The following is a 144,179-nucleotide window of genomic DNA, read 5'->3' as shown; positions in this document are numbered from 1 at the left end:
TGGTGAGCTTCCCATGTGGTCTCATCATTATACCTTTACCCAGCTTTTTTGCACCTGTCCACAAGAAACCTCATCTCTCTTTGTGGTAGCCCTTAGCATCTTGTTACTGAGTAGTTTTGAAGACATTTTTTGGTCCCAACTCTCACAATTATTTATGACAGAGAATACAGGAGTGAAACTCTGGATCTGACAAAGCTGTGAGCAAAACTCCAGATGTCCTCAGCAGTACTAAGGTTGAACTGCTGGCAGTCCTGTAGGCATGTGCACAACAGCCACGTTAAGACAACTTGGCATTGTCACACAAACACTGAGCTGCTGCTTTCAGCTCTTCTATAATGCAGATGTTTTGCCTCAATCTGGCAAATAATTTATCCAAATTTCAAGTAACAGTGGGAATATTTGTAGTTTTTAACTCACAAACGGACGAATTCCCCCTATGTTTACTTCCTGCATGATAGAGAAGCAGCACTAGATGCCCACAGGAAATAAGGATATAGTAACATATTTTCTAGCCCTTTTCTTAGGGAATAAAATTGCTCATTCCTGCCTAGTACAAAGACCCAGACCCAAAGAAAAGCCGTACTGAAATAATGAAAAAGATAAATGCGTGCCTGGATTTGGCCCACAGATCAAACTCTCCCAGACCTCACTGAGATCCCAGATTATTACCCTGCTTCCAGAAAAGACCCTGCATTTCTTGGCTTTCAGTCTCCCTGCAGCTGCAGCACAGCATCACCATCGCAGCGGTGAAGGCAACACCCGGTGGCTGGCTGTGCTGGCAGGGCTGGGCTTCCCACAGAGCCGTTCCTGTGAACACCACTCCGAGAGCTCTTGGACAAATGAGCTGAGCATCCGTGGAAGCCAGAGCCACATGGGGCCTCCTTCTTCTGCAGCATCGCTGAGAAGATTCAAAAGTATGGGTTTTCATTTTGGCTTTGTGGAGAGGGTCAGATTCTAAAAATTGTTATGAAATTCTGGTTTTGCTTCTTCTGGGCAAGTTATTTTGTTGACAGAAAATTGCAGCCAGCTCTAGGTAGCTGTTTGCTCTGTAAGAGGCCCTCAAGCAAAGAGAAGCACAGAAGACCCAGAGCACAACAGAAGACTGAAGTGGTCAAAAGAAGGGCAGGGTACAAAGAAAGCTGCAAATGGCACGCAGCTGGGAAGGACAAATACCTTCAAATCCTTGGCCAGGAGCTGGACTGTAAGGTACCCGAGGCACCTGCAGAAAGAGGACTGATACCCCTCAGAATCTAAGGAGCCTTGCACCCTGTTGGACCAACAGCCAGAGGACAGCCAAGGTATCTCAAAGGGCACCACAAACCCAGGTTTGGGTTGTTGACTCAAGCTCTGAGAGCTAACAGCGAGCCCTGGACTGCCGTCTCAAGAAAACATCCTTCTCTTGCCATCTGCAAAATGTTGTGGCCACACCAAAGAATATGGCTGGCACGGTAATATATGTGTTGATACAGCAGACTTCTTCACTACATCGTTCTTGCTATTTTGTAGCTTGCTAATAGCATGACTATAAACTTCCATATATTATAATAGCAAAATTCGATGATCCTAACAATTATTCATGAAGAAACTTATGAGGCTACCCATAATCAGCACAGGAATAAATACAAAATTATTTGTAGCCTTAATGTCAGATCCACACAGAAAGCAGATTCACTGCTTCTGGCATATTTTCCCAAATTTGACCTATAACCTAAACAAAGGCAATGTTGAAAAATTACAGATAAGAAACACAGACTGCCCTGATACAATTCTGTTGATCTTTCAGCAACATAGTCAAGATAGGAATGTTGTCTATGAGGTATTCATGTTTGTAGAAATTAAATAGTTGTTCTCTTAAATAAATATGATGCCATTTAATGTAATTTATCCAGAGAGCAGAAATATAATAGTACTCCAAATCAAAACACAGGACCTAAAAATAAAATTTAAAAACACATTTGAGTAAGACATACTGTACTTTAGTTAGAATAACAGCTAAATGTCAGCTTACATTTCTGTATAGGAACATCTTTGACCTGGAAAAGACCACAAAAAATATTTTGTCTTTAATACAGAGGAGCTACATTAACTCTATTTAGTGAAAGAAAAAAAAAGGACTTTTAATTAACAGCTGTAAATTGCTTATTAACCTCAAAATAAATTAATTTCTTTATCTGTCCCTAGTCCACATCACTGAGATGGCAATAGTAATTAAAAAATAGATAAACTGTTAAAAAAGCCCACAATATAATGCACTTATGCAACCTGAATTCTTAAGTGAGCAACAATAGAGATATTAAAAACCAGCACACAGCTAAGATTCTGCTTTAAAGATGAGACCTCATATGCCAACTTTCAACAGAGAGTGATTTCTTAAAGTCAAGTCATAAACCCTAAAACTGGGATTTCATGGAGACACTATAATTTATAATACTTCTGCAGTTTTCAATTATTCAGATGCTCATGGCCCAACAAATTGAATAATGAATGGAGTAATGAATTGAACCCTGACAAGATGATAACAGAAAATATTATTAGTCAATACACAGCGGAACCCACTTACAGAAAGATCCCTCAAAGAAATAACTTGTTTGAAGGACACATTTTCTCTTGAAATCCAAAAGACTTGCAGGAAAATGTGTGCAGGAGTTGCCATTAACAAATAACCGCTAAAGGCATAAACCTGCAGAACAGTATATTTCTAGTGACCGAACTGTGAATCATAATCATAAATAGGCCAGTTATATTTTCTGTGGATGTAGGTTATGCATTTCATTATTGCTTTTTTTTTCCTCCCTCTAATGCCACAGAGAGAGAAAAAGAATGGCCATATAAATTCTTAAACACTTTAGCTGCAGGCTTAGCCTTGGAGGTGTGATGATATTCCACAGATGCTAAAGCACACAAGTCTTAACAGTATTTAATACATTTGCATCAACACTGCAAGCCAGAAACATAAATAATAAAAATGATAAATACACTATTCAAAAATGGCAATAGGTAATGCACATTTATCTCCCAGCTAGTATTTAAAGGAGCAGTGCAGGCAGCCAGCAAATGCTGTGTTTAAAAAAACCAAAAGACACATTAAAAAAAAAACCCACACCAAAAAAACTAAAAGCACAATAAAACAAAACACTATTCTGCATCAACAAAGAGATAGGTAACTTATCCTACACATTGAAATTTTATGAGACATTGACCACTGCTTCAAACTAAGGCAAACAATACCGCCTTCCCAAGAACTGACCCCAAACTTTCTGCCAAAAATCAAAATAAGTCTTTTATGGAAGTTTGGAAAATACTGGACTAAGTATAAGAGAAAAAAAATTCTGACTCCTGTTAGAACAGATCCAAATGCAAAGCCAGTTATTTGTGGCATGTTTCACTTGAATCCAGGGTAGGTCTTCAGTGCTTGGTCAACACTTTTACTGGGTTCACCCCAAAGACCCAAATAGCTGTAAACACTAGAAAAACTGGAAATAACAGCTCAAGACTGCTTGTGACTGCACTTTTGCACTACCTGTTTTGATTTAGCAAAGAAAACTAGATGGTATCAGAAGCCCAGCCCATGAGTTTAGTTTCCCCACAAGCCAAGGCAAAAAAAAAAAAAAAAAAAAAAATCAAGAAGTTGGTACATTTTAGTAAATACTCAAATTCTTGGGCGTTCTTGGGCACAGCAGACTTCTCACCCCTTCCTTGTGCTGAGTAATTCTACCTCATGGGACTATTGGGAAAGAAGTGTGCTTATTTCTGTGAAACAGTGAAAGAAACTGCCCATTTGCAGCATTCTGAAGAAAAACCCCAGTAACCCTGGAACCAGTGGCCAGGTGGCACAGCCCACCCTTCAGTAGCACCTCCGGGTGTTCCGTTCCTATATGGTCACCTCTAATGTGCAATGACAGCTCATTAAAAAGCTACATCAATTGGGAAAATAGATCTGCACTTTGGAAGTGTCCAATATGGGCACAGCTCCCACCACATGCAGTTCCCAGCTCACCACCCTTTCAGAAGCTCCCCTGCACTCACATTTGTATGAAATCTCCCTGGACCACCTCCATAAACATCCACAAGCTCGGTTACAGTGTACAGTGAGCCTAGACCACACATGCGCACCCATCCATTCTTATAAACTTAAAAGGATTTAGTCAGCTCTCGGTACCTAAAAGACCTGTTCTTATGCCATGGAGATAATTCAGATCTCTGCTGTGATACTGTAAATCCACAATTAACTATATGGATGGAAGAAATAAAAATATAAAAATATTTAAACTGTGTGTGTATGATTTTTCTTCATTGATTTCCTCTCAGAGGGAAAAGCAGGCATATCTGGAAGTTTGGACTAGCACTAGCATAGAAAAGGCAAGTCTGTCTTCACAATGAATTGGCTTTGAAAATGAGATGCTCTAATAGAATCACTGTAATTACACTTAAAAATCACTTACGTTTTTATTTCAGCATTTTCAGTACCCTGCTGGTAGTAAGTGACCTCCAATCATACCTTAAACATTAAATTGCATCCTTTGCCTTTCCATTTTTCTTCAGAAATTGTTTTTTTTAACAGGTCTGTTGCTGTTCTCTTTCCATGAGCATTTTTTTGTAGTATTTAACTCATCAGTTGTGGCAGCTTGCATTGCTTATCAAATCCAATATCCCATTATTGAAATCATGATCTAGCAGTAAAAACACATTGATTTGTGTTTACTGTTAATATTTTATGGCTTAAAGCACATTTTCCTAGCCAGAATAATGATTTGCTGCTCAATTCTGTCATCTTATCTCATACTGAGTAGCTCCAGTGAAGCCAATGGGACGGTTTACTTAGTATGGCAACACTCAGTGTAGCATGGGGATATGATTCTTAACTAAAGAGAGAAACTTTTGAAGAATTTTAAATAAATTATTGCTATCATCCTTAAGCTCAACTGCTATTGAGGGCAGTGGGAACTGCCCCAGAGAAAGCCTAGTAACTAGTTTTATACGGGCTGAAACTGTGCTCACCTTCCTTCATTTTTTCTTCACAAAATAGCTGTGAACTGGAGTGCTAAAGGGAAATACATGCAGGGTTCTTGCAAAGGATATGGGAAAGCTCTTTGCTAAAGGCTGACCTGAAATAGTCTATGTCTCACTTGAAAACTAGCCTTCTGAACACAAGGTCAGCTGTTCTCAAATGGATGCTTCACCAAAGAGATATCATTTTCAGCGTGGTGCCACCAGTATAATTTTGGTGTGGTGGAGCCCTGCCCCTGTGGGGTGGGGACTTTAAGGGAAGATTTAAAGTCTTTTTATGGAACATAGCACATGGAAAATGTCAGCCAGCTACTGTTAGAGAAAAATCACCTAAAATACATATTTCTGAAGCATTGATAAACTGATAAAACTTTTTCCCAGTGATATTTCCTTCAGCTGGGGCCTGTGTTTGATATTCTTCAGAATTTTTTTCACTAGACTGCTTTTGTCCCATAGGTCTCTTAACAGGAAAAGTACCACTGTATCTTCATCACTACTTTGTATTTCTCATCCTTTGTCTGGTATCTTTCTGAGAAATGTATTTCCTTCATGAAAAAAATCAGTCATATGCGGATGGTGAAGAGCCCTGGGCAAGGCTGTTGTCTTTAATTGTTTGATCTGTATAGCCTGTACTGTCTGAGTCCCCATTAAACAGTTTGGGTTACAAATGAGTCAAAGTTTTAATAAAAATTGTCATTTGTTTCTATGCCTTAGCATATTGCCACACTAGCAATAATAGGCAAGGCACTAAAACAGGGGTAATATTTAAATTCTGTTATGATTAGTGCTCCAATATTCCCCAAACATGTTGGGCTCTCCAGATGAAAGACATCATGTAATTATAAAACTGCTACTTTATGATAATTTCAGTTAGCTCTGTATAATAAATCTTCATCACAAACTTATCTCAGCTCCTCTTTAAGGCTAGCGCAGCTTGCTGCTGGTGTTTCAGTGTACGCCTCCTGCAGCAGCATCAGAGCAGTTCGGTGGTTCTCACCTCCCTACACACCACAGAGCAACATGTATGCAAGCAGTTCATGCTAATGCTAATATAGGAATTATCTGCATAAATCCACTGCTCAATATGGGGATAACTTTTAATTCACATACCGGGCTTCTAAAGCTCAAAATAGAGGCTTTCCTGAAATTTTTACCCTATCCAGCAGCTCCATCTTCTCCAAGACCTAGAAAATTAGATGAACCCCACTTTAAATCAGACTGGGTCAGAGCCTCTGCCAAATCCCAGCCATACAAATTACATGCTGTCCACTTCAAACCGTTGCCCAAGTGCCTATCCCAGCTATTTCAGGCAGACACAGCGCCTCTCTTCACACTCATCCCCAGGATGCTGCGCCATGAGGCCAGGCATGGCCAGACAGCCCTCGTGTCCCCTCGTAGTGCTGGAGAAATGCCTCCTTTGCTCGTTTGACAGGGAAGTGCTGCAAAGCCTGTAGGGATCCCCATGAAATGAAAAAGCCTGTTAAAGTGTCAGATGTTATTTAACATCTCCTTCAACATGTTGATTTTTATATTTCCGTGAGGAGAGGTAAAAGCACAGCAGTGCTGAGAGATGAGGGGTTGTGCTGCAAGCACCAAAGAAGGATGCGCATCCTTGCTCAGAGCCAGACACTGAAACACCTGTGGGGGACTCCAGAGACGTGCTGGGGAGACTCTCTAAGGAGCTTGGGAGCTCACATTCTTTGGTGGAGTTCACCCTTGCTTTGGACACTGTTTATTCATCTCTATAAAAAAAATATTTTTTACTCCAAGAACTCCTAAAGATAATCCAAAGGGTACAGGCCATGTTATTATTCAGTAAAACACACACATTGATACTTGCACTTATACAAAAGAAACAACAAAACCAGTAATGGCAACAAACTTTTGGTGCAAAACAAATTGAAACAAGGAATGACAGTTTAAGATGGAAGTATTTCAAAGAAAAGATTCACTCTTTATTCTACAGATCCACTCTCAGTCGAAGTTTGTTCCTTATCCTATGCCTCTCTCTTCCAATAACCATCCCCATTTACTGAATGACAGTTCCAGTAGCCTTCAAAACCATGGCAGCTTTATGGCAAGCCAAACTCACTTAAGAAAAAGCATTGAGATTTTAGGGGGCTTTTCAGGTTTGTTTTTGTTTTCTGAGGATAGATACAAAAAGACATTTTCTGTAAATACTGAGGGTACCTCTAAGTAGATATTTTTAACTGTGTATGGTCCTAATATGATTCAGCACACCAATGAGAGTCCACTTCTTGACCAGAGCAGATTTTGCTGTCCATGCCTTCCAATGGCGAGGAGACACACTACTGATCCAAAAGCAGTATCCTCTCCAGGAAGTCCCTAAGCTTCATTCAAACTTAAATGTCAAGTAAACCTGATGCTGTTATTTTGCACAACCATTCATATTACTTCATGAGCATCTAACGACTTGATGCACATAATTTATCACAAAGTTAAAATATTTCTGTAGGAACTTCTTTTTTTATATCATTGACACATCACTGGTAAAACCAGTTGCTTACACAGCAGAGTTAAAAAAATGAAGACTCCACAAGCAAAAATACAAGCATCATTTAAAACTTCAAGAACAGTTATAAATATTGCGTTATTGCCTTTCTAATTGCTACAGAAAAATGAAATGCTAAATCATATTTTATTAAACCATAGCTTCTATGAGAGCTTCTCTTCCATGAGATTGCTCATGTTTCATTTTACTAACTCTGAAAACACTGCTGGAGTTAAATATAAAATAGGGAACAGTTTGGGTTTTTTTAAAATCATGCTTCACAGTTAGATTTACTAATCCAGTTAAAACTGCATCACTTCTAAGCCTGATGTATAAAACAGTTCTATCTAACATGCTAAGAAAAACCAGGTCAATGAATGCTTTCGACCTACAGAATATACTGATTTGATCTATTAAACAGAAAGCTCCACTCGGTGAGAGTCTGGTTTTGAACAGATTCCTTTATTTTTGGATACAAAAATCTATAATGTCACTCAGAAAAGTCTTTAAGAATGTGTACATACAAATTCAAATGTGTATATATGGTCCTGCTGGACACAATGGGATTCAATGTATTTAAACACCTGTACCTATGGAGTGTTTTGCTGGGTGAGGAACATACAAAATATTGACATCTGGATTAAAGCATAAGCATCCGTAATATGCATATCTAAATCAAAACTGTAGCACAGTTCTAACTGCACTAAGCACTTAGATAACCCCATGTACTTGGAAAATCCCATATGGTGAACACATACCTGGCATATAGCAGTAGATCATCCAGGATTAGGTGTTCTATGTATTTACAGATCTGATACTGAAGTGAAGTCTTATTTGGAAGGTCAAAACTCAGACAAGTATAGTAGTTCCAACATTAAGAAAGGCAGCTTTATAAAATAATGACATGTGGTACATAATATAGAATTTCTCATTTGTGGAATGGCTTATGTTGGGCTTTCTGCGGGGGGGGCAGGAGGTGGGGGATGACAGATGTTACCCACACCGTGGTTTGTGGGATCCATCTGAGATGGTTAAACACTATACAGTAGAAAGAGACCCTGCCATGATGAATGTATTGCTTAAATGGGCAAGAAAAAGATGGTAAGAGTGGATATAGACACAGGCAGAGAAGCAGACTTGCCCAAGATCTCAGAGCAGACCAGTGCTATGGTTGTGGTTGGAACCCAGCCAACTGGGAGAAGAACATGGAAATCTGATCGACCACAAACAATATTAGTTTTGGGAACAGGGATCAAAGCGAAGGGCAAGTGCCTCCAGCTTCACTGAACACTGTCCCCAGAGTCTGGCTGATGATGTGAAGGCGTGTCCCAGCTCTCCCAATCAACTTCCTCAAGTAATACAGCTGAACCCTACCTAACCACAGTATCCTAAACTATATTTCTTAGGGGGAAAAAAGAAAAAAGGCAAGGAAGTCCTTTAGGATGTCACGAAGGAATGCAACTGTACAAACAACTGAGCAACTGTGTAGACTGGTCCCACACAGTTCAGAGATGAATTCATAAACCTCATGGCAGCCTTCCCACTGGAGCATGAATAGCCATGCTTGTTTTACAGATGGGTACACATCTGTATGGGTGCTTTCTGGAGGCCAGATCCTGAGGATACTAACATGGCTTAGCACTTTTAAGGATGCAGAACCACAGCTACAACAATTTATTGGTGTTACAGCAGAGCTTGGACTGGTCCATAGGAATTCCCACCACCTGCTCTAGTTACTATTCCCCTAAAGAAAACTTGCACAGCAATAAGAAAACTGCTTCCTACTGAACACTGCACACAAATTAAGCCATCTGCAAATAAGTACCCGGACCTTATCCTAAAGGAATACACTTCCTTTTTTCCCCTCCCCGCTCTCTCTCCCAAGCAGAATATCGAGACAAGAGAAATATCCTTTCTGGAGTCTTAAAAGTCACTCTCCTATAGTTGAAAGCACTGTATCTAGCACAGCAAGCACATGCATTGTGCTCTTCACCTGTCATTTCACCCGCCTGTGCCAAACAAGGCTTCCTCTTGTCATAGAGACAAAGTCCTATGTTAAAGGACTCCAGCTTGAATAGAGAAAATCATGGTGATTTTTGTAGGACTTTAAACATTTAACGTCCTCCCTTATTGCTCTCCCAGGAGGTCAGACTTTAAGAGAAGTCAATGCAGCACAACATACAATGTACTTGCACATCTGAGATATGTTTAACATGCACACACACAAGTCCCTGGAATTTTTTAATAGCAAAATAAACAAGAAAGGTGGGGGAAACCAGAGAAAAACTCTCTCTCTGATCATTAGTGTAAACCCAGTTCTTGGTACATTATGGAAAATTAGTAGCTTTTAAGAAAGGGCTTTTAATTGCTTAATCTAAGTAATGTGGACAATGGCATACGTGTTTTATTTTAGGGTCTATCTAGCCCACTCAGAAAATGTAATGGACCTAATTTTCATTTAGTATAGGTCTGTGCAGTTCCTAAAACATCTAAATGGCTATTAATTTAATCAGGTAATTTAACTATAGCTCTAGAAAAGGCCACCAGCTAGTTGTCACGCAATGATTATGAGGATGACATTTCTATCCCATGATGCCAGAGGCAGACTTTGATACATCATTTTCTTTTTGAAGGTTAAACTCAGATAACCTGCCTTTGGCATTTAATTAGCTACATATTAAACACTCTTTTAATAATAAAATGATTAAAAATTTTATTGCTTCTCAAATGAGGCCCTTTTAGATAGATTTAATGACTTGGTTAGAGCACTGTAGTTTGTGAACCAAACCTTAGTTAGACCAGTATATAGTATAATGATATGCTTTACAGCTTGCAAAATCTGTATTTTATTCAAATGACTGCCATAATCATTTTGGGTAAAACTTATAATGCATTCTTCTGTATTTTTAAGTCTAACTGTTAAATGTCATTGAAAAGTAACCGAGAACCAACTGATTTCAGGATTTAAAGAAATGATCAAATTCAGGTATAGTTACATTAAGCTGCAGTAGGATTAATGTACTGTATTTTATACAGAAATTGTTTATCCTTTTAAAAAATCATTTTTCACAGTTCAGTATCTGTAAAAAAACCCCCTCATATTCACCTAGCAATGATAAAAAAGCGTGAAGTGGCTGACAGTCTCCACTCTTTACTTGGTATAAAAATGTTAGCAATTTAATGAAAACTGACACAAAAAAGATAATATTTTTCCCATTCCTGCATGGTAATAACAGTGTCATGACTGCAAAATAGCTGTAAAGATAATAATTCCATGGGCTGTGCCCACAGAGCGAATAGTACTATAAGGCAAAGCAAGTACATGGCATTTAAGAGTATATATATTTTATGTCTGTGTGCATATAGATTTCTCTCTATACTTAAACCAAACAAGTACCTTATCTACAGATTAAGGTAATTATTAAAAGCTCAACTTTTTGCAGCCAGGAGTTTGGCCCACCAAAATCCCATCACCTTCACAGCCAGAACTAGGTCATCTCCTCACAGGCAGTTAGTTACTGGCAGAGACACATAATGTAGGAATCAACCTACCATCCAGTCCCCTTAAAAGTGGTCCCTTAGGGAAGAAGTACATTGTCAGGACAGCTGGATAAAGAGTGAAGTTCATCTCCAAGTCTGTCAACCTAGCACTATTCGTGAGCATAAAAATGAAGGAGAAAAAACAAGAGCAAAGCCAATGAAGAACTGAAGAGTAATATCTTTTAAACTGTACTGCTTTGTTCCCAAGTCTTTGAAGGATTCCTCATCAACTTAGACCCTGCTAGAAAGAAGTCTTTCCTCAACATCTACTCAAACCAGTCATGACAAAGTAAAAGCCAGAGACTTCTTAAATACTCCCTTTACAGGCAGGTAGGACAGATTATTTCCTTTGCCAAGATCTATTTGATGAAGGAAAAGGAGGAGGCCATCAGGACTGTGGTTATGCCCTTTTAATTTTCAAACTGCCTTAGTCCCTGTCCAGACGTAAATTAAGACAATCTAGAAGTTACTCTGCTTACAGTCTCAGCTGAGCACGCCACAGGGAGTAGAGGTCCACTTCCCTCTGCTCTTCCCATGTCTCCTGTGCCAGGGCAGGCACGTAGCAGTAAAGTGTGCACCGGTGTCCTTCTCACCACTGACATCCACACAATTTTACATCTCATGTTTGATATAAGAAACCACATATCTAAAGAGTCAGGGCAGATGGTCGTGTCAGGGCCATGAGTGTGCCAACAGGCTCTAATTGCCCTGACCAGCCTCTCGTGCATAGTGCACCCGCCTTTGTGCCTTGGTGGTACATTGGTCTGGCTTGTCCTTGGACTTACTTTCTAATCACAGCTTTGTCTGGACTGTTGGTTGATTGTGGTTGTTGTTGGACTGTGGGGCTGAGAAATCCCTTCCTGGATTTCCCTTGTTGTTACCCTTTCCTCCTGTTTCATCTGCCCTCGGGAAGCAGCCTGCTCCTGTGGCTCCCTGACAGGTTGCTGGTGAACACAAAATATTGGGGTTTTTTGTTTGGTTGTTTTTTTATTGGGTACATCTGTACAACATAACATGTGGAAATAACCAAGCTAGACTGAAACAAAACAAATTAAGTAATGAAGCCAGCACAGTTGTATTGGAATGATGCTTTTCAGGGCCTAACACATCCCTGTGAGAAGCCTAGGCAGTCTGGCTCCTGCTAACTGTTAACAGTTACTGTAGATGGCTTCACACAGATTATGCTGGTATATGGACATTCCTAACATGCTCTGTTTCAGTTTTTTTAGGCCACACCTCATTTCAGTTAATTAAGACTTCTTCATGGCTCATTGTATGATATCACTAAAAGGGTAAGAGGTGCTTTGCACCTCATTTGATGCTTGCAGCACAAACCCCATGAAATAAAACTTTAGAGTGCTGCCCTGATAGCCCAAAGGTGGTACCATATAGCATATTTACATTTTGTAGCCTAGACAAAAGCCTTGCCAGACAGGACCACCACAGAGATGTTTCTAGAAGAAATAGCAGTAGATACGTCAAGAGGAAAAGATGAGGTTATCTGTTCTTGGGCAGTTCTTACAAAGGCAAGTGGTAAAATACTACCATTTCAGTATGCCTTTATTTTACCGAAACACTGTTAAGCCACAGGGAAACAGAACCACATACCAAGAACTGAAGGTTTTGGAGGCTATTTCTTCTCATACTTAGAGGAGAGGTTGCTTGAAGACAGTTTATCACAGGGGTGATGACACATTGCTGCTTTGCACTGCCCTTTTGTGAGGGGTGGGAGAAAAATAATTTCAAGTTTGTCTTTAAGCATGTACAGATTTCAACATGAACTCAAAAAGAAAGACGGTAGGAAAGAAGATAGGTTAAGGATTTTCCTATGTACTAGATCTACAAGCATGTCAGAACAACAAAAAAAAATTAGTCTTTCTATATTTCTTTTTCAGCAGCATCCATTTTAAGTATGCCTTCCAACACCTGTTACCCTTTCCATGGTGGCTTTTGTTTTCTGTTTTGTTTTTTCTTTCTTGGAAGTTGAATCATGGTTTCCCTTTCAAACCATCTAATTCTGCAGGCTATTGCAGAGGAATAAAACAAGCAGCAAATCTGTCTTAAAATGCAAATGCCCTCTTCCAGTCATGCGTGTGCCTGCTCTGGGAGCATGCCCACCCTCTGCAAAAATTCCTAGGCATACCAGCCTTCATATTCTCATTTTTCTTTGTGAATAATGACTATCCCTTTTCTTATGTTACACTTCTGTGCCCAGCTATTCAGCTTCTGCTTTTTCACAAGGGAAAAAGCTATGATCTTAATATCACAGGATGATATTGCAGTATATTATTTTACTACGCGTCCATGCTGCAGGTGAGGTACTGAATGAAGAAGGTTCAAGAAACACCCTCTCTCTTTTTACTCCTGTTTTGAAAGTATGCAGATTTTTTACTCCTTGAACACTATGAAAGGGCTTCCTAGTGTGGTGGATTATGTGGCCAAGGACTAAATCTATACTCAAATACAAATTGTTATCCCTTTTGTGCCTCTTACAATGCCCATCAGCACTAGCTGATGTGAATACAGGTCAAAAACAGTCCTCCAGCAATGCCACCGAGCAAATACTTGGGTAAAAGCCTGATTTCAGGAAAGACAATAGGAAAACTCTGCCTGCAGTGATGCTCATGCTCCACCCAATTTATTCAAATATATCAGTTATAGTTAACTCCAGCTGGATGCTAAAGGTATGGTATTAAGGGTGCTGTATTAATGGCTAAGCCAAGGCAGTTGCTTGTTGCAATGAAATAAAGCTTTTCCCTTTCTCCCAGGCATGTGATCCTACACTCCCCAATACCTTATAGAGTCAGCTCGTCACACCAGTAAACAACTAACTCGGCAAGGAGAAAGCTTTCTGGTTGCACAGTGAGCTGTGCTGGCTCACTAAGGGATCTGACAAGCCCCAGAGCTGGCTTAAGGGAGCGAAACTGTGACTGGGACCAGGATGGTCCCTTTCAACAACAGCAAGCCTTTTGATGTCATCAACTTATCCCCTAAACAGGAATCGAAACATAAAAAAACCCACCTCTCCAGCACCACTCCAGTAGAAAGATGAAACACAATTTGCTGAGAAAAGGCAGTGATCCAACTTTGTACAAATTAAAGGGTAATCACATAACAAGACTTCCACTTTTCCAGCATTATCACATGCTACAGAAGATATCAGATAACACAAGCAATGCGATTTGGACCTACACCTTATAATTTAGCCCCAAGCTACCTGCAGAGGAGTAGCAAGTATGAAGTGGAGCTGGAAACAAAGTACACTGCACTCAGAAGCCATAGGAATTGCAGATATTCAAAAACACATTTCTAATTAATATTTTTAAAAAAATCCACCAAACCAAAAAAACAAAGCTCTGTATGTAATATTATAAACTCATCCACTGACTGAGAACTGGTAAACTATTTGTAAGAGAAAGGACACTAATAGCACTGTGCTAGCAACGATCAAAGATACAACACTTTAAAATAAAGGAAAAAAAAAGGAAGATGAGATGGTCCCATAGAAAAGTTTGATGCAAAATTTCTTGGGGTAAATGGAATCTTCCCTTTGACTTCAATGGGCTTTCTGCAAGGAGTGACTGAATTTAAGAGGTATTTTTTCACTAATATAACTGGAAACAGAAAATAGAGTGACTAGACTAGAACTGTAGGGACAGAACTTCGAACTTTCAACCAGGATTTGGTATATGGTATTCTTTTCTTAGCCTGTTCAAAATATTCCAGGAACATACTAAAAAATCTAAGCAGTTCAATAATTTAGCTAGTGATTGAGTGGTAACTGGTGAAAGAAAATGCAATAGTACTGGGAATTACCTATGAACCTACTGTGCATCTAATTATTGAGAGAGATTCCAAGTTTACCTCCAGAAAACATATAAATTAAAACAAAAAATCTTTGAAATCCAGAGATTGGTATCCCATCATTTGCAGAAGAGCATCTGGTTTCCTACCTCATTTTCTATGGATAGTAAGATCCCCTTCCCACTCTTACAACACTTATCATACTTGCTTATGCTTTTTCTCTAGGAAGTAAAAAATTCCTAAAGGGGTGAAAGCCACTATCATCTTGATATACCTACTTATAAAAGGGAAGCCTAGTAAAACTACACATACAGTTTTATTCTCCCTTTAGATCTTAAAAAAATTCATAGAACTGTAAAGGAAAAGGAGACAATGAAGAAGCCTCTCATATCAGGAAGATACACATGGTTTGACTAAAAAATTTCTGAGATACTTTTTAAAAAATTTAAAGTCACACTATTAGTTCAGCATTATCTTTTGTGATTTGAAATCTTTGAAGAGAAATTAAGAAAAGACAATAGAGAAACAGGCAAGCATTTTTATGCTTCAGTATTCTTTAGCTCTGAAGTTAATAACAAGGTTTAGTGGCTTTCAATTTCTGGCATTTTCTAGGTACGTTTTGGCAAGCTGTTACACAATTTGTTTTGCTTTCCTTTTAGATTATGGTTTTATGGCCAGAGCTAGAAAGAAGTTTACTGCTAGTTCCAAGCTCAGAAGAGAAATACTGGTGTGGAATTCCACATACTTACAGCATGTAATACTTCTGACAGAATTAAAACAAAACCAAGAAGCCATTTGTTATTCAGCTTTTTACTTTCATGAATGTGGAATGAACATCACAAAAAAAAGAAAAACAAAAACCAGCAAACAACCACCCAAAACTTCTTGTTTCCCCAAAGCCACCTGAATAAAAGAACATCCTTTTTATATGAACTTCAGGCCCTGGTGGCCATAGGAGCTTCTGTGAGTTAAAGGATTACCATGGGAAAAGGAATCAGGGTCTGATATCTTGGAACTACTCTATTTAACCCTTAAATTACTTTTTTGTCTTCAAATTGGGTGGAGAGTTCCTACTGAAAACTACTTCAGTTCCTACTGAAAAGCAGTTGCATACTTCCGTAATGATCCATATTTAACTTCATGTCACTTTTCCTACTATTCTGTGTATGAATTCAGAATTATGTGTACAATTTGTTCCTGAACCCAAAGTAGTAACCATGATCTGAGACAATGGAGTAATATATTCTCTTTCAGCATATACCTTGGCCTGTGCCAGAAAGCACATGATCCTTTTGTTTTATTCCTGGCTTAGCATTCAGAAAAGTAAGTGTTCACTTGCAAGGAAGTGTTTCAAATCATTAGGCATACTTTGATAATACTATTGCCTCATATAGAGTGATCAAAGATCAAGTTGACTGCCTTTGTGGCAATCATGTTTTAGAAGTGGCAAGGAAGTGACTAGTTTTCTGCTGATAACCCCATCCACCAGTCTTAATACCTCTTTATCTCCAGTATAGTAACTCTGAAAAGAAAACCTTTCCATACAGGTTACACATTCTCAATAGTAACCTATTGAGCTCAGCTGCTGTGTTCATCCACATATACAAGATGTAACACCACATTTTCATCACTGAAAATGCTTTGCCTGTAGCAGCCTCTGTTGCAGAAGGAAAAGTTTGATATGCCTAGTGAAAGGGAGGGCTTGCTCCACTGAGGAATAAATTACAGGTGTAGAAGTCCAAAAGAGAAATTGGTGCAATTTTTTTTTTTTTTTTTTTAAGTACAAACTTCCCACAGACATGTACAACTTTTCCTGTGTAGGATTTTGGCAAGGATCCTTAGTTTTACTAGATTAAGTAAAATCTGGCTTTGCCTAATGACTGCTACCTGCAAAGCACAGGAACTTTCCTTTCTTTATGAGAAGGACATGAAACAAACCCCAAACCCAAAGCTGTTGTTTCTCTGCACACTTGCTGCTTTGCTGAATCCCCTCAAGGACAGAATCTTGGGGGTTTCATGTAATTTGTATGAAAATGTAATGCTTTCTGACTCTTTCATTTATGTTATGCAAAGTCAGTATTCTCCTCTCCAGAATTTAAAGCATACCCAGTGAAACTTGACAGGTAAGGGAGGGTAGGTGGAGGAAGGTCTTAGAGGTCTGAGAAAGCGAATATAATTTACAATGCCTAAAACCATAAAATCTCATTAAATATGTAAAGCCAGCAGAGCTACCAGGAGAGGAAACTAGGTAGGGCTGGCCCCAAGCACGGAGGACGTGCTCCACAGAGACTCCCTGGTGACCTTCAGTGGGGAGAGGACTGTGCGTAGGTGAGCTTCCCTGCACCATGGCAGAAGTCTTGTGGGACGTTCTCCAGCAAGGTGAGCTGCTGAGACACTGCTCTGTTTCCCCTCCCTCTTCGTCAGTAGTGGACAAATATACACGCAGATGCCACACTTCATCCATCATGCCACTCCTTTGCTTGGGAGTGACTGCTAGGATGAATGAGAAACCATTACCCTGTTGCATAAGATTTAAAGAAGATTCCTGTGAAGTATCCATGATTTTTTGCAGTTTCTGCTATGAATCTGATCATCTAGTGTTTTGAGCGTATAGGTAGGATGTAGGAAGTGTAGCTGGCCTCTGAGCTATGATCCACCATAGCCCAGGAAAGCTCATAATTGGGCTGATTTTATCCTCATCTCTCATTCTGGTTTGAAATTCTTTCCTGAGTCCTCCCAAACCAATTCTAACAAAAGCATTATTAAAATGGTAAATCAAGGAAGTGCTTTATTTCAATAAACATTTTTCAGACAAATGCCATTTTTGATCTTTCCCAAGAATATCACAGTCAGTCTGCAGATGGGGCCCATTTCTGTGATTTCAGTAGGAACAGAGTGTGCTTAAAGACCCCAGGCACCCTCACAGACACATACAGAAGCAGATCCTAGATCACAGATTAAATCATACATGCACAGAACTGATTCCAAAGATTTCAAAATGCCCAGTATTCTCTAAAAGGAGCACTAAATGCATATGATTTACTATGCTACTAATTGAAATCCATCCTTGTGTTTTTAGTTCTTTACTATTTCTTCCCCCCCCCCCCCCCCCTTTCTGTTTTGGTGACAAAAAATAATGTTCCATCTTAAGCATGGCACTCAGCCTCTCAGCTTTGTCATTAATATGAAAAAAAAATGCTCAAAAGAACTGTACCTGGTTCTGTGCAGCTCTCTTAAAATACAAGATGCAGTGAAAGAGCTGTCACAAGTCTTACTGCAAGTATAAAAAAATAAACTCTGGGGTTTTTCCTTTGCATGCTTCACATCTAATCAATTTTCAATGTGACAGTATTCCTAGAAAACCTTCTTTCTCACCATATAAAGGCCTGGTATTCAAGCATTTTTGAGTGATAATTCAATAGGATTAAATTACACTCATGTGACAGCTCAACCTCACTAATGAGGTACATTTCAGTAAACTGTTGACAGAACTGTCTGGAAGGCTTCTTTAATTTACCAACATGTAACAACATGGGAAAAGCATTAGTCAACTAGATGAAGATGAATAAGCATTGGGGTCTGGGGGCATTTTACATTAACACATGACAACCTAAAAGTGTTTTTGTCACTTGCTCTATTTAGCCCAAGGCAGTCACTGAATAACTGGTACCTGTTAGTGTGATTGACTTACCAAAGCAACAGAAGGGATTATATTTACGAATGTCTGTACGGAAAACACACCAGAGAAATGTCTGTCTTTTTTCTTAAAAGATAACAGTTGTTTTGTGGAAAGATGTCTTACAGCTACAGCCAGGCTGAAAGAGTTTTTAAATCTCTTCAAACAGCCTGCCAGAGTGCTACATCGATTACCGCAGTTCTTCAAAACGTTTAATTCCATGCAGCTGTTGACTAGCAATACAACCTTGTACTAAACAGAAAATTTGTAAGAGGAAGAGAGAAGGGTGCAGAGAGACTCCATAGCTTCCAGTAACACAAAACAACTCTTTATGTATATCAGTTTCTACATCTATACTGCCATTAGCATGCTTAAATAGAAGCTGATGGATATTTAAGGAACTGACGGTTTCATTAAACAGCGAAACTGAAATGCATATGAAAGTGAAGACAAAGCAATGCCAGTAACTTTAAATGTGCAGCTTCCTGTAGGTGTAAATCAGTGCAAGCAATTTTAAAGGTGTGATGAAAAGTCTCTTGCCTGATGCACTCTAACTGATATATATGCTGCATTTTTAAAACTAGAGAAATTAAATACTTGAAAATAGCTTAAGACTTAAGCAAAACAGGTTGCACCACTACTTATGGGAAGTGGTCCACTGAAGGAAAAGTCTTTCTATTTAATCAGGTTGCATATTTAATGAGGGGGGGAAAGGGGTTTTATTATATTCTTCCTCAGTATCACCTGGTGCAATGCTCACAGTTCTGTGTGAATTTACTTCCCTAAGAGGGACTGTCTGCTTCAGAGGAATTAAAACAATCCCTGATGGAGGGGAGGAAAAAGAACTGAACCAGAACATAAGTTTTCCAATGTAGTGGAAACAAGATAAATATCCTAAAATGAGACAGTGGTTGAGGACTGAGGGGAAGTAGAAGATTTTGTAGGCCTACCAAAGGAGAATTGAAAGGTTAAATTCACTTGGATGGGAATCAGACCCCAAAACCACATAGCTGTCTGGTTACACTGAATTCAAACAATGTGAAAAGAAGAGAAACGAGAGGTGTAAATTAATCTTGCCACAAGTAGAGCTGATGAGGTCAAGTGATAGATAACTACCGGGTCTTTTAAAAGATCCATCTTTTCCCTTTTGGATTTGTGCTAGTCTGCTGCTACCTCTGAGCTACCATCACCTTAATTTTTTCCATCTGTACTGGCTGTAATACCTGAACTCACCACTTCTTTCATCTGTTCCCAATTCAAACAAGACTTAATCTCACTGGTGTAACCCTATTGTCTGTGATCACAAAATTAAAAATCCTCATTTTAATACCAGTTAACAGCCCTCACCAGTCTCTTCAGCATTTCAGACTGGTAAATATGACTGGTGAAAAGAAAAAGGGCTACACGGACAATATAACTGCCACAGTCTTGTGCTCAGTGTTCCCCTCTCACCTCCCTGTCACTTATGCACCGACACCCCTGGATCTGTACAACAGCAGATCCACGAAAGGGCACAGACACAATATTAAGGACAACTGGAGTGTAGAGTAACCTACATTCTGGTTCCTTCACACCTATTACAAACAACTTCCTATAAGAATAAAAATACTGAAGGACTGGTGCTAGCAGGTGCTTTCTTCAAACCCTTCTGTCCTCCTCCATCAGCTCTCCCTTCTCACCTCCCCCTGCGACTCTATACATCTGTAGTGTTGGTGCTTTGTATGGGCTGTGCTTTCCTTTCCAGCAAGTAATGGGAAGCCAAGAACTTTGACTGAATTCGTAAAACTGTTTTGAAAATGTATAGAGAAATGTCTCAAATGACAAATATCCAGAAGGAAGAACGAGGGAGGGGAAAGGTGATTGTCATATATAGAAGAGCTCATTTGAAATTGTTTCTGAAGACCCTTGCACATTGTAATCCCAGTGATGGCTGATTGAAAGCACTGATGCCACAAAAATGGAGTAGAAAAATAGATGCATGCTGTGCCGATAATGTATCTTTTTTAACAGTTAGAGTCTCTGGGGCTAAAAAGGGCTGGTGCGTGACTTTGTCTCTCCCTTTTTTTCCTCAACTCAGATGCAAGTGTATTTATTATGCAGCAGGCTGAAACCTCTTTGTCACAAAAGTTAACTTTTTTCCATTGAGTTTTACTATTTACTGGAAAGGGGAATTACTTATACAGCTTTCATTACTGCAACGCCAAAGGAGCTCACAGTCCTGATGCATTCATCACCAGAGAACTACTGGAGGGAGGGATAACACTCTTAACTACATTTTGTATACAGCAGGACTTGATCTCAGAAGCTGATGCATTCAAACTCAGTGACTTGCCCAACAGTACGTGAACTTCTCTGCCATAACAAGGACCTGAACTTGGGTCACCCAGGCTTGTCTATACAGAAAAATCAGCAACTGACAGAGCTTTCTTTTCAGACAAACATGCTTTTGAAAGCACATAATTCCCTTCTTAATTGGTTCTTGTGTCTACCAAATGCCTACAGCTGCCAGATGACACCTTGAATAATCCTCAGGATGATATGATCAGGCATATTAATAAGTCTATTGATGGCTTTAAGTTTTTTTCCTGTTCAGCTATTTTATTATTCATAGTTTCTAACTACGGTGTAATCAGTTAGTGAGACTGAAAAGGCTAGCATGCATCAGCTAGCCAGGAAAGGGCTAAGAGCCCTAGCATCCAAATACCAATAGAAGTAATTTGTCTAGTCTGTTGAAAACACAGGGATTCGGTTAAGTTTTGTTAAAGCACTAAAATTTCCTAACCAGTCACAAGCTTCTCAGTATGTCTGATCTATTCTACTTTGAATGAAGAAGTATTTGCAAATTCAAGAAAAATATCAAGGGCAGGATTGTATCCTTAGGAATAATTCCAGCTGGTTTCCAGGGGAAACAGGCAGGAATCTTGTAAAGTTGTTCCTGACCATGAATACTTGACCACATACAGAAACCAGAACTACATTTGCAAGGAGAGGTGCTCTTTCAGAGATGAGAGTTCAAAGGTTTCCTCCCTTTTCCCTTCTACCAAAAATACCTGGAACAAGTAGGATTTAAGAAACCAGTCTGATCCTCTGTCTAATGAAAAGCAGCTTTCTTCATGTTCATCCCATGCATTGCCAGAAAGATGTAAAAAGGAGGGAAAGTTAAGACACTGGCTACATGCTCATTTACTTCTGGATGACACAAAGTAACTTCAGAGCATCCATGAACCTGAACCACTTCTCTTCCTTAATCCATGCAGTATGAACTATACCGTGTTTTTCCCACATATCATAACTTTCTCAGGCACAACAAATGATTCTAGGGAAGTGAGTGTAGTTGAATGAGCACAAAGGCCTAATCCACCTAGGCTCTGTGAGTATATCACAGCCATCCAGCAGTAAATTCACCAGTGGGTTAAATTTATACTTCTCTCCCACATCAACAGAATGACTAAATTCATACCCAGTATTGTTATCCTTTCTCTACAGGTAAAAGAACTGGTCAGTGCAGAACTTGAAGTAGGATACTGGAATGTCAGAAAATCACAGATTTTGAGTGCTTCTTCTCCAACACCACCTACACACACACACAGCCTGGGCTTGCTGGTAATGCTCAGCCTCTCCAGCACCCTCAGCAAAGTCCACGTGGCATGCAGAGTGGAGCTCAGCCTCCTCCCTCGCTTCATCCCACAAGGGAAGGACAGCAATGCCACCACATCTTCCTGACAGTGTTATTGTCAGGAAGAGCTGGATCTTGTGACTGTTTTCTCAGTGTTGAAGCATCCATGAGTTATTAATTTACTATATATGCCCATCACTGTCCTGATTCTTTTGTCCAGTGAAGAGCCCCCTAAGTCACTGCCCTTTTTTATAAGACTGTAACGCAAGTACTTTACCAGCTGCAATGCCTTCAGGTAGCGATATCTGCAAAAACTGCACTTTCCCCATCTACGGGCAGTACAGGCAACTGTCAGAAATGGCAGTCAGTTCCATCCTCTCCTGTTTGGCTCCAGTTCCTGAACACAAGTACCATTCCTATGTCTGTTGACCGAGGGTAACCTCTCGGGCCAAGACGCTGAGCTGAGCTGGAGGTGTAGCACTTGCACACAAGGCAGCTGCCCACCAGTGTGTCTCCTGCCTGCAGGTGTGGGCCTGATCACCTGCGGAGCCATGACCATAGGTAACACCCACGTGAAGGCATCTCACAGCTAATGCAAGCACCTGAACAAAAGCAACCAGGTGCTTCCTTGGCATCCTCCTTGGGAAATGGCTCAGGTCCTAACTTGTCCTTCAAAACATGTCCTTACTCAGATTTGTGCAGGACCAAACACAAGACAGACAAGACGCACCATCGCAGAATGAATGTTGATTGTCCTAACAAGTACAGCACCTACCCCGAAAAATCCACATTGCTTGCTTGCAATATATGGCCTTGACTTGCCCAGAGAGAATAGTTGGGTGGGCAGAGCATGGATATCATGCTCCATCTCTCAGCTCAGGGAGAAAAGCGTACCCTAAACTGCTATTGCTGCTATTACTCTGCTCCTCCAGCTCAGAGCACTGACAGTTCCAGGTCTGCTGCCCTTATCTGCTACAAGATCTGCCAGCCAAAAGATGACACACATGCCTTGTTATGACAAATTGCTTAATTACAAGTTTGGCAATATGTAATACTTTGTATTTGCTATTATCGTCAAAGCAGAAGAAAATGGAAAAAAACATCCATTACCCTGAGAAAAAAAAGTCTACTGTTACCATAAATTTCTGATAAAGAAATGAAGTAGGTTCAAGTTTAATCACACCAGCAGTAAATCAAATATCAAATTTAAAACAACGAATTACAAAGAGCCTCCTCACAGTCACTTAGCATTGATAAATTAGTAATGTAATATTAAATTATTCATATCTTTTTTTTTTCCTTAGGACTATAATGATATACTGTACACAGCACTGATAATTTACTTAGGCTGAGTCCATTCATTTAATTATGCTGCTAAACTTGGTAGGCCAATTGGTCATCATGAGAGTTTCCAGGCAAGCTAATCACAAATATATAGAACATGTCCCTTATTGTCCCCAGCGGCTAAGTGCTAAAATGCTATTTAGTGCTCAGAAGGTTAATGTCCTGCTTATGTAAATTGTCCAATTTAACATTCAGCAGCAGTATCATAAATTCTGGCTCCAGGATTTCATTAAACGTATGTTCAAACTAGTTGACCTTAAAGGTTAACAAGCACAAGTTAAACAGGACAATTATTTAACTCGCTTCTTATCAAGAGACTGAAGCGCTCTAGCCATTTAATAGTTATGCATACTTCACAATTAGAATTCTTAAAAGGTCTCTGATAAAGCGGCAGGTCATGAATTTTCATAAGGATGTCAGATAATAACTATTTATCTGCACTTGTTTTTCTTTCTTATAAACTTAAACTTTGATCTTAACATTCAATTAGAAATGATTCCACAGAGAAAGACTAGGTGACTCAAGGAGCTTGTCTTCACATTAATTTGAATCTAAATTAAGCTTTAAAAACATTGCATCCATATTGTCTCCTACAGAAATTAATTCAGAAGTTAGCTACCTATTCTTCGTGCAAAAAACACTTCAGCCTTTCAGCGTTAGACAATCGAAAAACACTGAATGCCAATTACATCAGGCTAGCCATCACATTTTCATGTAAATCATAGGAAAAAAGTCTCCCTATACATCATGAAATAATTTGTATTATACACAATCAACTTGCCTCTTACTATGTTAACCAAAGATGAAGACAGATTAGCCGAGACCATTTCTTTTTTACACTGCCCTATTTCTCACATAGCCTCTTTTCCTGAGGCTTTTGTGAAATATGAACAACAGCAGCTCCTGAAAGTGGCTGCCACAGCCACCGTGACCTATGGCAGCGGTGATGCATTGAGAGCAGCCCCTCTGCTGACATTTCAGATCCCCAACTCACAACTTCTAAATGCAACAGGATCAAGTTGTAGCTTCAGGGATACATTAAAACAGTAAACATAGACAAGAAATCTCAGAAGCTGACAGTAACTATATTCCAAGGAAGTTGTAAGAAACATTTTTGTTTCCCAAGCTCAGCTGTATGAGGTGATTTTATTTTCAGATAAAATAGCAACTACAAGCAGTTTTATATTTATAAATTATGCAAGTTCCACAGTACTTTAGAAAGAAAAAAAATGGGAGAGAAATCAAGTTGCTATTTGAGAGAGAAAAAGTATTTTCCTCTTTGAACATGATTATGCTTTCACCCAGCTCATAATATGAGGATTTTTTAGTGCAAAATTTTACTCCTGAGGGTGTCTTTTGCAAAATAGGACCAAAGGACATTTTGGAACTAGGGCTTATTTTTTTTTCAGTAATATCCAAAACAAATGCAGGTCAGTTGGAGTAAGTCCCTGAAGATGGGAAGTTGACTGCATGTTTTTCAGTTTTTTATTTTAAAAGTTTTCTATCCTAAAGGGGTCAGAGAATTACCCATTTTGACAGTCAGAACAAATACTCAAGAATAAAGTTACATCATGTAAGCCTTGAGAGGAAGGGACTCAGACACTGTAAGAGCTGATACTTGCAGCACATTTAAACAGCCCAGGGAAGTACGATACATTCTAATTTTGTGAAATTAGCACATTACTTTGGTTCACCACAATTTTGTTTCCTAAAAGCACTGTAATTTAATGATGGCAAAGCAGTACATGATGAATACTCACTCCTCCTTCTAAGGGTTATTGAAAACCTTGAAGAAAGAAAAGAATTTTCTAACATCCTGAATGTGACAGCATTTTATGACCTCATGTGTGGCTCTTTTTCCAAACTTCATCTTTTGAATTCTGGCTTCAAATTCTTCCCGAAAGAGGACATAAATAATGCTGAATGGCTAATGGACTAAAAACACTTATGATCAGGTTTTCATAACGAACATTATTAATGGCTTCCTTTGCACATGCACTGACATATAGTGCAATACTCATTTCTAAAGTAAGATTTAGAGCCCTATTTGCAATAAAAAGCTAACAGATGCAAATAAAAAATGAGAGATTCCATTACATAGCTACACACAATGGATTTCTATTAAGGATAAACAGAAACATTTTCTTCTAAAGGCAGAAAGAGCTTCCATAGAGCTTCATTAGAAACTCACACATGTATGTGGGATCCACATTCATCTTCTCAGACAGATGTGGGTATGTTTCTTTTATTTCTATTAACAGTACTAAAAACCTTGGGTCTAGTTTTAAGTAGCAATGCACACACACATCCTACTTTGACTCTTCCTAGAACTGTAAATCTTCACACCTGAAAAATCAGGTAGAGACAGCCAAGACTGTCTCCAAACAACCCCATCCAACCCCACCAGCCATCCTATCCCCCCCCAAATGAGTGTATATCCCTCTGCCAGGCTTCTAATTTTTCTCCAATTTCTGCCCCCCGCCTTTTTCTTCTTAAGGGGCAGTAATGAGACATTTAAATCCAGAAATGAAGACAGGCAACTTGAAAAATGACTCTTACACAAAATGCAGCAGTCTATTTATTGGTTAAGATCATCATAAACCCTCTACTCTGGCTCTTCACAAATCCCAGGCTACCTAAATGTTTTTGTCCCCATATTGGAAGCCAATTTCCTGCTGCCACCATGGCACCCCCTGACAGCCACATTCCTGCAGAGCAAATGAAGATCCTGCCAGCATGGGGAGGTTCACTCGGGCAGGAGGCTGAACAGCCACACAAGCCCAATTTACTCAACAGAACTCACTCTCAAAACAAAACCAAGAACAATTACGGAACTAACTGTTCTCAAAATTTAAAGTAAAGCTTATTTCTCTGACTTTGCGTTTTTTCAATCGTTTCCTTAGATCTGTTCCAAATATCAAAACTCATTGCAACAAAAGAAAACAACACTAATTCAAGCAATCCAGCTCCTCTATAGATTCAGATGAAGGTCTATAATGTTACTCTTTTCTCAGATACTTTGTAAATAATGTGGTGATGAGGCTCAAATGAAACCTGAGGTAAATGACCAAAAGACCACATGACCCTGAAGTTGAAGGTTTGATAGAAGTCAAATGTCCTCACCATACCCAGAGACACATGAACTGTTGGGCTGGGTGGTTGCTTCCAGAGAGGATAAAGGTAGCAAAGCCTATCCCATAAAGATGGGCCTGAGAAGAGCAAAGTAGACCCAAGCACTGTTTGCTCTGAAACATGACAAACAGCTACACAGGTTCAGCCAAACCCCTTGTTCCAGTCAGTAACTCATTTACAGGAAAATTGCTCAGTGAATTCAGGGAGCTCATTTGCAATAATCATTTCTGTTGGGGCTGGAGAAGAAAAAAAAATAAAAGTGACTCAAGTTTAGTTAATGCTAGCATTCAGATGAGAGCTGAAAGAGTAATTTTATCATAACATGTTTGTCTATTAATAATTCCATCATCAAAGTAAATCACTAGAGATTTACAGGCAAGAAAATGAACTTAATCATTAGTAGTTATGGTTTTGCACAGGGAACAAAAACCATGGCATGAAATTCTATTTTCCTTGAACATAGTGGAAGATCTGCTACTGACTTCAGGGGAACAAGAAATTTATCCACTTGTCTTTTATTAAAGATGAAAGTCTTCTAAAACACTTTGAAAAATAATCCCAGTGTTACTTGGGAGAATGCCTGTTGCAAGAACATAAAGAGAAGAAAACTTGATGAAGACAGATTGGAGGATGAGTATCTCCAGTACCCATCTTAACAGTATGGGCTTCTTGCTTGCTAGGGCCATCTCCTCCTTCCCCTTTTCTTCTTAATCTCTACATTTATGTAACACACTTCTCCCCAGAGAGTTTAGGTTCCTCTAAATATGTTCCAGGCATGGTAAGACTCTTGACAGATCTCATCTTGTTTAAATGAGTTTTAACTAAGGTTGTTAGACAAGTTCTTATTCAGCTGAAGGAGTATTAGCTGGATTCACTGATTTGTAGATGATCTCCACTGTGAGGAGGAGGGAGTGGAGGAGGAAGAATTGATTTTTAGAAACAAATTACTTTACAGTAATACATCTGAATGCAAAGTTGAGTTTCCTATGTTTAAAGTGTTCTTGTGACCTTACTACTAGCAAAGTTCAGGTTCTTAAAAATATACCATTACTTGAAAATCTGAGAGTATGATAGGAGACCAGTTGTAAACCAGTTCCCATTGTGCTTCAGCTGTCAGGAGATAAAAATTAAAACTTAATCACTTTACAGAAGATTTGCTGATATGAGAATTATGGCTTTTCATCAGCACTCAGGTGCAAGTAGCACATGCCTGTCACAGCTCATGTGCCCACAACCTCACGTATTCAAGTTCCATCAAGGTAATTATGCACATGCTTAGTGAGCATGTTTCAAGCTCACAAGTACTCACGGAGAAATTTCATGTGCTGAGAGTTCTTAGGTATATAAGAGTCTTGCTGTAAGAGGGATTTAGAAGCTTTCTGAGGTCAGATTTTATTCGTTTGTTTATTTTTACTGATTGGAGTAGGATAGTTTATGCAATCAGGTGCTACTGAAGGTAGGTGTATTAAAATCTGGTATTAAATGAAGTGTAAAAATAGATGCAGTTGCTGATCTTTGTGCAAACAAGTTTGAAAGTAAAGGTTGAGTCCAGCTAAAAAACAGAATTTCCCTGTCTTACAGTTAAATAAAATACATTATGAAAATTTTAAGCTAGTTTAGCAGGAAATCTTTCTTTAGCTCTTACACCATTGTACAAGGGTATTATCTCATCCTCCTCAATTATTCCAATACAGTTTTTGGCTAACCCTTCTGCATCTCTATTTTATAATGACTTTTATTGTTGATGTGAAATCACTGCAGGGAGGCTTCACCTGGTTTTGTGAAGACTGTTATAATAATTAACAAAGTAGAGTCAGGAAGATTTTACAATCTGAGATAATAATTAGGCATAATTTAAAAAGATTCAGGTAACAAGCGGATAAGCCTTTTAAATAAAAATGTATATAAACTTCCCTGACACTACTCTGTAGTAATGAATGACTCATCTTTTAATTAATCACCTTAGAGAATTATCTTTCTCTGCAGTTTGTTGCTTTATAACTCGTGAGACATTCCCGTTGTCAGAATTTACAGGAACTGTCCCTACACAACCTTCAGTGCATATAAGCTAAGTCACTATTCTGGCACTTTTGTCACAACTGGAGGCTTTTATGACGATTTGGATATTAAGCACTGGGTTATCTTCTACTACAGACAGGCTCAAGCCACAGTTTCTTCTGTGATTTACAGAGAGTGGGAGACAACTTTCTAAGTTTACCCAAGATTTTCTGCTTTTTCATATTTTCAAGTTTGTTTTTATTATCTTTTCTAACCATTACTGCGAATTCTTTAAAATTATCAGATGTGATGAATATGGCTGACAATAATTTAAATGAAAAAAGAAACCTCCAAAACCTTAAGGATTTGGATAAAATATTAATTGACTGTTTTTGTGTCCTATCTGCCCTCCTTGACAAGTCCTTAAACATTTAAAATCCACTCAGGACAGAAACCCATGTTTTTGGGCACAAGCTCTTTTTCTCATTTGCTCATTGTAAATCCAGCTAACTCCTGTGATTCAGATATTGATAAAATGGAAAAAATCTGACATGAATTCCTAAAATTCCAGTTACTAGCTCATGTTTTGAACTTGATTATGTCAGGTAATATATCACTACCATAATTTATTCCTATGAAATATACGAGTAAGAATGGTTATTGAGCCTGAATGAATGAATGGAATTAGTGAAGAAGAAACAGAGAGGAATTTAAGATTTAGATACCAGGTGCATTAAGCCCTTTTATCTCTCTTTCATTTTCTCATATTGGTGTGGGAGAAAATAATAATTACTCTTGAACATGACATATAAACTTACATATCTCTTAAACCAGGAAGCTGTATTTCAAATGACACCATGGTATTTGTTGAAAGCTAATATATAATAATCAAAAAACTAAATGCAAAATAAAGTGTGTCAAATAATGTGGATAGTTGCAAACTCAAGAACTTTGTTAGGAAAACACAGATTTATTATTATCATGCATACACCATAGAATAACCTGCTGCATTCAATTGGCAAGATTTCACAATTTCTTTTCAGCATCATCTTTCAGTCCATGACTCCAAGCCTCAGAACTAAATCCTTTTTTTTTATGTTCACAAGAGTTCTTCTTGGCTTTTCTATGGTTTTCATTGCTTAGATAGCCAACAGTTACAGAAGTATTCCGCTAAATCTAAAAACATGCATTTATATTCACACATACAGGCATGAAGGTTTGAAAATGCTATTTTTACCCTTCTGTGTTTCCCTCCTAAAAAAATTAAGATTTACTTCACTGGTGGTTGTGAGGCTCAGGGACCAAATGAATTTCCGTGGAAAGAAATAGGAAGTTTCCACTTGACCTTGCTGGGAGCTGGACTAGAACTTTCATGAGGCAAAACATTTGCAGAGGACCAGGTAGTATTTTATTATGATTTATTAAATGTCCATTTATATGATTTTTATTGAATATGAGATTAGAGCAGTAGTTATTTTATGACAGCAGAGTCTTCTGTGATTTACTCATGAACTGCTCTTCTTTCTTCATCTGCAAATACCCTGCAGAGTCAGGGTGAAAACATGGCATCAACTAAACGAAAGAAATGGAAATGAGAATACACATGTTTAAATCTTGGGGCACTGGAGAGCTTTATCATGCTCATCTTCTATCTGGTGTTATTGATCTCTTTTAGTGCAGGAATCAGGCTGTGAATATGACCTACAAAAGTGGCAAAGATTTTGAACTTTATTATACTGGCTTGGGATTCAGCCTTCATTGGAACCAAAAGGGCAATTGTTCGGGGGATATGTGTGAGTCAAGGCAATTTGTCCACAAAGTGAAGAGAAAGAGAGCAGTAGCAGCCATAGGGGAAAGCTGGAAAAGAAAACCCAGCCGGACAGATCAGAAACACTGAGTTGTTCACTTGGGATAATAATGGCTCAATACTTGGGAAGCTGAGGATAATGCCACAGAAACGTATGAGGGATGCTGCAATGCTCAATTCTCAGGGATGCCAACAAGAACTTCTAGCACACAACAAGGGATTATATATTATCACAATTATTTTTTCATTTCTATTCTATTCACATTTAAGCATGAATAACTTGATCCAAAGGCCACTGGAGACAGCAGGTCTCTGCATCTACTTCCACACCTACCCAATTAAGCCAAAACTGGACTCCTATCTTTAAGGCTTTCAGTGGCCTGTTCCCAGGATATCTGAGAGGCTACACTCTGGGATGAAGATCACAGCTGGTAACTAGAACATGACTGAACTTTTCAGAGTGAGGGTAATTCTGTCTGCATAGGCAAGAGCACCTTTGCACAGAATGAGACAAGTCTGTGGAGCGCTCTCTCAGAAGAACTAAGGATAATACAAAACTTTACTACCTTGTTTAAGCATGACGTATGTTTCTCTGACCTTGTTTTCTTTTACATAAACCCACTGCACATTTGAGCATGTGTCTGCACATTTGTGTTGAAATGCATCATGTAAACTCCCTTCCTAGAGACAAACTGACAACAGGCATATGGCAGATGTTCATCACTTTGCTTAGCACACTGCTGGGATCTACATATTCACTGTAACTCTAGAACAGACCAGGACAGAAAGCAGCTCTACCACTCCAAAGAGAAACCAAAGGCATGTTTTGTCTTCCACTTTGCTGCTGCTGCTACTTTTGTAATGAGTAGTATACAGTAACCACTTCAACTGGGCTGTATCCCAGTATTGTTGATCTTTAAGCCAAAAAAAATTTAACACATGTAAAATCTTAGGAAAAAATGTTAGGATTGCAAATCCCTGTGTCATCCTTTTTACAGCTTTTTTTCAGATGCTGGCTCTGTGCCATCCACAGATCAAAGCTTTGTGCACTGTCTCATTGACCATGGTTTTACTACAGACCAGTACATGCGGAATGGCAGCTTGTGCCTCTGCTGCTCTTCAGACGCTGCTGACAATGATAAACTGGGAGGCAACTGCTGCTTTGTCTGGGCTAGAAAAATTTTGTAGGGTGGTTATATCTTCAGCGTTCCTCAGACCACAATTTCAATACAGAAAAACATTCAGGCCAGAGTGATGGGAGACAATGACAGTCATTTGAAATGAGGTTTGGCAACAAATTTGCTGACAAATGCTTAGTGGTAATGCTTGTGGAGAGAAGTATGCTATCAGAGATGTGACTTGTTATTTCAGTCTGAGGGAAGAAGGTTCAGACCCGTCATTTATTGGAATCCATTACGGGACTTAATCTGAAGATTTTGACATACTTCCAAGACAAATATGCTACCAAGAGTAAGACATGTTCAGTAAGGTGTGTGTACTAGGAAATGAGGACTGTAATTGCCATACTGGAAGAGGTTTTGTCTATGTAGTTTAATAATCTTCTCCTAGCAGTGTCCCTTCTGACACAATGTGATTCAGAGATGAATCATGCCAAGCAAATGGTAAGTGTCTTTATCATCACATAGCAGACTTGACCAAATGGTTAGTGCTTATTATTGGCAGACACCCTAGGATTTGAGCCCAACAGTGTAAAACATTAGGAATTACGTCTCCTGTAAAGCTTGGGTCTCTTCATTAAACATCGTGGGGATGTTTATGGTTTCCTCCTTACTCTGCAGATCATAGCAGAGGCCCAAATTTTTCAGCACAGCATTTCTCTTTGCTTTTAACAATGAATTAGACTGAAATTCTTTCCACATAGCTCTGCTCTGCAGGACAGCTTATGATAGAAACAATAAGTCCAATACTGTTTGTCCTTAGCTGACACTTAACACAGACGTACATATTCAGCCTTTATAATCTTTCCTCGTCAAACAGTTTCGCTGGCCATGTAATAATTTCTGTGACTCTTTTCTGACCTCTCTCCAACTTCTGATTTTTCCACCTGATACTGAGGTAGCAAAAGGAATTTGCTATCTTGGCTGCCACTCACATCATTAGGAAAGAAACATGGAATGACAGAATTACAGAGGCATGGGTCACAGGTCACTGACTCTGCAGGGTAGCGAGAACAAATGAAATAGTTATTTACAAAAATACAGGGTGTAGAAATTAGATAGCATTTTAAAGATTTTAAAACCTGAAAAATACTGAAGAACACTCTACATCTAACATTTTTCTCCTGTAGTAATTTTTTTCTCAGGCACCATCATATGATAATTGAGCTTTAAAAACCAAAAAGTCATCTTAAAATCAAACCACCAGTCTGAGATCATTATCTAGCAATAGCATTGTCTTGCACCTCATTTACAATATGAGCCACCATTCCTTATTTTAACACATTTATATACACAGGCTTGCTAAGGTGTCAGTGAAGGTGCTGAGGAGTGCAGTATTTCATCCATATAATCATGCTTAATGATTATGACCTAAGACAGCAAGTGTTTTGGGCAAATCCCAGATACAGTACTGGCTATACTCATATCTATAGACATACTTTTCAATGTCCAAGGTTATTTGTACTGAACCTTTAGGGCTCCAAGGAATCCTGGAGCTTCAACCTACCAGCATATTTAATTGTTACAATAACAGCAGTTCTTGATACCTAACTTTTGTTTGTTTAGTTTAGAGTGCTTTGCTCTTAAGTAAGAAGTTACCTAAGATTTGCTTCTTTTACAGTTTTGGTGTTCTAGCTGGTGCTTTTTTCAAGATGTACTTCTCACAGATGCATCAAATTGAGTAATTGGATGACCGGTAGTCTTACCGTCTGGCCTTAAAATCAGTGTGTCCATTTACTGGTTGTGAAGAGACAGAAATTGAGTGTTACTAAGAAATTCTCTAACCTAAGGTAAGAGATTTTTTTTTTTCCCTAAGCATGGTGGATAGTCTGCTAACCAGTGCTAAAAACAAATAATATCATTAAGAGAAAGGGATTTCAGTACATCGGCTGAACAGGAGTTTGCAAAAATTTCTAGCATCATGAGGTCTTAATCTGAAAAATTTGTAAAAGAATGTAAAGCATAGTTGGTGATATAGGGCTTAAACTACCCATGCTAAGCATTAGATCAGTGTAGTTTGGGTGGATACAGTAACTGTCATGTGGAGGTTAACATCCCAGCCCATCCCAGAGGAGACGTGCAGTGGAACACGTCATTTTGGACATGCAGAAGAAAAGCAGAATTGTTTACAAAGGGTCTGTGACCTACCCACCTATCTGTAGCCCATGGGCCTTTTGGTGTCCAAGGAGGTTTGAGCTCATCCCTTCCACAGATGTTACCTAGCGCAGAGTAACCTTAAAGATTCAGAGCACCCTCCCATGAGTATCCTCAGAGGACATCTCTAATGTAGAAAAAAAGTGTTCAAAATAGTACGTGGCATCAGTGCAAAAATGGTTAAGTGTTAAAGAGAATGTAGTAAATGTTCACTTATACTTATTTTTTAAATTTGACTGAGTGAAAAGCCAGCAAAAGGTAATTTCAGTTTTTCATGCCTCCCCACGTTAAAAACTGTCCTCCTTTTGGGCCTTGAAGTGTGGCCAAGTTTTCTCAGGGGCATCAGCACCACGAAGGTGAGACTTCAAAACCTTCTTCCCACATGCAACCTACTGTAAATACGTGTTTATTTCTATCGTTGCCACGTTCACAGTGGAACTCCCAGGTGGAAGCGAATAACCGGCCTGAGCGTTGCTGGGTTTGAGCTTTTCCCGGGGCACTCTGGTGCTTCGGCCGAGATCAGCTTTCTCAACATGCGGAGCCCCGAGGCCCCGCCTGGGGGCGGTGACCCCCCGCAGGCCGCCGCGGCCCGAGGGCGAGAGGCCCTCAGGGTCTCGCCGGGCTTTGCCCACTGCTGGAAGGAGCAACAGCCCGGGGCCTGAGACCCACGGGCCGCCCCGGGCCTGAGGGAGGGCAGAAGCCCGGGCAGACCTTTTTGCTTTACTTTTTTTCACTTCTGCCGCTTGTTCAGTGAAAACACCCCGGCAGAGCCCGTCGCCTCTGCCGAGCTGCCTACACGCCTCTCCAGTCCCGCGGCCCGCCCCGGAAGCAGCAGCAGCAGCCGTCGTCGCTCGCCTGCCCGGAACCTGTGGAGCCGGAACGCAGATTCGCGGTGCAGGGGCCGGGCGGGAAGACGGTAGTGGCGGACCCTGGGAAGATGGCGGCCGCCGTGGCGGGCCCACGTGGACGCGGGGCTGCGGTGGGCAAGGAGGCGGACAGCGGTAACGGGCGCCGCTTCCCCAGCGGGAGCGGGAAGGGGTTTGGGTCCCCCTCCGCTCAGACGGGCTTCTAAGGCCTCCCCGGCCCCCGTCGTGGGCCGTCTCCGGCCCCGGCGGCCGCTCCTCTCTGCCCCTTCAGAGGCCGCCGGTGGGCCCGAGCCCCTCCTAACCCCCTCGGGAGCCTGAGCCGGGGGTTGGAGCCGGTTGTCGCGGGGCGGCGGGAGCCTGCCGGAGCCCCTTCCCAGGGGGGTGGAGGCGGCGGGGCGCGGGGTGCCCGCGGGGCTGGGGGCGGGTGGCTTTCCCGCGGTGCTTGGTGGCGTGCCTGCTCCCTGCCCGCCGGCCCTGTCCTCCCCGGCTGTCGCTTTTGGTTGTACTCTGCTTAGCCCGGGGAGTACTGACAGCAGCTCCTTTATTCCTTGGGCCCACCAAAATAACTTGGGCTGCCGTGTGTCTCTGGGGTACCCTTTTCTTGGAGGGGGGGTAGCGATGGGGCAGAGCTGGACGAGCTCCGGGGTGCGATGGGCTTTGTGTCTGCCTGTGTCCGTCTGTACGGGACGGGGATCTGCTTCCTGCTCGGAAGGAAACCCGTGAGAAACGCCGGCTATAGTAATCCGTCGAGAGAGCACAGAGTATAAACACAGCATAAACGCACTCATACTCCATCCGTTACACGTGGTTTTCCACTCATTCTTGCCTATTCGTGGGTCGTGAGGGTATACCTAACTAGTTCTGATCGCTTCTTATATCATGTAATTAGATTTATTTTTTTTTTTAATCTTTTATTGTGGAAGGAATCAAGGTTGTGGCCATTTGGAGCTGTTAGCTCACAGTGGTTCTGTTTGGTTTGAGGGTCAAAACTGACCCCAAGGGGAAGCCTTCTGTGGGAGCTGCTTTCCAAGATCATATTTTTAACCATATCACTGAGCAAGTGTAGAAAAATAAAGTATGGAGATGTATGTCTCCCCCCCAATTAGGACTTTTTTATATTAAATCTATGCCGGGCTTCAATCTTTGCAGTTCAAAACAGGGCATGAAGACCTATTTCTGACAGAGTAAATCTAGTTTAAATTACTTTGAAATACCTCAGTTTTATCTCATGCTGTTGACATATCCTCTGATGTATTAAAGAATAAGTCATGGCTGGTTGTTGAAGCCTTGTTCACCTTTCTGTAATTGTTGAAAGCAAAGTGTTGTTGGTAGTATCTGGTGTTATCCTCCAATTTTATTGGAAACTGGAAAATACTGTGTAAGGGAGACTAATTCATGCTTTTGCAGTTTTCTTTTTTATAAGTCTGTTTTTTATGGCTAACTGTGGAAGTTGGTCCTAAGCAGCATGTGGAATTCAGGTTTGGACTTTTGGTAGCTGTTAGCTCTTGCATGTGCACAAAGTCACAAATAGGCATTAATTCCTTGTTTAAAAACTAGATAGTAGTGTTCTAGCATGGATAAGGCTTAGGGGTGAAAACTTGAGAAATTATTTTACATATAGGAACCAGGATGTGGTGATGCATCTACTTCTGTATATGGAATGATTTTCTTTTTTTAAAATTTGGAAATCAGGATATGGAGACATACTAATACCATAAAAAGGATGCATTTAGTAGTTTCTGGATGTGTTGAACAAATTTGCCGCTTCTGATTTGCTGTCTAGGTGGCAGTTCTCTCCTGTCTTGCAGTTGCATGATTCCAAACTTCACTATTTTTACTTTAATTCCTTCTTTTTTGTTTTGAAGTGGGCATAGCATTGAATTTGGGGGTGTTTTATTTGTGTATCAAGAACTTGAACAGTTACTTATACCAGAAAAACTCAGTGCCTCTGGTTTCTTTGGAGCTACCTGACAACTATCTTGATTCTTTATTTCACAAAGCAGTCTCCCCTCTGTGTTCATTATGTTTAGGTAATTGTATTTTTGCTGGCATTGTTCTCCTTGAGTGGATTTTGCTTTCATGTAAGAAATGCCTCTCTACCTTCAATTTAACCCGTGTGGCTGTTGGCATTTAAACACTAGATGTCACTGTTGCAGTTAGTATATAAGGATGTACATACATACATATATGCATACATATGTGTGTGTGTATGCATTGATAAATTAAAATTTTTGAACTGGAAAATATATTTTTTTCCCCAAACTTGTCTCTCCTAAACATCAAAATATTCATTAATAATAAATTTCCAAGACTGCCTTTTCCCTTTTGCCCAACCCATTAAATCACTTTAAATCATCACTGAGATGAGCAAGTACTTGCACTGCGTACTTTCTAATAAATTCATTATGGTGGTGTATGCCTGCTTGAGGAATTAATTGTAGCAGCAAGCAGTATGCAGCCCTGAATTTGGATAACATTTAAAATTAAACTAGTGATGGATCCTTACTAGAAACAGGACTGATACTTTTTTTTATTCCTTTTTTTACCCCTAGATTCTGAGTTAAGCTCAGGACTTCCAGAAGACAGCTACTCCTCAGGAGGGGAAGCCCTGGATGGTGATGATGAAGATGAAACGGCAGCTCCTGGCAATGTGGTTGAAGAGGCAACAAGCTCCAAAGCTGGCCCAAGTGCAGGCTGGGCAGATGCCATGGCAAAAGTGCTCAACAAAAAGATTCCGCAAAATAAGTCCACCATCTTGTCCAAGAATAAAAAACTGGAGAAGGAGAGAGAAAAGGAAAAACAAGAAAGGCTCGAGAAGAGAATGAAGGTGAGAAGAAGATTCAGTATTTTGTTGTGCATTTACAGTCAGAGGGGGATACATCCAAGATTCCCTCAGCAGGGATTTGGGAGAGTGCTCTGAGACTGTCTCAGTTTTGGAATCTCTCCTCCACAGTGACGTCAGATAGGGCTTTTTCCCTCACTGCTTTTTCTGGGCCATCAGCAGACTGATCTTTGGCAGCAGGACTGTTCCAGTCTGTCAGCTAAGGTGTTTTTGTTGTTGACATGGTGAAAGGATCTGCTTTAAGCTCAGTTTTCTAATTGCTGTTGTTAATTTGGGGTATAATTCACTTTGTCAGCATTACAAGTTGAAGTAGTTCTCTGTCATCAGAAGTGGGGGTGAGAAAGAGAAGAAAACTGCTTTTATTTAAATTCTGCTGCGACTTCCAAAATCAAAGGCCTTTAGGTTGAGATTGCAGTAGTTATTGATGTGGTTGTGAATCATTGTGTGCTCCCCTCGATGATTTTCTTGGTAGAAGTTTTCTACTACAGTGTCTGTGCCCTAAATTACTTCTGGTTCTGAAACTGTTATGAAGAAAACAAAACTATGTTGGCAATTAAGTCATTTGTTTGTGTGTCTTTAGTGGAACTTTTAATTAATTCCAGGCTGTTATTGATTTACCTTCAGGCTAAAAATATATTAATAGCTCTAATGTCTCATCTTACTAGTTCTGTTTCAGTAGGATAATCAGGTTAATCACCTGACAGTCTGGGACATGCTGTGATGAGGCCATGGCCTGCCTTTTAAAGACAGGGAGCTTCAGTATGGCATCTGCTCAGTTATGGTTGTCTTAAATACTTGTTCTTATCCAGTAAATAAGTGAGAGTATTGCAAAGCAGAAGTGGGCTTCAGGTCCCCAGATTGACTTGTTTACCCTTAGAAAAACTTGAGAACAGTCTGCCTTCTATTAATTTCTTGCTTATGGTACAAGAGGGCAGTTCTTTTGATAAAAGGCTAAAACGTGGCTATAAACTCACAAATTTGTAGCAGTCTGCCTGGAATTATAAAGATAAGGACTCTGAAATTCCATGAAAGACTCCTTGCATAGAACAGACTTAATGCAACATCACCAGGCCTAGAACACTGTTAAATTGTTAAAAAGGGGAAAAAAATATTTCACTACCTTACTCCTGAAGCAGAGGCTGGGGTTATACAGTGTTCTCCTATTGTAGTAGAAAAAAAGCTGCTGGTGTTGTGGCTCCTGGTAATGGGAAAGCGGATCAGTTTGCTTTTGAAACAGAGAACCTCAAAAAAGCAAACAAAAATCAGTGTTGTGCAGAGGAGTCCTTCTCTGATGGGCACTTGGTGCTCTTCCTGGTGTTTTGAGTTCTGTCGCTTACAGACTTTGCCGTGTGTCACTTGGTCACAAGCTGTACCATGATTAATTGAGTGGGGGAAGTCAAATTCACAAGGCTCAAAATGCAACATGCCTGTCTTGATAGACATAGGATCTTATTATTTATAGGATTACATTTCTCTGTGATCACCTTGTGAAGTCCTGGAGTTGAAAGCTCTCTTTGAATAATTTCCTTGTCCGTAGCAGAGTGTGAAAGCATTTGAATTTTTCTAGACTTGTTTTGCTTGTCTTGAGCCGGAGGCATCGCTGTGGTGTGACTCTTTTCTAGTTCTTGTTACAGAAGGCAAATGATTCTTTGAGATTTGACTGTGGCCCCTGCTGTGTCAGTGCAAGAGACTTGCCTCAGACCTGTTGTGCAGCCCCATACTGGAGCTCCCCTTAGCCTCAAACCAAACTGAGCTTCGTTGATTTACTGTTTTTTTTTTTCCTCTTACTACATACGCTGTCAGAGTACGCTGCATTCTCAGATGCTTCATGTTGTTTCACATAACAATATTTATAATGCAGCTTGATAAAAAGCGGGAGTGGGAAATGATGTGTCGAGTGAAGCCAGATGTTGTCAAAGACCGAGACAGAGAAAGAAATCTTCAGAGAATTGCCACGAGGTAAGAGTTTTTCTGAATGCTTTCCTTAAATATATGTATATCAAAAAAAGGAGGAAAAGGGGAAGAAAAGGCCTGTGCAGGTAATCTGTTTCCAATCAGATTGAACTCTTTAAGAAGTGACTAGCAGGAGACGAGTGATTTATATACAGGTCTGCATTGTACAGTATCAAGTTCAACACAAGATTTCAGAAGCCTTATGAAAGAATAAAAATTTAGATGAGAATGTAATGTTTGCTTAATGGAAGTGCTTTGCTGGATCCCCTCATTTTGTTAATTTAATGCCTTTATAATGCAGAACAGTTGTTTCTACTACTCCATTTTTTCTTCTCTGCAGAGGATTCACCAGATCCATGTCTGTTAAGTTCAGTTGCCTGTTCTGTGTTGCGGTAGTTTGGTGTTGCAGAACTGGTTGAACACCTTGATGTGCTGTCTGTATCTGTCTCCTTATTCATTCTTCTGCCTTGTCCCCCTACTTCAGCAGCTCTTAAGGCCTGAGGAATTTCATAGCTGATTGTGGGACGAGTAACATGCTTCTGAGGATGAAACATGCTCTTGCAATGATCTCAGGGCCATGTTACCTTGCTTACTTCAGGGTCTGAGTTTGTCGATTTGTTTGTTACTGTTTCCTAGCAATAAGTCTCTTATGTTGTAGTAAATGTTACTTCTTTACTGAATTGGGGTCTGAGTAACCATTTTGGGGAGCTAGAAGCCATCCAGCATCTGCACTGGTTAGTTTCTTTGGTAGAGAGTTCATTTCTGTAAAGTTATTTTCTAGAACTTGAGTTAAAAACTTTGTTTTGTTGGTTTTTTCCCCATCCCAGAGGTGTTGTACAATTATTTAATGCTGTCAGGACGCACCAAAAGAATGTTGATGAGAAGGTGAAGAAAGCTGGGAACTCTGACAGGCAGCGTGCTAAACTGCTGTCATCTGTTTCAAAGAAAGATTTCATCAATGTTTTAAGAAACATGGAGGGTGCTAAAGGAAGCAAGAATCCTGCTGGAAAGGCCACAAAAAGTAAACAGGTAGGCTTTGTCTGGGAGGAAAAAAAGGCATACAAGATACCTTCTCAGTATAATGACTGTCTGTTACTGTGCCTGCTCTTCAGAAAAGCTGTGATCCAAGTGCCTGGGGTTTTTTGAGACGGCTTAAGAAGGGAGCAAGTAGCTCTTAGGCTGTTTTCCCTGTCTTGAGTATCAAGGTAAAAAACAGTGGAAGCTCTTCTGATAAGACATCAAGCCTTGTGAACAAATAGCTTGTTTTAGCTCTGTGTTTAAAAAAATACGAAAAATTGGATTTTATCTTGGATTTTGCACCAACCGTGGAACAGATGGCTAGATTTTAGTGGGTTGTGACATTCGGAATTTGGCCAATAGTAGTTATCAGCTCTTTAAAGTCATTAAAGACATGGGGGCTCTTCATCTTACATGGTGTATTAGACTGTACTACTTGTGTGTACTCACTGTTTTGGGCATTTCAAAGTCAATTCCTCTGGATGATTATCGTATCTGGAAATGAAGGGCTTTGCCATACAAGTGAATACCACAACAGAGGAAACAGATATATTAAACATTATATGTAGGCTTTTCTTTTCCTAATTCTGTGTGTGTGTGTGTATGTTATGCTGATGTGGCTTTATTGCTGTTGTGATGTTTTGGAAAGAAGTACTTTAACACGTTCAACTTTTTCCAAACGTGCTCAGGAGAGACACAGTGTAGTTGGACTCATCCAACTCTTTATCGGTTCTTTAAACTCACCAAGTAGCTCAGGGTTGAAAACAAGTTGCTCAGACATATTCTTTCTCGTATTTCAGAAGCTGCACATTTTTGAAGTGTATTTGTGTTCAGGTTTGAACTTTGTGCTTGGTAGTGGGTGGAATACTTCTGTTGGCCGAGACTCCCAGCAGTTAACTAAGTGCTTTTCTGTGCCAGGAAGAAATACTTTAATCAGTTGGGAGACAACAGTTTGTCATATGTTTTTTGTTTGCGTGCACTTGGGGAGCATGCTGAAACACTGCCTGGCATGAAGAGCTCATACAATTTTCATGCAAGTGTAATATTAAAGTATTTTTAAAATTCTTTGGATAATGAGAACAATTTAGCTTGGTGCTGACACTTTATTTCTTCTTAAATAATTCCAGCTTGCTTGTTTGGGTGGGGCGTGTGTGTGTGGTTCTTTTTTTTTTTTTTTTTTTTTTCTCCCCCTCCCCTGGAATAGCAGAACATTGGAGTGATAGCAGGGCCAACTACTGTTGTAGTAGGCATTGAATCAATAGCTGAGCAAAAACTAGGACCTTTTTTCTTTGTGTCAGATTGCGACATGACAGTTTGCTAATTACTAGGTCAGAAAACATAGATTGCAAATGTTTCTATACCATAAAAAAAAGTCTTATTTTGGCAGCATCAGTTAGAGCATATTTTCATTAAAGTGCTCTAAAGATGCTTTAGTTGCTGGCTGGTTAATGTCAGTTTTGAGTATTGATATAGGTGCTGCTTTCACATTGCTTTTGAACAAAAACTTCAGATATTGGAGTCTTTCATTAATACAAAGCTATACTTGTAGGTTTGGATTTTTGTTTGGGGAGGAGGTTGGGGTTTTTGAATAGCCATATCTTGGGGTTTTTGAACAGCCATATCTGCCTGGATTGACCACTCCCCTTCCTCTCTCCCTTCTTGCATTTGCTTCAGTGACTCTCAGTACTGAACCAAACTCTTTTATAACTCGTTTTCAAAGCTGTTCTTAATCTGCCTTATTTTCTCTTGCCCATTTAGCAGGCTCCCATCCTTGTAGTTGTTGATGCTTGAGGTAGAGGCCAAAATCTGATCTTCAGTCTCCTCCTCAGAATCACACAAACATATAGCCACTGAACAGTACTGCTGGCCCCCACTGTTATGTCTCTTCTTCTTGGTTTTTGAGGGTTTTTCAGAGAGTGGTAAGCAGGGATGAGGCTTTTGGGTGGTGAATTCCTTGCAGCAGAAGTTCGGTAGATTGTTTGTTCCTTTGGTTTGTTTGTTTTGAGGGGTTTTTTTTTGAAGCATTCTGCTTTGTTTTTAGCACTTGAGAGTATGGCGTGTATTTAATTTTTAAAAAAGAGGGGGGAAATACATTTATTTATCTCAACAAAAACAATGGAGGAGATGCCAATCCCAAACTCCAGGCATTCTGCCATCGATTAAAATGTAGTCCAGAACAATAAAAACACTACCCCACCCACATAAAACAAGCAGTCAGCAGGAAAAATAGCAGAATAAAGTTTTACCAGTGAAAGCAAACCTTTCTTAACTCGAGCCTTGTGCTATGAAAGGAGACTTGACTGTATTTGTGAGAATGGGCAAATGCTTTTTGCTACTCTGCAGTTGTTTTCAAATGCAAAATTTGGAAAATTTGAAAGTTTGGTGGCTTCTTCCAAATGTCAGGGTTTGTTTAAGAAACCCCTTATAAAGCTCTGTTGTGATTAACTATTTAGTCAGGTGGATGCATGCATGAGAAAAATAAATTAAATGCTCTGTAAAGACCTGTCTGTAGTGATGGGATTTCATGGTAGCGCAACCACTTAAAAAAGTTTGTTCTCTATTTCTGTCAGCTTCTTGCATTGATGGGAAGGACAGCTAACCTGTGCCCTGGGAGAACATTGTTTATAGTCTTGTATACTTTTAGCCATTGGCCTAAATACTACTTGGTGTACACCCACCCAATGTAGCTGTGAAAGAACGACTGTAAGGCTGTGAAAATTTTCCTGTGCCATGTGAAACTGTAGTCCTTCTTGGGGTTTTGTGTGCCCAGATGGGAGTAATTACTTTTCTGAGCTGGAGCCAAAAGCTTTGCCTTTCATATCATTAGCTGTTTATCAAGGTATTTCTTAATCCTTGCTGAGCCAGCTGACTTGTGTAATATTTTTCCCTGTTTTTTTCCAAGGTACTGTATATGATGCTTGCCTCTGGGTAAGATCATCTAATTTCCCTCCCCTCCCCACCTTATCTGAAAGCCTTGCAATGTGGGAGAAAAATGTAGTCATTTTCTTTTAAAAAAGAATCTTGCTTGTTTGTTGTTTGGGTGGTGTACTTTGGGGAAGCATTTATTGGGAGATATTTGGGTTGGAAGGGAACTTAAAGACATATCTGTTCCAACCCTCTGCCATGGACAGGGACACCTTCCGCTAGACCAGGTTGCTCAAAGCCCAGTCCCACCAGCCTTGAACATTTCTAGAAAGAGGCATCCACGGCTTCTCTGGGCAACCCATTCCAGTGTCTCACCACCCTCACAGTAAAGAATTTCTTCCTTATATCTAATCTAAATCTGCCCTCTTTCAGGACCCCTTGTTCTATCACTACACCCCCTGATAAAGAGTCCCTCCCCATCTTTCCTGTAGGTCCCCTTTAAGTACTGGAAGGCCACCCCTGAGCCTTCTCTTCTCCAGGCTGAACAACCTCAACTCTCTCAGCCTGTCCTCACAACGGAGGTGCTCCAGCCCCCTGATCATTTTCATGTCCCTCCTCTGGGACTTGTTTGAGCAGGCCCATGTCCTTCTCTTGTTGGAGGCCCCAGAGCTGAACACAGCACTGCAGGTGGGGTCTCACAAGAGTGGAGTAGACGGGGAGAATCCCCTCCCTCGACCTGCTGGCCACACTTCTCTTGATGGAGCCCAGGATACAGTTGGCTTTCTGGGCTGTGAGTGCACATTGCTGGCTCATAGTCAGTTTTCCATCCACTAATGCCTCCAAGTCCTTCCCCTCAGGGCTGCTCTCAATCCACTCATTGCCCAGACTGTATTTGTGCTTGGGATTGTCTCAAACCATGTGCAGGACCTTGCACTTGGCCTTGCTGAACTTCATGAGGTTTGCACGGTCCCACCTCTCTAGCATGTCCAGGTCCCTCTGGATGGCACATCCCTTCCCTCCAGCCTGTCGACCGCACCACACAGCTTGGTGTCATCGGTGAACTTGCTGAGGGTGCGCTCAATCCCACTGTCCATGTCACCAACAAAGATGTTAAACAGCGCCGGTCCCAACACTGACCCCTGAGGAACACCACTTGTTGCTGCTCTCCGCTTGGACATTGAGCCGTTGACTGCAACTCTTTGAATGTGACCATCCAGCCAGTTCCTTATCCACGGAGTGGTCCACCCATCAAATCCATGTCTCTCCAATTTAGAGACAAGGATCTTGTGTGCGACAGTGTCACATGCTTTGTACAAGTCCAGGTAGATGATGTCAGTTGTCTTATATGAGAGCTTTCAATCTTGTTCAATACAATGCTTACAGACCAGATTTTCATTTCAGTATGTGTTAGTTGTATCTTGCAGCTTCCCACCTGTAAGATACTATAAGAAACATTATTAAACTACAGGTTTATAAAAGGTACATAGGTTTCTTTCTAGGCCTAGAGACTGAAGTCATCTTTATGGCTATAGAAGAAATATAGAAGTAGGTTGTGGCAGTAAAGGCTTCCTTGCAGAAATCCTTTGTTTTCTTTAGATCCTTAAGAAATTTCTGGGTGCTCTTAGGGTTATGGGTTAGGGAAGTACCTTTGCTTCCAGGGTTGAGTGAAGTTTCTGATCTTAGAGTTGCACAGAGATGTTGGCATGTAGTGAATTACATAAGGTCTTGAAGTCTTAATTGTAAGAAAACAAAGAAATTCAGAGTTAACATTCCCAGAGCAGCCTCAACTCCTCCCTTGCTGCATGTCAGTTACAACAGGGTTGTTCAGTACCAGAAGCTCTCATCTTGACTTTTTGCTTGTCATTTGTGCTACTCCCTGTAATGCATTACTGCTGGGTGGTAAAACATTTTCTAGTGACATATAACTGGCATGAAAGTTACAGATATTCTTTGTGACAAGGCATAACCTGCGCTCATCAACCTTTAATTTTGAATTAGGCCATTTTAGTAGGTTTTCTGAATCCCCTGTGTTTGCTTCCACTTGTAAGTTTTCTTACACCAGATTTGTTACAGAGCATTTCACTGGTGTGAGAGCAGGGTTTCCTGGTCTACTTCAGTAACCGTGATCCAAATTCTGCAAAGTAATTTTTCTGTAAACTGTGCTGACTACATGACTTGGAGGTACAATTTGCTTCCTGTGTTGTGATGGCATCTGGAAAAAATTGGTGTATGGGTCTTGAAATAATACCTATTTTAAAATAATTTATTGATGGGAAGCAAGATGAGAGAAGAATACAAGTGCTATTTCATATCAGCTATTGCTCATATGGGCTTGAAATAAAATGCTTTTCCAGAAAAGTTCCTTCTGCCTGAAGTGTGTTTTATAAATGCTCCTAGTGTTTGGTAAGTAATTTGTAGACACAGTGATTAGAGTCAGGTTTTCTATAGATTTTTCTTTTATTCATAGGACTATTAATATTCATAAAAATTTTAAGCAGGAGTTTGAAGATTGTTCAAGGGCAGGAGCAGTGCTACACTTCTGAGTTTGACTGCTGTTCTTGCTGGGACACCAGAGGTGGCATGGGGGCTTTCTTTTTCAGGTTAGATGGGGGGGATATAAATGTACTTTCCAGCTTAAAAATTAGATACGTTTAAAACATGTAAGAGTGACTGCCTTCTTTTTCTTGCAGCTGCATAAGTACTGACCATTGGTGTGCTATTCTGCTTTTTCCCACAGTTTCCACAGTGTGGAAATGGGGTGGGGGGAAGGTTATTTTCATCCATATACCTGTTTGGAGGGACAGTAGTCTGAACAATTGCTTCAAACAGCTGTAGGAAATTGTTTCTGAAGTATGGATGAAGGCATAGACAACTTCTAGAAATTTGGTAAGGTGTATCAACACCTCTTTTAAAAAGAAACTTTTTTTCTTAGGTGATAATGACATTGCAGAGTAGCAGCAGTTTATTACTACAGCTGTTGTATGCTGGCTTTACAGAACTAATTGAAGGAGGTAACCAGGCGTGTATGTATTCCAGCAGATTTGAGGGGGCAGCCAAGTATTAATTTAGTTCAGCTGCAGGCAGAGTAGATGTGTTCTCCCAATTTTAATAAATGTCTTCCCGTCACATCACAGAAACTTTTTAATTTGGATTCCTTTATAAATCGTGCATTTGTATCTGTTTTTCCCAAATGTGTGTACATTCTCTTGAAGGTCATCTTGTATATGTTTGATGCTGATGCTTTTAATGGTTTTTGGTTTTGTACCAAAGTGTTGCTGACCACCTAATTGTGTGCTGTATACTGATTTTTATCCTTAGGAATAAATGCAGTACAGCTTTTGCTATATCCTAAATTCCTTATGCTCTTTAAGGTAGAGGATTTTTGTGCAGTATTAGAAGTTGTTTGATGGTGACATATTTACTTTAAATCTGTTTACAGGAAGATTTATTGACTTATCCAGTTCGGGTCATCAGCAGGGTTAGGTTTTTAAGATGTACAAGCTCAGGTCCCTATCTGTTGCCATAGCTGGTAACACACATCTGTATTAACATGGGAATGGAGGTCTCTGTCAATATTCAAATGTGTACTTGATTGATAGATGTCAAGAACTTGACACTGTGAGTTCAACTCCAGATAAGAGGATTAAAGGCCTGTGATGGCTGTATTTAACTAGGTTGACCCTTTTCCCTGTATTTTTATCCTCAGATTTCCCTTTCTGCTGTCTTTTTCAGATACTTGATTTTGCACTGTTTCCATCAACCTCTTTTTTTTTATCCTCTTCGTGTTCTATGTTCCTGACAGGTTCTGCACCTGAGGGCCGAGCATGCAGCCCGGTGTCCTGGTGCCTAATGCAAGAGCGGCCCTGACAGCTGCTCACGCAGAAAGACCAGTTCCCTGTTTGTCATCATGAGTCACGCGTGGTCCGGTTTCATGCTGTCTTCTAAGATGCAAATAGTATGTGATCAGTGAGGACAGGTATTTTAATAGAATTTGGATACAAAATGCCTATCATACCTACTTAAGTGATGACCTCAGGTTTGGGGAGGGCAGTTCTCCAGATGTTTATAACTTGGCCAGATCTGGGAAAAATGTCCATGGAGATAGCAAAAGACACGTTCCCAGCTCCAAAATACATCCTTAACTGATTTTTAAGCTCAAAAAGAATGAATGATGCAAGGTTTTAATGGATGCCTGTAGGAAATGTCTCTTTCTTTCCTCCCTTGAGCTGTAGACAAAATATTTTAAGTTAGTTTTTCTGTGAAAAGGGATGAAGTGATTTTAGTTGACAATCACAAAAGCCTTCAGCATGAAGCAGTTGAAGTTTGGCAAATTTTGTAAGTGAACATAAACAGGGACTTGTGATTGAAATGTCAGGCAATACTGGGACAGGTCCATCTGTCACATTTGAGATTAACTTGCCTTGCTATTTGATTATTAGTGCACAGGATACTGTTTTCCCAGAAGATGTTGCAAGGCTTTTTTTCAGTAAAACTATGTCTAAAACAACCACATTTGAAAAACTTGTGGTATACATCTTCTTTTGATCTTCCTGTAAGTATACAAAGCACAAAAAGTCAAATCCTATTAGACTTTTATCTGGTAAATTGAGTTGGAAGCCTTATAAAAGCAGCTCTCCACTTTTGGCTTTGTTCTTAACTCTTATAGGCAGGGCAGTGTACTTAGAGAAAAAATATATCTAAACATTTCATAAAGTTTTCTAAAAAAAATGTTCTCTGGAAGTAAGAAAGATTGGGTGGAGCTTGTCTATCTGAACCAGTTTGTTTCCCCATCTAAGCATTTTCTATGGGAAATTATCTTGAAAAGTGATTCCCTTACTTTGAAGTTTTATTAAGGTATAAAATGTTCTGATTTCCAGAGTGTTGAACTAGCAGATGTGTATTATAAATGACCTCTGTGGGCACCTATTCATCTGTTTATCTTGGTAGATAGACTTCAGGAGTGGTGGGTCAAACTGCTTCTAGCTTCCAATGGTTAATTCAATACTTTTTTTTTTTTTCCTATGGGAAAATCTGGCCAGTTTTTAATGAGTGTTTCTGAAATTTACTGAAAGCTTAGAAAATATACTGTAGATTGGGTTTTTTTTAAACCTACTATTATTACAAATTATACTAAAGCTGTCTTCTTGGAAAGATCTGACCTCTTTTCAGTTTGTTGCTGGACCCTGGACAGTATTCGCATGTGGTCTGTGTCATTCCTTCTCCACCTGCAGGTGTTGGGAAAACCCATACAGAAACATAGAAGGAGATGGAAGGGTCAGAAATACAGAGAAGGGGTAGCCAGATGGCTAAAATAAGGGATTGGGATTGCAGGCAGTTTACATATTCCCTTTTCATGTTTAAACTGCTTTTAGAAAGCAGCCTGGGAGTGTTGAGGGGTATGGTCTGTTCCTTAATGAGTTTGCCACTCGCCCACGACGGTGTGAGGGAAATTACAGGAATATGAAATCAAAGACACTTGGATTTGCAGACATTTAGGATATGTTGCAGAAGCCATTCAAGTAAAAGCAGGGGCAATGAGGGTAGGGAGGTTTAGCCAGACAAGCTACTTAGTAGTCATAAAAACTTCAGTATTTCATATTTAGTAATAAAAATACACAAAAGATAGTTCTTTGTGGTGTGTTCTTTTTTTCTCTCCCTCCTGCCTCATGGTTTTTTGGATCCCTATACTTGTTTTGGGACTCAAATGTAAGTGGAAATCCTGAGTCAGGAAGAGGAGGCTTTTTATTAGTCTCATTTCTTCCTCATCAGCTGCTCTGTGAGATGATTTCTTAAGTACTAGAAGTGAAGGACTTGGTCATTACTGTAGCCTTCGCTGTTTGAGACAACCTTTTGGGACTCACTCTGTAATGCCTCTTGCTGAATCATGATGAAAAACAGTAGACGAATTCAACATCATTTGTAGGAAATAATCTGAGTCATATTCAGATTATATAAAAATCTGCAAGCTGCTAATTTTTTCTAAAAAAGGATCAAAAAATACTCCAAACAGCTGTGGGCCTGCATGTTTCCTTACTGTGCCAAAAGGCAAGCTTTTATAAAAACCTGCAGAAAATTTTAGGTACCCAGCTGAGATAGTGCATAAGTGTCTTGCATAAATGGGTGACATCTGAAAAGAGTCTGTTGTGACTTGAAAATGTTTGTCTAGACTGTTGAAAGACATTAGTACTTGACTTCTGAGGGATAGCACATTGAAGGCCTTAGTCTTCACTGGATGATTTTTACTAGGCACTCTTGCTGTATCTGCGTATTTTCCAGGTGCAACTTGATGGTTCGGGAGTTGTGCAACTTCCAACAAGGATGTTGCGGATCTGTGTAATGATCAGGCTGATCTTTAAACTCTGTCATGTCTTCATTACTGCAGGAAATACACAATAAGAAATGTAGGACCAGCTGATGGAGAGAAGTCTTTTTATCACTTGTGAGAAGTTGTCTGGTATTTCTTTCAGGGTTGAAGTGCTACATATCTAGACAAGTTCGTTCTTCCTTTATTTTGAATCCCATCCAAACAGAAACAAATCTCGGTTCATTATTTTCCTTTTAGGAATAACAATGGAAGCTGGTAAGGAGTCATCCATATAAATTTGTTCTTGGTAATTAACCAATACGCTTTTTGGTACAAAATAAACAGTATTTTGCAGACTGGTTACCTGAGGCTCATGATTGCCTAGCATGAAGAGCTATTCTGTTTGATGGATAGCATTATCTTTTCTAAGTAGATTATGATTCAGCTGCTTCAAATACCATAACTTGGTATACAAATTCTTGTCTGATAAGCAATGAAAGTATAACATGTTGCTTTAAATACAAAAGTCTTGATCATATGTTGTTTTCAACCACATTACTCTTTGGGTCTTTATGTCAAGAATTAATTGATCTCGGTGCTATGCAGTCTTTGCTCTAAGGATCCTATCGTTCAAGTAGATGAAACACTGGAGTGGAGGTAGATGTAGATGAGAATGATGAAGCGGTTTTGTTTTTACAGGAGGAAAAAACAAATATGACTGAAAATGAGCAGTGATGGCATACTAAAAGAGTATACGGCCTATATAGTGAACAGAGAAGGACTGGTTGATGATGTGGCGGTTGGAGGCCGACTAGGGCACAGCGGTCATGAAATAATAGAGTTCTCTATTCTTAGGCCAGGAGAGGGCTAAGCAGAACTGACATCCTGGACTTCCAAAAGGCTGACTTTGTCTTGTTTAGGCACCTGCTTGACAGAATCCCTTGGGAGACGGTCCTGAAGGGTATAGGGGTCCAGGAAGGCTGCGCACTCTTTAAGAAGAAAGTCTTAATGGCACAGGAGCAGGCTGTCCCTAGGTGCTGTAAGAGAAGCCAGCGCCAGAGAAGACCACCCTAGCTAAACAGGGAGCTTTGGCTGCAACTCAGGGAGAAAAGGAGAGTTTACAGCTTTTGGATGAAGGGGCTAGTGACTCACAATGATTACAAAGACACTGTGAGGCTATGCAGGGCGGAAATCAGGAGGTCTGAAGCCCAGCTGGAAATTAATCTGGATTCAGCAATCAAGGATAATAAGAAATGTTTCTATAAGTACATCAACAGCAAAATAAAGACCAGGGAGAGCTTCTATCCCCTGCTAGATGCAGGAGGAAACATGGTAACAAGTGATGAGGAAAAGGCTGAGGTGCTTAATGCCTTCTTTGCCTCAGTCTTTAATAACAAGACCAGTTGTATTGAGGGAATCCAGCCTCCTCAGCCAGAAGACAGAGAACGACCCCCCGCAATCCAGGAGGAGATAGTCAGTGACCTACTGCATTACATGGACATACACAAGTCTATGGGACCGGGTGGGATACGCCCGAGGGTGCTGAAGGAGCTGGCTGGGGTGCTCGCCAAACCGCTTTCCATCATTTACCAGCAGTCCTGGCTGACCGGGGAGGTCCCGACAGATTGGAAATTGGCCAGTGTGATGCCTGTATATAAGAAGGGTCAGAAGGATGATCTGGGAAATTACAGGCCTGTCAGCTTGATGTCGGTGCCCGGGAAGCCGATGGAGCAGCTCATCCTGAGTCCCATCACACAACACATGCGGGACAACCAGATGATAAGGCCTAGTCAGCATGGGTTTATGAAAGGCAGGTCCTGCTTGACAAACCTGATCTCCTTCTATGACAGGGTGACCTGCTTATTGGATGAGGGAAAGGCTGTGGATGTTGTCTACCTTGACTTCAGTAAGGCCTTTGACACCATTTCCTGCAGCATTCTCCTGGCGAAACTAGCTGCTCGCAGCTTGGATGTGCACACGCTTCACTGGGTAAAAAACTGGCTGGATGGCCGGGCCCAAAGAGTTGTGGTGAACGGAGTTAAATCCAGTTGGCGGCCGGTCATGAGTGGTGTCCCCCAGGGCTTGGTTTTGGGGCCACTCCTGTTTAACATCTTTATTGATGATCTAGATGAGGGGATTGAGTGCACCTTCAGTAAGTTTGCAGATGACACCAAGTTGGGTGGGAGTGTTGATCTGCTCGAGGGTAGGGAGGCTCTGCAGAGAGATCTGGACAGGCTGGAGCGATGGGCTAAGGCCAACTGTATGGGTTTCAATAAGGCCAAATGCCGGGTGCTGCACTTGGGCCACAACAACCCCCAGCAGCGCTACAGCCTTGGGGAGGAGTGGCTGGAGAGCTGCCAGTCAGAGAGGGACCTGGGGGTGTTGATTGACAGCTGGCTGAACATGAGCCAGCAGTGTGCCCAGGTGGCCAAGAAGGCCAATGGCATCCTGGCTTGTATCAGAAATAGCGTGGCCAGCAGGGACAGGGAAGGGATCTTACCCCTGTACTCGGCACTGGTGAGGCCGCACCTCGATGACTGTGTTCAGTTTTGGGCCCCTCACTACAAAAAGGACATTGAATTACTCAAGCGTGTCCAAAGAAGGGCAACGAAGCTGGTGCAGGGTCTGGAGCACATGTCATACGAGGAGCGGTTGAGGGAATTGGGGTTGTTTTGTCTGGAGAAGAGGAGGCTGAGGGGAGACCTCATCGTCCTCTACAACTACCTGAAAGGAGGTTGCAGGGAGATGGGGATGAGTCTCTTTAACAAAGTAACAAACAATAGGACAAGAGTTGCGCCAGGGAAGGTTTAGACTGGATATTAGGAAGCATTTCTTTACAGAACGGGTTGTTAGGCAGTGGAATGGATTGCCCAAGGAGGTGGTGGAGTCCCCATCCCTGGAGGTGTTTAAGAGTCGGGTCGACATAGTGCTGAGGGATATGGTGTAGTTGGGAACTGTCAGTGTTAGGTTAATGGTTGGACTAGGTGATCTTCAAGGTCTTTTCCAACCTTGATGATTCTGTTGATGATTCTGTGAAAAAACTTCAAAGAATAATGTTAAACTTTGTCCTGTTGTGTTGCATGATAACCTAATACAGGGAATGTGTTATTTCTCTCTTTCCAGGTTTGTAATAATTTGCAGTCTACCTTGAGCTAATTTTTATTTGGTACCTACTTAAAAATGCTTACTCATGGGCCTTTTTTTTTTTTTTTTTATGTCAGTGGAGTGTTTCAGCCTGACAGTTGGAAAGACAGTGATGTAATTGTTTGATATTCATGACATTGTTATTTTGCCTTGTATTTTACAGAACATGAGTTATAAATTACAGAATTGTTAGTATGGGTAAAAGTAACAGTTCATACCTGTGTTGTAACTTAAGTATAAGATTGTTTCATTAGGTGAGGCTTGTTTTCAGGTGAGTTTTTATTTGATGAGTTTTTATTTTCTGTGAGTAGCTCCTGGGTGTAGCATGCCCATGCTGTTCGTCATCTCATTAAAACGTGTAAAGGGAATCTCGATGCCAGTATGGCCAGACATTGTCTTGCAGCAGCATGTGGTAAAATTCCTTGTGCAGCAGAAGGATTTCTGAGATGGCTGCTATCAGAGCTAGAGCACAGCATGGGCTGAGGAGTTCCAGAGCATCCTGTATGCAGAAGGGCCCTGTGTTATGCTTGAATTCTTAGAATACTTTTGCTTTTTCTGATGGAAGTACTGATCTATGAGGTTTCTGATGAAAGGCTGAGGAAATCTGTTCTCTCATAAGCTCTTTTCTATGATTCTTCTTTACAACTGAGCATTTAATAACGATTTCTTCTTTGCTTAAGTCCAGATGAATGTTTGTTTTTAGAAATTCTGTAATTCAGTTCTGACCCCTCTAAGGTTGGGGCATGTCTAAGCCTCTGCATGCCAACCCAAAGCATTCCTTCTCATTCACACATCCCCAGTTGTAGTAAACCCTAGAGGAGGATGTGAGGATGGGGAGATTCCTCATGCAGGTCATTAAGCTCTGGGTGGTCTTCTGGCTGTGCTCAAAAGGAAAATCAGTATTTGTTGTGCTTGTAGTAATAATTCCAGTGTGTTACTTGCAGAGAAGTTTGAACAGGAACAGCAGGTTTCAAAACACACTGTAAAAAAATTTCATTCTTAAGATTTATTTACTAGAAATGCCAGTGCAGATTCTGGTGTGCACAAGAGACCTTGTGGTCTGAGTAAATCTCCTGTGCCACTGTTGATATCTTCAGTATAACGTCACTTCAACTATACCAAGGCGATTTAATTCAGTCGCTCTTAATTTCTCATTCAGAGAGAGAATGCAAATGGGTATTGAATGACTCTCACCCTAAGGAATAAAGGGTTGTGCAGAATTATGCTGTGGCAAAATAGACTTCTGTTGCACAGCTCGCATGTTCTGCAAGCTCAAAAATGCTTCCCAAAGTGAGTTGCTGTGAGACTTTAGTTCAGAAGTTCAAGATAGTAGTGGTATAGTTTCCAGATCTGTACGTTTTCGTCTGTTTGGGATCAGGCATACATAGGAACCTTTCTCATAGTCAAGATCTCACTGTAATTCAAATCCAATAAAGGGGCAAGCAGCTTTGATGATTAAACTCAAGTATCATTTTTCTGTAAAAATCATTACATTTTGTTTTCTGCTTATATTGCTGCTTTAGATAGTTCAGCTGCAGTTTTCTTTATTTCTTCTCAGCCTAGAGGAAACTGATTTTCTTAACCTGTGAGCTTGTATGTTCCTGAGAACAAATTTAGGAGAAATGATTATGCTGGTGTTCTTTGTTTTCCACTTCCTCCTTCTATTAAGTGATTTTTTTAATTTTGCCTTTTAAACTGAGATTTAACACACTTCAGTGTGTGTATGCCTAGGCTGGGGGTTTTTTTGAGCTAGGTTTAAATCAACTTGCTTAGGGATGAGAAACAGAATAGCAAGAGTCATTCGGAGCAAGATGCAGACTGGCAGGGAAGGTAATTGTCAGATGTATGTGAGAATGCATTTTGGCAGTTACTCTTTTTAACTTTGTGATGACAAAAGCCTCCCTGTATTTCAAGGTCTTAGATGTTTGTATTGAGTAAAACAGAGTAACCTGGGGAGGCAGTTCAAATTAATTAGACATGTTAGAATTGTTTTCTCAGGGCTTAAAGTTGTTGCTTGAGAGATATTTATGTTAGAAATTCCTTCCCTGACAGGTACAAATAAACGTTTATTGTATGTGATGGTAAAGAGAGATGCCCCTGCAAGCTCTGGCATTTCATCTTGCACATGGAGCAAAGGCGTGGGAGCTCAGTGTGCTGGTTGTAATTCCTAGGTCTGAAAAATGTTAATTTGTTAATACCCTGCAGTTACTGTCTTCTGGACACAGGCTGTAGAGAATCTCTACAGTGATGTAGGTATGTTTGTTGTTTTGCAGATGCAGAAACTGGGATATGTTCAAGTGACAGTAGCTGGTGGAAAGTGGAGTGAAATGCTGTCTTTAATCTGATTTCAAGACATATCTTTTAATGCTGTTACTTACCAATAAGCATTAGGGGACTTTGGTCTGCTTATGCGTAGGGTTCTGAAAAGTTCTGGCAAACTTTTCTGCTCTGGTTTTAAGATGTTGTTGTGCCAGTAAAGCAATGGATGAAAATGACAACACCCTGTGACTTAGACTGAACTTGATTCCCTTAAGCTTCCGAGGGAAGCGGGCTTTGAACTAAGGCACTTGGTTGCAGACTGAAGCAGCTATGTGCAGTTACAACTATCTTCCTGCTGCTTCTGACAGCTTCAGAGGGGTAGAGAGGATCGATCTCCCACCTGAGTCGCAGTGCAGCCTGCCACAACTCCAGTGTTGAGTTTGGCAGGTCTCAGTTGAAGATACTTACTGTAATGTCATTTACCAAAAGTGAATTATGTAGCTCCAGAGTTTTGCAGTGGTGAAGAAATGAACCAAAACAGGGAGGTTTCTCACTTGACCTTGATCATATAGCTGCTGTTGATGCCATGGGGCTTTCTTAGACTGATTCCTCCAGAAGCATCCAGGAGGCAATTCCAGCCGGGATCCTGCAAAAGATGGCTGTTTGTTGTAGGCGACAGATCTAAGCTTTGTTGGTGGGTGGTTTTATTAGGGCTTGGCTAAGAATTTCAGTTCATCTTGTCCTGGTGCAGATTTTAGAGGGTATGTCTTCAAACCAGAATTAGTTTGGAAAGTATGTGCCCACTACAGAGCCCTACTTGTGTCAGACTTGAGCTAAGGCTGTGATAGCTTAGGTGGCACACCAAGCAGGCAAGATGGTGTGTGTTTTATTTACATGTTCTCTTTTCAGCTGTGCTGTTGGTCTGTCCCAGCAAATAAGTATCTGGTAGGGTAGCTACACAGTGTGTTTTGGCCTGTCTTATTTCAGCTCACAAGAAGTGCATCACAATGTACCAGTGACTCCTGAGATACTTTACTAACAGCTACCTCTCAGACCTTCTGAAATATGTTGCCACGCCTTCAGGCAAAGAACAAACCCATTCAAATGTATGTATGTATAAAAAAAGAAGAAGAAAAAAAGCAACACCAGAACTCTTCTTGCCTTACCAAAGGATCCACTTCATGTAGCATTACACACTAATGTTTATATAGCCTGCTTTGGTTTTGTTTGGGGATGTTCAAAGGGGACTTCAGTGTTGTAGTGAAATGTGGGAGATGTGGATGAACAGCTGACTAAAAGTTCAAAAGCTGTTGTATAGAATGAAAGCTGGTTTATTTTCCATGTGCCAAGAATCAGTTTTGTTTTATTTAGATGAAACCAGATTATGGCGTTGAAAATCCGAGTGTATTAACATTCTTACATAAAGCAAGTTGGGAAGCAATGTTACAGTTGAACTAATTGTTAATTATACAAATAGTCTTGCTACATATTTTCTTAAGGCTCTGGGAATGTTTTGAAATGCAGTAGATTTGGGGAGTTTTTATTCTGAGGGGAAAATAGAACAGTAAATGATTTAAGAATGAAGATATTAAACATGGAGTTTTCTTCACTTGGGAGCATGCTTAAAATTGATTAAATATTTGCTTTCAAGCATGTAATCTTTATCTTTGAGTCATGGACATGCTACCTCTGTTTTTCTCCTTAGGGCTTGTTGTAAAACTATTCAAACCTTTGTGGTGCCTTACATAGTGGGTAATGCTATGGAGGATCAGCATCCCTCTTTTGTTGAGGTCCTGCTTTTGTCCTGTTGTTCATTTGACATAGTCAGAAAGAAGGGCTAATGGTTGCTGAATAGTAGCTTGTGATGAATTTGAGCTTTTCAGACCCTGAGCCTTTCACTGTCACTGCTGACAGTAATCTACTGCTTCTTTAAAAATAAGCTGTTTAAAAAAAAACAAACCCTTTTCTGTGCATCTGGGAAAAAATGGGATCTCTGTTGGTTTTATTATTACTGAAAATAAGAAAATTGGATTGTTTTGTAAGGAAGATGAGATTTTTCCATTTAGGTATTTCAAATTCAACCCTGTGGCATGTTCAAACAGTGATTTATAAAAGATCTGGGATTAAAAAAGAAAAAGCTTGCAATCTTTTGACCTTTCTTTACTCTGGAAAGTTAAACATATAAAACAACTGAAATACAGTTAAAAAGGGGGGGGGGGGGGGGGGGGAAGCTACCCTCTTCTTGCATCCCAGAACAGAGTACCTGTGTTTGTACTAATACAGATTATTACCATGTGAACATCTTAAACTCTGTTTAGGGACCTACCTTATCTGTAACTCTTTAATTCCAGGTAATTGATTACCCTGTCTGAGATGATTTCAGGCTTTACTGGGTATAGCATTTGAAGTGATTTGCTGCAAGAGTGGAAAGCAGTTAGGAGGCATACCCTGGGGAAAAGGGGGATTCTTGGGATGGAAGAGTTACTCTTAGGAGTAGGCATTAATGAGAGCAGCTGTGAAGACAAAACAAAAAAAAAAAAAACACCAACTCCAAAACAAAACACAGTCCAAACATCTTGAGGAACAGCTGTAGTTTCTCATATTTTTGAACTGGGCCCTGAGACATTCTTTTCAGGAAGGAAAGTGTTAAGACTTGTTACTGTATTTTTGTGAGAGTAGTCTTTCAAAAAGAACTGCAGGTGAAGTCACATTTAGCATTTCTGCTTTGATTACCTGTTAAAAATACATATCATGTTTGACAGACTTTTTGCACTCAAATAACTTCTCTTGGTGTGATATGATGCATTAGATTTACAGTGATGAACCTGCATTCTGTAGTCTTCATTTCTCCTCCTATTAAATTCTGTATGCTGCTCTCTCCCAAAGATTGCACAGACATCAATTTAAATATGCCATGGTTCTATGTCTCGCATATTCCTAGATGCATAACAAAGAAGAGTCAGGAACAAATGTCTACAGTGATCATACATTTACTATGGGTTTTGCATCTAGTAGGCAAACCTGCATTGGTAGAGGATGCTGTAACAGAAGACCCCCACCCACTGTACAGTATTGGGAAGTGGCAGTTACTTAAACTAGGGTGAGTCAGTTGAGGTCTGGCCTTTTGAGCAGGGGAGTGGGAAAAGCACACCTGAGATGCCTGTATTAACTTTGTTTCAAAAACCCTGCAAGAGTAAATTACTGTTTTCAGTGCCCCTGATTCCACTTTGGTAGGACAAATTTTTGTTTGCCTGCTCTGAACACTGAGCCACGTTGTTCCTCAGAAGTATTTTGCTACTAAGGTTTAAACTACTGAAATCCTTCTTCAGTACATTGAACAGATTTTAGTATTTTCCTGCAGTTAAGAATGTAGGAATAGCTTCAAGCTGTTCTTTGAAACTGTTGCCACAGGATGGGGCTGTTGCACTGCCCAAATATGATAGGTTAGAAGAACTGCAACCAAGCACTGTTTTCAGTGCTAACCCTAAAACTACACTCCTGTCACTTTATTGTTCACCAGTCTGTGTAGCGTGGCCTCAGTTTATCCACTTTCAAGAGGTAGGAAATTTGGAGTAAGGTGTTGTTGGCTTGGTGAGTGTAGATCAACTTTGTTTCTTTTAGAGGCAGCTTTGCACCATATGACAAGCCCAGGTAGTGAGGTAATAATCCACATAAAGGGGATTTGGTTCATGTATTGCAGAATATGTTAAATATTAAATTCGGGGTTTTTTAAGCCTTTATTAAATCCATATTTGCGTTTTAGAAATGTGCCAAAAAGTGTTCTAATGAAGCAGCACCTGGGGGTTAATAAATGATATCATGAATCCATTCTGATTGCCAAGAAAGATTTTAATAAAGGAAGCCATGCCCAGGGTTGACTGTTTCATCCATGAGGAATAATTGTTTTGTTTCCATATTTCTTTTTATTGGTTAGTTAAAAACAAGTTTGCTTTTTAGTATCAAGTCATTTATGATTGTCCTGCATATTTCTGTGTACCATTTGCATAAAGAGCTAGCGCTTGGTAGGTCTGCCCTTGCAAATTGTAAGAGTGTGAGAAGTGTTATTTTGATTACATGAAGAGCTTTTACTGCCATCTTTCACTGCCTTTCACATTAATCTCATCTTCTGCTGTTCCCTCTTCTCCTCCCCTCAAACATTCAGGGTGAAGTGAAGTCTGAAGAGGGGCCAGAATGGAATATACTGCGTGATGACTTCATGATGGGAGCATCTATGAAAGACTGGGACAAGGAAAGCGATGGAGAGAACAATATTGAACAAGGAGGTGGTCTGAAACAAGATGATGACAGTGACTGAATGAAACTGAAAACCATTCAAGATAATGTTTTATCTTCTTAACTTTGTTTGGATAAAAAGTCAGCATTCTATGAATGTACAACACTTGGAGGATATCTCTCTTAAAAAAAAAAAAAAAAAAAAAAAAAAGACTTGCACAACTTTGGAGTGTTTTCCCCTCCATGTCAAACTTTTATTTAATATAGCTTCATTTGCTATACTGAAATCCTGAAATATTTTCCAAAACATGTATAATTTTCAACATATTTCCAAAACATTTTGTACAGTCAAAATAGTGGCACCTTCCCAATGAAAGAACAATTTTGCCAAGGTCATTAAAAGTTTATACATTAGTCATGGCAATTGATGTATTAGTGTGCCTGCATTTCCAAATCAGTGTTGCACTTTGAAAAGTTGTTAGCAATTCGCAATAGAAATGGCTTACAATAAACACAGAAATGCCGTCACCTTGTAAAGTTATCAGACTCCTATAGTCTCTTTACTACTTTGGCCAGAAAAGGTTTTGTAGATAATAAAGAAAAATAACCATTAATGTGATAGTTCTGGTCTTGGAGCATTAGTTTGATTGGGGACAACTCTGGAAACATAATTGTAAAAAGAGAGACTTGACCCTACTGATTGGTTTTTATATTTTTATATATATATATATATATATATATATAGGTATGAATGTATGTTTTTTTTCCATTGCAAGTCTGAAGTTCTATAAGCTAAGAGACTGGTAAGAGAGGAAAGGACAGTTATTATTACTGTTTTTGTTGGAGGAGAGAGGACTTTTCTAGCAATACCACATAAAATTGTATTCAGTGTTGCTTCATTTGCAGTTCTGGTGTTCTGGCCTTTTTCAGTAAGGAGCCGGACCTCCAAGATACATCCTGTGGGTTTAGTCAGCTATAATGCTAATTCCTCAGGTCTGTAAAGGGTCAAACAAAAGCCCTTCCTCTTAGGTGCGTACTGTAAGAGTACCAAATTGTGGAAGACATCTGTCAGTGTAACACTTGTTGGCTTTAAACTACAGCAATTTCTCCTAATTAGTTGTTTGGTTGCGAAGGTACAGAGGCTAACATACATAATAAGAATGTATTCTGTATAAGCATATGCATATAGAAGGAAGTGTATTTTGATTAAGGTGTCCTAAATGAGAGGCTAGGGGTTGAATTCCACTGCCTTCGCTGTTCCAGACTGCCTGTCTGATGCTGTGTCGTTTGTTTAACTTTGCTATCGCATTTCCCCATTTGCTATGTGAAGAAAATGCCTTGGGGCCTATTAATTGATACTTAAAATACATAGTACTATTCTGTCTCTACAGATGTGTCACATACAAACCTTTCTTTGTAAGTGCTTATATGCGAGAGACGATTAGGAGTGACACTGAAATTTTCAGTTTTCAGCATTGAAATGTGTGGTAGGACAGTGGATTTAGATTTTCCTAACAAAGGCATTGAGGAGAGGAGGGGGTTTGAACTTTGTGTATACTGTGGGATAAAAAATATACATACAAAATAGCAGTGAAACCCATCCTAACAACTGGCAATGGTTGTGTTATCCCCAGCCTATTCATCTGGAATATGTTGTAGCATAATTCTTTGAGGAGAACTCAAAGCTAACAGCAGAAATGTTTAGATTTTCAAGCTGTTTTGAGTGTTAAACATATTAGATATCTGAGGAGACATTAGTATGTGGCCTGATATTTATTATCACAAATGAAGGCATACACCCAAAATATCAAGTGGCAAAACCACAGAAGTTTGACATATGGTTATCCCAGCTTCTGAAGGCCTGACATCTGTCTGTTCAGTGAGAGTTGGCATCTCATTAGTGCAATACGCAAATACACTACAATGAATTTTGAATCTGTGAAGCAGCATAATAGTCTAATCTGACATTGCTTTCTTTTCTACAGAGTTCAGGTTACTTTGTGTGGAAAAATTACATCAGCACCCTTAAGTCTACGGTTGTTCTCTACTTTGATATCACCGGCCTCTGTCTGGGATTAAGCTTTTGGAGAACAATCTAGTTTTTCTTAGGAACTACAACATCCTGAGGTGACTATTAAAAATTTCAAAATACTTTCAGAATACTTGAGAATATTTGGGTGTTTATGAATTTTATTTGTGCATTTTTGAAGTAATGTGTTGATTAAAGCACTGAAGTGTCCCTTGTGTATTTGAGAATAATGTGGAATATTGCTAAAAATACCTTGAGCTTCCATTTCATTTAGAGCACATAGCAGTACTTTTTGTCTGTAGGTGGAGAGCATTTCTTGCCTTTTAAGAAACATAATACTCAGATTTTTATGTATGTTGGATAGTTTTTTGATACTGTACCCTGCCTTTGCCTTGTCCTTTGGTTGTGCCATATGCAGAGGAACTCCTAGAATAATTTAAATTAGTAACTACCTCCAGAAATAAGCTCAGGACTCTTATGGTGGATGAGAGCAGTATATTTTAATTTTAGGCATTTGGCAGCTGATTTATTCCACAAGTTTTGCTTTAATTGACTAAATTCAAAAGAAGAGCTAAACCTTGTTTGACCGAGACACCTTCCTGTCTCCTCTCTCAGCTGTGGGATCAGCTGCCCTACCCGCCTCTCTACCCACTTCTCCAGTAATGTTCTTCCTTTTCGATAGCTACCAAGGTCAACCTTCAGCGGCTTTTCCCAGCCGTCAGAGTTACTTGGTCTGTTTTGCCTGCTCCCATGAATATCTCTGCTTAAGCAAAGCTGTGCTGCTGCCCTTCATTCCAGAGCGCATGAATCATCTCAACTTTGTATATTTCTGTACCTATCTATATAAAGCCAATAAGGATGGGGTGGTTCCAGTTTTGTTAGGCTTCAAGCCAACTCCAGAGTATGTAGAATTTAATATTCTATGGATTGCATGCAAAGCAACAAAGTTTTGTTTAATAAGAGAAGGCACGGGGTCAGCTCTTCCTCATGTCTCACCCTCCGGTCTAATTTCTCTTCCCATTAATTGTGCTAACTTTTTTTCAGCAAGGAAATGAGTTGGCTGGGGCGGAGGTGGGGGGAGAACCATTTTCTTGCTTTTCTTCAGCCTGCTGTTAGGGGAAACACTTCAGGAGTGGTGGTGGAGTATCCCTGTTGTGCCTGATGCTACTGCACCACAACATCTTCCCTGCTAAAACACAGAGGAAAGAGCTCCCACTTCTGCAGCTGTGAGGCAGGTTCTCCTGGGTTCACAAGTTGAGCAGAACAAAAGAGCTGGAAGCTGCTTCCTAGTGGAGATAGGGTTTCTTTGTGTGTGCTTTGTTTTAAAGAGAGAAATTAACTGTTTGGAGGCCATAAAAGTGTTTTGACTATCTGATGCTTCCAGAAGAAGGTGGTCTGCAAAGCCACATCTGTTCAGAGCTGGCTCAGTAGCTGTCTCCAGGGAGGAAGGCAGAAGACATCTGGCATACAACACTCTGCACAACTTAAAATGACAAACTCCTCATTCTTATGAAATGAGTCCTGGCATAGCTAATGTCCACACAGAGCAGTCATCAATGTCGTTCACTTCCAAACTCTGCAAATTGCTCAATGATTTCCTCAAGACTTGCTGAGGTAAGGAGTAACAGGGCCAGGAGAGGGCTTGAGGTAGTGAAGACACTTAGAATCTTGTTAAATAGATAGGATTTTAGTGCTAAATAAGAGGTTAAACTTAGATCCAGGACCTCAGTGGCAGATGCTGGAGACCAGACAAGTTCTTGGTTAACAGATGGTGGAAGACTGTCAATTTCATTTACTGCTGTTCTAAAGCAGTGGCTTTTAATCTTTTGTCAGTATGTAAACCTCAAAGGTTTCACCCCTGTAGATGATCTAGCAGTTAAGGGCTTTTCCTTAATCATTCTTTTTCAGATTGATAGGAATGGCTGATATTTCTTAGACAAAGCACTTTGTTTTCAAAGGCATCTTTTTAATTGCTTTTCTGTCTTAAGGGACATGTTGAAATAAAACTCCAGTCAAGCTGAATAGCTTCAACACCAAAGATGCTTGTGTTTGTGTAATGCTTCGTCCTTTGGAATGGTTTCTGTTTCATCTGTTGGATATCAAATTGTAAAATTAATTAGGGCACTTTCGTCAAGCCTTCACGTGATCTCATGAGTACAAATGGCTTCCAAGAGGCACTTTGGAAGGTGATTTTAGAAACACTCATAAAAAGTACTATTTCTTCACAGTGCCTCAGTCATTTCAATAGCCCATTCTCTCATGCCAGTGAGTGAATTTTTTTAGCATTATTTTGCAACATTTTCTTAGTGTTTCTTAATTCTGTTTTCAATATATGTGGTGTTAATTGTGAACTGCTAACCAGGATCAGACTTGCATTGAGGTTTGATACCACTAGGATTTCTTACAGTTGTAAGTTCCCAGAAGTAGCTAAATAATTAATAGAAATAGTTCACTTAGAAATGTAATCAGTGTATCTTTTTATTAGAAACTTAATGCATAGTTTAGAAATGGCTAAATATACAACCTGCTGATGTTATGTACTAATCGGGTCTTTAAATCATGTCTATTGATAGGCATGTGTGATCACAAGTAGAAAGTAACAGAGGGTTGTTTGCCATAGTTTTAAAACCCGTTTGAATACTGAAGTACTTAAAGATTCCGCTAGCCATTTATGAGCCTTTTATAAACTGCGTTATGAATGTAATCTTGGAGGTTGTGACTGAGGGCCTGTGGCTACTCAATCACTTTGTTGCTTTTAACTTTGTTTTTCTATCCCGGTAAAGGAGAACATTCCCAGTCTTGTTCAGAACAGAAATACAAGTGTTTGCTTGATCTGAGCAAAATGGTAGTGAAAAGCCTTCTTGATTATGTGGATATTTGCATTGACTTTCAGATTGTGTACGGTTTATCTAAAGAGGATTTTCTTTGTTTTTCAAGTAATCCATACATTGCAAAGTTTGTGGGCAATGATGTATTAGAAGAGTAGGAAGTTCCAGGTAGAAATACAGGTGTCAGCGGTCCTGGGCCTCATTCCCAGCTCTGCCAATGGCAGAGACTTCCAAGAATATGCTTTTGAAGCAGCCTTATATGTAGGGTACCCTATGCCCAGGGACAAATACTGGTCTGCATCCATTTCAGGAAGGGTGCCTGAAGTCAGGCAGCTGAATGAAATCTGTTACTAGAGGGCTGAGTACCTGAGCTTACTGCTTTTTGTAATTGAGACTTTGACATACCTGCCCGTAACACCCATACAGTCGCCACTTCGCAGTGCTCCTTGGACATGAAGCGTGATCAAAACCACATGGTTAGCTTCTCCACCGTTGTGTAGGTTTGCTTTCTCAGTGATACTCCCAGTGAGTTTCAGAAGAGCTTAAGGTTCGTATGTAAAGGATGTCACACAGCTACACGTTGGTAACAATAGTGTAGATTTGTATACAGTTGTTTTTTAGGGGAGTACCTGCTGAAATCTTGTTACGTGCTTATGAAGGAAGTAAGTTTTTTATTAAGAAAAGGCTTCATAAAATTCTCAAGTGGGTGTCACTTCATAAGAGAAAAAGACTATGAAGATTTTTCAGAACCTTCAGGCAAGACCCTCAATTTAAGGGCTTCTTACTCTGCCAAAATAATTTATTAGACCTAAGGGTAAATACACTTCCAGTAAGAACATTGATCAAACAAATCCAGCTTGGGGGGATAATATATTGACATTCATTCTTGTGGATTGTGTTAGCAAAGGGACCAATCAGGCCTTGCAAGATGTTCAACACCTTTCTGATGTTGTACCAGTGCAATCAGCAGGTCAGATCAGGATTGCCAGTGCCACTGCTGTTCTCTCCACCTGTTATGTTAATTTTATTGCCCTTTTTTTTTTTTTTTTCTAAACTGCTAGAGCATTCTTTTAAGTTTTGGTGTCATTGCCTAGGATTAAAGCAGAAGTGAAATACATTTTTTTTGTAAAGAGAATAGTTCAAGTAAGAAGGGAAATGAATTACCTGTGTGTCTGTCTATAATGTCAATATTATGCTTACCAGAGACAGACCGTTGTCTTTGGTTCTCATTCACTTCAGTTACAGCTGGACCATCTACCTTCTGATGACTTAATTTCTTTTGATTTCTTAAGAGGCTGGAGTAATGGGTCTGTGGACTCAGGTCCTTTATGTGAGATGGTACTGGGTCTGACATCTGCATTGTCAGCCAGTGTGTAGGCTTTTCTAAGCTCTGACTTGCCTGTTAATGAGGTGGATGTTAAAATTGACACATTTGTGAGAGTAGGCATTTCACCTGTCAGTCTATCTCCACGATGGAGAAGTTTAGAAGTTAATGTCCAAAGGACAGATTGAGCTTTGATACGTTTAATGAAGTTAGTTCTCCCATTCTTGGTATCTGTTCTTCTCTGTTGTTCTTAAATCTTGTTTGCACAATACCTTTCTCTTATTTTTCTAGAAAATATAGGACTCCTAAATTTGTGCAAAACCACCACAATTCTTTTGATCTTCCTTATGCTTTTAAAGATCTCTGTCCTTAAACCACAGCCTTCCTTGGATGATAGGGGAGGTGCTCTCAGGTGGTTCTTCTCAAACCATCCATCTGGAAGGGTATAGTTTGATCAGCCATTCAAGAATACTGCTTTCATTGATTTCAGTAACCAGCTGTAGAAAATGGGTTTAAAAATGTGTAAGGCTGAGAGGCAACACAAAGACCTTCTCTGGAGCTAGTTTGGTGAGTGCAGCACAAAACCTGGGTATTGCATGAGATTTGATTTTTTTTGTTGTTGTTGTTTTTCCTGAGGTAATGTAAAACAATGCATTGCGTTCTGTAAACTCACTTGGATCATCTTGAACAGGTGTTGCTTAACCATTAGGAAAAAACATTTCTGAAGCTGCATTAGCTTATTAGAGCTTTCCTCTGTGCAGACTGTGCAGGCAGCTTGTGAAGAAGACAGGACTCCAGACCCAGGGCTGTTTGTTTTTCATAACTGCAGAATATGACTGAAAATACGGCATTATGGGCTGGTCCATTTTTGAAGTTGCTGCCAATTAATCTTGCTCTATAGGTAATCTTCTTAAAACTTCAGCAGTGCAATCTGGGTGCATATTCTACCTTGACTTACATAATTTTAATTTGTTGAATAAACTCCTGTAGATGCTCTGTTAGGAATACAATATTTATAGATATCAGTTGTGTGTTACTTAATGAGGTAGAACCCAAATCATCATCACTGAGCAGTTCAGAAATAGAAAGCAACAGCTGTAATACTGAAAAAAAGATGCAGGTCAGGAGTTCAAACATTTTGATTAAAGGGATGACTTTTACTCTATTGTCTTGACTTTGTCATGCTTGCTGTAAGTAGATGTCAAGACCCTCTGGTATATAAAACACTGTGCTTATATTTCTGCCTTTTTAAATTAGTGAATCTGATCATTTTCTTCTGCTGATATTTAAGTCTTACTGGCTTTAGTGGAAACAGGATTTCCTGTGGTGATTAAAACCACAGGTGCTAGGATTAAGGAAGGCCTTTTTTTGGTGGTACATAAACTAAAACTGGAATGATACAGAGAAGATTAGTGTGGCATCCTCAGGACTGACAAGCAGATTTGGAAGAGCACATGAGGGGATCAAAGTCTGGGAGGTGCAACCATGGAGGAACTTCTCTGGCATTCACAAAATTTTTATCAAGACTTTAGTCTTAACTGATTTAAAGATGGGAACTGGCTGTTGGAAGCAAAAAGCAAAAACCTCTTTGGATGCAGCACTGATGTGTGCAGGCTTTATAGAAAACATGTATATTTTTAGGGTATGTGGTTTAGACCATTAATCGTTGCATTGCTTCCCTAGACCCCCTAATGTCCAGCTGTGCTCTTTGGAGAGAGAGGGCAACTTTGCTACAGGGAAGCTATTTTCTGGGTTGTCAAATCCAAGCCACATATGATGTGGATAATAACCCTAGCACTGAAATACAGACTAATGGTCATTTTCCTTTCTGTTCCTGTTTTCCTCTTACCCACAAGACTTTTTTTTTTGGTGAAGAAGGGGGAGTTATTCTGAGGGACAGCTGTAATAGCACCTCCTGAACATGCCCCTTTCCTTCAAATTTTAGTCATTCTGGCTTGAGGTGTCTTGGAATCAGGATCCCGTGTAAAGTTCCTTTTTGTTTTTTAGATGTCTTTTGTTAAAGTACAGTTTTAAACACACAGACTATACACTGCTGTGTGGACATTATAGCTTGCTGTAATACTGTGTTCTCTCTTGATGGTGGAGGTGGTGCCGTTCCATAAGATCACAGAGGTGACACCTGAAAGGCTTTTTGGACCGGATCCTGTTGAGTACTCTCTGGTGATTGTTTCCACTGAAGTTACTAAATCTATTTGTAGGAATGAGAACTTTTTTTACATCTATGTATGTATGTGTGTATATAAAAATATATATTCATAAAATATATAAAAATAGGTGTGTATCTATAAATATATACAAACTATATATATAAAAATAAAAGTTCTCATTCCTACTATATATAATACATATTATATATTCATTCCTATATATATAAACTGTATAAAAAATAAACGTTCTTGTTCCTACAAATAGGTTCTCTCTCTACATATATATCAGAAACATACCTTTGATTTGCAAGTTGACAAGTAGTTACATATGTATATGTATATATGGATAGCAGTCTTGCGTGTCAAACAGCGTGTTCTATAAAGTAGCCTTTATCTTCTGGAACATGAGTGTTGCCAGAGTGGGCTGTGGTTGTGTGAAATACAATCCTAGGGGCAGTGGGGCTGCTTGTATTAGTAAGGTCAGGAGGATTTGCTTTCAAATTCATCCAGGCATTACTGCGCACACTAATGAAATGTGCAGCACAGAAGTAGGGACTTCTGCTTCACTAAGGATAATAAACAGTAAAATCTAAGGTTTTATTATGGTATATATTACGATTTTCCATTATTTGTCATCTCCTCTTTGCCTCACCTTTATTAGGTGCCACCTTGGCTCTACGAGTTGAACCTTCGTACATTTATGTACATGTATTTTTATAAAAAGGAGAATTCAAAAGTTTTTTTCCCCAGCACCCTGCATCAGAATAACTGAGATTCTACACGACCACAGTTACGGCTGCAGATTTCTGTGCGTGCCACAAAGAATTAATTGTGCAATCATCCTGCACTCGTCATCAGTGTGAGAGTTTACAAAAGTCACCTCTTAACTTTTAAAAGTTATTCCTCTTCCAACAATGTTCTTTAGTTTATGAAATGTGGCCAGCCACCTTACTTAATGACCTGGTCGTCAGCAGTTTTAGAAAGATTATTGCCTTTGTATTTCACACAGCACATTTGCGTATAACCAAAACAATCTAAAAAGAAACCACAAATTGTAAAATCCTGACCACGTAATTTTTAAGTTAATAGGAAACATGAAACCTTTACGTTTAGTGAAGTAACTTTCCAGGTGTCCCTGTTTTTCTAATAAACAGTTACTGTTTATTAAAAAAAAAATCAATATATAAAAAGACAGTATTGTATTGAATTAAAAGCTCCAAAACAGATAAGTTCTGTTCTTTCCCTGTATGCATGCTAAGGGCCCATTCCTGCTTTTTGACTTACAAAGCTTCCACTGACAGCAGCCCCACAGGATAAGGCCATTCCGTATAGGCGGAGGGAACAGATAAGTGTAAACTGAGTTAAACTTTAGTGCCTGATAATCCCAGCAGCTTTTGAAACTAACAGGTAATCATTAGATAAAAACTATTTTGGAATGAATAAAAAATAGAAAGCTTTTCAGGCTAAAATGCAAAGCTATAATTGGGATGATTTTGACAGATGTATCAGTCCTGGAATTTAAAGGTAGAATGTGGGAGCTGGATTGCCTGTGCGGAAGGGCACGTGATTATTGAATTCTGACGATATTACTCATTATCTAGCTTTGTAGAGTGCGCATCATTTGGCTCTGTAATTTGTGACAATTTTTGATTGCTTCCTCTGTGTGTTGCTCACTTTAGCAAGGTAGAAATGGCACATATTTAGAGTCTAGTTTGCAGGACTTTTACAGCAAAAAAAAAAACCCCAAATGTGCAGGGGAGAGATTTTAGAAATGAGATCAGGTATATCATGATGTATACGTTCCAGAATTTTTCCATTTACAAAATGGAAAGTTGGTGTTGATGAATGTTGATGTGTATTTGAATGATTTGGCTAGCAGGCAGGTGTCCCTTCCTGGGGTGAGCCGGAGCGGCTCAGGCACGTGCGATGGGCCTTCAGCAGCTGCTGGGGATGTAGCTCAAGTGGCCGGGGCTTTTGGAATGGAGAAGCCAAAGCCCATCTCTGCTGCTGCACCCGGGAAGTTCTGCCTGGCAAAAACATCACCATGGTGATACCAGAACATTTTAGGGAACGGAGCTCTGTTGCAGTAGTGGGTCAAAACAGAGAGCTGCACCCGGGTAAGCCTGACACCCTGCGTCACACTGAAAGGGTCAGAAGAGAAGCAAATGCGTTGTCTCAAATGAGAACAAACCCAAGATTTATTTTAACTCTTTTTTTTTTACCTAGCTGGTCAGAAAGACTCTGAGGAAACATTGCCAAATCAGAAGGAATCTCAGCAACTTTCAAAATCTAGTCAGACTGGTTTGCTGTCAGCCTGGCTGGATCTCTGGTGGCTTATGTAGAGGAGCTTGGACCTCCAGCACCTGCAGCTGCGTGGGCAGCCTGGCCAGCCGGGCGTCGAGCACAGGGGGTTTGATGGCCTCCGGTAGGGCATCAATAAGGCTCCAGGATTTGTGAAAGACTGAAAAGTTTGGGTTTGGTTTGTTGTTTTTTGTTTGGTTTTTTTTTTTTTTTTCCAAATTGGAATAAAAATAAACTTGCACGAATCAAAACACTGCAATCTGGCAGGGCTGTATCTGTGGAGGTCTCCTGAGAGATGGTGGGAAGTTTCCTGCAGACGGAAGGTGTCGAGCACTGTCCTCATGGCTGCTCTGAAGCCCCCGAGGCAAGTGGTGGGCAGCGTGTTTACAGCAGAGAAGTGTTACGGCACCATAGATGCTGTGTAAGGAATTTCTCCATGGTTTCAGCTGGAGCTTTTGGAGGAAATAATTTAATAACCCTTTTCTTTAGAAGTATTTGTGGTTGAGGTACCTCGTGTAACACAGCCGATTCCTCAGCTGGTTAGCAGCAGCAGCGGAGCTGTGAGATGTAACAGCTCGAGGAACTGTCCCCTTGGTTTTGTACAGGTGTGTTGTAGAAGTGAAACCAGCTGAGTCTACACCTTGAGCTTGCTTGTTTATTTGAGTAATTTTGGAAACATTGCTGTTCCTGACGCTGCAGCTGTGTTTTTGAGGTCAGTAGGAGCAGGACATTGACACGTACAGCAGTAAAAGGGTGAGTGGTGGCCTTGCAGGAATTCATGGATGTAAGTGGAAAGCACCGTTAACTCTGTATCAAGAGGATGCTGTCTCGGTTGTGTCTGCAGCGCTGTACATACCCGCGCACTTTTAAAGAATGAAGAGTAAGTTTACATACCTGTAAATAATACATTTTCTTATCTCATTCACCTCTCGGAGGATCTCATCTTTGCTGTACCCACAGCAGCACAAGGTTAGCTGGCTGCGTTGGTGCAAGATTCCCCCAGAGCAAAGCCCTGCCAATGCAAGCAGCGTGCAGCAGCTCCGTGCTGCTGGGCGCCTCCATCACCCCAGCACGTAGCCACAGCCCCTCGGAGGAGGCACTTTTCCTCGCAGACGTGCCGGGAAGGAAAAGCTCACTTTTAATTTTGGGGCTGCCATTTCCGAGCTTCGGAATACATTTGAATATTTTGCAGAAAGAAGATGGTTCCTGAGATGTGGTCAGCTGGAGAAAGTCTTTGGTGGTGATTGGCCGGTCTATGCCTTACACGCTTCTCCTCGTGCTTTCAGAGGGATCCCCATCACCCTCTCTCATTTCTGTTCTGTGTGTTTACTGTGGGCAGTGGCCCAGCTGTGCTGCTCGATGCCTGTGGCCCTTCGAGTACCTCTTCTACATGTTGCTTCATCTCTGGAAACAAAGCAGAGGTTCTTCAGAAACAGCCTTGTGTCATTGGAAACTCCTGGCAAGCAAAACCTGTGACGACTTAATTCAGAAGGGAATACAGGGCTAAAATGGGTGAGAGTAAAGAAAAAGGCTACTTGATCACTTATAAATTTGCTGTGCAGGGTTGACAAATGGACTGTGAAGGAAAAGCTTTATGGCATAACGTTGAGGGATGCCCAGTAGACTGTCGATTAATTTCCCTCGGGCAGAGAGGGGCAGCTGCCGTCCTGAGGTCAAAGCACCAGACGTTCCCCATCCACGCACGCCGGAGCAGGCAGGGATGGAGCCTGTGGTGTTCGTCGTGGCCAAAAGAGGCAGCGGAAAAATTGAATTACAGGCGCAGCCCAAGCATTTGGGGCTTGAGAGTTTCTGTCAAGTGCAGATGAGGATGTATTTGCACACTTCCGACAGGAGAAGAGACCTCGGAGACCTCCTCCTCTCTTACCCCTTCCCCCCGCTCGGCGGGTAGCACCGATTACCGAGCCGCCTGTCAGCGGGGAGCGACGAGAATGGCCCGAAACACACTTGGAAGGGAAACCCGGGACCCGGCGAGGGGCAGCGCAGGGCCCGGCCCCTCCCGCTGCCGGGGGCTGATCCCTGCCCTCTGCCCGGCAGCCCCGCACGGAGCCACAGCCGAGCCCTTCCAGGAGGCGCCTAATTCTGCCTCCAAAGGAAGGGTGCTTGGGGGCCCAATGACTTTAATCGTAGGTGCAAGAGACATGAAAGCCTTATTTAAAAAAAAAAAATAAAAAATTAAAAGGCGCCAGGCAGCAGTTGCTTTTTCTTCTGGGCTCCGGGCTGCCCCCCCCCGCCCCGGGCTGAGGCGGCGGGGCCGGCGGCCAGGCTGCGGCGAGTCCCTCGCCGGTTGCGCGGAGGGGAATAAATAGGCGGGCGGCGGCGGAGCCCTCCGCTCCCCGCGGCCCCTCCACGTCACTCCGCGGCGAGGCGAGCACGTGGGGCGGGGAGACCTTATAAATCTCCCTCTCCCTGCGCGGCCGTGATGTTATCTGCTGGCACCCGTCCCCTCCTCGCAGGGAGCACCGAGGGGCCGGGGGCGGGCGGGGGGTGCCGGGCGGAGCGCTAGATCCGCCGGGAGCTGCGCGCCGCGCCGCGCCGCCGGGGCCAGCCCCAGCCCCGCGGGGGAGGCCCGGGGGGGGGCGGGCGGGGGGAGAGCGAGCGGCGCTGCGCCGCGGCCAGCCCCGGGCGGCCGCTCCGCGCCTGCGATCCGCGGGAGGCTGTCGGGGCGGCGGCGCTGCCTCGCTGACTGCGGCGTGGGGTTGGCGTGTCGGAAGGAGGAGGAAGAGGAGGGGAGCTGGAAAAAGCAGCGCGGCGCGGGCGGGGGTGGGTCGGTGCATGCAGCGCGGGGCGCACGCAGCAGCCTGCGGGACGCGGCCGGGCGGAGGATCGCCGCCGCCGCTCGCCGCCGGGGCAAGGCGCCGCCGCGGGGCCGCCGCCTCCTGCCGCTGCGCCCGCGCGCGGGGGCCGGGGCTCGGCGCAGCCGGGCGCACACGTGCGCGCCTCTGCCGGCGCCGCCGCGGGGGCTGAGCGCCGCCGGGCGCGGGGCGGTGCCGGGGCCGCTCCCGCCGCCGCCGCTGCCCGCCCGGAGCCGCCGGGCGCCGCGGGCGCACGGCGGGGCTCAGCGCCGCGCCGGCACCCGCTCCCCCGCCGGCCGCGGCAGCGCCCTGTAATAGCCATCACTGCTGCTTCTCCCCCTCCTTTTTTTTCGCCTTCTTTTTTTTTTTTTTTTTTTTTTTTTTCCCCTCCTTTCCCTTCAGTTTTTTGGTTTTCCAGCCGGCTCCGCCAGCGCGCTGAGAACAGTCTGTCTTCCGTTTACTTGATTCGCAGGTTTGTTGATCTGTTTGGGGGTTTTTTCTCTCCCTTTTTTTGGCTGGCCGGCTCACTCCACCCCCGAATTTTATCTAGTTGTAGCAACTTGCCTTTTTTTTTTTTTTTTTAATTATTATTGGTATTTTTTTTCACTGACGCCTCCCGTGCGTTTTTCGATTGCAAGTCGTCCTTGCAGTCCGGTTTTTAACTGCATTTTGTCTGCAGATCTTCCCTTTGTTTGCACACATCCCCTTTTTATTTTTTAATTTTTTTCCCTTGTTGTTGTTCGTTGTTAAAGTCACTCTTTTTTTGGGGGGCGCTGTATTTAAACACTTAAAATGCACTGCTATCTCCTGAGCGTGTTTCTCACCGTGGATCTGGCCACCGTGGCTTTCAGCCTGTCTACCTGCAGCACCCTCGACATGGATCAGTTTATGCGCAAGAGGATCGAGGCGATCCGGGGGCAGATCTTGAGCAAACTGAAGCTCACCAGCCCCCCGGACGAGTACCCCGAGCCCGAGGAGGTGCCCCCGGAGGTCATCTCCATCTACAACAGCACCAGGGACCTGCTGCAAGAGAAAGCCAACCACAGAGCCGCCACTTGCGAGAGGGAGAGGAGCGACGAGGAGTATTATGCCAAAGAAGTTTACAAAATAGACATGCAGCCTTTTTACCCCGAAAGTAAGTCCTCTGTGTTTGTGCGTGTGTGTGTCGTTTCGCCCCCGAGGCTTGGCAGTGCTCAGCACCTTCAGATACCAGCCCCATGCATCATCATCTGCCGCCTTTGCTCCGCTTGCTCTTATCCTCCGCCTCTCTTAGGTGGTGGCTTCCAGGGTTTCGTTTAGGTGCCCGGGGGTGGGAGGGTTGGGGGCTCAGCTGTCCCCCCAGACTCGCGAGGTTTCCGACCCTCTTTGACGTCGCTCAGGAGTGCCTAAAGGTGCCTCTGCTTTCCACCACCGTGTACCTGAGCGAAGCTGCCCCCCGGCCAGGATCCCGCTCCCTCCCCAGCGCTGGGTCTGAGCTCCCCCGCAGCCCCGTGTGCAGCCTCCAAAAAGAGCCAATATCTTTCCACTGCTGTTGTTTCCCTTGGAGTGTCTGGATCGGGCAGGTTTCCATCTCTCCATAACTGAAAAGGAGGTCTTAAAAAAAAAAAAAAAGTCACCGGCTCCTCTTCTGTCTGCGCCCCTCCAGAACTTTGTCCTCTCCGAGCACCAATCTGAATAGCGGTCTGCGGGACAGAGACATCGACATCCTCCCTCCTCTTCCCACTTTAACTAGCCTCCCGTTTCAGTTCATGGGCACTCTCATTTCAGGTACAGAAAAAGTTTTCCCTTCTGGGTAGCCTCGGTTCTTGGAACCTGTCTCAGCCCGTCTGCCTTTTGCTGTTTTTAATGACCTTCTGGTGATCCACGCCACGTTTTGCACAAAAAAAAAAAAAAAAAAAAAAGGGTACAAATGCTCTGTGCTGACCAGATCCACTTAGAATGATTAATAATCATAATGACGTGCCTTTTTGTTTCAGTAGTGTAGTTTTAAGTGTATAGAAAAAAAAGAAAAAGCACCGCACTCCCTTAAAAGAATCTAGATCATCATCATACCGAGGAAAGTGAAATACCAGAAGCAGAAAATAACTTCTCCGTCCGCATATCCAAAACCTAGTCCCTACTCTTTTCATTTAGCTCTCTTTTTCTCTCTCTTCCCTCCCCCACCACTTGATGCCCTATATACTTGCTGTCTGTTTTTGAAAAGCACATACCTCTTGCTTAAACAGATAATGCAGCCATCTTGGTAACTTTATCCTAGAGTTTCTAATTGCATTTTCCCCTTATTTATTTTTAGTTTAGCAAGTTGTAGCTTTGGGGCTTGCTCTGTCTTGCGTGTGATAGTCCTAGGATGCCAGCCAAGGTATCTGAACCCCACGCTCGGTGCAGCTGCCTCCCTTTCTTCCTTTATTCTTAAATGACAGCATCAGGTACAGGACATCCTGGCAGTTAGAGCCATTTTATTATTGTAATTATGGCACCATCTATAATAGCCATGATAAATACACTCCACCCTTGTTACCCTCAGGGAAGAAATACTTTTTTTTTTTTTTTTTTTTTAAATCTGTATTTGGAGCCAGGTGGGTATGAGCAGAGAGGTTCAGTGTAATTCATAGCCATAGCGAGAACACAGAAATCGTGCCTGTTTTCCACGTTGGTATACCGTAGTAGTTAGCTGGTGGAAGTCAGCACTTTGTTTTGAGACCTATCAGATCATGCCCTGAGCAGAGGAATGGGCATTAACCTATGGGCACAGGTTAGGAAGACCGATAGCAGTGCCTTGGCTCGTGGAGGTGACTCTGTAGCAGAGAGTCTCTGAAAATTGTAGAATGTGTCCATCCTGAGCACATCGTCCTTTTTCCCCATGTGAGCAAACTACAAAGAGCCGATAGTCCAAAATGCAGCCGCATACTTTCCAGAAAATTAAAATATCTGTGGTGTGTGACTTGGATGGTGTTGACAAAAGAGGATCTATTTTTAAAATGTTGTCAGAGGCCAGATTTGTACTGAGGTATCGATAAAGGTTTTGGAAGAGCAAAGGAGATTGCAGGTATCTACCAACAGAGTGCATCAGACGGTTGGGATCAGAGGGCCAGTTAGCAGCAGATCCAGTACTACTGTGCAAGGGCTGTCGCTAACATCAGAGTAAGTAGGTTAACTGTTTTTCCACTGCTCTCTAGTTATGCTGGATGGAGCAAACCTTTCCAAAAAAGACAGAAGGGAAGAAATCGCCCCACCATATTTTAAAGGAAGAAATTGAAAGCGCAGTTCTGGCGGCCACGGGTGCTTTCTCCTAGACGTCTCAGAGTGAATTTTTTTAACTCTACGGTTTCTGCTGTGTTGGAGGGAGGCAGGAGGGAGAAGGGGATCAGTGTGAACACACTGGAGGTCAAAAGCTGCTGGGAGGAAGGCATGGGAAAGATCAGTGGTTCAGTTTTTACCACAAGTTGTTAGCGTTCAGTAACTGACTACAACCCAAGTATTACAAATATGCTCTAATTATACTCGTAGTCAGCAATATATCACTACAGATCGCTGATAGGTCTTTGTGGGGCATTTTGTAAAGTTCAGACTAAATATTTTTAGCAATGAGGAGATTTAAAAGGAAAACTATAAGAGATATTGTATATACCCTAAGGCATATTTTGTCTTAAATATTATCCTTGGCCAACTGTACTGTATAAATACAGTAAATATGAATAGAACTGGCAAGATGCCAATCTCCTGGGATGAATTTTAGTCAAGAAGGTATTTATGGGATATAAATAATACTGTGTCAACATTTAAAGAAGGGATCTGATTAGTTTTGAATTTATTCATATTAATCTTTTCACATGCTGTTAGTTTAAGGCTCAAAGTAAAGTTATGCTAAGGTTTACTGATAGTTTGCACTGAGGAAGTAAGGGGGCATCTGGCATCTGGCTTGACAGTCCACTTGAGGTTAAAGACACATCAAGTCGGAATATATGTGGAAATTCAGCGAGTCAGGGACTGCCGGACCCAAAACCAACAGATGTGAAAAGTAGTGGTGGAAAAAAATACTACAAAGGGGTTTGGAAAAACCAATAAGCTTTTGTCTGTCAAGCATGCCTGCCTGCGTTGTGCTTGTGACAGAATGGATTAGGTACTGAAAGTTTGAATCTCTCCTAAGTCCAGCTGGCAGTCAGAAACTGAGTTGTTTTACAGGGCAGTTTAAAGAGGGAGGTGGGATGTGGAAGCTGAGCACGACATCAGAGACAGTTCTTCTGTGCCAAGGTGAAGCTACCTGAGTAGATGCTTAATACTGATTCCTATGAAAGCTGGATCACATTAGACGTTTATTACTTATCGGTTCTTCACTGGTTATCTACGGCCTGATACTTAAGCTAGTTATTTGTTTGAGTCTGGGTGATAAGTACCATTGCACTGATAATAAATGGAAATTTAATGCCAGCACAGGTGAGGATTGCGAGTTGTAATACTAATGCGTAACTGGGATACTCGAGAAAAACAGGCGACACGTGTGTGCGGGGGCTGGGGCCCAATTCTGTCATCGTCATTCATGGCAATTTCTGTCACATTCAATGAGCTGGTTGGTACTGATGCTTTAAGGCTAATGCAGGTAAATTTTTAAGTTTTATTCATTCTTGGAGATAGGTCTGTAAGGACTCAGTAGCTGAAGAAATCACAGTTCTTCTGGGTTTGGGCCTGGTTTTGCACAGATTTTAAACTACTTTAGTGTCCTCCACGGGTTCCAGCCTGCACTGGGTGGTAGGATTAGTCTTCTCAGGAGCTCTGTACCATGAATATTGCTTTACATAGACACTCGTTCTGCTGAATGTTTGCCTCATGAAAGACAACATTATACACTGTCTGGGTACAATGACATGCTTCTACTTTATCAACAAGGACTCGATTTACCAGCAATTATACGTATGTGGGCTCCTTGTCTTCAGGGTACCAGAATTACTCGTGCAGGAGCGGCTGTGCTCCGCATCTGCCAGCACTGACTGCATCATAACCACGATGTTAACAGCTACGGCTGCGTGACTCACGTATGTTTGCATTTAGCAGAACACAGAACTTTTGGGATTTCCTATGTTGTTAATGATATGGAAACAGTCTCAGAAGGAATACCTTCTTTTAAAACATTCTAGCTATGCTGGCCCTGTGGTTGTGCTCTGGAGCACCTCTTGTAGGAGGTGTTTGTCAGGCTTACTTGGTTTGCAGAGAGGACCTGAAGGAATGCGAAGGCTTCCCTGAGGAGAGACGTGGGAGGAACAGTTCCTTGCTCCTTGTTCATGAATGGCACTTACTGCAATCTTCCTAGGTGGTGATGAAAAAAACCAGGAAATTGCAAATGGATTTAAAAACGGGCAGGGTAATTTTCTGGGCAGTAGTCTTCTACATACTAAGAGGGATAATAAAATAACATGCTCTGATGCACTAACCAAGAACAGCTGAAATCAAAGCGAGCTCTCTTCTTCCACTCCCACTCGTATGGAGCAGATGGTGGGGTGCACCACGTGTGTTTCCTGCCTGCCTTTTGAATCACCAGTGACTTGCTGTAAGCAGAGCACCAGGCTGGAAGAGGGGTAGGTCCGCAAGCCGCTCTGGCATGGTACAGGGTCCCTGTGTTTCTGTCAGAGGATGAAGCCTACAGACAAGCAAAAAACCCATGACCCCCTCTTTAACGCTGCAAGACAGAAACATAGAGCTGTATTCCCAAGTCCTTTCTGTAACACTCCTTGAGTTTCTTTCTGGTGTCTGTTTTAAAGAGGCACTTTCACTCTAATTTGATGAGTGAAAAGGTTGGATGTGCATCACTAATCCTGCCGTCCCCCAGCCCCTTGGCAGTGTGAATGTTTTGGAGTCCCAGAGACTTATCTGGAGATGCGCCCTTGTCTTCTGCTCGTGGCTGGAGATGTGCAGGGAGTGCCTGGAGCTCATGTCACTCTTGCTGGCTGCACGTAATTGCAGGACTGGGTGCGAGTATGTGATTGCGCGAAGAAAGCAGAGCATCATCCTTGTTAGCTGCTGGTTTTAGCCTTGTTCACCCTTGGTGCGTTGCATGAGAACAGTAGCAATCATCAGCATGGCTGTGTTGCTTTGAAGTTACTACTTCCAGCATTTTGCTGTTGGTTTAAGATTCCTGCCTGCACCAGAGCTGAGCAAAAAGGTGTATGAGAACTCCTGGCTGTCATACTTGGCGAGCCTCTTCAGCACGGTTCTAAAACATCTGCGGAGATTCGCACACATGAATGGACTCATTAACATTAAGGCTCTGTGTATGCCTAATTAGCTTCCTGAATTGGGGCCCAGTTTATGGTGCATTTGCAGGGATGAACAAAGCCAGACAGTTCAAATCCCTCTCGCTGCACTGAAATCTGTCATTTGGGCATTGGAGCCCAGTGAGAAGGAAATGCTTTACAGGGTTTTTTAGAGAGGAAAGAAGAGGCTTTTCAGTACTCCTGTGATCTCAAAGAAGTCTGACCCCATTGGGCAGCTGTCTTCTTTTGCCTTTCCACTGTCTATGCTAGGCTGCTCCTGTATTACAGATAAAGAGAGGAACCCCAGGGTATGGTGACAAAACGAGTCATGAGTGAAGACACACAAATGTTTCCATTCCTGTTGTGAAACCACATGCTGCACGTTTTCAAGCAGGCAGTTTTTAGCTTGAGGATGATACACTCCCCAGATATTATTTAATGTTAAATAGGATGTTTCTGCTGATTTGTTTAGACTAAAAAGTTTGTTTTGGTCATTTGTTTAGGGAAAGTTTGTATCCTGCCTTCAACCACAGGCTGATGCTTGTTTCCCTTTCTATCTTTGATGTGGACTAGTAGGTGCCTAGCTCCAGCATCACTGTTGGGTGGCTTTATGTAGTAGTCTATCTGAAGGAGCTATGTTTCTTCTTAAAACAGCTCTCCCATGCTTGTCCTTAACTGCTCTTAAGTGATTGCAGCTGGGCACCCAACTGTACAAGACATGCAGCTGCAAGGTATAGAGGAGAAACTCAAAGATTTGTCTGTGACAAGAGGATGAGGAGTTGCAAAAAACCTTAGTGTGAAGGGTTGTGTTCTTTTTCCTTTCAGTGTGACCAGTTGTTTTAGAATTTATGAATGACTCATGAGCCTCTTTAGTACTGTGGTTCTCTTAGCTCGAATGGCACAGGCTCGGCCCTGGAGAAATGAAGTGTTAGACCTGGCTTCATTAGACCTGTCTGGTGAGCAGGTTTTTGCATGCTTTTGATGCTCTGCAAGTTGGTCCAGAGTAGAGAAGTTGCCTCTTTGGGTAGCATAGCGTTCTCTAAACCAGCCAGGTTTTCCAAAGGGAACCACACAACAGTACATGCATGCTGCTTGGAAAGCTCCTGGCTCCTTTCAGAGGAGGTCAAGCGGGATGAGTTTAGGCAGCAGCACAGAGAGACTGCTCGTTCACTGTGGAAAGACAGACTCCACTGAAATATATCTTGTATTGCTGTTTGGTTTCTCTGGCATCCACGTTTGGTTTCCAGGAGATGCTAGACCTCACAGGCATCCCTGAAGCAGATTTATGGCTGAGAGTGCAGAGAGGATCTTTAGAACATCTCTCCCTCATTCAGGTTTTAATTTGGACAATGAGCGAGGGTTCCTTTTAATTTCATGTGTGATGCTCATTGGCATGTTCAGGATCTTCACTGTAGAGCTGAGCTTTTTCCCACTGAAATCCCCTTAGGAGAGGAACCTCTTCTTGTTGTTACAGAAGACCTAGCACAGTGTGATGCTGACTTCAGGTTATTATAAATAAGTGTATAAAGTGTAAATAGTAATTTGACCTGATAGCTGACCCTCCTTTGAGCTGGAGGTTGGACTAGATGCCCCTTCCAACATGAATTAACCTGTGATCCTTGTAATACTGCATTTTAATACAAGAAAAACAACGGATTGTGTTTCAACTTCCATAGAGTGGTCTCGATTCAAGTATCACCAAATTTCTAAAGATGTGTTGTTTTCTGTCCGTCTTGGATTTGTCTCTCAGTTGTAGCTTTCTTGCACCAAACCACTCCTGTTCTCCTCTCCCTCTGCACCCATTTTTCTTTTACTTTTCTTGTGTGAATATTGCTTTTCAAATAAGCATGATAGGTTGCATGAAAATAGACTACTGCTTTACATCAGCAAAAGCTGTGGCATCGTGTTAGGCGAACTGAGGCGGGGAAAAAGGGAAATGTTGTGATCCTGACCTTTCACTTCGCTTGTTTGGCTCCTTCCCACCATATCTAACTCATACTGCACTGACAAATACCGCATCTGTCTTGACAGGCAAGTTCACAAATAACCATTCATTCATAACTTGGAGCTGCTGTAAGACTCCTTATGGGTTGCTTAATCTGACAGTTTTGCATTTGAGCAGAGACTTTGAAGAAAAGGCTTTGCAGAATGACCATAAGTTCAGTCTAACTTTGTGAAAACTAAGAGGGAGGTCTTGCGTGAAAGAGGATACTGTACTTAAGTATGTGTGTGCGTGTGTGCATGCGTGCACACACGCGCATGCATATATTTAAGAGCATTAAAACATCTGTTGTTGCCAAAGCCCAAATTGGAATGTTCTGGGAAAGATAATTTAATTTTTAGCTTCTGGATTCATTTCAGTGATGGTAATTTCAACACTTCCTGGGGAGAGTCTATCAGTGGTTATGTGCATCAAATGCAGCAGTAAATCTGTCATTCTTTCCATTTCAGTTTTTCAGGCTTACAACTTCGTTATTTTTCCCTGTTTGGCTGGTGTTAGTATCCAATGTTTTCCCTGGCTTCATCTCTTTTAAACCCCTGCCTTGAATTTTAAAAGGCGAGGTAAGCCTGTTGAAGTTCCTTCTCTTACTTGTTTTTGTTTACGTATAGCATTTGCAATTCAGCAGCTAGCTCAGCTGAAATAGTGATGGTAACTTATCTTTACCATAGTGATGACTGATAGGAATCAGAACATGTTGGTTTTCATTCCTTGGGGTGGAAGAAAAATCCCAACCCTCAAAAAAACCCAGCCCTGTGGGTGGACTTTGTACTCAGGAGGCAGAAAAAATAATAGATCTGACTCTTTTGAAGTGGTCGGAGAGTACCTAGCAATCCCATACTTGATGAAGGCTTCTGTGCAATAATACTTATTAATCCTGAGCCCACAGCTGTGTTTACAGATGATCTCTGATAGCCCAGATTGAACAGAGAGTAGTCCTTGCTTATTTGAGTGGGCATTGCCCGATACGTATGAAGTGACTTTTTTTGGACTTTGGGCAAACAGTCATAAAGATCCTCTCCAGGCCTGCCAAGATGTATGCTAGGAAGAAGAACACGGGCAGAACTTTACATCTTCAAAGTGACGTGTAAAAATGATGCAGCAAATTTACTCTCTTCAGATGCAGCAGTGGTTTGAAATAATGGCAGAAGTGGCTGGCAGGCACAGTGTGGTGGGGGTCTAGCCTTCACCAGAGCCTGTAGCAGGCTGCTGCTCCTTGTCCCACCTCTGATTGATCCCGGGGGTGGCCCAGGTTAGCAAAGCTGAGAGACCTCTCTGCTCACCCATGAATGTGGCACTGGAGGGGCACTGCCCTTTGCATCGCAGCTCCTGGCCATCATGCTTCGAGGGTTTGCTGCAGGAATCAATACGGTTGGCTGGATAATACCAAAACAGAGTACTTCATAAATACCTAGTAAGCAAAATTTATGGATACCAAGGGTCAGGTCCACAGACCCATGCAGTACTGGCAGTTCGTTTCTTCATCCACATGCCTGCAGGGGTGTAGGGGATGTTTGTCCTCAGGGAAGGATAAGTGATATATTGTATTCTCCAAAATGATAAGATGTTTTAAACAGTCTGGAGATGTTGGATCCATGCAGATCCTTGGTGTTCTCGTTCTTGCCCAATCTCTCAGAGGTCCAGCCCAGTTTTCTTGGCTGTTGTAGTTGGCTCTGGGCCTCCCTGGCAGAGCAAGGGCTGTATATGTCTTGTGCCAATCACTGCTCTATACTCAAATTTTTCCTCATGCACGCTTTGGAAGTGAAGTAGCCACATTTCAACATTGAGGTACACTGAAAGATGTTTCATTTGTTGTGCTTGTTGCGTGTTTACCTAGCATATGATGACAGGCTATTGCAGCAGACATGTATACAAGTTCCAGCTTTCCTGAAAATAAAACTGCTGTTCTGATCTGGTGGTATGATAGGAACTGAGAGGCTCCCTGCCAGGATATACAGTTTGGAAAGCAGGGGAGCTAAGCGAGCAGCCTCGTCCCGGTTGGGATGGACTCGGAACAGATTGTTGGGGGTCTGAGCTTTCTCTCCCTCTTTGAATTTGGATTCCCCCATCCCAGCTTGCATTTCTCCCTGATGCTAGGAGCCATGAATTTGGAAATTTCATGTTCCCCTTGCTAATCAGGGAAGAAAAGAGCCCCAAAAGGATCTAGAAAAAGAGATCTTTATAAAGGTGGCCAGAGACTGAGTTACAACAATATCATGTGTCTGAAGGAACTTACCTCCTTCCAAGTTGGAGTCCTATTATTTACCCATTTTTACTGGGAGACTTAATTTTCTCTGGCTGGAAGTGTATTTGTTGAGGTAGAGTCTGGAAAGGAATCTGCCTCATGCACACTTGCCACAAGGCCAGCTATACATGTGATACAGTCAAACCTTTCAATTTTTCTGCCTTTTGAGAGTATGTTCCCCAGATTAAGGGCCCTGGTCCAAAGCCTGCTGAAAACACTGGAAGTCTTTCCATTGACTGCAAAAGTCGTCGGATCAGGTATTAAGTGCCATTCCTTTGTTTCAGGGAATGGACACATCTTCAAGATATATTGGGACGTATTACTGTAATGTGGTGCTTTCCCTTTTACTAAGTTACCCATAGAGATGTTCTTCTGCGTAAGGCTTTGCAGAAAAAAAAAAATATCGCTTTTAAAAATAAACACCTTAGTAGCTTATTGATAGAAGCATTTGATGGCAGATGTCATCTGGGAACAGCATATGGCCACAATATGGCAAGAATTGCAGAACACAGAAAAGGAGGCATGAGTTCATGTCCTGTACTTCTTAGGTATTCCACACCTTCCCCTGTCTAAAATAAATGGCCATCTGACTGGAAAGGTCTTGGCAAATAAACATGCTGTAATATATCTCCATCATTCTCCCTACAGCGAGTTTTTGTCTAGAAGCTCATCACTCCACATCCAGAGGCTTCTTATAAACACGTGCAAAATCAGATCTCGTCGCCCAGAGCAGGGAAGAATCTAAAGGCTGTGAATAAGAATGTGGCAAATCCCTGTGCAGTGGACTGTAAAGAAAGGTCAGGGCTAAGTCAACAAGGTGTTTTTATGTTATCAATAAAATCTTAAAATTCAGTCTAGAGCTGGAGCCAGGAGAACAACTTCTGAAAGTCAGTTTACTGCATGATATATGCTGAGTTTACAAGCTGGAAAGCCAAGTAGTTTGGGAACAGGAGCTGTGCTTATAGCATGAAGGTGCATGTGGTTTTACATAAAGCCCCTCTGACTTGATAATGTCTCAGAGTGACTCACAAGATAACGAGTTAACTTTTGAGGTATGTTTTTTGCATGGATGAAAAGTTGGAGCAATTTAATTTGCTTCAGTAAAGCCACTCCAGATTTTTTCTTGTGGTGTTGAAACTGGAGTCTGTGCAGTGATTGTTTAGGCAAGCAGAACAGTCATTGTGGCTGGGGTTTTAAGCAGCACCTAAAGGAGTGGTTCCTTTGTAGCCTTTGAGAGTCCCAGCATTTTATTTGGTTGAAGCCTGAGTCAGGTAAATCTGCTTTGCTGATTAGAAATGTCCTGAATGCTGTTTCGTATCACACTTGTACTACTGCTGTGTACTTTTCAAAGCCTGGGAAGACTCAATATCTACCACAGGTTGTTGGGTTTTTGTTTGTTTGTTTTTAAAAAATAAAAAAGCTTAGTTTATATTTTATCTGTGTTGTACTTCCTATGTCCTGTTGAAATGAGATTTGGTCTCAAGCCATTTGATGTGGGATATGAAACCGGAGGGCTCGGTTCTTGTTTAATCTAAGGCAATATCAATGTCACAGAGTATGAAGTGCCTTAATGTAATGACAGCCAGACCTGCAAGCAGGTTTCTGATTGAACATGAATGTTACCGTACAACTGAAGGAGATGCTAATCTCAGCAGGGGTGAGATGTTCTTCTCAGGGTATAATGTTCCAGGTCTGTTCACACTCATAGTGAATGACTAATTGATATCATACTGTAGTTCAGAAAAGATGAGACTGGCGTTGCTACAGAAGACTTTGAGTTATAGTAGAATGGACACTTACAGATTAAAAAAGCTGGAAGCCATCATAGGTCTCCCTACCTGCATTTTCCAGGCCACTGAGTTTTGTTTTTTTGACAGAGAGTTCACACCACACTTGGTAAATTATTCCAGTGATTAATTGCGTTCACTAGAAACAAGCATCATTGTGTTTTAGGTTGTTTGACTTCAAGTTCTAGCATTTGAATCAGGTTTAAACCTTCACTTGCTATTTTGAAGACCTGTTACCAAATTTGTGGGCATTGTGTAGGTACCTGCAGGAGAAGGAAGTTTTGCAGAGAGGAACTGATCTGGCTGAGAGAGAGCTGGTGTGGCTGCTGGAAGACCCTACAATGAGGAAGCCAGGAGCTCAGCATGGACTGCTTTACCCAACTTTGAGCATCTTTCAGATCCATAGACTGTGATCAAGCCACAGCTATTTTAAGTTTAATACACTGTGCTCCTTGAGATACTTCCTAGCCTTTTCAGTTATTCTTATGGTTTCCCTCTGAAACTCCCCTGTTTTTTTCATATGCTACTGAGATTGTGGACAACAGTATTGGACACAGTATTTCAACAGTGGCTGTGCCGTTATCAAGTATATGCATGTTGCAGACTCTGCTGTAATTCAATATTACACAGTTTATGCAGCTAATTTTGGCAGTAACTTTGCCAGGAGCTCTACAAGGAGAAGTAAAAATTCATACTTGGGTAATTATCCACCATCATCCCCCCTCCCTAAGTCATTTTCAGAGGTGTTGACTCTCAGGATGGAGTTCCCTACTCTGTAAGTATGGTCTTGTTTCTCTGTCCTGGAGTTGTATTTTCATATTGATTCAACTGACATTTGCATCTTGATGATTCAAGATTCAAGTCACTGTATTCGTGATGCGTCTTATTCATTATTTGTCACATCCATATCAATTTCATGTGCAGTTGGTTAATAATGGTTTAGTTTCCTTCCAGGTGATGGATTAAAACATTAGATAATAGAGTACAGTAAAACGAGCCTTACAGGAGGACCTTGTTGGAAGCTTGTCTCTCAGTAATGGTTTGCTGTTTACCGTTGTATTTTGAGTCTCATAAAAACACAAGCTTTGATTCATTTACTGCCTGGCCATGTTGGTGTCCTATTGTTCGTTTCCTAATGCAATCATTATGTAGCACCAGCTTAAATGTCTTGCAGCTACCTAAGTACATATATTAAAACAGTTGTCTTGCCTATAGGACTATCAGTATCACTCACTGAGATACTGGACCAGTGGGATCTGTTTTTCTTGACCTGATGTTGGTTATACTCCCTTAGTTCCTCTGAGCTGATTCTCATTCCTGCACTTTGCATATTTTTTTCTGGGATCAGTATAAGGCTGACTGTGCATGTGAGATAACAGGGGTTGCCCTGTTTAAGATTGTACATTAGCAAATATGTTCTGCCTCAAATCCTTAAGATATTTTCCAGTGTTTGGGATTTATTGAAAGCTAGTTTTAAGAATTTAGATAATTCCTTGGACAGGTCTTTAAAAAGTCTTGATGCAAGTTATCTGATCTTGCTTGTTTTACAGTGTCTGATTGTAGTAGCGATTGTTTCAAGACCTTCCGAGTTTCTGCTGGAATAAAAAAAAGTGTCTTTTCATCTTATGATTTCTTGGCTTATTTACCTCCAAAAGTACGTTTCATATTTCTGTATTATTATTTCAACAGTTTTTATCTTGTAATGGATGAATATCTCTATTAAGCTTCCTTTGTACTTAAGTAAATCTCATCGTTAGGTTTCTTGGCCATGAAGCTTGTACGCCTGTTTGATTTTTCTCATCTGTTATCTGCAGTTCTTATTTTCTGATGTATAGTAGTTCTCAGCAGCTATTACTTTTGTTTGTAATATATAGTTGCATTTTTTAAATTTTATCTTCTTATGGTTGCATTCAGTTTATATCACAGACAGTTTTCTGACCTGATAGATCTTATTTGTCATTTCTACCTGTGCGGCAAACTAAACATTTGTCAGTTATCCTTTCCAGTTTTCTCTGTAAACACTTCTGTCCAATCAATTCAACTCGTTGTTACATTCATCTTTGTATGACTGTCTCCTTCATAATACTAAACCTGAATGTGTGCAGTTCTTTGGGACTTCTTGCTTTTGTGCAGAACATGAGGTGATCACTTCTGCCTAAGCTGTGAATCTTTCCTGTCACATCTGGGTAACCAAAGCACCTCAGTTCCATCGTCAAAGTAAACCAGTACCTACATCTGGCTCCTTGAAGCTGCTTAATTATTGAAGTGCCAGCAGCCTAAAATAAAGGGTCTCTAGAAACCAGCTGATCAGAGAGTTACCATATCTCAGCAGAAACCATCTACAAAGGTGTGGCCTGACAGAGTTGGTTGCCCTTGTGCTGGCAGGAGCGGTGCCACCCACAGCTCCTCACTGCGAAGGAGGAAGTAGGTGGTGATGGGTTATCTAGTGCTCGTACAATTGGCGACTCTTTCCTCAGAGAAGCAAGGGGCCAGACACTCCAGCTGTGAGGTTAGTTCTGTTGCCAGAAACCATAATTTTGGAAGGCAAATAATGGTTTTGGGTTTCTTTTCCGCGTTCAATAACACAAGACATGGGACACCTCCAAGTCACTGACTCAGTTGGTGACTCCATGTTGCAAAGTAGTTAGTGGAGGTGTTCTTCCTACCACACCCAGAGGTCTGAGCCCTTAACTCATAAAGAAATTTCACTTGTGTTAAAAATAGTGTAGAGGGCATTATAGATCATAACTCATCCTAGTAATTGGGATTTAGTAAAAGGACCTTGGAATTAGGAATATCTGTACTTAAATAGTAAGAGTTGATACTCTTATTGAGTCCATGCTCTTAACACTGAATTGGAACTAACCCTAACAAGTATCTTCAGGGAACAATCTGTTTTTGACAAGTTACTGCATAAAAGAGGATGACCAGGTATTGAACATTAATCTTCTCTCTGATAGCTGCGATTCGATAGCATGATTTGGGGCTAGCTATATGTGAAGCTCTGCAGATGAACTCCTCCAAGCTTTGTTGTCCTGTACTGTTCGTTCTGCAACTCCTAATCCTTCCATGTCCATTTCATTAGTAGTCTCTGGGCTCAGTGAGCAGCCACACTTTCCATGCAGTCCATGAAACGTTTTAGGGATCTTCAGAAGCAAGCTGCCTGGGAGCTTCCTAGGCCAGTTGGGGTAAAAAGTAGAGGAAGGAGTTGAAAGCTGAGCACCTCCACATGGGCAGGCAGGTGTGCTGTGCATTTCCTTCATGCAGGCAGCTAGTGGCACTGTCTTCTGCTGGCTGGAGAGTTTTCGCTAAGAGAGGTTCGCAATCTCTGTGCTTTTCTGTTCCTGATTTACACTGGACCAGGGTGTAAATCATTTTAATTGTAATTACTGTTACGAGGCAGGAAAGATTGTATGATATTTAATGTGGTTAAAAACTTTCACTTCCCTCTGTCTCTAACATTCATCTATTACCCACTGTCGTTATCTTAATCATTTAAAGATGTGTTGCCTGTGCTTTGAGTCTGTGAGTCTTGACTTCTCTGCAACACAAAAAAATGTACAGTTTTCTTTTGCCTTTCCTTCTCCGTTACACTTTTACTTCTTGTATAATTCCTTTTTCTTCTTTTTTTTCCTCCCCAGAGTGAAAGGCTTGGACAATCCAACCTGCTTTTCTTGAAAATGACTTGCTTTCATTTCCTCCTCCAGCCAGGGAATAGTTTGGAAAGGCTGTTCTCTGGACCCTTGGCCGAGCAGGAGAAGGCAGCCAGCTGCGCCGCTTGCCAGCGGAACAGGAGCGCTTCCTGGCAGAGGTGGGGCGAGAGGAACAGAGCCTGTGCCGTGGGACTCGCTTTCATCTCCTCCGCTCTCTGCAAGGCAGTCGTGAAATTTCCTGACCGCTTTCGAATCTTCCAGTTAGAATAGCTGAGCAGTGAGGCCCACTCACTTTTTTTTTTTTTTTTTTTTAAAGAAAAAAAGAGGAGAGAGCAACTTGCTCTTAGAAATAGCAATAGATTAAAAATACTAATCTGTGCTGGGCAATCCAGCACAAGTTTCTCTGTGTCCAATTTTGAATACCCAGTAAGGGAAGATGAGTGCTCCCACATGCCTAGCCACCATCACTATCACCTTGTATGAATCTCCTTTTTGTGTAATCATCCACATACGATTCTCCTGTTAAGAACAGGATCTAGGTCTATGGTTTATCCTGTTCCGTTATATTTAGTGTATTTAGGGTTGGTGCACACTGTAATGTCCTGATTTCTGTATCTTTTTTTTTTTTTGTCTTTTTCAAAGTTCTGGTTATGTTTGGATTTGTGAGTTTGATTTTGGAGCCCTAAACAATGCAGAGTACCTGAGCCCTGTTGCTGAGGTGAAGTGTTGGGCAGGAGGAGTGCTTCAGCATTGCATTCTGGCTTTGGGGACCTACAGACAAGTTGCCGTCAGCAACACTGCAAATGCTTTACTTTATGGAGCGTTCTTTGAAATGACATTTTCAGGTTTCCTGGTAAAATCTAATTAAACTTAATTCCTTGGTCTCCATTGTTGGGGCCTTCATCAGGAATACACGAGTGAGAATACTTGTCTTCTAAGCTTCTGAGAAGTTTGGAAGCATCTGTTCTCTTTCATGGTTTTGTCACAGACATGTTTCAGAAGAAGTCCCAGTGTGAAAATGACTCCCGTTGGAGAAGGCTTTCTGTTACTTGCCTCCAAGTCTGACATGCCTACATCTGTCAGTGTTCTCTTGCCTTCTTCCTAAGGCATTTTGGAGATAACTGAGGATGCCATGGATTCTCATGCCACTTTTGTAAGTGATATATTTCTCTGTATCTGTACTGGTTCAGCTTTGCCATGAACCTTGAGTGAAGTCAGCAAATGATGAGGGGTTCCTGACTTGACCTAAAGTCACAACTGACAGAACCACTGGTTACAAAAGATAACTCATCTGAGGAGCTGATTGCTACAGTTGCATCAACAGTGATGGGAAGCCTCAAAGAAGTACAAAGCCTCCATGAGATGAAACTTCTCTCATCTTCCCATGCAGTTTTCCAAGGTGAAAGAAACATTTTGTTTAACTTATGGAAGAGGCTTTGTTTTATCTGCTTTTGTAAAAGTCTAGGTATGGTGAGATGAGCTTTACAAACTTCTAGTTTGGATTTTTGAAATTCATGCTTCTCAGGTTGGACTCAAAAATTGCCGGTGGCTGACTTGGCTAAAAGCAGCCAATACCACCAAGAGCAAATACATCATGTGTGCTGCACAAATGGCATTTGCTCCTTCAGAGTCTTTCTGGTAAGAATTCATGTTTCTGACTGGAATTTGGAAAGCCTGTGAGAGCCCGGGATCCTTCTGCCTTAGAGACTTTGTTAACCTCAAGTAAATACCAAAATACCCATCTTACTTTTACCGTTATGAAACAGTAGTACTGTTTTTGGGTACTGACAGCTAAGCAGGTAGGCAGGAGCACTCTTAGTTCAAGGGCATTGGCGGCTATTCTGTGTTGTTTATAACTTTTTCATCACTTTTGACAAGGCACTTTAAACTTTCATTGATGTCACAAAAGAAAAAAATCTACGTGAAAGCAGTCTTGTTCTTCTATGCTGGAAAAACTGAAAAAAGAGAAAGAAGTTCACTCTGGGTATTCCTTTTTTTTTTCTTTTCTTCCCCCCTTCGTCTTATTGAGAGGTGCTAAGTAAAACATCCATGGGTAGGAACAGTCCAGCTGGGGAGGCTGTAACTGCCCATGTTTGGTGAGTCAGGGCTCTCCACAGCTCCTGTAACAGAGATCCTTTTCTTTGCTCCCATTCTGGTCCTGCTAGTGCATCAGCCAACTTTCACCCCGTATTGCAGCTGCTGACAGAGAGGTTTTCTGATGTGTGGAGCCAAGGGCCAGCCACAGTTTGTCCATGTATTTACAGGGATCATTTCACTCCAGTAGAAGCGTGGCCAAGTATTTCTTGATAGAAACATGCTGCATCCATCTAACAACACTATCCAATTGAGGCAAAGTGAAGAATGCCGTAATACTTGTATTACAGTAGTTGCTCAAGCCCCAGTGAGAGATCAGGACCCTGTTGCGTGAGACGCTGTTGATCTCGCAGTACTTCTCCCAGCCCTACAGACCTTCCTGTCTAAACTGACAAGTCAGATAATGATGCTCCGTGGTATAATCAGTTACACTGCAAAAGGCATGTGTGCTCGAAACCAGAGGCTTTCATGTGATCTTAAATATTTCTTCATGTGATAGTGTTCATGATCTCACGGCTGCACTAGTCCAGTATGCTTATCTAGGAAGTGATCGTACATGAGAAATGGAGAAACTTCATGTGTCATTCAGTGCTACTGGTGTTTTTTTTGTTTTGGTTTGGGTTTTTTTTTCAGGGCCAGACATTAATCTTGGCCTTACAGCCCCAATAACTATTATTTCTCATCAGCAGCATGGTGAGTCTGAAAAGAGAAATTAGAGTCAAGAGGATATTTTCCCAGAAGATTACAGCAGTTATAATGGAGGTCAAACTTTTGGCTTCAGCTATTGGACTGTTCTGCTTTAAACTTGAAATGCATGTCAGTGAAAGCAGCAAGTTCAAAGTTTAGCATGAAATAATGCCAAAGACTAAGGAAAAAAAAATTGTAGTAATTTTACTAAAACTTTGCCATCACTCTTCACACTGAATATAACTTTTCAAGCGATATAACAAGCAATCCCAAGATAATGAATCACCAATGGAGGAAAGTACTGTACAACACAGCATCCTAGTTTGGGGAATTCAAGACCATGGGATGGAGTATCAGTTATAATTATTTACTGTGTTAAGCATAAACTTGATATTAATACCACAGAGAGTTTACTCATTACACTTGCGTTATTATATATTTCAAATATGCTGGTATAAATTCCTTTAGCACAAGGCTTATGTCTTTAACTTAAGGAGCTGTTACAGTTTATTAGCTAGTTGCAGGATAGTTGCAGCAGACTTCCAAGTGCATTACCCAGAAAGCTGAATGCTTCAGAGAAACATTGTTAAATTTTTAAGTTAAGCTGTCTGGTAGGTCTGTAATTAATAGCACGTAGAAATCATTCCTACAGGAAAGGTTTTAGAAGCCTGTCACTCACTCTGGCTGCAGCGGGAGCCTTCTGTGCACGGCAGCTTCAGCTCAGTGCTCCCAGCTGCATACTGGGCATGGTTTGAGGCTGGCTGCAGGGCAGGTCTGTTGATGTTAGTATGAGTTCATGTATTGATCTGCACTCTCTGGGACCTGACCTAATGACATACGTTCCAGAATTACTTTGTATATCTGACACCTATAGGAATCAGTAGATGTATTTGTTTAGCCTGTTCAGGAACACTAGCTGTTTGCCAACAGCCAGTTATCACAGAAGAAATATGGAGTTGGAGGGACTTCAAGAGGCTGCTCCATTGGTCCTGTGTTAGAAGAGGGTGTTGACTGTAGCCATGATATTCAAGGTAGATATTTGTGTAACCTTTTCTTAAAGGCTTCCAGTCACCAACACACCCTCCCCCTGCAACCTATTCTGTCATAATTTATCCATCATGGACATGGAAAATAGATTATTCCCCTGCTTTTTGTGGCAGCTGTTTACATACCTGAAGGCTGTTTTTATGTAACACCTTCAGTCATCTCTTTTGGCTGAGCAACGCCAGTTTACTCATTACTCCATGTTTTATAGCTCTGTAGTAATCTCATTCCTCTGCGGCACCTAGTGGGGTAGATGCTTCTGTTTTAACTAGGAACCACTGATAACTGCTTTCTCAGGGGAGTTTCCCAGTCTTGCAGCCTACCTACTCTGTTTTTTTGTCTAGACCATATCTCCCTCGTTTGCTAATGAGCGTGTCAGTGTCCAAGCTTACTGAAGTCAAGATAAATGCCATCTGCGGTTTCTCTTCTATTTGCAAAGCTTATTATCCAGTCCTGAAGGCACTTCAAGTTGTATGGACACTAATTGCTTCTGACAAGTCCATGTGAGCTGTTATTCAACTCCTTGTTTCCTTCCAGGTGCTAACAAATAGTTTGTTTGAATATTTTTCCACTCTTGTTCTGTCTTTAATTCCTCACTACTTCTTATTCCCCTCCCTTCTCCCCCCCTCCCCCCGCCCCGGCCTTTTTTGTTTTTAAATGAATAGCATAGGTTGCTCTATTCGAACCTTCTGGTACTATGTACTTGACAGTATATTTAAAACTGTCTTTTCTTACATGTAAGTGTAATTGCTACTAGAAGCAATAAGGAACAGTAAAGTAGATAAGGAGTAATGTATTAATTTGTGGCAGATCTTTTCAAAAGTTTAGGTAAGTGTAGAAAAATGTTCAGGTATCCACAGTGCTTTGCATCCTAGACTGTGCATTAGACCTGCATTGCTTGTATAAGAGAGGTAGAAAAATGGAGGGAGGGGCTGAATGTATCTGTGCCCTGGGTCTCTGCCTCTAATCATGGTCTGTGTCTGGGGTTTTTTACATTGTGTGTGGCCCTTGTTCACCAACTGGTCAATTAATTGGTTTGTAGCTTGCTACATACTTGGAGAAGTGAGATAGACCTTGGGAATCCCTTTTGTGGAAATATATTGCAAACAGTGAATTGAGTTGCTGGCTGTGTATAAAAGTCACTTGTCAAATTTGAGCAGTGTTATGATCATACCTTTTTTGTTTTAAAAATCAATCCAAGGGATGATGAGTAGCATTCTGTAGTATCTTTTATTCAGGGGTCTCCACAGATGCTTACAGGAGGCTATCAAATGAGAAGAACAGAGCTTAGCTCTGACCCTCCCCATCTTGCATTATTATTGTTGTTCTTTTTTTCAGATGGAATTAGGATTTGGTGCCCTTTCAAAAAATGGAAGCTATGAAAAGAATGGAGAAATAACTTCTAAGCATTTTCTCTCAGGCCTCTATTTTGAAATAACCAAATGATTTAAGAAGTAACTTTTTCATACTCTTTTCAAGAAATCAAAACAAAGCTGTATCATTTTCTGACTGAGTGTACAACATTGGCTAGATTTGCTATTCCAGAGCATAAAATTGATATTTATGAGAAACATAATATTCTTGGTTCTTTGGGCTTTGTTTCTTTGGATGGGGACTACTCGAGTTTCATGCCAGCACAGTACCTGGCCCAGGTCTCTAGGACAGTGGTGCTTTGTCTCCTGCAATTATTAGTGATTTCTGAGCATCATTTTTTCTAGTGGCCTATATTTGATCCATGGATTATGTTAGTTTGCACATGAGCTCATCTTTTTTACCTTTCTTTTCTCTTCCCTTTTGCTTCAAGTCTTGGTGGCTCCCTTGCTGTATCCAGGTGTCCTTCCTTGTACTCTTGGCAAGGGAGAGGGGGATGTTACGTGTTTGCAGTGCTTTTGGCAAGTGGTGCCACAGTTTAACCAGAGATGTGGTTTATCCTAAGTAGGTGCTGTTCACCTAATCGTTAGATTAGCATTTTGGTAACTTATTTTCAAAATGAACTATATGTTCATGTACTGGATCCTCAGCTGCCAAAACTTCAAGCAGTTGTGTCCACTGCAGGGGAAACTGCCCTGGTTTGTTCCAGTTGAGCTGAGAGCAGAGTCTGCTTCTGATGTGCTTGCGTTGTATTTCTTTTAATTACTTTTCGAAGTCAACTGCGAAGTTTTAATTTTTATAAGTGGCAAATCTGGAGGGTAGGTGTGCCATGTTTAATCTCCCCCAAACTTGTTGTTTCTATGTGAGAAGTCACTAATTACTTCTTCCTTCTAGAAAGTATAGTTAAGAACTCAACTATATACATGGTGAGGTAGAAGGTGAGATTACAAAGGATCTGCTTGGCAAGTGGTTTGTTTCTCCACCATTGCTGGCATGTCCTTTTTCATTTAGTCTGCTTTTAAATGCCAAGTGTAAAAGTTTTTGGAAGTTGCCACTTGCACTACTTTTAGAGGCCACTTGGATTATTGGTTTAAAATAGATGCTTAACTGCCAGCTACAGTTAGGTGAAATATGGAAACACGTCAAACCAAATAGAAAACTACACTGCATATCACAGTCTAAAAAGATGCTAATTTTTTTTTTTTTTTGGGGGGGGGGTGTTAGTTCTTCACTTTATTCTTTCTGGTCCATTCAATTGTCTTCTCAGTTTTTATCATCCAGAGGCCAGAACTGCCTAAAACGTAATGCAGCAGCTCCATACTTCTCTTAGTGAGCAAGGTGGACACCAAGGTAATGATATTGCTGCCCTAAAACCTGGTGTCATGTTTTGATGATTACATGCTTCAGATGTGTCTACATGGTTGAGTTTTGACCCACTGCATTGCTTTTCATATAGGTATTCAGTCTTTGTTGTCTTTCATCAGACTCTGGAGCCACTAGATCTCCTTGCTTAGCTCTGACTTCTCTCCATTTTTACACTATCCTAACGGAAAGAGATGTCCAGCACTGAAAGGAAGAATATTTTTGTCTGTGTGATCCCAGTGAATTTCTGTAGTAAAAGACTTATTTTCACCTTTCCTTGCAGTCTGAGAACACTATTTTTGCTGCAGTGTTGCAGTGAGAACTCATTTATCTGCCATACGCTATCAACCCTTGTCTTGCCGTGTCCTTCCAGTTGAAGAATTGTTTTTGATTATTTTCTCAGTCATTTTAATATTTGTGATTACTTTTTGTTATGGTTTTGCGCCTTCTAGGTTCCAGTAATGCTTTTTTTCATATGTAAAATAATCTATTCTGTAAATTTGAAAATGGCAAATATTTGCTCTTTGTTACTTGGCATGACTATAGGATGGTTAGCTGGTGTCCCATACTTCTCATTTGAATGTGTGATCCTGTAGTGTTATAGTGTTTGTGTATCATATATACAAAGCCAGGAAAAAGGCATCACCTCCTCATTACAGATGTAATTTGCGTGTGTATTTTGAAGACACCTTCATTGTGAATTCTGAAGTTCCACCTCTGAAATGTGGAGCTTTTCCTTTCGACATTAAGTTAGCCTTCGGTTAGGTAGAGCTACAATAGTCCTGAAGCATATCGTGTTTTGTGTAAATATGTACAATATTTCACTGTCACGTGTTCTTTTGTATCAGTGTTTAGAAGGACTCTGCCTCCAGGGTATGCAACCAGTACTACAAACAGAACACCCTACTCGACAGCAAACTCTCTGAACAGTTCCCTGTTTTACAATCTACTTTCCAGTGTCCCTCTGCATATGGTTCTTAAGAAGCTTGAGAATCCTGAGTAATTTGTGCAAGTGTCATATGACTAAAGCAGTAAAGACTATTTCTGGAGCCCTACTTCTGTAGGCACAGGTCAGCTGAATACCTGCAGAGCCCCACCAGTAGGAAGTATGACTAATATCACATGTAGAACAGAAAATTTAAAACTTGCTGTGAAGAGCCACCATAGTTTTCATGCTCCATTGAACTAATGTGTTTTCAGATCATTCTTTAGGTTATTCCGAGAAGCCACTGATGCATTCTTAGTCTGTTTTGATCTTTAAGAAATGCAGACGTTGACTCTGTAATTGCTATCCATATTCACTATCGCAGTCATGGTGTTGTATGATGCAATTTGTGGAGCTCTTTCATTGAATGTGATCTCTGTCTGGAGTCTGCGTTAGTTTTGGATCCTTCTGAATCATAAATGGTCAGAACATCTTTTTCTAATATTTAGTTGGATATCATCTTGTTAGTCTGAAATATATATTGTTTTATATTTTTGGTTTCCTTGTGTGCATATATGTGTGTGTATGTTTGTATGCATGCCTCTTTTTCCAGCGAATTTTGTCTCAAACATTTATGTGTGCTCAAAAAAGCAGAAAGTATGTTGCTTGCAAATATGAAGCCAATTTCTTTTGCAATTACTGCAAAAATTGTAAAACAAAATAGGTGAAATTTCAGGTGGAGGTAAAGGATTAAAATTAATTGACCAAAAATCTCCATTAAAAATAGAAGGTAAAAAGTCATCTGTTGTTAAGCTTGGGTGTAGTTCCATTGTCCTGGTGATACTGTGAGCCCACTCATCGTGTGTGTCCATACCCTTGTCACTCAGATACCTCTAGTGCAGAGCTGTCCTGCACTATACTTTTGTTATCATGATGTCTCCTTCAGTGACTGATAAAACTCACCAAAAAAAAGAATCAGAAACTCAGTCTTGGTGATGTGTATCTAAAACCCAGTCCTCTGCAGGTGAATCTGAAGCAGGTGGCTACACTCAGAGTGATTGATATTTGTAACATCTCGGGAAAAGACATTTATCTTGCGCTTTGGAAAATCCAACTGGATCCATCGAGCTGTTTTATTTGGACACAGGAAAACTAGTCTAGCCTTGTAAACTGGAACAGTCAGCTATGAATAGCACAGACAAGAACTAAGTGCCCACTATGATATGAAGTTGTGCCATTTCCTCATGTGTTAACCTGTCACAAGGAGGGGCCACACTATAGAATAACAGTCAAGTGTCTATAATGCCCCGTGTTACCTTGTGTATTGTGAAAAGAGAGTACCTACCTGCAGCAGCAGCCGTCACAGTGAACTGTACCATTCTGTTCTCCTTATTCCCCAACTCTCCTCTTCCGTTCCAGACACTAGAAGGTTAAAATATAAAAAGTGCATATATTGGAACAAAAGACTTAATCCTTTTTCAATCTGTATATGATTTTACTCCAGACAAGGCAACTTTCCAGATTTACATTAACCAGTATTTGAAATGGGGTGGTTTTAAAACTCAGAAAGCTGTCTAGGACATCTTACTATGTTAGCCTGAAAGGTTTCAGAAAAATTATCTTCTTTTTCTTACTCTTTTTCTTTTTTTCTTTTTTTTTTTTTAGACTATCAGAAATAGCAATGATTTGTGATAGCAATAACAAATATTAGAACTTGAAAAGCTCAAACTCTTGACTGTAGTTTTTTGGCAATACACTTTTTAGCTTTTTTTTTTTAATCATATCGCTGTTCTGAAGCGAGCTGAGGAGGCTCTCACTTGCTCAAAACAGCATTATTTACTTACTCTTAATGTGCTTGGACCAATGAAGGTTGGAAACCACAATTTAGATCAGGTTGGAAAAGGGTGGTTTTGAGTAAAAAACCAGACTGTTGGAATAAATCACTTCTAGTCATCAATATCTAGAACATTTCTAGCATCTAATATAAAAAAATGTTCAAATGGAACAAGAGAGTCTGAGAAGCAATGGTCTTCCCACATCTTGCCACTAGTCAGAGGTTCTTTCATAAGTGTCTGTGCCAAGTATTGGTGTCTTTTCGGATTCAAAGAGATTTTGTTTGTTTCTACTTCGTATTTTGAGAGGTAAAACCTGCATTTCAGTCCAGGGCAATGCAGTTCCAGATCTGGTATCAACAAGGAGAGACTGAAGTGGAGCCATTAGTTAACAATATTCTATGCTTCTCTCATGTCTAATATTGAGCTGAGATATATCTATTGCCTTGGCCATCTCTCCTTCACAACAGGAGAAGGCGGCAATCTTTTTGCCCTTCCCAGCAGGTGGCTGTGGCAGACCATGGCAAGATACTGCCCTCTGCACACATGGCAATCTCTCTTTACCTGCCAGTAGGGTCTCGTTACCTGTGAGCAGTTTAGGTGGTCAGGCTTAATGGTAGAAGGTGGTTTAATGTATGGGGTTTTTTTTTTATTGTTCTGTTTAGCCTTACTGCAGGCTGTCCTAAAGGCATGTCATTATGGAGTAGTCCTCTTTCCTTAGTTTCAATAGAGAAATGCACTTCTCACATGAGGAGGACAGTGAGCTTTCATGTTTCTGGGAATTAGGTTAGCAAGGCACAACTTTCTGCCTCAAGGTATGTGAGCACCATATAGCCTATATTGGACTGGTAAAGTTATATTTGATGTGAATTTTCTATTGCTGAGTAAGATGACTTCTTATTAACACTACCTCTCAGAGGAAATATTGGACACCTCTACTTTCAGCATATTGTGTAGACGTCTTAGTTGGGTCTTCTTTGCTTCTTTCAAAGACACTACTAATTCAACAGTGTTACAGCTTCAGCCAGGTAAACCATTTAAGTGACAAGTTCTGTAATTTGCAGTAAGAGGAAAATCCATTTACATTTAGTTACAGTGCCACTGAGAAACATCTGAGACCACTGGCTGCTCTGGAAGGAGGAGAAAGATGTGTTTATTTCTTACCCATGTTTTGAATTCTACACACTGTATTATCATTTTTCCCCATGCTGATCTATAAATGCTTCTTAAACAAGTCAGTGCATCTCACTTAAACGAGTCTTTACAACGTAGCCAGCTAAACCATTCAGAGCTAAATACATATCAGTATGTAGGCATGGCCAGCCACTGCGTTCACATGGGAGAGAAGTTTCTAAGCTGAGAATCCTGTCTCTTCCTAACTCGTTGTGCTAGACATGAAGCATCTAATCCATGCAGTTAAGTTAGTAGGAGCAAACATTAAATTCAGAAGAGCTCTTCCAGCCTTAGGGGGTCTTGCGATTTTGAACAGAGCACTTGGAAGTTAGCGTTTGTCAAGACTGAACCTGTACAGACACAGCCCTACGTTAGCAGGCGAGAAATGCTTGGAGTTTTCCTTCCCAAGCCATGCTGTGTGATGCCATTCAATAACACTTGATTATAAAGAGGATTTGAACTTAATGGTTGCTTTATGACTCTGTTCTTATTGTTCAACATCAGCAGTAGCTTTTGCATGTAAGGAAAAGGCCAGGTAAATGCATCCTCTTCTGCCTTCCTAGCTGTGGAAGATAGCTCTGAGCAGATGCCTTCAGTCTGGCTTCCCTGATTCATTCAACGGTAGGGATAATTATGTATAAGCAGGGCAATGATCAGATGTGTGCCAGACTCTTCATGCGGGAAAGGCCTTCAGCTGGCTCTCAGTGCTATTCTGTAAACCTTGTTATAAAATGTCAGAGGTTTGCATGCATTGATCCTTGCTGTTGTGCAGATGATAATGTCACAGGGAAGGCTCCTGTAGGCGGACAAAGCATCACAAAACAGCCTTTAGCTTCTTTCTCTTGTCTTTCATTTATGAAGAATGATAAAAATGTAAACATATGTTCAAGATTGAAAAGTTTATTTTGAGACAGTGTACTTTTTGGGGACTCTAAAAAGGCAAGTAGCACTTGTCTCTTCCCTTAGGAAGGCATTTCTCTTAACTATGGTTTTGATCGGTAAACAATGTTTATACAGTCCCGGGATTTAATGTCTTCATTTGAATTGAATAAAGCCAGTTGAATACTGCTTGGCACTAGGCAACAAAGTACATGTGTTGAGATGCCAAGAAGAGACTCTGCTGAGCTTTAGATGCTTCACATTCCAGACCTGTTACCTTGTAAGTGTAATATTTACAGGATTTCAGTCCAGCTGGAGATGAAGAGCAGACCTGTGAATGAGAGGAGAGTTAGGGAGATTTTAAGCTTGAGGAAGAAAAGCTTGAATGAGCTGGTGCAGCATGCTAAATTCTTCCCAGGTAATTGACTTACATGAAGACATGTAAAGAACAATCACTCATGGGCAGTTTATTCAGGCTAAAATCAATGTGCATGGCAGTAAAAGAAAAACAGGAAAAGGAAGGGGGGAAAAAATGAAAGGTCTACTCTAGCCATGGATGAAAAGTCCCAAGCTTTTGTGTTTGCAAACATGAATGGATTCTTACAAGGGCTCAAGAGCAGTTTTAACACTGTACCTCATGTGCAGACTTTGCTTTTGTACCTGGGTGGCTTTGTCTACTTAAAGGACTTATCCTTTAGAGGAGATTGTGGTCCAGGGTTCAATCAGTGCTTGAAATCTTGTTTACAAACAGAGCTGGTAAATGAGCAAAGCTGAATGACTGGAACTCATAAACATTTTTCATCCGTGCAAATCTAAATCCAAAGCCTGAGGAGAAATGAGGAAGCTTTGCAAGATCACCCTGATATTGCATGTTTCAGTCCCAAGTGAGCGCTGCTGGAGAATGATTTCAGATTCTTGTCTACCAAACCAAAATATTAGGGAGAAGCTGGATCCAGTTCAGTTGGCCTTTATTGGATTATGCCTTCATGCTATTGTAACTGAAAAAAATGCTGCGATTCCAAATACGATGTGTAACAATTGTGCAAATTCCTTAATCCTGTTTTCCATTCATTTATGTAGTAATTAAAACCATAGACCTGGAAACTGTTTTCACAGGCAACTTCCATTTGTAGAGGCCTATTTAATTTCGTATATTTTATGACTGTATATTCAATTTTGCTCTTTTACCCTTCCAGAAGAGAGTGAAACTTGATGGTGTTACCTTCATTATCAGTCTGCGCATTGGCTCAGTTTCTTACAAGTTGTACATTATTTTGCTGTATGGAACATGACAGTGTAATGGGGAGGGGGGGGGGGGGAATATTTCATTTTGTTCTCCTTAGAGGGCACCATAAAATTCTCTAATGAAAGAATAATCATAAGCTTAAGAGGAAGGAAAGTTTTAAGGGACTAATTGAAGAGGGGAAATGGCTGAGTGGTTTAAAGGAATGAAATGGTGGGAGAGCTCCAAGTGAGATGAGGCAGCAAAAGTAAAAGAGCTACCACCAACTGCAATGAATGATAGATGTGCACTTAAAAACTGTGGTCATGGGGCTGTGTAAGTATGCAGATAGAGGGAGGAAAAGGATAGTTCATGGTTTGTTCAGGAAACAGCAGTTCAAAGGTACATTGCCTTATGTGCGGTCCTCTGCAGCCACAGGTAACAGGCAGTACTTCATGCTCCAGACCTATTACAGTAGGACACTACCCCTTCTAGGTCCACATTCACAGGAAAAGCAATTTAGGCCATGGTTTATAGCATACTCGGTACAGTCCATGACAGAGCAAAGACCGCCAGCCTATTAGGTTCTGTGGGGTGCACTATTTAATTTGCTCTCTGTGCAAGGGGTCTATGTTAACCAACCTCTGTCAGTTAAAACTGTACTCTTCCCATATTAAAAAGAAAAAGTTTGCCGGAGACTGGATGGATCTATCTTTAAGAATTTAATCCAGACTGGTGAGGCCTGGAGAGTGTTAGTAGCAGGTGCCTGTCCATTGGCCAGCTTGAGATGAATGGGATGAGCTCAGCCTAGCAGGTAAACCTCTGCATGTTCACAGAAAGTTGACGCTCTTTTTCATCTCTCTCACCAGAAGTTTGAACTGGAAGGCCACTAACAGCATAGGTATGAAAGCTATCACCCACTATTGCTCCTGCACAAAGGAGCCTTCTCCAAAATACAGGTTGGGTCAGTTGGGAAAGCAGTAACAAAAATCACATTGCAAGTGTGTGGTGCATGAAGGGTTTGGTTCTGTGAGCTCCTCACTCTGAGAAGCTTCACAAGGACTGGATTCACCCTGTTCTCCCTCACTGCTAGGGGTTCTGAGGCCGGAAGGCACATGGTTGTGTAGGAAAGCTCATAGGATGACTTCAGGAGGACTGTGTTTAGCGTGAAGCCAATGCCTATGCTCCTTCTGTGAAGCAGAGTAGTAGGCTTATTGCCCTGTTATTCTACCAAATATTCAGACTGACTTTGCCACTTACCTCGCACATATTCGCTTCCAGTTGGTTGAACCACCATGCAGATGAATAAGTGGGGAAATGAAACGCTTGACTTGAAAACAAGAAAAATGATATTTGGATTATTCTGTGCTAAGGTAGAGAGACATATAAACACAGCAGTATGAACAGCTTAAACTGAATTGTGAAATAGCCTGAGAATGTCTTTTCGCTGCCATTTCCTTGATTTCAACACTAGTGAGTTTGTCATGTATGACGGCTTTGTGGTTGTTGTGACACTGTTGGAGAAAATTGGATTTGGGGAAAGTTTTCTTAGTTCTTTAAATAATTCAAAATGTTTTCCAGTTGTGTTTTTTTTCTCTCCAGTGCAGCTTTGTTCTGCAGTGGTACGTTTTTTGTGAAGTAGATTTTTGTATATTGTGTTGCATCGCCGTAGCAGTGTATAATCCTCAGGATATATCCAAGGGATTTCCAGCCATCCTCTTGGATTTCATAACAATACTTGCGATTAGAAGCCTTTCTACCCAGAAAATTAAAATGCAGAGGCATATTTACAGGCTTAAAAAACAGCTCAAGTCATCCAGCACTAAAGGCACAAGTCAGAGCCTGTGATGAGCGTGTTTGCTGTCAGAGTGCAAGCTGTACCGAACCGACATTAAGTGAATGGCCTAGTTTTACAGACATAGACATACAATGGGTAACCACAGCTTATCTTAAAAGAAGTATTAAGTCTGTTTCCTTGGAGAGCTTAGCCTTATAAACACACTAGCCTGATTTCTAGCATTGAAAGTGTATGCCTGTGCTTCTGTCCAAGTATCAGGCTTAATCGTGATCCTCCTCACTGGAGCTGCCTTCTGGGGTCTCAGAAAGACCACCCTGGTTCGCAGATCTGGGGAGACCTGACTTGGGTTGTCCCTGCAGGACCACTGTCCTGTGGCTCTCATGAGTGGCCCGACCCTGCGGGCTGGCTGCCTTCTCTGCCTTCAGCGTTGCTGGAGGAGCGCTGCTTACTTCGCCCAACTTGCACCTGTGGGCGCAGGGGTGTCGTGCCCATGGGCAGCAGGTCCCTGAGGGGCTGCAGGATGCCTTTGTCCCACCTGCCATCCCGCTTCGGGGCCTGCGGAAACCCTGGAGCTGGGAGGAGGGAGAGATGCGGAGCATGCGCAGCTGTGTGCAGGCGTGCCAAGCTCCTCTTGTATGCTGACGGGGAGAATAGATTTATAACAGAAGTAATTTTTTTTGGTGGGTCTGATGGATTCAATAAAAGTATGTCTGCACAGTATATATTTTTTAAATATAGCTCATTAGTAAATTGGCACTGAGATAACACCATGAAGCCAGTTTTAATCCTGCTGGCTGGGCTGTCAGTGCAACTGTAATTTATGAGAAAGGTGCCAGGGAGAGGAAGGATATTGAGAAAGTCTATGTATGTTTATTATTTTTTTAAACACACACATACATCTAACCATACACCTAATCTGCTGTTGAGAAGGTAAAGTGTTTTCTTAGATAAAAATTATTCAAGGTTACTTGCGTTTTGGGAGTACGATGACTGCTTGGTGGTTTTTAGTCACTGCAGTTCGCATCCTGATGTCTGTGTAAAGCAGTACGATGTACAAGTAGTACAGCTAGAACTGTGATGATGTCTGCCTCTTCAGCCTGACGACAGAGAGGTCTCCTGTTGCACATTGCTTCGGAAGATATCACTTCAGTAGCATGCAACCAAAAGAAGGTTGGGAAATGAAAGAGAAAAAAGGTGTTTCTTAGGAGGAAAGCTGTTGGTCAGTCTTGTGAATGGCAGAAGGTTGATCTGATCTCTTGTAAGTCAGAGGCCATTGCAACTAGAAACTCAGCTGAACAGTACCAGCAAATCAGGTCTTTCTTTGCCATTGAGAAAAGTTTGTGTTCCCTGATGAGTTTTTAATTTTTATCCCCCTTTTTTCTTTTTTATTTTGTGGGGTTTTTTTTGTGTTTGGTTTTTTTGTTGTTGTTGTTTAAGAGGAGATAGGCGATTGTACTTGCAATTCTTGCTTAGGATTCCTAGCCGAAAGAGGAGCAGCCCTTCATGGAGAGAGATGAAAGACACTAGGAGTATTTTTCTTACATTCCAGTGTAAGCAGAATAGCAAAGTACATACCTGAGAAGTTTCCAAACACAACACACATCTATTTACATATTTGATTTCATTGGTGATACATGATAACCTGGGATTTCATTCAAAGGATCCTGATGGGGATTTGAAAGGAGTTCTTCTTCCCTGAACATTCACAAAATAACTGCTGAAAGCTGAAGGACCTTTTGTTGGCAAACTAAATTCACAGAGAACAGGAGGCAGAGAGGCTGGAGACAGTTTTCTTGTGCTGAAAGTCCTCTCTGTGCTTACAAGCGTAGGGGTGAATTCCTGGCCCTTTTGAAAGTGATGGGACTGTTTTGTCGGTGACTTCAATGGGATCAAAACTTCACTCATGTTTCAGAGAGGCTTTGGTATCTCTATAACTTGTTCTAACACCTGTTGACAGATATAGCAGCTTTCCTGTTTGCTTGTTGCGCATCTTCCCAGCAAAAAAGGATCTGTCAGCTCCTGTCAGGAGTGCATGGTCATGGGCTTGCTACAATGGCATCTGAGTCAGGAGCGAGGGACACATCTGAAGATGTGTTTTTTCTCTCTCACTATTAAAACTGTACTGTTGTATAAGCATCAGTGAGATTATAGCAGGGTTATGCTTGAGACAGTGAGCTGTTGTGCTCTTTCTTTCCCCGTATGTTTTAACCTGCCACAAGACTAAGATTTCTTTGTTGAGAAACAAAGATAGCAGTCTGGTTTGTGTTTACATTCTCTCTTGGCTCCTGTGCATGACAGGTGATGTGCAAATAGGACTTTGAGGAGAATTGAGGTCAAACCTTTCAGACTTTCTAAGATGTGTGGAGATTTGTATGTGCTGAAAGATGGTCCCGAATAGAAAAATCAGCATTTGCTGCTCTCCAGAATACTCCCAAGTAACTAGGTTACCCCAATTAAGCATTGCTCAGTGGCTCAAAATTTAGACCTGAAAACAGCTCTCATGATGCATCAGTGTTGTTTGCATTACCCAGCCTCTGCATTTCAGCATGGATGAGGGGAAACAAGCCAACAGCCTGGAAAGCTTTAAAGGCAAGCAGAGAGCCGGAGGGTCTGGTGAGTTCACATAAGGGAATTTTTCTTTAGGAGATCTATTTTCAAGCAACCATAAAGGCAGGGGTAGAAAGTGTCCACTGGGCACCGTGCACCTGAGGGGGACTCACAGGTGTTGCCGTGAGAGGTGCTAATTTACCCCCGTTTCCAGCTACTCTAGCTTTTGCAAATAGGCAAATAGCCTTTCTTGCTGGGAGAGAAAGATCAGGCATGGGGCTGTGCTACGCATGCTGCTTTGTCCTGAGATGGGCCATCCCTTAGGAGAGACTCCATGCTCCTTTTTAAGAAATAGGAGTATTTGGTAGTGGTCGCACCAAGTCTGCCTGCGTTGGAGTTTTGTTTTTCTTTTCCTGAAAGGGACTGGACAGTTTCCCCTTTAATTTTAGCCAGAGGTTTCAGCGATTTCAACTGGCTTTTGATCCTCCTCCAGCTTCAGAGGTTTGGATCCAGGCAGTTGATTCGAGGCTCAGTGCTCAGTCTGATTCTTCTATAAATTAATACTCGGGAGCTTTGTTTTACAGCAGAAGTGTTATTCTAAGCAGTCCTCACTTTCTTCAGAGTTGCAGAAGAAAAATGCACTTTCTTAGAGGAATTCAGTCTTATTGAACGGAATGCACTCTCAGGACAAGCAAGTTTGTAAAGGACCAGGATTGTGGCTTGTAATTGCCTCAGGACTGCCCTGTAGCTGTACAGTAGTAATAACAGAAGTTTTTGCAGTCTCTGTGCTGATTTACCTTAGCATACATTTGAAGATGTAAATTCATGCATGCAGTCTGTAGTCCTTACTTTCAGGTATCTTCCTATACATTCCACAAGTGTTTTCTTTTTGTTCAGGACAGCCTTTACAGGCAACTGATTTCCTCCAAAATAAATTTTGTAGCTTGTCTGGAAGGACTATGTGTATTTCTCTTAAGTATTTTTCTCCCATTCCCAAAACACATCCAGATTTTCTAATCATCTTTGCAAATGAACAGTGATGGGGCAGAGGAGGCCTAGAGAGGTTAGGCTAGCATCTCCCAGGCAATACACCGCAGTGCTTGCAGCCTGTCCCTGAAGAGGGTTATTCTATGAGCACTGGGTTTTGATCACACACACTAGTTCTTGCTGCCTCTGCTCTCACAGCACGTCATTGTTGTGGGGTATTTGTTCTTTAATGGTCCTGTCAAGGAAAAGACAGAAGCTGATCACACTGACACCAGTGGACCGGTACTGTGTGGACCAGTTAGATGAAGGCTGGAGATGATACATGATATCAAAAGCAAGGGAGGGAGAGGAAAGATATGCAGGGGATTTTTCTGACTTTTCTGCTTCTTTGGTAGATTTTTTTTCTGGGTAGCCAAGTGGCTTGACCTCTAATCCTGCAGATACGATTTTGAATTTTTTTATTCATTGATATTTTCTTCATATGAGACTACACTCCAGCTCACAGAGGTTGACAGAGAATTTTTGGTTTAGGTTTTTGGCCAAGGTGAGCTAAGGAGGAGGCAAGATCTAAGGTGAAGGTTTTCTGTAAGTGTCAGCACCCATGGCTGTGGCTATCTGGTGAAGAGAGATCCATCTCTGTTTCAGTGCCAAAACCCAAAACTGATTTTCAAAAGATCACATGAACAGTTAGGCCCTTTGAAAATCAGGCCAGAAACATCCAGTTGGAAGACTTCATTCTAGGGACATTTGGAAAAAGAGGTTAATCCCTTTCTGCCTGCTGCACGTTAGTGCTCATAGCATGGCCTGGGAAGGGATGCTTGGTCTTTCTGTGAGAGCCTGCGCCCACGTTAACTCTCCATCCCCTTGCAGCAGGAGTGTGTGAGGCACCAACATCTCTCTGTCATTCGCAGGAGAATGATCGCGTGGACTTCGTCTGAGGCTTTTGGTCATCTTCCCAGATAAGGCAGAATGCTCCTGCAGTTTTTCTCTTTGGTATTATATTTGACTCCCCTCTGCCTTTTGGGTGATGGAATAGCTGTGAATGTTTTTCAAGAAGGGTTCATTTGGGGGATCTGTCATAGCTCAGACTTCTCAGGGGTTGGTGTTGCACCTCATAGGAGATGAACAAACATATGTGATGTTGGGTCAGCAGTTTTACTCATATGGTACTTGTAGGAGAGGGAGGAGAAAAGAAGCCATAGCTGATTGTTCAAAATAGGTATTTTGTCTTCCTTCTTTCTAGCTAGTGTGGGTAGTATGGATTTTTTCAGGCTAAACAGTGTTTCAGACTGAGCATACAAACTAGTAGCTTCATGAGAATAATTGTGAAAAGGTGGCAGAGAGGGAAGGTCCAGTGGAAAAAAGGATTTAAATGAGGGCTTTCTGGCTGATAAGATGCACTTAAATCAGACAGTTCAGTGATATGGGAAAATTACAGACCTTCTTACAATTGGTGTCCAGACCAAATTAAGGAACATCCAAAGTCAGTTTCAGCTGCAGCATATAAATACAGTTGAGGTTGAACTTGCAACATGATTTGGCCCAGCCTGGGGAGAACAATTAAAAAAAAGGTTTAAAATGGGTTGGATTGTTACAGCTTTAAAACAGCAATGATAGCTTTTCTTGGCAGGGTTTGATGCCCAGTATAGGACTCATATCCAGCTCCAATGTGCTAGTAGAGATAAAGTGACACATATTAGAGAGTATGTAATAAGATGCCGTTCTCTTTGCATCTTTAAAATGACCCACAGAGCCAGGACTTAACCTGTTTTGTACCAGGAATTCCATGCAGCAACTTTGCTACGACAACACCAATGATTTAAGTTTTATTTTACTACTTGTCTTTCCGAGAACTTAACCTAAACTTTAACTTAACTCTATGATTCTCCAGTGGCCAACTGTATTGTCTTAGTGTCCTTACTAGGCCAGTTGCATTTTGACCCAAAGACAACTGCAGAATGTTTTTCACCATTACAGAAATCAAGAATACAAAAGACAATTATGTAAGAGTGTCAGAGTCCATCAAACTCCAGAGCAATAATTGTACCTTGAAGGAATTAATTATTTGGGTAACGGGAAACCAGACTACCAGATCACTGGGCTATTGAGGTCATAGCTTTGGCTAGTCATCTTTTAATTCAGGCTTGGTGAAGAAATGAGGAAGTAGCAGCAGAACCAGAAGGCCCTTGTCAGAGTTTGAGTAAGGAACACATAATTTCATAAACATATCTTCAGAAAATTCCATCTTTGCCTCATTGTACCTATCTCTTCAGTTTGGAGAACATCCTGGGGTTGTTTACTTTTCATATGTTGTCATAGATCTTAGTGTTTTTTAAAAGAGGAATAGCAAGTGGTTCAACGGTGTAAAATATGTAATGAAATCTGATAATTCTTTTCTAAACCCACGCCTACCTAGACCTTTATTGGTGTATATTTTTTGGACGTGTTGAGCTTGACAGGGACAGTGTAGGCAGAAAAAATAAACCATGCATTTGTGCTATGTGAGCACTGCCAAGTGTCTTTGCTCTCAGCACTCTAGAGTCTGCTAGTGACATTTAGTGAGTCTTCGTAGCCAGTTTATGGCATAATAATTACAGGTATGGCTTCCCTGCTCTATATCAGGAGCTCAGTGTGTCATCATTACAAAGAAAGAAAAAGTTAATTTAAGAAGTAGTTACTGAAATCTTCAGGATTGGTTTCTGTTAGTGTAACCAGTGAAAGTCAGTCATGTTTACAGAGCTGCAGCAGGAGTCCCTGTAAGAGTGAGGTTTTGTTTCTTTGTTTCTTCTCCAAGGGGAGTAACCTCAGGACTCTAAAATCCACTGTCTTAATGAAGCTGTATTGAGGCTTCCCTGTGTGACTGCAGGGTCAGGTCCAGGTGTCAGTATTGGTGGTAAAAAGAGGGAGGTGGTTTCAGATTTCAGTCTTCTGTTGTTCTGATGCTCAAAAGGGTCATCCAGCAATTGGATCCCCAACCTGTCCTCTTTTCTGTCTGTCTGTCTGAAGAAAGCCCTGTCTTCCTTTATGTATGCCTGTCTGTTTCTCTAGTTAAGTGCTGGCATATCTATGTGTGGTAAATACCAAGACTGAAGTTAGTCAGGGAGTGTGGAATTGTGAACCATCCACGCTGCTTTGCTATGGATAAATTACGCATCTAGGGATCATTCAGTGGAAGATTCCTAGCTGCCAGTTCTGGCATGGGTTCTTCACCAAATATAGGTTCAATAACAGACATCATGTCTTACATTGTGCTGTAGGTACATACATACCTTGTTCTGTGAGAAGAGCTGCTCCAGAGCCATTGGCTCTGAAAGTCTTATCCACTGTGTTCCTAGCAGTTTTTTTCTGACTTGCACTGCAGTGTCCCTCCTCAATAGCAAATGGTCAATGTCAGGTAAAGGTCACTGGCAGCTTTGTAGGTAAAAACTGGAATATTGGAGTAAGTCTGTTACACTGCTTTTGTACTGTCCGACTTTGAAGCCTCGCTGCAAGAGACTGGAAGCGATGTCTGAGCGGAGAGCAGCACAAGTGTTTCTGTCCAAGAGCACTGATTAGCTAATGGATGTGCTCATAACTTAATGTCACAGTAGGATAGAGTTTCAGGGCTAATGGAAAGCTGATGTACAACTGATTTACCTCTGAGGGCCAATCCCTGTTTCCAAATACAACCTGTAGGCCTCCATAATTTGGTTCACTGCATTTATATATCCCCTTTCATTGCAGAGAGACGGTTTCCAGCAGGACTCTGCAGTCACGTCAGGGTCAGAAGGGGTGAACAGAGTAATTATCTGTGGGCTTTGGGAGCCCAGATGCATTAAACAAGTTTCTGATTTCTTGGAGAGACTTTCCCTGGAAAAGAGGACAGGATTTGTGACCTGAGTGTGTCTGACAGGAAGGACAGGATCCTGCTGGAAAGATGTGCCGTTACAGCTGACGAACTGCCCATCCTTCCAGCAGTCCTGCACGTGCTGCTTCACTTACCATGTCTGGATGTCCTTAAAAGCAGCCTGACCTGGCTCATGGCAGGGACCCGTATGTTGAGCAGAAAGTAAAATTCACACAGGGGGATAAACGATGTCACATTATGCTGCTTGTTACAAAAAAAATGTAGGATTTGCTATCAGTGAGCTGAAATCTAAACAGCCTAGATGGTCCTAATAGAGGGGTTAGGGAAGCTTGCCAGAGCATGGAAAGCATAACAACTGCATTTAATAACAATCAAGCTACTCTTATAAATATTTGCATCTGCTGCTTCAAAGCCTACTACATGGTCATTCATGTATTGCAGTTAGAAAGACGAGAAGGAGGAAAAAAAAAAAAAAAAAAAGAGGGTGAGAAGAATAGGGCACTCCATGTTTTGCAGCTGCCGTAATAAAGAACGGGCAAAGCACCAGAAAGAAAAGAGAAAGGAAAAGAAACCCTCCAAAGTTTAATAAACACAAAAGGGAATAAAAATAAATCTTTGGAGCATTTATTACAAGCCCTTGATGGAAGGATTAGATTGAAGCTCTCAGGCTTTCCAGTGTGGGTGTATGTGTGAAGTCGGCCTGTCTGGCCTCTTCCAACAAGAAAAGAAAAGTTGTTTACATTTCCTAACGTGGGCTGTGCATATAATTGATTTTTTTGTTGTTGCAATAGCAGAAATGAAAATTCAGAGGGGGGAAAAAAGCCTCATTTGGATACAATTGAATTTAGGTCTTTTTCCTTGCCAGAACGAAAACCCAACTCTCAGAAGAGCTGTGTCAAATGGAGTGTTTTGTTTCTCCTGAAATGTCAGTACATGCAGTACTTGTGAGGAAAGCTGTGGAAATGCAAGGCTTAGTTCCTTAAACATAACTGTGGAAAGCAAAAGTGTCATCCTTTTCTGCAGGAGATTCCTGGTTTGGGGAATATCTCCAGCATGAAACAAACTCCTTCCATTCCCACTTTTGGTTTAAGGGAGCTTAACTCCATCTCACTCTCCTCCCATGAGCAATGCCTGGGGGTCTACAGGCTGTTTTGGATGGTCGGTCAGAGGATGTGTTTAGTCTCTCCTGTTGACGAAGCTCCTACCTAGAGCAATACTGGAGACTGTGGAGTATTGTGGGATAGGTGTCCTGTGCTCCTCCCATCAGTGCTTTTCTACTCTGTCAGAGCAAGGCTGCTTTCTGTCCTAGTTGCTGGCACAGGAGCTTAGAGAATGCTGGACATTGAACAAAGTCAGTAAGAAGCACAGAAACCACAGTGTCCTTATGCACTTAAACACATACCAGAATGCGTTTTAGCCTGGCAGTTTGGACTGTCCTGTGTAAAGCAGCTGATGAAATTTCAGCTCATTCAAGATAAAAACAAACAAAAAGAACAAAAAAGCTAAACTTGTGATGCTCGGTGTTCATCAGGCTAAAGAGAGAAGGAGGGATGCTGCCTTCACCTTCGCCAACTGTATTTTATAATTCTTGTATCAACTGTACTGTGATGATTGTGATTATGATTATTACAGCTGGAAGTCTTCAGTTTTTTGAGGGTTGAATTAATGAATAATTTAAAGATGGTAAAAATGGAATCTTTCATTTCATTTACTGTTCCCTCTCTCCAAAACAAAAGAAATCTGTGTTTTCCTAGCTACAGGAAACATATTGATTTAATTCCGCTCATTAATGATAATGGTTCAGAGAATACTTAAGGAGTCTAGTCTGCAGCAGGGTAACTGTGTTTGCAGACTAACTTGGTTAGAGTCATCCTGGTCGTTGGGCCAAAACCAGAGGGGAGTCCAGAGGCATCCAGCTGAGTCTGAATTGATACAACTGTCAGGTTAAGGTGGAGTCACAAAGAGAGATAAATTGCAGCAGCTGAGATCACTTAAAGGCTAATCCAAAACCTTGTAGACTCCATAGGGTTCTTTCCATTCCCTTAAAGAGAGTTGCAAGTCTTGATTCTCAGTTTTAGTGTTGATTAATTTTCATGTAAACCCCAATTCTGCAGTCAGCCATTCTTTTTCAGAGAAAGGGTTCTAGCTAGTAAAAAGACCTATTTTTTTCAGCTGTCCATGAATAATGCCTTCTCCTAAATTGACTTCCTGTGGATACTGTCATGAATGATAGAATAAAGAAATCAAATTTCTTATGTGGGTTTTTGCAAGATATAAAACTATCTTATAAGAGAGATGAAACTTCTATAAGACAAGAATTCATTCTTATTCGTGGTGGGTGTCCCATGCCTGCCTTCCAGTGGAAAGTAAGTACTCGTCCGCTGTCTATATGAATGCACGTATCCAAGCACAAAACCTTGCACACTGAAAGAGTATTCTTTCTTTATCTTCTTTATACATGAAAGAGAGAACAATTGTGAATGCAGAGGTGGTTCAGGAAAATCCATTCAGATACATATTCACAGATTTGTAATGTACCATATTTAAAATATAGGAACTGAAAAGAAAGACTGCAAATATAGCACAAGAAAGTTCTAGAAATAAGTTAGAAGCTAAACGTAAATCAAACTGACAGTTAAATAGGACTTTTCAATCTGAAGTAAAGTCTAGATGGACAGGGTTTGTCTGTGCCAGGGCAAGTGGCGGGTTGCTAGTTTGGCTTGTCCACAGGGAATGGAATGGTAGGTTGATGCCTCAAATAAATGACAGAGAAGGACAACTTACAACTCATCCTGGAAGCATCAATCTTATATATACATATTATTATGCCAAATTATATTCCTAGTAGGATTAGGTTTGGCTGAAGAACAAGTAGTAGTCTTGGAGTTTCCTATAGCAGAAAAATAAATTGAAGAGTTTATTTCTCTCTTAAATGAGGATATAATCTCTGAACCGAGTAGCTTTTATAAGAATTTACAAAATGTATTGAAATTAAGATCATCATTGCATAAAGTTAAGCTTTTCTCAGAAAACCTTACTCTGGTGTTTTGCAAGAGACCAGCACAGCTCATGGGAGAGAGGAGCAGTTCAGGTGCAGAAGTAATTTTCATCCATTTTTCTTCACATTCTTACTATAATGTTGTAGCAATTTTCTGCCAATAAGCCTGGTAGGCAAGAATATACTGATTATGATGATTTGGGATTTATTTTTGAGCATTGCAGATGTGAAAATTTGAGAACATTTTTTTTGTTTCTTTAATTAAATGGGATCATAAGGAAGTCTGAGGCTTCCTGTTTGTGTTTATACCTCTTACCCATTTGACCAAACTGAGGATCTGCTTTGGGAAGTATTCTTTCAGAGGATTTATTTAAAAGTATTTTGATTTCTTGTCATCTCTCACTTATAATGCATCTATGGTTGAGGCCAAAATTATTTATTTATCTGTCATCAAAGATTTTCTCATAGCTAGGGTTAGTTTTAGGGTAAGTTCTACCTCTGATCATTTAAAAAAGAGGTTTTGGCTCAATTACGTAGAGGAGGGATGTTTGTGAATTTTGTGAAGACAGAATAAATTTGCTTTATCCCTTGTGGGACTGACTTGTACTTGGTATTTATTCTGTAGTCAGTTTGAATTTAGAATTTTTCAAAGAGCTACAACAAATCTGTTATTAAATGTGTAACTGCCAGTGGTGGTGCCTTGTGTAGCCGAGAGCTACTGTGTTGCTCAGAAGTTCTGGTAATAGCAGCCAGTCTAAAAACAGTAAATATTTGGAAGAAGGTCTTTAATTTATTAGTATGTCTTATTGATATCAATAAATATTATTAAGGATTTATTCCAATTACCTTCCATCGTTAATAGTTAGACATAAAGGTAAATGTACTGGACTTGGCTTCTCCCATCTCTTTACACTGACATGATAACTTGTGTGTATTTTATCTATTAAGAATTCGGTATCTTCCAGAAAAAGGCACTTTATTCGATTGATAGATGCCTGGATAACCAAGGGAGACAGAGGGGCAGGAGGCCTCACTGGGATTTCGGACCAGGCCTGGGTCTTTCACAGGTGCTGAACTGCTCCCCTCCCTAAGATCTCCTGCCACTGCATGACAAATCCTGAGCTACATGACTAGTGGGAAAATTTCGTGTTTTGTAATTATTATCTGATGTCTTCCTGCTGCTGTGGCCCCAGGGAGGCCAATAAGCTTTGCTTCCTCAGCTGAAAATCTCTCCCTGCCCCCAAATACAGTTTTCCTCTTTCTTTTTTTTTTTTCTTTATCCACTTCAGTTTTCACACACTGCACACTTTTCCCTCGGTTTGAACAGAGATTTTTAATCAGGGCCTTTGAGTCGTTTCGACTCCTCTCTGAGTTTGGCTCTGCAGTTTGAGTGGAGCCTTGCAGGGCAGCAGGGCGAGGTGGGGTCACACACACGGGGAGGGTGATCGGGGTGCCACCACACCCACATGTCTCGTCGTCTTGCTGACCAGGATGGGATGAAGAGGCCTCAGATTATCACTGAACCCTTCAGGGTAATCTGGGGTGTGCAGAAGTGCTTTGCTGCCTAGCCTCAGTCAGGGTTTACAGCTGAAAATGAGGAAGAGACTGTTTTGAAACCTAAACTGATATGTTTAACACTGTTATTGAAGACTTGAGTCCATTTTTCTAACTGTTTTTTTGCCTTCCCCTCCGATATGTAGTGAGGGGTTGTTATGTTTATGGCTTTTACTGCTTCCAAGTGGTCAAAATTAATGAAATTCTGTTTATAACGTCTACTGTCTGCTTGCCTTTTCCCTCCCTTTCTTCTTCCTCTTCTCTTCCTGCCCTTGTCACTATAATCAGAATGAATATTTTGTTCCAATAAAATCCTTTAATAACTAAATATGAAACAAAATCTGAAGCTGGCTAATTCGTGCTTCATATTCTGGGGGGACTAGGGCTTCAGAGAACACACAGATCAGATGATTTGCCGTTATTTGTCATCTTAGTGGATCCCTGTGAACTCTGTGCAAGTCTGAAGGCATTTGCCAGATACCAACTGCTATGATTTTTTCCCAATTTATAAGCATCTGGGATTTTCCACCAGTATGTTGAAAGAGGGGAGGTTTAAATGCATGACCTGAAATAGAGTTGGAAATAGTTGTTAATCTCTATTAACATGGTATTCCTATAATCAAACACATGTGGGGTTGGTTTGGGTTTTTTTTATTAAATTGTTAATAATATTAAATTGGCCATTGGAAACTGAATCATGCTGCAGATATTTCCCTTACTGAGGCTGTCTTTTATTACACTGTTAGAAGGAACAATGTATTTTATCGTTTAAAAAAAATAATAAAATCACACTGCCTTCTTGCAGATGCCATCCCACCGAGCTATTACAGCCTTTACTTCCGAATCGTCAGATTTGACGTCTCGGCGATGGAGAAGAATGCCTCCAACTTGGTGAAGGCTGAGTTCAGGGTCTTCCGGCTGCAGAATTCAAAGGCACGGGTCTCAGAGCAGCGGATAGAGCTGTACCAGGTATGGTGACACCTCACACGCGTCAGCTCCCCGTTTTTCTGCAGCAAACCCACCTGGTAACTGTTTAGCAGGTGGAACAAACCACGGGGAGAAGCGGTTGAGTCCCGTCTTTCCAAAGTAGCCTCTTACTTCCCATATCTTTCCTAGAAAGCTCAAATGTGCAAACTTTTTCTAGGAATTGTGCCTCAGGACTCCAAAGTTTAAGCATAGAGCAATAAGTGACACAACAAGACATCAGACAAGTCATCCCCAGGATCTCTGTCTCCCAACACCTGGCCTGTACTGTAGTTTACATAGAAGTCAAGTTCCTCTCTCTGGCCTCTGTTCAGGACAAGCCTGTTAACCGTTCCTTGCAGAAACATCATTCCTAATAATTGAGTTTCAAAGCTTAACATTTTCAGACCTGGCTTCTGTATAGTAGCCCAGGGTTTGAGGCAAGGGAGTGAGTGGACAATTGAGGGATTGAGGAGTGAGGAAGAAAATGACCCCATGACTTTCTCACTCCTGAGTGTTGATAAGATTGATGTAATTTAATCTTTAAAGCCATTAAAGTCACTTATATAGAGTCTGTGTGTTTGTGCAAATACTGTCTAGAACATCTTTCACCTAAAGTATAGGTCACTTTTCTGAGAAACACAGCCACCAGAAGGGGCTCAGTTCCCAGTTCCCCCATTTTTATACTGAGAAAAACTCATGGTTGTTCCAGCAACCTGGGACTTGTTCTGCTGAAAACCCTGCCAGACAGGATATCACCTTGTAAAAGTGTATTGAGCCCCTCTTTGGCTCTGTTCTTGCTGCCATCATTAGCTATGCCTGAGCACTGCCCTGGGTTTGCAGCACTGTGGAGTCCGGTTCAGATCCAGTGGGTGCAAATTTGAGTTAGTCTTCTCCCTCACTTTCAACATTCACCTTTTCCTGCCTGGTCTGGTCAAGTGCAAGCCAAACTTGGAGCAGAGAGGGTGGAATTTGGGTTCACATGCTTGCTGAAGTGACAGTATAAGCCAGCCTTAGAGACTGACAGCAGGGAAAGGTGCACTGGACTGTTTAAATGTAGGAGAAGTGTGATTCCCAGTTGAATGTGGTTCAGGCCCACGGGTGGTCACTGGGTGCTTGGCTTCACGACTACAACCTGACTGCCTTCCTTCCCAAGGAGAGGCTGGCAGAAAAGTTGAGTAAGTAACATGTAATCTGTTAAAAGAGAAACATAGGAATCTTTAATGAGCATCACTGGTGCCATCTATATAGAACAGCCGTCACAGAGAATTACACTACGAGTCCCTGTGTTGCTGCCACACCAGCCTGTTGAAACAATTGTATGTTCTGGCTTGACCTCACTGTTCAGACATCCTAAAAGGAGTTGATGGCATCTCTGGGCTTTCTGTTGTTCTACTTTTGAGAGCTGTTAGTCAGCCACCTGAAAGGAGTACAGCTGCGGTTGACTGAGCGCGGTTCATTGCCTTTCCGTGTTTGAGGAACGTGGGACGCAAAGGGTTCAGCGGAGGTAGGGAAGAAAGGGCCTTTGCTTGGCTGAGATTTCGCCTTGTGATGAGAAACAGCTGGAGCTTATTTGAGAGAGCCTGACTCCAGCAAGCCTGTGCCCATGGAAATGACTGACACCTGCATCCAGGGCAGGTACTTGGGTCCTTTAGGTAAATATATAGCTGGGGAGTAAGGCAGTTTCTTTTTTAGGCTGGGTGGGGCATACTGAGTGAAGTGTTAGGTGAGTAATGAGTGCAGGTTATTGTAGAATTAGGTCTTTTCTCCACCAAGTAACAGGCAAGCCAAAGGCAGCAAGCTCTGAGTGTGTGTTTGTGCCAGGCATATTTTAGGCATGTTACTTTGCTCCTTTGCCTGTAGAAAGGCAAGCTGCCTCTGAAGCATTTCCCTTGCAGAGCACCTATTAAAATGGTAGAAGCTGCCTGTTAGTTGCTCCGTCTGCTTTACTTCTTACAAGCTCCTGTAACCTCTTCTGCTGGTTGCTTTTTCCCTGCTTTGGTCATATTTATTTCTTGCAACCTTGTATGCAGTTCTTCCCAAAACCTTGTATGAAGATACTGTCTTAGCTCTGTGATGACCAGTCTGAACTGCATGGATTCCCTGCTAGCAGCTCTACAGCAGGAACATCAGAGACCCTAAATACTGCTGCATCTAACCTCCATCAGAACACCTGAGGTTAGCATGCAGCATTTAACAGGAAAAGGAAAAGCAGGGAGAAATTGAAGAGGAGGGACCCTCCTTATGGGTTCCTTCCAACTTGAGATATTATATTCTGTGATATATTGTAGGACAGTGCTATAGAAAGCATCCTAAAACTTAGTATATGAATTTTAGAGATTAGAAAGAAGAAAACCTAGGGAGCTGAAGGTGAGGAAGGATGGGTAGGAAGCATTGGTGACACAGTGGTGCTAGAGGAGCTTCAGGGCTGTGTAATGATAGATTGATAGTGCAGATAGGTGTGTCTACCAGTGGAGGAAGGTACAAACATGGAAGGTAAAAGGGGAGAATGAGGAAGATGCTCATTTCAGTGCAAGTGGGAGAGGCAAATACATTCTGTAAGGGCTGAAGACTTACTCGGGTGTCTTTGTTTCCAGCATGAGAAGCCATGCATGGAGAGCGAGCCTCACAGAGGAGATGCTGGTGGAGTTGGCATGTGCAGCCACCATGGCTCCTCCGTGCATAAGCACTGCTTCCTGTCTTGTGAGATACGTGCTGGGCTTGCCAGGGCTGTTGTGCCCAGAAGGAACAATGTGGTTTTTCGTCTTGCATAAGCAACATCTAATTATTAGGGTGTTGGGTTTTTTTTTCCCTCTCACCAAGTTTCGAGTTGCCTAGCATTTTGCTTTGTTGGGGAGATCTTGATGAGGGTATTTGAAATTCCTCTCATACCTGCAGTTGCAGGGAATGATTGTTCCCATGTCCCCTCATCTTTCTCAGTCAAGCAGGAAGAGAGGGACAGAAGTCTTCTGGATAGAGTCAGAGCTGTGTTGTGGTTCACTGGGAAAGTAGCCGTGCAAGTCTCCTAACTGCTCTCTAAGAGCTCTCTGCTTTAGTCCAGTGACAGTTTAGTAGTAGTATATATACCACTGTTGCAGAAGGGACAATATTACTCTGAAGGACTATTTTAGGATCAGCTAGAGACAGATGTGCCGGGTAAATGGAAAAAATCAGCAAGCAGAATATAAATATTTTGTTTCTTCTCCTGATTCTTTCTTTGTGTGGTCCTCTGACCTTACAGATCTACCCCTTAAAATGAGAAAAGAAATGCAAGACTGCACCTTTTCGGCTAAGCTTTCCTCAGGCTATACTTGGCACCCTTTACCAAACCACATCAGAAAAGGACTTTGTGTTTTCCTGCAGCCCTTGTTTGCACTGACTCTGGGAAGGCAGTCTGGGGCTGCTTGGTGTGGCGAGCCAGGGCCGTGCCCCTTGCTCCCGGCCCCCAGCGCAGCAGCAGCAGGACCCTGTTCCCACCTCAGAGGCAGGGCTGGAGCAGAGAGCACCCCGTCATACTTGTGCTGGGAGCGAGTGGTTGTAGATCTGTTTGCCAAGTCTGCTGCCCCCTGGGTTTCTCTGGGGAGTAGGTCCTGGAGATTAACTCTCATGGAGGTGCCCTGGACACGTCCATGAAGCCAGTGGGTGAGTGGTAATCCCCGAGAGCAGAAACAGTTTCTTTTAATGTTTGTTTTCACCCAGAATACTTCTCTTGGTATTTAAGGATTAGTCAGTCACATCTGTGTGTTCCCATACAGATGGGAAGCACAGCGCACATATTAGTCTTAGGATGGAAAATAATAAAATTCGTAGAAGTAGGAATTAAGTTTCTTTTATAAGGCTGGTATAAAAGCTGCTGTCTCTTCTTGGCTCTGGTTAAGTGAAGCCACAGAGAATTAAATTCTTTAAAAGTACTGTCTTTTCTGTTGTTTCTTCTGGCCGAAAGTGAGGGTTAATCTGCTGGTGGTGCTGCTGATCATCAGCACATTGGAGAGTGGGGAGCTGGAGGGAAGGAAGGAAGGGAGGAAGCGGTGTGACCTCACGCGAGTGCTCTCCCGCACTTCTCCTCCCTGCGCCGTGTTCGCTTGATACGCTTCTCAATGTGCACGGAGCCTTCAGAAAATATTAAGGGGATAAAGTACTTTTGGGGGAGGGAGGAGGAGTAATATTAAATAAACAAGTTTTAGCATCCTCCAGTGGCCCTTGCTATGTTTTTAAAGATTTATGCCAAATGCAGGCTTTATTGGAATTTGATCAGATAAAGCTCAGTTGTTATGGGAATGTCTTTGTTCATCCGTTTTCTTGCCTGCTTTGAAGACTTCCTTGCATCTTTCTTTTATTAAGGTGCTTCTGTATTTATGAATAAAGTCCCTGCACCCTTCAAAAAAAAAAGCTTGTCTCTTATGAATAAGCATTCCAAAAAACAAATAGGCACCACTGCAAAGCTGGATGAGTGGAAACCCTCGCAGGGTGAAAAGCTTCAGACAGCATTGTGGGATTGTTTTTAAGGTATTTTTATTATGTACAGATGGTCAAACAATGACAAGTAATAATTACGTCTTATGGAAGCAGTGTCATGTCTTGTTAACGCATCATAAAGCATCACAAAAAATGCAGCCAAAGCGCCGTTTTTTATCGTCATTATCTGTGGCTGCTGTGGGTGGGGGTACTTGAGAGACTGTGGATGATGGGGGACGTACCATGGGACGTATCAGAGTGCAGGGTTGGAGCAAAGGAATGGCACCAGCTTAAAGTCTGGGGGAACACATTGGATTGCGATGAAGAATTTGAAGCAAGCAGGAGCAGAACTTGGTCTTTCCATGTCGGGGAGGGCCTGGTCCATGCTGAGGGCTCCTGTGGAACTTGCTTGGGGTCTAGGAAGAACCATCTGCCCTCCAGACAGTGGTAACCCCCGTTTCTTTAAGGGCCTCTCTCCCTGCTTGGAGGTACAAGGAGGAAGATGCTGTGGAACATATTACTCCATTATGAGTCAGATTTAAATTTAAACCACAGTCAGTTGTTCAAATACTTTCAATTCAGACAGTGTTTTGTCTTGTTTTTCAGTTAGGGAATACGTTTAGAGCGAGCTACTATAGATTTGGGCCAAATCTCCGCAGTGCAAATCTGAGGCAATTTACACTGACTGCAGCAGAGCTGCTCCAGACTGATCTCCTTATAATCAGGAGCAGAGGGGCCTTGCTCTCTTTTCTTGCCAAAAGTGCCGTCTCTAATGCCACGGAAGAAAATGCCAGGAAGCAGGATTTGTGGCTGTGAGCTGGCGCAGGATGTCTGTATTACAGATATCACCTGGGGCATTTGATTTTAATTGACTGCCGTCTCTGTGACCCACATCCAAAGTAGTATATTTGGATCTCACAATTTATGTATTGCTGTCCTGAAACCAGACTCTGAAAGGTTACAAGGTTACATTAAATGGCAAATGTACAGTGCTCTTTGAAGTGCCAAACCTGATACAAAGCGTGGACCTAATAACTTTCTACTCTACCAACCTCCTCCTCCTTCCCCTGCCACTCAGCAATAGCTCAGGACTAGAGGAAGTTAATTTCCAGTATATTTCAGTCAAATTGATGCTTTCTCCTTGTTCCAGAATAATTTTTTTTGGTTCAAAATACTGTATCACCTACAAAAAAAAGTCAGTATGCTGAAGACCATGTATAGAGTACCTTTGGCAAATAATCTGTGAGTGTGGGTGAGGGGAGGTATTTATTGCTGCGTCATATTCACTGTGATTTGAGATCTTATCTGAGATGCAGCCACGTCTTGCCAGGAACAGAACAGTTACTGAAGTCAACTTGAAGAAGTATATAATATCCCCATTAGCTACTGGCACGAGCCATCATGTACTCCCAGCTCAACACTGCCATGTGTAGAAATGTGGGGCACTGAGCTGATAGATTTACTGCTGTTTGCAATGTGTGTACGTTATAGGGAGCTTAAGAATGCAGGACATGGGTGAGAAACCAGCCACTAAGTTTGGGTTCCTGCTCTTTGGGCTGCAGTCTGGTGGGGTAGCAAGCCCATGTTACACTGAGACACAAGCAAGTTCTAACCAAGCACTGCAGTGTGGTAGTTACTGGGCTGAGGAACATCAGGTTGGCTTGCTGGCCTTGCTCTAGGGTGCCTGTTGGAGGGGGAAAGGTAAATATTGCTGGTTTGGGGAGGTGTAGGAAACAATGTGAAGCTTTGTTGGAGAGAAGCCTGTGTGAAGAAGAATAGATGATGGAATAAAATGGAGGAGGACGGGAGCGGTTTGGGTGGAAGCCTGTAGGTGGTGGGAAGAGAAAACCACAAGGAGAATCATGACTTATGGAGAACAATGCAGGCAAGCGGAAGGGAAGAAAGAGGAGTGATTTGCAGAAGTAAAGACAGCATCCTAAAAGAAGCAGTAAGTCCAAATATTCAGATAGCAAAGAAAGTTGCATGCCAAAATGTTACAGTAAAATGCATGTGAACGTGACATAGGGCTGTCAGGGACAGGACCAAGGAAGAGGAAGGGCTTGGGAGACCTGTGCATAAAGGGGAGATGAACACAGGAGTACCTTGCAGGATCTAGGGGATTTGGCTAGAAGACAGGGGAACCCACTCTGTTTTTGTTGACTTTGTCTCCTCTTTGTAGATACTTTAATAAAACATAATGTGCCTCTGGCAAGTTAAAGCTAAATGCTAGATAAGTTTACAGGACTTTTTTTTTTGTTTTGCTTCATTTTATATAAAATCTTTCTTTGGAGCTATCTTAAAATCTCCTAAACAGCAGGAAATTGCACTCAATATTTCAGAATCTTCCAGGAGAAGGACCCCAGACCCTCCGTTCTTGTTTATTGCTTATACAATGCAGAGTCTTCCTGCCTGCTTAAGCATAAATCAGACTGAACGGCCTCAGGGCTGTATCCCCAACTTACACTGCACATGCATCTCCAGTGGCAGGAGGAAGGCCCTGCTTGGGGAACAAATAGAGAGGAAATCCCTTCTTAGGATCCATTCTCTTCCCAGAGCTCATCCCCTCACCACAGGGCGATGCAGTGAGTGAGCCACAGTGATTCCATAACATTTGACTTCCCCTCCTTTTTTGACCTGCTTTAGCTGCTCATCTCTTTAGCCCCCTTGCACTTCACCTTCTTTTACCTTTAAGTGAGTAGCAGCCAACGCTGTAAGAATCCTACTGCAGCTGTAGCCCATCCAGATATAAAAGGGTTTGGGTTATGTGTGCAATATGTTCTTTTTATTTGCAAGTTTTCATGAAGAACGTGTCTGGCAAGTTCTGAGCAGATGGATCAGAGAGCTATGGGTTTTTTTAAAACTTTGGCAAGTACTCCATACCTTTGTATTTTGGCAGGAACACTGCATCTCATATACTAGTCTCTAAAGATTCTGCCCTCGGTTTGAGCCTGATTCGGAGACCTTTGCAAATATTGGAGAGACTTCCATTGATAAGCAGGGGGGCTGTAAAGCCCTTTTAACTCGATAGCACTGAAGGCAGTCTGAATTACTCTTTTGCAGAAGCAGTTACAAGAAGAGCTTAAAAATTCGCACTGAGAATTTTTGAAAAAATACACAGTCAGTCTCTTGCACTACTGGCGATAAGAAGAAGCTAAGATTTTGGTAGCCAGCAGATTCCCAGTTATCTGGCAAAAGTTACTGCATGGAGGCTTGCACTTTACAACATATGTTTCCACATATAATGAGTAAGAAACTGGAGAGGTTTGCAACAGAATTAAGGGTTTGCTTATCCTTGTGTCCAAGATAGGATCAAAGACCTCGAACTCAACCAAGGAGTGAGAAAGGATTGAGAATTAGCGTGGTCATTTTTTTAACTGTAAGCTTCAGAAAGGGCTGGATGAAGTCCCTGAGAGCTGTCTGAGGACACCTTTGAAATCTGGAACTAGGCAGCGAGTGAATCTTTCAGTAGGGTTAATAGTACGTAAGAATTTGGAAACCACAAGCGGCTGCATATGCAGACCTTGGGAATCTGGTTATTCTGCTGCAGAGTGTTAGGCTGGGGTCCTCTGCAGGTTTCTTCTAGTTCAGAAGTGGTTATCCTAAACGGCAGTTTTCAGCCATGATGTTGTGCATAGCTGGACTTATCTCTGCTCTGATGTTAACCAGCATTAGCACATCATTTACCACTGGATCTCATTGTTTGGGCTTATTTACTTTGAGCTTTCAAGTACATGTCGGGTTATTTCTATTATTTTAAAAGGCCCTTGAATTTTCAGTGGAAACCATGGATAATGACTGATAAGTAAGAGGAAGATTAGTGAGCCTGCCAAGATGTTGTAATACACAAGAACATCGCAGGAGTCTGAAATGACAGAGAAGAGAAGGGAAGGAAGTTATCAGGGAGCCAACAGCATCTGGAGGGAGGAGATCAGACAGTCCAGAATGAATGGAGAGGAAAACAGATTAATAGCAGGTTTTTACAAGATAATGCCATATTTACTGCTATTCAGTGATTGCAGAACCCACACTGGATCACAGCAGTGACCATCCCAAGTTCCAGGGCAATGCAGCAGACAGATATTTTTAAGTGGCCATATGATCTTACTATTATGTTTTGAAAGTTCATCAACTTGTTTTAAGAAGCTGTAAGTCGCCAAAAATATTTCTTAACAGTTGGTGACCATAATTCTCCAAACTAGCTATAAAATGCCCTTGTTGTTGCTAAAGCTTGGCCTTTGATGTGTGCCTAGGGTTTTCTTGGCTGCAGCAGATGTATGTCATTGATGCATCGGCCTGTGTATCATCACTGCTGAACCACATTCAGTTTTTTGTTTGTTTGCTTGCTTGCTGGGGAGGTGATGAATTTATTAGCCAAAACTATTCCACTGTAAATTATACTTAATTGTAATTTTCCTATTCTTCTGCATCTGATTGTGGTAACTATAGAAGACTAGAAGTAGTTATTGGCCAGTAGTTATTGGAAATAAACTAAGCAAGTTGCTGTTTTGGAGCTCTAGTTATTTGAAAGAACCAGCGTGTCTTTCTGTCGAATTTTTTCCTTTTATGTGTGTAATGAGTCATGAAGACAGGCTGTTCTGGCATCTGCTCTCAGTGGTTATTGTCTAGAATACATACACTAATGTGTTCATTCAGTTATCCCCTGCTTTAGCTGCCTATATATATGAGAAGGGGAGTAGGCAAAGGAAAATTTGAGCAAAATAATTACATTTCTATTAACAGAGTCTTGGGTTTTGGAGGTTTTTTAGGGTTTGTTTTTGAACCAGTATAATTACACTGACACCAAACGCTGCTGTTCTACTTACATCAGCTTCTGATATACCCCATTTTTTAAAGAAGCCATGTTTCTGCTAATTTTGCAAACATTCTGCTTTGGTTTTTATCATGAATTACATAGTGTTCTCAGTGTACTTTACAGTTTATAAAATACAGACTAAGACAATCCTTGTCCTTATTTTTATATTCAGAACTGTGTGATAGTTACTTGAAAGTATAAACATGTGTGCATATAAACAGTTTCATCCTCCAGTATTTTAAAGAAGATTTCAGCTACTTGATACCTGAATTTTAAAAAAAATATATCAGTTAATGCTCTGCATTTGATCTGAAAAATAAGCATAACAAGTGACAGAAGTAATTTAGAGATCAGTATTTTCTGGAAATTCACTTGTCATTCTTCTGAAAAGAGTTTGTGACAAAACTAAAGCTTTTCACTGCTGAATGCCCTGGTCATGGTGACTTGGGATACGCTTCCAAGATAGCATCGTGGTCTAGCCTACTCTAATGGAGGAGGAGGAGCACAGACAAATCCCTGCCAGCAGAGCAGAGGGTCTCCCCCTGAAGACTGAGCAGAATGCCTTTGCAGAACCAATGAAGAGTAGATTTCAATGGGATTTATAAAATACCAGAAATCTGGCAGGCCCGATGAGGGTGGCATGTGAGTGCTGTCATCACCGTGATCCCCGACTGGGCTTCCTAAACATGTGTAGCTGTACAAGCAACAGCAATGCTTTGTTTGCATCTGGCTGCTCCATGAGCCCTTTCAAGCAATTAACTGTATTATTCATATATTCACATTTGTTTTGCCTTGACCTGCTGGCAGTAGCCGCATGTATGTGATATGTAGAGATCCTTCATGGATATTTGCAAGATAATTTTTTCCCCGGGTGTTTTTTAAGAAGGGTCAGAGTAGAAGAAAAATTGATGAGGGGAAGGTTAGCAGTGCCTGTAGAAAAAGATAGCTAGAAGACAGGGCTTAAGTGTACAAGATACTTTGTCAAGAAGAGATTAGCAAGCATTTTGGTGAACTATTTGATTTCCTGTGAAAGGAAGGAATCCCGTATAAAAAGAGGGTAGACAAAACCAAATTGTTCTTAGAATTTAGAGCATTGCTACTGAATGAAAATTACTCTGCATACTGGGCTAGAAGTCTGCTGGATAACCTTCTGGTAACAATGCTACCTATTCAGCTCATCCCCACACAATATGACCGTATGCGTATGTTCCCTGAATAATCCTTTATTAGAAAAGGCAGCGTTGCATTATCACTCTCTTGAAAGTGAGAGTAAATAAACAGATATACCTGGAAGAACATCCCCATGTTCAGAAACTGCAGAGATTCTGCACAACCTGAATTTTGAGTTTGTTGATTTTGAGCTTTCACTCACACATGTGAGAAGGTGTGCATGCTCACACCTGCACGCATGCAGTTGCTGTGCATCATCGGCTACTTGTGCATGCAGGTGTTTAAATGTGTCTCTTGTAAGCGAGGGAGATGAGGTTGTGTGTGTGGAAACTGTCTCTTACTCATGCAAGTGATTGAATCTATCACTTCTATGTGCATGTGGTGATGCACAGTACTCCCCCCATCCCAAAAGCCCTAGCCATCCATGTCATGACCCACAGACATACCAAACTCTTTCTACCTCTTTAAGAAGGGAGTGTTCAGACAAGGTGCCAGAAGAAATGAGAAAGGATTAAAGGGGAAGTTTAACTCAGTCTTCCTTCTCTCCTGTGGGTCTTTTTTTCCCCCTTGTCTTCTGTTAATATGTTTAGTGCACTGGAAACTCTTTTGCATGAAGGCCTACTTTTTAAGCCTTCATTTAGCTCCTACAGATACAAGTTTTGCAGCAGTGTTTCTGGTAACAGTGATTGATGTGGTTGCGATGGGCTAAGCATAAAGGGAAGGCAGTGTTTATAGGCAAGGCAAGGCAATGTTTATAGGTAACGGTAGTATCTTTTCTAAGACCAATCAGTATAGTTGGAAGAAGTAGACAAGCTCTCAAGCACAGAAGCTGCAAGGCACAGAAAGGGCTTTTCTCCTTTTTTGCAACTACACTAGTTGATCTAATAGGAAGACAGTATTGGAAATACTGAAAGAGAAGTTTTTCAATGGGAATATAGGCTTGAGGGTGTATGGGAAGAGAAAGGTGTGTTGCTTATGGGGAAGGTAAGACCAGAAATTCAGTGGAAAGTACAAAGAAGCAAGCCAAAGGGGGAAAATGGCAGAGAAAACCTAAAATGCTTATCTCATGTGATAATCTCTGGAAGACTCATTTGAAGAATGTATTGTAGCTGTAAAAATTTTTGATAGGTTCCTACAAAGAGGCCACTTTGTTTACCACGGTGTTGAGTGCAGTTGCTTCAGTGTGGATGGAAACATGGAACGCAGTGTAGGTAAAAAAGTGAAGACTAGCCTTCATCAGGTTATTTTGTGGGAGGAAATAGACTCTGAGGATCCAGCCTAGGTTTTTATCATCCATTAGTTTTCTACATTTGCAATGATGTAACAGAAAAAGAAGGAAAAAATTGAAATGGTGAGTCTAGAAGATCATTCTTGCTTACAAGCAATCAGGTTATTAAGGTCATACATCACCCTAAGACTTAGCCCAGGAGAAGGAGATTGAAGCAGACACGCTAATTTCACTAAGCATGGCACTCATGCACTTAACAGCCTTTTGCTTAAGAACCCCTAGTGCCTGTTTAACCCATGATGTCAATTGCGGAAATTATGCCATACTTAGTTTGTGGCTTTTTAGCTCATTCTTCATAATTTTCTTCCTGAACATGCAGCATAAACAACGTGGAGAGAAATCTCACTTTCAGATATTGTAGATACCATAGTATGGATAATATCTAGCTCTTTTAATCCATAGTGTCCATCCTGTCACACAGTGCCCTACAGTTCTGAAACCTGCAAACGCTTTTCTTGTCATTCATCGGTGAGGATGGATGTTCTCTGTACCATTGGATTCATGCAGTGATGGTTTCTTGTACTTTTACAAATGCCTTTCATGCCAGGTACACACTGCCAGCCTTCAACTTGGTCTTTTGATAGCAATAGGATTGGGATAAAGACACTTTATTTTGGGTACCAAGGCACAGCTGAGTCTTCAGAACATATCTAAGACCAATTATAGTTAACATCAGGAGATTGCTTTTGGCACATTACTTTTAGCTCCTTACATCACTGCCAAAACTGAGGTATGCAGTTTCTGGAGTCTTTGGAAAGATATGACTGTGCAGAAAGGAAGAGAAATGAGCCAAGTTCTTGTGTCCCATTTGCCTCACACACACCCCCACCCCAACACATCTTTGCAGAATGACAGCTGCATTACATCCTCAGAAACACTTGAGCTGACCTGATAAAGACCAAAGGGAAGGCAAAGTTATATTTGTACTTCTCTGGGACTTTCCCAGCATTGATTACTGATTCTCTCATCCCTCTGGCCTCTGGCATTTCTGAGCAATGGTAGTCCCCTTGCTGCTGCCAGACTCTCTGTAAACAGTTGTTCAAACACTTTGTTTGAAGGTTGCCTCATAAAAAGGAGTCCCAGTGCTCAGTGTTTGAGTGCCCTCAGTTTGTACTGGGGAACTCAGCATTGCCTACTAGGGGCACTTAGTAATTTTCTGGACTTGGACCAGCATTTCATGTCTTTTAGCTAAATGTGTTGATCAGAAAGAAGGCAAAGAGCTTGTCATGCTGCTGTTCTTCTCGTAAGACAAATGTTATTGTGGGAGCTGCGCTGTTGGCCTTTGAGAGGTCCAGCACTCCCTTTAAATAAATAGGGAGACTCCACGTGTTGGACAGAATATGGCCTTTTCAAGCCTGCTTTTCTGTTTAATTATGAAAAGCCTAATTTTATCATGATGACATAATTTCGCACCTCTTTCGAAATATTTTTCTTTACATGTATTACTCAGTTTCACCATTGTTTTATTCCAGCAGCGTTTGCTAGATGTCAGGTTGGTCTGGGCTGAGAAAATATGAGCAAACAGTGAGACATTGTCAGTTATTCATTTGGAGATGGACTTGGATGTAAAAGAGGAAGAACCCGAAAAAATATATGAAGCTGCACAGCTGGCATGCTGAAAGTTACAAAGTGATATTATTGTGTGGTGTCTTGATTGGAGTTGATTTAATGTTGTATGGCATTCCAGCTTCCTGCATCACAAAACTATCAACATAGTAATAACCAGGAAACCAGAAACCTGTTAGCAGCCGAAAGTCCGGTTGTTTTCATCCTAGAGTTAGGGTAAATAATAGCAGGCTATGCTCGTGTTGTATGTGGGAAGGCACTAGCTGAATTGTTTAGATAGGAGGAAGACTGTGGGCACTTGAAATTCAAGGCATTCAGTGCTGTATCTTGAAAGAGGGGGGCTGGGTTTCTTTTGTACAGGTATTTTTTTATTACGTGCTTAGTAGCAAGCTTTGCTGAAACTTTTGACACCAATACAAATACAGCTGTATCAAAGTTTGGATGGCAGCAGCATTGCCTGTTGCACAAATGCATGTGTGGCCATGATTCACACCAGGCTGTCTGTACATGCCACTAGGTTATCTCCATGGACAATAACTTTTTTTCTGTTTAATGTATGACTAGTACCTGAAGTCAGAGGGAAGACTGGAAGCATGAATAAGGCAATATCATACAGATTAGTTATGGGTGAGCAATATAATATATTCAGTGTACAGACTACATTTTTTGCTTTACTTTAGCATCTGATATTGTGCTCTAACCAGTGTAAGTATTACCGAAGAAAGTAAAACAGCCTCTTTTGATGTTCCAGTTAATATGATCTCGTGACTGCTTGTGTTGCGGAACAAGTTTTCAGGGCAGTCTTCCTGTGTGATTTCTCTTAGGAAGGTATATGTGATGGCATGTTTTGCTTGGGAGCATAAGCTGATTTCATTATGGTGTTTTCATATCATCTTCCTTTCCCCATGCCTCCTAAGAAAATTCTTTCTGAAAATGTGCCTGAATGTACATCTGCTGCATGGATGTTTGAGCTGTAATAGTTTCTTCTGCTATTTTATAATGTTGGTGATTTATTTTAATAAAAACCAGGCAAATGTTAACCTGTAGGCAATCATATTTTTGGTTTTTTGCAGGTTCTAAAATCTAAAGAATTATCATCACCAGGACAGCGCTACATTGACAGCAAAGTAGTTAAAACAAGAGCTGAAGGAGAATGGTTATCTTTTGATGTCACTGAGGCTGTACATGAGTGGCTCCATCACAGAGGTGACAACAAGTGCTCTTTGCCTTCACTCCTGCCCCAACTGCTGCTCCATTAACTCAGCAGTATTTCAGGGTGATTCCATGTGTAAAAACCAACTCCATTTATTTTTATGTTTTGCAGACAGGAACCTTGGATTTAAGATAAGCTTACATTGTCCATGCTGCACCTTCGTGCCTTCCAATAATTATATCATCCCAAATAAAAGTGAGGAGCTTGAAGCAAGATTTGCAGGTAATGAGAAAAAAAAAAACCCAAACCCTTTTTAAAATGTTGTTGTGCTTACTAGTTGAGGAGGGAAACAAAGAGCCATTACTGCCTCTAAATGGCATTCAGCTGATTGAAAACTTGCTCATTTGAGGCTCGATTCTCAGCTGGTAGGAAATGGTAATGAAGGCACAAGGGTAAAACTGTATCAGCTGAACTATTCTAAAACCAGATGGCGTGAATAAGCCATCTCATTCCATGCATGCAGCTTCGATGTCCTTAAGTGTCTGTGTTACAGTTGGCAGCACACGTACCAGATATACATACAATTCTGGATGTAGGGAAGACTGTTGCACAGTAGACCATCCACTGTTGGATAGTCATGAGAAAAATTACTGAATATTTTTACAATAAACCCTTTGACTGCTGTCCATCCTAGCACTGTAATGGTTCAGGCTTAGTAGAGAAGGCTACTGCTGAAAAGTAGGATTAGGGTGGTGTCTGGCACACATGTAAACTGCTCGCAGTAGATATGTGGCTGAGCATGGTGCATTTTATGAGTGTCAAACAATCTTGTTCTGGCAAATTTCCAAAGTACAGGCAAGGCAACAGTTGGCTTCTTTGCTTACAGAAGCACCTTCCTTTGTCCTCACTGAGTACAGAGGGTCCCAGTCTTTGTAGGTACCTGCACACATACTTCCAGCTCTTCAGGCACACTAAATATCTGCAGCTACTCTTTTTCTTTTTTATTTTTTTTTCTTTTTTCTGGTCATATCAGTAGTATTTTAAATTAGTCTGAACAATGGCATTAGTTGCTTTGGGAAGAGCTAAACAATAGGTGCCAGACATGTATAAGTGTCCTACAGTATTTTACTGGCAGTGTGTTGTGGATCGAAGAAACAGCAGTGGTGTGCCTGACGATGTGCTCCTACTTCCAGCAGTGGAAGTCTGATTCTCAAGTGAAGTCAACAGAACTACATTAGTTACCATTGATTATATATCTACACTGGCGCTTAGAATTTAGTGTAACTTATTTGTATATTAGTTGCACAAAGTATTTTTGATGCTTGCAGTTAACTTGGTAACAAAAGATTGAATTGAGTGGGCATTTAAAAACAAACAACAGTGTGTAGTTAGGGTTATGGATGTGTGTGCTTCTTATGGACAACAGATCAAGGTCACATAAGCTCCCTTGTGTTTTTAAGCCATTAAAGTTTCAGTTTCAGAGAGGGAAATGTTATTTAATTGACCATGCTGTAGTTATCATCCACCAGTACATATAAAACTATGGCTATATTAGAACCAACCCAAATTCTGTTTAGACAGTTCTGATTTCTTAAAGTATATCATGATTTGGTTTATTTGTATTCCAAGGATTTGGCTATATTCCTTGTCAACTGTTAAGTTTTCTAACCATTGTTTCACTGTATTGGAATTTTTTCTCTAAGTCCATGTATTGTACATATGATTAAAGCCATTGTATGTATTTAAAAAATTGTTAGTATGCTATTTGGTTGCTGTAATTGCAAATGTTACAAAAAGAAAAGTGTATTGATAGTATTATCTGGTTCAGGAGGTTAATTTTCAAAAGGGTCTTAGCAACAGGCATAACATGAGCTGTTTGGACTCCTAGGAAAGGCTAATACCTTGAGTCTTTTGCCTGTGTTATTGTCATGATAAGAAGCTAGTAAGGGAGTTAGTGTTTCAAGAGAAAATACAAAATGTGAGGTCATCGATTGGCACTTCAAAAAGAAATATTTTGATCAATGTCCTTTCATGCCCATACACAAGGAAGGGCTACAATAATTGGCTTTCTGGGAAAAATTAGCAGATTTATAAATAAACTGGCAGTGGGAGACAGAGTATTTACAAGCATTAGAAAGAGGTAAATGTGATAGAGAAAACTAATGGGGTGGAAGTAAGCAGTGGGAAGTGTGGGTGAAGTATCCAGAGCAGCTTTAATGGTGTTACAGTGTTTTAAAAGGTACATAGCTGTTCAAAGATAGGAATACTGCCCTAAGTGAAGTGACAAAAGCATCACTGCTTGGGGCATTTGAAACTAAGCAATGCAGATGCAGTGACTGAAGTAATCTGTTACTTATTGCAACAGTTCTGGTAAATGTACTGAAATGCCATTAAATGGCTGTAGATGTGGGAGGGCTGTTACAATAGATAACATGAGGACTGTGAATATCTTAGGGGTCCTGGGTTGAAATTTGCCCCCGCTTCCCCATTAAACATGCTCAGCTGCCACCATCATTGCCCAGTTTCTGAGAGAATTTTTTTAAAGAGATGGTTTATTTAATTTGTGAAGAAAAAGCAACACAATGTTTATCACCAAAATGTATTTTTTGAAGGTATTGATGACTACACATATTCCAGTGGTGATGTGAAAGCTTTAAAGTCCAATAGGAAAAAATACAGTGGGAAGACCCCACATCTCCTGCTAATGTTATTACCCTCCTACAGACTTGAGTCGCAACAGCCCAGTCGGCGGAAGAAGCGTGCTCTAGATGCTGCCTATTGTTTTAGGTAACTATGCATCCGTATTCAGTATACTTACATAGTAGTACCAGCCTGTGAGGTGTAATGCAGTTTCTTATCACATTTCTTTACGGTTGGCGTTTATACAGAGCGCGGACCCTCATTTGCAGCCCCATGGGGTCTGTGTGCAGCAGGTATCTGCCCAGTGGTCTCCAGTCCTGCAGAGACAGTGGCAGATGAGGAAGGAGGGTTGTGGCCTTGGGAAGCAGAAGCTGAGTTCCATCTGGGATGATTCCCAGACCCATCAGCCCCATAAGTACAGCCGAATTATCACCTCCACTGAGCTCATGTAGTCAGAGGCCACTTGGTAGGACCTGAAGAATAATACTTACTAGTCCTCCAGGGAAACCATTAACTTTGTCTGTATAAGCAAGTCCTGCCATGTCTAAGCATCTGATTTCAGCTGCAGTATATGCTACTATTGATGTGATTTGGTTGTGAATTTTTGGGACTCAGACTTGCCTGCCTGTAAAGCATCATTCAGGGAACAAGCAACTGGATTATTTTAAGTCCTTGTGTTGTCTTTTATGACTGATGTGTTTGTCTGTATTTTTATTCCCCAGGAATGTGCAGGATAATTGCTGTCTGCGTCCACTTTATATTGACTTCAAGAGGGATCTTGGCTGGAAATGGATTCATGAACCTAAAGGATATCATGCTAATTTCTGTGCAGGAGCCTGCCCGTATTTGTGGAGCTCAGATACTCAGCACAGCAGAGTAAGTAATGATTTTGCTAATTTTCAGCTTCTATTTTATAACTGCAGGGTGAAATATGTTTCTAGGACTGACGTCAGCACCAGTGCCCAAAGCTTGTATTTATTACCTCAGTAACCAAGGATGATGAAATGTGGCCCTATAGAGGGACTTGCACATGGCCTCGAGCTAGTGTGGAAGCAGTAGGAGTGTATTGGCCCAGAGATTTTTTTTTAAAATGTGTTCATCCATATGACATATGGATGGATTGAATGCTTTTTGTGAGTATGAGCTTGGTGTAGCTTTGGGAGGTGCACGTGAGTGGAAGATGGCACAATGAGTTCAGTCAACAAAAGCACTAAGGGAGACACTAAGAGAGTAACAAAAGGGCTGAGTTGTACCACCTGATTATCACCTACTTTTATGACCTGCCATTTTTTATTGTTACTGATGTGCCACCATGCTGAATTTCATGAAAATGTACTGATGGACGTACTTCTTTTAATTCAAAGGATGTATTCATTCTTGTACTTTGAAGATTTATATGCGAAGGAGGAGCCTTCCGTCTGGGATGCCAAAGAATCAATAGTTGTTTGAGATGGGACTTCTTATTTTAGGGATTGGATTAGCCAGCTGCCTTAGGATGAGTAGTATTCTGCTGTGTAGCACTTATTTCTCTCAACTGTCAATAGGGATGTCTAGACAGTAAATGCAAGAGGCAGACATTTGCATCACAGTTGTCATAAAGTAAGAATTTCACCCTCATGTCCATACTAAGAATGATGTCTCCCCTTTTTCAAGCCTCCCTCAAAATACTAGATCAGTGTCAGCCAGCAGGGAGAACTCTTCATGTCCAAGGGGCATCTTGCTTTCCCTTTGGTCTGTAAAGCCATGATAGTGTGGTTTTCCTGAACTTACAGACCCAGGTATAGCTATCCTTTGTAGCTGTCACTGGCTGTGGCATTGTACTATTATCAGTGTCAGCAGGCAGAGGTATAAATAAGGTATGTTTCCATGCTGGTGTGGAGTAGTAGTGTACACGTTTTGGAGCAACACTTGTTTTTAAAGGAAAGAGGAAGAATAACTGTCATGGTCACAAATATGTGGTTTGGGTAGTTGCCCAAGGAGTCAGAAGTTGCTTAATAAAGTAGTTAGTGTTGCTGTCCTGAACAGATCTTCTGTCTCTCTAAGCTGAAAATGTTGTGCTGAAGTTCTAGGAAAAGGTCACTTGGTGTTTGGCTAACACATTAATGGCATCCTCAGAAATACCTATGCATCATCGGCGGGTAACCCTACATACTTCCCTTGCAGAGAACCGTGCATATGAATCTGATGTGACATAAAGCAGTAGCGCTACTAACTTCACCGCAGCTGATTCTCAAGAGGAGTAACTGCAGCTTGAATCCTGGTGCTTACAGGGTGGCATTAATGGATTTCATAAAATGTAGCCAGAGGAAAAGCAGAGGAGTGTTACGCTCTGAAGGGCTCTCTTCTCCCTTTGGTGCACTTGTAAAGCCAAAATCCTGTAACAGCAAATGGCAATTCTGAAGATACAGATAAAAACCTTTCAGTTTCTTCTTTCCATATCAATACAGTGTGCGTGTTGATTCAAAGGGCTACGCTTTCAAGGCAGGCCCCAGCCATATCCCCATTTTGAGGTTTAAGACTGTGTGGATAAAACCTTAGGAAACTGAAGCAGATTGTGACACCAGATTGAACTGGAGAAGCATAAGTATTAAAATCCAGGAATCTTCATACTGCTTTCAGTGAGCTCTCTCTCAGGCACTGTGGGAGGAAGCGATGCAGAAAGGAATTTGCTCTGCAGTGGCAGGAAGACAGAGGTAGCTGCCTTAATCTCTTTTTTCCTTTCTCCTTCTAGGTACTCAGCTTGTATAACACCATAAATCCAGAAGCTTCTGCCTCTCCATGCTGCGTGTCCCAGGATTTGGAACCCCTCACCATCCTCTACTACATTGGCAAAACACCCAAAATCGAACAGCTGTCCAACATGATCGTAAAGTCTTGCAAGTGCAGCTAAAGGATACCCCTGAAACAGCATGATGTGTGTGTATTAAAAAAAATAACCAAGGAAAAAAAGAAAGAGAGCGAGAAGGAAAGAAAGAAAAATGAAAACCCAGGTTCATCAGTGTTAAAAGAAAAAACAAAAAAAGAAGAAAAAAAAAGCGGTACTAGTCTGAACTGTTTGAAAGTTTGTTTTATTTTTTTTAAACTGGCATCTGAAGCAAAACATTGAAGGCCTTTATCCTACATTTCACCTACACATAGTGTGAGATAGACAAGAAGCAAAGTTAAAGAAAAAAAAAAAAAACCTTTTAAAAAATAAACACTGGAAGAAATTTGTTAGTGTTACTATGTGAAAGGAAAAAAACAGGAAAATCCCATGAAGTGGAGTTGCTGTATCTGTCCCGTGCCTTACTTGATCTCTCTGTATTGTTACGCAATAGGCATCCTACCCATTCCTCTTAGTTGTAGAGTTAACAGTGCATTATTTATTTGTGTGTAAAAACTATCAAATGAACATTTCCGTATCGCCATTGGAAAAAAGAAAACCAGCCAATGTGGACAAAGTGGAGACCAAATAAGCTGCCAGAAATATATATAAAGCCTAAAGGAACACAAGCTCAAAAGAATCAGAAAAGTAATGGTTAGTTTAGTTCGATTAAAATAGAAATCAGTTATTACATTATTGAGAAACTCTGCCTTTAAAATACCTTATTTTTCATGCCAGCTGCCTAGAGAGGCTTCTTGTAAGGTCTCAAACCCTTGTTTTAAATACTGAATAATTTACTAATAAAGGACACTCTGTTTCAGTCTCAAAGACAAGTCTATAAGATTTTTTTTTTTTTTTACTGTAAATGATTTAAAATGTCAGTTTAGTAAACCAGTGAAATATTTAACATGTACTGGTCTAATCTTCAGACCTTAATATGTTGCTGTATAGCTATGCTATGGGATTTTTTTGTTCTTTTGGTATATGTAACCATACCTAGAGTATTACAATAGGTGGGTAGTAAAAGCCAGCTTAATTGGAAACATATCTGTAGATCTCTATTTGTAAACTATTAAAAAATTAAGTACTTTATGTGTAATGTGTAAATTTTCACCATATTTTTGTACTCTGTAATACTGTCAGCTCTCATGAGTTTGAATTTGAATTTGGGGCTCTTTTTGATCACTCAGAATCATGTGTTTCCCTCTAGCTGGCCAGTATGAGTAGAGTCCCTGTATTTTGACTTGCACTACAAATACATGTTTTATAATAATTGCTATACATGTGCTTTGTATATTGTTCATCATTATGACATAAGCTACCTGACTCCATTTGTTTTTCTGTTTTATAAAAAGGATGGATTAAAGCAATCTCTCCGCCCCTCCTCCCCTCCCTCCTCAGTTGTCCCAGTTTGTAACACTTGAACACAATGCGGTTCAGATTCCTAGACCTTTTTATTTCCTTTCGGCTATAGACATTCAAACAGATGGGCAGGGAGCAAGGTGTTGCAAGAAGAGATGTCCCAGCCTGGCTGAGGCGAGGCAAACCCTTGCAGAGAATGACATTCACCACTGTGCAGAAAGCTGGTAGGAAGCGTCTGCCACGGCGATGCCCCAAATGGGGTGTGAGCGGGATCAGTTTGCCGTCAGAGGCCGTGTGTTGGCCTCGCACACAGTGGGGTCTTGCCCCCGCAGTTAGTCCGTGGGACTGATCCTGCTCCTGCTGCAGCTAACAGAGGTTTGCCTTTAACTTCTGCAGCAGCATGGCACGCCCCTTTAGACTGTTGGTGTGTGTGTAAGGATTTGCAGGATCAGACAGACCCTTGATTTTTGAGAGTTTGCCATTTTTTTTTCAATTGACTTCACATTAAAGCTTCTTTGGAAAAAAGAGAAGGAAAAAGGAACGTGGGGTTCCTAGGATTTTGTTGTAATAAATATGGTAGAGGGAGTAAAAAAAATAAAATTCCACGTCACATACTTCACTTACAGAAAGCCCCAACCTAAATGAGCAAAAAAATCATGAGGAAGACGTATTCAGTTCATTTCACATGATGAATGGTTTTGCACAGCAAAGCTGGAAAACTGCGTTAGAAGCATACTACTTGGATGAAAAGGACGTTTTCTGTCATTGACCCGAGCGGTGTCGGGAGGACACTCCTGAGCTTGATGTTGTCAGCTCCAGTTTTAAGAAGTGCAATTTCTTTGGCTTCAGCAGAACACTGATGCAAAACCGAAGTGCCGCAGCGGCTTGCACATGCAGCTCCTCAGGACTTCGGTAGAGCCTGTGCTTATTGCCTAGATGGAAACCTAGCCCCACAGATGATCTAATCCCACCCGTTGACTCAGCGCAGAGGAGGAGGTATGTTAGACTTCTGATTTATTTAGTGAGTTGAGATGAACAAGTGAAAAATCTCTCCTGCTAACACTTGCTTGAGCCAGACTTACTCCAGTGAGAAGATGCACTGAACTCAGTGAAACTCCTCAGGGTAGTAAATACTCTGGATTTTGCTGTATACGGCAGCAAAATTAGTTTTATCAGGTTCAGTATGAGAACTGTATTTTTGTTGGACAGGAAAGGAGACAAGGATGAACACATTTTACAAAACTTAAAAATGTTTTTGCAATTCTCTGCTATTGGTAATGCAGCTCAAAACCAGTTTTGAAGCTTTGAAAAAGCGGAATAGGAGATAGCATAGTTGTCCAACTATACTCACTATGCGCTGGACACAGCTGAAAACTTAAGTTTGGATTTGGAATTTTTCTCCAAATTTAAGTATAAAACCTTATTTCTATGAGTCATTACCCCGAGGTCAAATACTTTTTTTAAACTTTTTTTTCCTCAAAATGCACTGATAGTATTTGAAATACTCTATTAAAAAGCTCCTAAAATTTTTTGTTTGTTTATTTGGTTTCCCTTTAATTACTAAGGATGTTAGGCCTGATCCTACAATGTACAGAACTCATGGGTGAAATTCCCCTCTACAGAGTGGGGTAATGTGAGTCCTAAGCACCGCTCAGGTCTGATGTAAATCCCCCTTGAATGATGTTTAGATGGGTCTGCAACAGCTCAAGGACTTTGTGCCAGAGGCCTTATCGTGACGAGGTAATTGCCACTGTCTGAGCAAAGTCCCTGAGAACTGGTAGGAAACGTTCAGCACCTCGCAGATCAGACCCAAGGGGCTGACTGGGGCTGAGGGGGAATCTTAGCACTTAGCTGGGTGGGGTAGGACAGCATTTTTTATGTGTTTAGCATCAATACAATTGTATGGTTGGCATGGTTTAAAGGAGAAAAAAAAAAGGAACTTAAAGGACAGCTGTGTTGTACTTTGGTGATCGATTACTCTGTATTTTAACACATTGTATGTCTGTTTTTGTGGTGCTCTAGTGGTAAATAAATTATTTCAATTATATGCTGGTGTTGCTTTCGTATGGCAGCGTTCTTCTGGCGAAGGCGATTCCTCAGCTCTGGCTCAGCTTAATCTCTGCAAAGCCTGATTAGGTGTGTGATTTTAGTGTGTGAGACCTTGATGCGGTCCAGCACAGGCTGAGGTGAAGAGCAGCCATCCAGGGTGAGCATGAATCACATCTGCTCTAAGGATTGCTTTCACCTCAGCCACTACTGTGTATTTCTTCGTCTGTAGGCAAGAAGTAGCTTCTGGTTGAGTGCTCCAGGCAGCAGTGCTGTCCCATGTGTGTGCAGGACAGGTACTGCCCGGGCAGGAACGGTGTTACCCCACGGCCCCACTGTGATCTCTCACCAGAACCATGCCCTGGCAGTCCTGTTACTGCAGGCACCAGTTCTGGAGGCTTTCCTCTCTGGTAGAGTATCCCAAAGTAGTTTCTTCCTCGCTTCTGTAGTGCTGTTGGAGGTGAGAAGATGATCTGTTTCATGATGTCCATACACTGAGTGGTCCCTCACGGTTGCATCCTTCAGTAGAGCTCAGTGCAACTGTTGGGTTTGTATGTTGTACAAAATAGTCTACAATGTGATGAGATGGGGTATTGGAGGAGAGGCAACAGACACAAATTGGAACATGGCAAACGCGGGCTTCGTGAAAGGAAAATATTCTTACAGTGGAGGTGGCCATGCCATGGAACAGGTTGCCCAGAGAGGGCATGACATCTCCATCCCTGGAGATGCTCAAAACTGTCTGGGCGAGACTCCAGGCAGCCTGCTCCCACTGCGCCTGCTCTGAGCAGGAGGTTAGGATGGAGACCCTGCAGACCCCTGCCCACCCCCAGGAATCTACAGACAGTCATGGTCCAACCCAACCACTATTTCTGTCACTGGCTAACAGAGCACAAGAAACCCTGGTGCTCAACTGCCTCAGCTATTTCAGTTTGCCAGCAGCAGCCACGTAGCCACATGGATGTGGGTTTTTTGACAGAAAATAGGATTCCCCAGTTTGTTGTAAGTGTCTCTCCATGCACTCTGCAATATGCAATTGCATTATCTAAGCAAATAAGAATTAAGGAGTCTGGTATTGCAGCTTTATCAGATTTTCTGCAGCTCTAGTCAAATAAATAAAACTGATGGGAGGAGGGGCTGCAGGATTGAATCATTACTTTTAAAGTTGATAAAATCATATATGAAAATGCTTCCAGACCAGAGACTGATGATGAGAAGGGGTGAACATCTGCTGTTCCTGGTGTCTTCTCTGGGATATAAGGGGTGAAAAGCATTTCTTGGCATGAATGAAAGAATATGTTTATGCCAGATTGTTTAGTGTTGTTGTGATAAATTATAACAAATGGACCCTGTGGTCTGTGAATATGTGTTTAAGAATGCAACTTGGGACGAGCATTAAAACAATCTTAGGGGCTATTTCACCACAATTATGCTTCAGCCTTACAGTGACCTGTCTTAATTGATTTCAGTGAGTTTATACTAGCATAAAGCTATGGTCCTGCAAAATAAAAAAAAAAAAAAAAAAATTGCCAGATACCAATTTTCATTCTATATTTAGTTATCCAGCTATATGCTTTGACAGGAATGTAACCTGCCAGCCCCATTCTTACCCAAGGTAGCCCTCATGCAGTGAGGTGAGAATACTTTGCAGTACTGTCTGTTTTATTTCTCAAATCAGTGAAGAGCATGAGGGTTGACTGGAAATTTTAGATGGGAAAGTGGTTGTGGTGCCTGCAACTAAAGAGGAACAAGTGGAGGGAACACAGTGTGCTAAGAGAGATTTTATAGCATGGGGCTGAAAAGATGGATAATGAGATTTATGCAGAATATTTTGATGCTGGGCTTGTCTTTTGCTTTCTATAACACAGCCTCTCCAGACTGTATCAGTGAAGCCCTTGCTGCTCTGCTTGAATCAAATTGTGGTTAATAAATGTGGAATATTCAATATAGGAAAAAACCCAAACCATGTAAATGTCTTGAAAACCATTTTTTAGGCCAAAATCTGCCTCTTAGATCAGACAGAACAGATTCTATGAGGAGCCATGAGTTCTGGAAGAAAATAAACCAAGAGGTTATGTAATTATATGTGGTTATAAAGTAGATGTGAAGTAATGTAGTTGGCTTGTCAGTGGGTATGGGTGTAACAGTAATTTCTTCATCTGTATAAAAATAAAATTAAATGGAACAGAAAGCTGATGAGAACTTCCAATCAAATTTGATATGCTCATTTAATGAAGTAACCTGCTGGAATCTAATACAGAACCCCTGGGGTATAAACCTTTCTTAAAACATATGGTGGCCCAAGAAACAAATATTTCCTTTGAATGGGGTGTTTTAGTGCCAAACCAAGGTGATGGCAGGAATGGAGGAAGGGTCAGTGGTCACTGATCTCTGGGTCTCAGCACTGTTTGCACATACTGTAGGCAGGTTCCAATTAAAAGATCCACGCAATTCATGCCAAAGACATTTACCACAAGAAAGGGAACAAGGAAAATACAAATGGCAAATGGGACCTGAGTCTCTTTTTGTTCAGTGAAGTACACCATAAAGCTCAGAAAAGAGTTCTTACATACTATTTGATCCAGTTAATTAGAGATTGATCAAAATATTTATATGTGAGTACACTTTTTACTAAAGTCAAAAATCAAGTGTTTGAGGCTCTGATGTAGTATTCAAACCTGAACAACTTTTACAAAATTCAGTTAGGTCCAATCCCTGCAACTGGTTTTTAACCAAACTTTAATCACCAAACTCACTGCTGGGGTGTGTAAGGCTTTTAGCTGAAGATGCCAGAAGTTCTTACACTTGAATAGCTCTGAGCATGCCAGATGCAAATCTCACAGAATAGTCTTGTAATTTTTTTCCCAAGAACAAAGATCTATAAATCTAATTGCCATTCATAGCAATGGCAGTCAGTGACAGTCAGAGTGTCCCTATATATCAAGGTGGTTCCCAGAGAACCGGTAGTGGGACACCACACCTTAGGTCACCTCATTCTTCAGTGATTAAAAGACCAACATTATGGGACTATGTGATGGTTTTTTTGCCATCTGATGGAACCCATGTGAAATGAATTGATGGCTTAATTCCAGTTCCTAGTGTAAACTTGTTGGCAGTCTCCAAGGACATGCAGACTAATTTCATCCATTAAAAGCAGAAAATATCTTTATCCAGAAAAACCCGCTTTTTTTTTTTTTCTTTTTTTTCCTTTGGAAAAATGTAAATATAAAGGACAAAATATGCAGCAGTTCATGGGCAAGTTATGCATTCCTCTGCAGTGTGTAACCTGTTCTCAAAGAGGAGGTCTGGATCAATTTGTGAACTTCTGGGAGGGAAAGCTGGATTTGGAGATATTCTGAAATATATTGTTTCCTCTGCTTCTTCTGTGAAACACTCAACTACAAAAAAGCCAAAAGACTGTAAATAAGAATACGAACTGACTTTATTTTTTCACATTGATATCCAGCTATGATGGATAACACAGGAGGTGAATCACTGCGGATCTTGAGCATCAAATACAGCCAACTGATGTACGCAAAGTTGGGTCACAAAAAGTAGAGCAGGAAAGATGAACACAACAGAAGGTTTATGTCAGCATAAAGTATAGGCCCTATGTAAAACCACAGGAAAGCTGGACTGGTTTTTATTGTACTTTTTGCTTTGGACTTGGCTGTGCTTCCGTAACACAAAGGGCTGTTCCCATTTCTCATCCTTTGTCTTGGAATAGGGGTGTCTTTAGGGAGGTAGGAATTTACCTAGAAATAACTGAAAGCCACTGGTACATTTTGAGATCATTATCAGTCAGGAGACATAATTTAAGTGAGCTGTTAACACGACCTTAATTAACTTTTCCCGTAGCTAAGCACCCCAACTGCTCTCCTGGCCTCTATCTCTTCTTTTAATATTAAAAGTTCCTCCACTGCTTTGTGGTAACAGATGGTGTCTGTCAGGTAGTTGATATCTCAGCGAATATACCAGGGACTGAGGAAGAGATCTCAAGCATTAAACCTGTGGGTTTCTCTAGTGTCAGGTGTAACACACCAGGTGCTCTGCAGGCTGGACACAAAGCAGGACCTCAAATGCAAATACTGTGTCTTGGTCTTCACAAATCCCTCATGGACTCAGTCAAACAACTATCTCACTGATCAGACCTTCTCCCTCCTTCTAAGCAGTGCAGGTGCTATCAGTGACTCTCATCCATGCCAGGGGAAATCCATCCTCAGAAGCTGGTGAACATGTATATGCAAAAATATGTGTCATGGGTTGCAGATATGAAACCCCCCTCTGCACACCTACCAAGAAGAATGCACATAGCAAGAAAGGAAAGAATCAATTCATGCTTGATCTATTTCTGTGGATGCATAGATTAAAGTGGAGCACATAAACTTAAAGACCTCTTTAAAATTTGCATTGGACTGCAATGTTTATATAGTTTTTTCCTGTATTCGTAAGCCTCTCCCTCTATTTGCACTTTCTGGACAGCTTCACTAGTTATATTCTTAGCAGTCTTACTGTATGGCCCCCAGGAGGAAAAAAGGAAATTTCAGAGACTGTTTCACTTCTAGGTTACTCCAGTCATAGCAAGTTGGTTTTGTAACTTGTGTTGCTGGATGCAGGAAATTGCTTTTCGAGGCAACTGAGTTGAACTGGCTGGTCTTATTCCCAGCTCTCTTACTTTAGCTTTACTCCAGCACAACTGTTTCAACAGGGAACGAACCAGGCTTTAAAGTCATTTGACTAAGAACAGTCAGGCTCAGTTTGCCATTTTAACGGTGGCTTCACACAAAGCATGTGTGTTTGTAAAGTGTTTGAAAGTTGATTGCCACAGTAGCCTACATGAAAGCATCTATATTGCACATTTGAGTTTATATTTGAAATCTAGAAAAATTAAGAATAT

At 41.3% G+C, this 144,179-nt stretch overlaps 2 protein-coding genes across 2 annotated transcripts; both read left to right on the top strand.

Moving 5' to 3' along the window:
- The first annotated feature begins 34,653 nt into the window (after window positions 1-34,653).
- On the top strand, window positions 34,654-59,792 carry RRP15 (ribosomal RNA processing 15 homolog). The gene is made up of 5 exons (XM_074817895.1): window positions 34,654-34,769; window positions 37,187-37,461; window positions 39,338-39,435; window positions 40,257-40,458; window positions 59,181-59,792. The coding sequence occupies exons 1-5, from the start codon at window positions 34,706-34,708 to the stop codon at window positions 59,331-59,333; spliced, it is 792 nt and encodes a 263-aa protein (XP_074673996.1). The 5' UTR covers window positions 34,654-34,705; the 3' UTR covers window positions 59,334-59,792.
- A 13,242-nt stretch (window positions 59,793-73,034) lies between these two features.
- TGFB2 (transforming growth factor beta 2) lies at window positions 73,035-139,283 on the top strand. The gene is made up of 7 exons (XM_074817894.1): window positions 73,035-73,849; window positions 115,769-115,932; window positions 130,292-130,424; window positions 130,543-130,653; window positions 132,984-133,158; window positions 133,734-133,887; window positions 135,743-139,283. The coding sequence occupies exons 1-7, from the start codon at window positions 73,507-73,509 to the stop codon at window positions 135,899-135,901; spliced, it is 1,239 nt and encodes a 412-aa protein (XP_074673995.1). The 5' UTR covers window positions 73,035-73,506; the 3' UTR covers window positions 135,902-139,283.
- Window positions 139,284-144,179: the final 4,896 nt, after the last annotated feature.

This window comes from Strix aluco, chromosome 3 (assembly GCF_031877795.1).
Source record: "Strix aluco isolate bStrAlu1 chromosome 3, bStrAlu1.hap1, whole genome shotgun sequence".
Taxonomy (NCBI): Eukaryota; Metazoa; Chordata; class Aves; order Strigiformes; family Strigidae; genus Strix; species Strix aluco.
This window is presented reverse-complemented; position numbering and strand designations above follow the sequence as displayed.

What these genes read in the sequence shown, in the direction of transcription:
- RRP15 (XM_074817895.1), top strand. Translation starts at nt 34,706, where the DNA reads ATGGCGGCCGCCGTGGCGGGCCCACGTGGACGCGGGGCTGCGGTGGGC. An exon ending in GGCTCGAGAAGAGAATGAAG is followed by an intron (nt 37,462 to 39,337) that starts GTGAGAAGAAGA and finishes TTTATAATGCAG; the next exon opens with CTTGATAAAAAGCGGGAGTG. An exon ending in CTTCAGAGAATTGCCACGAG is followed by an intron (nt 39,436 to 40,256) that starts GTAAGAGTTTTT and finishes TCCCCATCCCAG; the next exon opens with AGGTGTTGTACAATTATTTA.
- TGFB2 (XM_074817894.1), top strand. Translation starts at nt 73,507, where the DNA reads ATGCACTGCTATCTCCTGAGCGTGTTTCTCACCGTGGATCTGGCCACC. An exon ending in GCAGCCTTTTTACCCCGAAA is followed by an intron (nt 73,850 to 115,768) that starts GTAAGTCCTCTG and finishes GCCTTCTTGCAG; the next exon opens with ATGCCATCCCACCGAGCTAT. An exon ending in AGCGGATAGAGCTGTACCAG is followed by an intron (nt 115,933 to 130,291) that starts GTATGGTGACAC and finishes GGTTTTTTGCAG; the next exon opens with GTTCTAAAATCTAAAGAATT.